This window comes from Bufo bufo, chromosome 1, assembly GCF_905171765.1.
Source record: "Bufo bufo chromosome 1, aBufBuf1.1, whole genome shotgun sequence".
NCBI lineage: Eukaryota > Metazoa > Chordata > Amphibia > Anura > Bufonidae > Bufo > Bufo bufo.
In genome coordinates this window covers 254,873,539-255,017,717 of record NC_053389.1, presented here as the reverse complement: position 1 = coordinate 255,017,717, position 144,179 = coordinate 254,873,539, and the positions used below count along the sequence as shown (strand labels likewise).

Here is a 144,179-nt window from a genome sequence, read left to right as displayed (position 1 = left end):
GCAGAGGGATTAGAGTAGTAGTAACACAAGTGACAGCAGAGGGGTGGGAGTAGTAGTGGTACAGGTGACAGCAGAGGTATGGGAATAGTAGTCGTACAGGTGATAGCAATGGGTTGGGAGTAGTAGTGACAGATGGTGGGATGGAAGTAGTAGTAACACAGTTCATGGAATAGGAGCAACAGTGACTCAGGTAACGGCATAGGCTTCATTACAGGGGGGCAAGGGAGGGCAATTACCCCCCCCCCAGGTTATTCTTCGCCCATCTCCATAGTCATCTGTATCGCCGTCCTCAGGACAGCGATACAGATGGAAGTGCTGCGGCGGGGCAGGGGAGAGAGAGACGTCTCACTTCCCCGTTCCTCTGATAAGCTGCAGGCACTAGGCCTGCAGCCTATCAGAGGCCGGTGCAGGTGGCGCGATGACGTCATTTTATTCAATACTTTTGTGCAGATTTTTTTTCTTCTCTATATTAAGGGACACTTTAGTCACAAGAACCACAATAGCTAAATGTAGTAGTTCTGGTGTCTATAGCATGTATATGCAAGCTTTTTAATGTAAACACTGCCTTTTCAGAAAAAAAGGCAGTATTTACATTCAGGTCCATAAATATAGGGACATCGACACAATTCTAAATTTTTGGGCTCTATACACCACCACAATGGATTTGAAATGAAACAAACAAGATGTGCTTTAACTGCAGACTGTCAGCTTTAATTTGAGGGTATTTACATCCAAATCAGGTGAACGGTGTAGGAATTACAACAGTTTGCATATGTGCCTCCCACTTGTTAAGGGACCAAAAGTAATGGGACAATTGGCTTCTCAGCTGTTCCATGGCCAGGTGTGTGTTATTCCCTCATTATCCCAATTACAATGAGCAGATAAAAGGTCCAGAGTTCATTTCAAGTGTGCTATTTGCATTTGGAATCTGTTGCTGTCAACTCTCAAGATGAGTTCCAAAGAGCTGTCACTATCAGTGAAGCAAGCCATCATTAGGCTGAAAAAACAAAACAAACCCATCAGAGAGATAGCAAAAACATTAGGCGTGGCCAAAACAACTGTTTCGAACATTCTTAAAAAGAAGGAACTCACTAGTGAGCTCAGCAACACCAAAAGACCCGGAAGACCACGGAAAACAACTGTGGTGGATGACTGAAGAATTATTTTCTTCACAACAGTTGGCCAGATCAAGAACACTCTCCAGGAGGTAGGTGTATGTGTGTCAAAGTCAAAAATCAAGAGAAGACTTCACCGGAGTGAATACAAAGGGTTCACCACAAGATGTAAACCATTGGTGAGCCTCAAAAACAGGAAGGCTAGGTTAGAGATTGCCAAAAGACATCTAAAAAAGCCTTCACGGTTCTGGAACAACATCCTATGGACAGATGAGACCAAGATCAACTTGTACCAGAGTGATGGGAAGAGAAAAGTATGGAGAAGGAAAGGAAATGCTCATGATCCTAAGCATGCCACCTCATCAGTGAAGCATAGTGGTGGTAGTGTCATGGCGTGGGCATGTATGGCTGCCAATGGAACTGGTTCTTTTGTATTTATTTATGATGTGACTGCTGACAAAAGCATCGGGATGAATACTGAAGCGTTTCGGGCAATATTATCTGCTCATGTTCAGCCAAATGCTTCAGAACTCATTGGACGGCGCTTCACAGTGCAGATGGACAATGACCCAAAGCATACTGCAAAAGCAACCAAAGAGGTTTTTAAGGGAAAGAAGTGGAATTTTATGCAATGGCCAAGTCAATCACCTGACCTGAATCCGATTGAGCATGCATTTCACTTGCTGAAGACAAAACTGAAGGGAAAATGCCCCAAGAACAAGCAGGAACTGAAGACAGTTGCAGTAGAGGCCTGGCAGAGCATCACCAGGGATGAAACCCAGCGTCTGGTGATATCTATGCGTTCCAGACTTCAGGCTGTAATTGACTGCAAAGGATCTGCAACCAAGTATTAAAAAGTGAAAGTTTGATTTATGATTATTATTCTGTCCCATTACTTTTGGTTCCTTAACAAGTGGGAGGCACATATGCAAACTGTTGTAATTCCTACATCGTTCACCGTGGTAAGTGGACTCAATACAGATAGTAGTGTGGGATCAAGTCATGCTGGGATGGTTAATATTGTGCAGCAAGTCAAATCACCATGTGCCCAGAGAATGTATTGTGCAGGTAGACAAGCTATTCGTTGTTTTGCATGCAGGGAATTCGGGCACATTGCACGATATTGTGACGTTGCTAATGGCAACAGACACAGGCATGTTAAGTACCACAGAACCACACCTAGAAGTAAAGTGGTTTATTCAGCAAGGTGGGGTAATGGTCCGAGATATGGTTCTTTGCAAAGGCATAGAAGCAAGGGACAGCCAAGGTCATAGATCAAGGAAGCAGATTTTAAATCCCAATATGAACAGTTAAAATGTGAAAATGTGAAGCTCAGAGAGGAAAGAGATCGGTTCCTGGAATTCAGCAGAGTTTCTAATTTTGTGTGCCAGAGAAGGGTAAATCAAGGTCTTTGTAAACCATTTTATTGTTTGTATTTAAAGAAAATGGAGGAACTCTAAGACCTAATTTAAATAGACTTTTCCCTTCCCCTGGAAACTGGTTTTGGGACCTTGTAATGTTAAATCCTGTTTCTTTGGTAAAATGAATCTGAAGTTGGTTTGGGGCTGGGCAAATTAGCATTTTTATTACTTGGGTGGGTCGAAATTCTCCTGCCAGCTTTTACGGTTTCAGGGGAACCCTCCAAGACGTTGATGTGTTAATTCAGTCCTATACAATTGTATGTGTTCCTAAAGTTTTAGTTTTTTTTGTATTTGAGTTTAGGTTTTAAGTTAACATTCACTTTTTACTGAATCTTAATGTATACAGCAAGACTTCCTGTAACTCAAGTTTTCTACTTAGCTTTTTTTTTTTGCTCTCCTTTTTACAGGTTTTCTTTTACTAATCCATTTTTTATTTTTAGGTTTTTATTGTTGTAATCAAGTTTTTTTTCCAGTTTTTCCTTTTTCATATTTTGGCTGTGTTCTTAGCATACTTTTTTTCCCTTCTATTTATTTTTTCCAAGTGACAGTTCTCCACTCCAGGACTCTTCTCTCTTTAACAACCAGAGGTTAACCCCGTATTTCTTTTTACTTTATCAGCAGGAGATTGACTGGAGGAGCCACATTGTTCTGTAGAGAAAGAGGATATTCATTGTGCTGTGCAATTTAGTCTGGCGACGCAGTGTAAGCGTTGTGTGCATACACTGTGAGGGGTAGAGACATAACGCGTGGGTGTGATCTGTAGTTGTTGACTAATCGTTTGGCATAGTTCTGTACCAAAAGTGTTGGAGCAACAAGCCATAGAGTTACACATCACCTCAGTTAGGGTTTCTAGTTGGGGGGACTATAGTGGTATAGTTGTTGTAGTCCGTCAATCCACCGCAGAAGAAGGCACCGGGCGGTGCTCTCCTAAATTGGTGCAGAGGTTTCCCTGGACGCAGGAGTAAGACTAGAGTCGATTAATCGCCATGGGCAATGGACCGTCCATAGAAGGGAAGGAAAGCGAGGATTCCCACAGTCAGACGGCTGCACAGTACATAAAATCTAGTTTTGGGGCGAAGGCCATGAAGCACCTTTAAAGAATAGAGTAGGTGGTCCAAGGGAACTAATTGGAGTATCCCTCTGGAAGGTAGGTAGCTCAATGGTGACTGAAAAAGTCAATCACGGTAATTAAGCAGGGTGTACAGAACCCAGTTTCAATCCGGAAGAACCGAGTGAGGTACACCTGGCCTGAGGGGTAAACTGAGTTTAAGGATCCAATGCAGGAAGCAGAGGAGGCTCTATCTGGGCTGACTTTGTTGAAACAGGCCTGATCCACTAAACCTGGGCCTACTGAAACAACCAGTACCCGAGGTAAGTGAGTCCCCAACTGTCACTTCCCCCTCCACTACTGACAGGGTCGCTTTTCTCTTTCTCTCTCTCTATCTCTCTCTCTCTCTCTCCCATCCCTCCCTCATCTCTCCATCTAGACTTGAGACGATGCACCATGTTGAATCCAGCTTCTCTTCGTCCTGGTTTTAAGGACGATGAGAAGGGGGGAAAGTGGTGCAGAAAACAACAATCTTGAAACTTTTTACTAACCATTCTAACCTCTCCAATTTCGATCAATTTTCTAACCTAGTAGTGAATTACGTTGAGAACCATCAAGACTGCCTTTTCTTTGATGGTACTTGGGTCAGATTTCTGCAAAGAAGGTAAAAATCACAGCCGATCCATGGCCTGAATGTTCCGCTGTAACCATTTATTCCATCAGGGATGCCCCCAGGCAGCCCCACGGGTTATCACTAGATGTCCACCACCGGGTTTGGGAGTCTCTCCCGAACCAAGACTCAATAACTAGTGTTCATTCTAGTCAACCAGGTGATTGGGTCGTGCTAAAGAAACATCCAAGGACAGGACTAGAGGTGAGATATCTTGGTCCATTCCAGGTGGTGCTGATGACGCCAACCTCTCTGAAGTTCGAGGGACGAGACAACTGGATCCACACCAGTCATTGCAAGAAGCTGCTCAACTAAGTCAAAGAATGAAGAGTATCATTTTTGTTTATTTGTTTGGTTTATTTGGTTGATAGCACTTAACAATAAATTCCTAGAGGGTAATATCAGCTATAGGTTTAATATTAGCTCTGGCTCCTGCTCCTCGCTTGTTAATCCTGTATGAGTGTCCGGGCAGCTAGGCGGCACGTGTATCTGGTAAAGGGCATAAGTTTGTGGGATCCTCCAGTTGTGAGGAAGGTATAATGGTCAACTTTGCAAATGAAACCCCCGATCTCTTTAATAACACCCATAGACCAGATTATATCTGCTGGAAAGAAGGGTGTGACGTTCAGACTCAGGGAGTGATCCCTTAGTCTATTCAGTTATTACTGGAGGCCCGTGACCGTCAGAAGTTCTTGTGTGGATTTGACGGGTCCGTACTATTTCCTATGCAGGTTAGCCGCTTATAAGGTAATTCCCCCTAATGCCAGAGGTTCATGTGTCCTGGTGAAGCTTGTCCCTGCATCTTACGTTGCAGCTGATTGGGAGGAACTGATGGCGTGGAAGGAGGTAAGAAGGGCAGGGAGAGCTAGAAGGGAGTTGTTTTCTGGCTGGACGGGATGGGGAGTTGGACTTATGAAGCGATTGAACAATTTCTCGAGGCAGTGAGAGAGATCACCGAGAAACATCAGTAGAGTGTCCAAAGGAGGGTTTCTGGGGTACACACTGCGAAGGATGACACCTTCGGCCCCCTGGGGTTCACACTGCCGCTGGGGGGGAAGGACGACACCTTCGGCCCCCTGGGGTACACACTGCCGCTGGGGGGGAAGGACGACACCTTCGGCCCCCTGGGGTACACACTGCCGCTGGGGGGGAAGGACGACACCTTCGGCCGCCTGGGGTACACTCTGCCGCTGGGGAGGAAGGACGACACCTTCAGCTCCCTGGGGTACACACTGCCGCTGGGGGGGAAGGAGGACACCTTCAGCTCCCTGTGGTTCACACTGCCGCTGGGGGGAAAGGACGACACCTTCGGCCCCCTGGGGTACACACTGCCGCTGGGGAGGAAGAAGGGCACCTTCAGCTCCCTGTAAAACACACTGCCGCTGGGGAGGAAGGACGCCACCTTCAGCTCCCTGGGGTTCACAATGCCGCTGGGGGGGAAGGACGACACCTTCGGCCCCCTGGGGTACACACTGCCGCTGGGGGGGAAGTATGACACCTTCGGCCCCCTGGGGTACACACTGCCGCTGGGGGGGAAGGACGACACCTTCGGCCCCCTGGGGTACACACTGCTGCTGGGGGGGAAGGACGACACCTTCGGCCCCCTGTAACTCACGTTTTTGCTGGGGCGCAGGGACGGAATACTTCGCTATCTCTGCCCGATATTCTGCTTCCTGCTGCAGATACTCCGCCAGTTCTCTCCTCACTTCCGGTACAAGTTCCTCTGTTAGGTGGGGCCCGTAGATAGCCAACCGCCTCTTCAGCATAGCGTCAAACCGTACGTGACTATACCAATAATCCAGCTCTGCTTGGTGTTCCCAGGATGCTGCTCCTCGCACTAGGGAAGCCATCCCACCGCTTGCCACCAATGTAACGGATCCGCTTCCGTTAATGGACGCTTCCTAGCTTGCGCCGAGGACCACAAGCACCGCACTGGACACCACAACCTCCGTAGCTTAACTGGAGCCGCTCCGTCTTCCTTCCACCCTGAATGAACCTCCAGCATTCAGGACCGTGTGGGAAAGATCTCTCCTCCAGGGAATATGCAGAGCATAGCAATCCCCAGCGTGATACAGCAATTCCCTCCAATAACAAGACAAGGCTGCGTTTTGAAGGGTTAGAAAAAACAGGAACTGAACTGAACTCTCTATTGAGGGCTACCTGCCCGTATTTATGCAGGTCCCCAAAATGCATCATGGTTTCCTCCTCTCTGCCCTGGAGACACCCGAAGAGCAATTCAATTATCTCCCAGGACAAAGGGAAATCACCAATACACATGTGAGAACAACAGGAGAGGAGTCACCACCCAAATACACAAAATCCTCCCTTCTGTCTGGGATATAATTATGGATTAACATAACTATCACAGACAGTAAAAATACAGTTTTTTAAACATACACTGTAACTTTAAAACCATACATTCCATACATATTTAAACTCAGCTTACATCAAACATAAACACTTCCAAAAATCACACAAATCGCTCCAGCGGATCAAAAGTTTAGTGGAAGTCCTTTATGACCGACCGCAAGCACAATTTCCTGCCCAAAACAGTTCCATAGATTTGGGCTGTGCGGTCGGTCAATTTCATGCAGAAAAACGACTAAGTCCCATCTTTGAACGGGACTTAGTCTCTGGAGCTGAAAGTTCAGTATGGAAGAAGGTAAGGGTCAGCGGCGTTCGTGTATCTGCACATCCGATTCCAGCTCCACAGAATCCCCAGCATACACTGCTGACCGCGTTCGGTCCCACCAACAGTCCAGACATGCGGCACAGTTCTGTCACACTGTTCCTGAAGGGCAACATGTCCCGGGGCCATAGTCGTAGGGCAGGAGGCTAGCCATAAGTCCTTTTCAATGCCCAGTGGCAAATGGCAGTTTGTCACAGCCCCGTAGCATATTATTCAGTCAGATTTGATCCCGTGGCCAGAGGTGCCCCTTTAAGCATCAGAGCTGTAGTAGTTGTACTAGCTATGCTTGATGAAAGCTCGGAGATAGCTCTGAACAACAAAGTGATGGTGATATTACATCTATCCTGATGAACGTACAATCCAAATGATTGTTTTGTTGCCCGTTATTTGAGAATGCAGTGTTCCATTTTGTTGCCTGACAATGTTGCTCTCCAAAGGTGTAATACTTTGGACCCAGCCACCCTGTTGCCTCTGTCCCAAGGGGGGAGGGAAGAGTTAGGGCACCGCACTTTAAACTTTTCTTCCAGATTTAAAGGAAGAGGCTCCTGACTGTTTGCAGATGATGTCACAAGAGGTAGTGGGATTTGGTAAATCAGCCATTAGGTAATCTAGATCATGTGCTCTTTGTGGATGGATCGAGGTATGGCCAGGATGGCAGGTACTACACAGGTTGGGCAGTGGTGATTAAACGTGAACTACCACACATGTCTGCTCAAGAAATGGAGCTAAAAGACTCTGAAGATGGCTTGCAGATATGCTTTTGGGATAGCCCATGACTATGGGTCCATATGGAAAGCCAGAGACTCCTTGCTCGCTTCAGGTAAACCCATCGAAAATGGGGATGCAGTGATGTCTCTGATGGAAGCCCTCTTGTCACTAACATGAGAGGTGATGATAACAACGAAAGGCCACTGTAAACAGATGCAGAGGAGGCAAAGGGGAAAGCCACGGCAGATCAGGCGGCAAAAATGGCTGCCAAATTACCTAAGCAGACCCCTGTCTTAAGTGGCCACAGTTCAGGTCCCTGAAATAACTCCTCCTGACTCACGAAAGTTCTTAAGACCTTACAGAACCAGATGGTGAAGGAGGAAAGGGACTGGTGGATGGAAAAGGGGGGACTACAAATAAGAAGGGAAACTTTGCCTTCCCAGGTCCCTCTACTCCACGATGGCACAGGCAACCCATGGAGTGACGCACCAGACAAAAACTGCTATGTGTGATTTAGTACGTAGCATATGGTACGCCCCAGGGTTCAGCACTGTAACAGTCAGACATACTCAAGGATAAACGGTCGTGTCCAGAACAACGTGGACAAGGTGTTTAAGGTACCCAAGAAACACGTCTTGCTTTTTGTATCTGTTTCAACATTTACAGACTACCTTCAACTACACAAGGTGGGCATGTATGAGTATGTATTGATATGTGACTTGTTTTCAGGATGGCCAAAACAGTACCCAAAGAAGTAAAAAAGATTATGGCCGAAGTTGTGTGCAGGTATGGGGTACCTTAGATCATTGAAAGTGACACAGGTGTTCACTTCACAGGTGAAGTGATGCAGGAGATGATGAAGGTTTTGGGTGTAGGACAGGCCTTACATGCTTTGTACCATCCACAAAGCAGCAGTAGAGTAGGGAAAAGGAACTGAACGGAACACTAAGTTAAAGATTCAAAAGCCTTAGAGTGCCTGCTGGTAGCCCTCTTTTAGTAAGGTATACGCTTAACCGTGAGACAGGCCTTTGTCCCTATAAGGTCCTTTTTGGGTCAGCCCCTAGGATAGGATTTATTTCCCACAGCAGCTTCAGATGCAACATGGTTGTCTGGCAGATTATGTGATCAGTTTTGTACAAGCATTTGACTAAAGTACATTTTCGAGTTTTTGCTTCACTTCCAGGTTTTGATAAAGTACCAGGAACCCACCCACTTGTGTCTGGAGATTGGGTGGTAGAAAAAGACACGTTAGAAAAGTCCTAAAACCCTGGTTTGATGGTCCATTCCCAGTGTTGTTGACCACAAGCACAGTGAAGCTCAAAGAAAAGGAAAATTGGATTGATTTCAAGGAAGTGTTGAGACTGGTTTTCCCTTGTGTGACTGTTGATCATGACTCAAAAGAATATGGAAAATTGTATGAAAACATTGATCCAGAAAATCAGAAGCACTGATGACCTCCAGTCCCCCCCATATAATGTCAACGCCAGTTAGGGAAAGATCATCTGACTTCCCCGTGCTCAAATCCAGTGTCACGGGAGGCTGTTCGCTAGGTATGGCTTGTCGTGGAAGCTGGTGAAGAGGAGGCGGAGCATTGGGACAGATGGTTAGGTTTAGGGAGAGAATGAAATTCAAGGGGGGACTGTTAAAGATGTGTGAATTTTATTCTATATTTTTTGTATAACTAGGACTGTAATGAGTTAACTTTTTCTTTTCCAAGTGCCTCCCACCCCTCTCTTTGTTTCAAGGCTGGAGAGGAGAGAGAGGGGGGCAAAGTGCTGCGGGCAGTGTCTGACTTCTCATCTTTCTACAGGTGTCCCATAGAGTGTGGTGGAGATGCGTAAGCCAATCATATGGCTTGATGATATATATCTTATTCACTGCCTATAGAGAAGCACCTCTTTGAAGTGTCACATATGACGTATGCAGTATTATTGTTAGAATAGAAGCCATTACAAAATGGCGATGGTAACGAGATGTTTACATTAGTTCACATTCCAAAGTGGTATTCACTGCGCAGATGTTGAAGTGTTATCTATGTTTCTCTTATCACTTTTTCCTTTTTGACCAATGAAACAATGTTTAAGCCTCAGAGAGGACTGCCCTCTTTTGAAGATGTATAATACGGCTTACCTGATGTAATAAAAGTTAGAGATTGCTTTGACCAACTTCTGTGTCAGTGTTCAGTCTCTCAGCCACGCGTGGATATTAACCCCTGGGGGGGTACATTGATCTGGAACACCAGAGTGTATCTAAAATGCCCTAATTTAGGGCGTCTTTATCTGTACCAACAACACACACAGGTATCCAGCATACCAGTTACTGCCTGGACCCCCATGCAGCAAGATGCACGGCAGCCCCAGGCAGCGCTGCATTTAGGCTTGTGGTTCCTCCTCGCAGGAGGAGGGCGGAGCAGGAGGAGGGAGCTGGGGCAGGCGGCGCATGAGGAGGGAGCTGCGGCAGGTGGGGCAGGAAGCGCATGACCGAGGGAGCTGCCGGTCTGCGCCGTCTTAATGCTATACATACGGTACTACAGTAAGTATAGAACAGTGCGGTATACATTAAGATATGGATCGGATTGAATGTACTTAACAGTTGCGGGGCCCGGTGTATTAGAGTAGAGTCACTGCACCGGGCCCCGCCATGAGTGTCTCCGCCTCCTCCCTCCACACTGATACTTCGCTGGCCGCGCTGTGCAGGATAACGGCCAGCGAAGTATCCGCTTTATATGACGCACGACCATTTTCAAAGTGCATCTTATAAAGCGAAAAATACGGTAAACGTGCTACAGTGGAATATATGATAAAGGTTACATCTTTCTAGAACTACTGAGACCAAACAGCTTAAAAGAATAATACACATACATTTGATATACCAGAGATATGTTTAAAGCAAGATATGGTAATTACTCTCACACAGACCCATAGATCCACTGCATGTCCTGAACTCTGACCTTTGCAGATGCAAACTTCGGATACAAAAAAGGACACACCCTAGAAATGTCTACAGATAGCATCCACTATCTTCCCTTCGCTGTACTTATCCAACTTCCCCAATTTTAATGGCGTTTTCTGAGATTTATTTTTTAAAACTTGGCCCAGGACAGGGCCTATCTTAAATAAAGGAAAAAAACCTTACTCAGCTTTTATGTGCTCCGGTTCAAGTCGCTCCGGTCCCCGTAGTGATGAACATGTGCATGACCACCATGTGTCCACTGAAGCCAGTGACTGACTGCAGCGTTCACATGAATGACGAAAAGCACATGACCACCGCAGGACCAGAACCAGTGCTGGAGTGGTGGGCCAATGAAAGATAAGGGTACGAGTACATGGCGCGGTCAAGTCTAGTCTGCAATGCAACTGCACAGCCCGCAGCAGACTAGAATTAAACTAATGAGGACTGCATTATTAATGGCCACGGCGTACTGAAGGTGCTGCACGGCCATTAGCGATGCAGAGTGGCCTTCATTAGTTTAATTAGAGCCCACTGCGGCCTGTACAGTACTCGACTGCAGTCCTACCATAAAGAGGTTTTCCTTTATTTTAAACAGTGGGCTGCATTGGTCCAAGTTTGTAAAAATTTTGAAACATCCCTTTAAATAGATAGTAAAATATGGGTGAGCACTCTAGCACTTGGACTTATTTAAAATTTTATTAAATCAATTAATACATGTATGATTGTGAAACAATTAAGATAAATAAAACATCAAAAATACTGTTGCCAATGAATTATATTAGGATTTAACACTTTGCATATATAGTCCTTTCAATATCTCAGCAGTGCAAACCACCAAGGTGGTGGTGATTGAACGCAGATCTACTGGAAAAAGTGTAGTGTGGATATAGCTTTATCCCATATATAAATCCTGTATCACAAGCATGTAAATCTCCAAAGTATAATTGGGGTAATAAATGTGTCTCTTCCACAAAGTTTTCAAAAGACCATTCAAAGGAGTGAGTCTCCAACGTGATTTCAGGCTTAATAGCCGTAGATATTTATCACTTCGTTGGTGGGTCAATACTTTTGGGAAGGATTAGCTCTTACCTTCCTTCTTATCCGAACGACAGTCGAGCGGTGCAGGTTGGTGTCAGCGTCTCGCTTCCGGCTTCTCTCGCCGGCTCTCCCGAACTATCGCGGGAGTTGGAGCGGGACTTAGTTGGTACGTGCCTGTTACCGTTCCGGCTGGAATACAGAAACTAACTCTTTGGTCCGTGTTAATCTGTTCCAATGGACTTCGCTCTGTCTTACAGCTGCAATATTCGTAGCGTGGCCACGCTAATAATAACGGAGGTACTTCTTGTAGGTGTCCACCCCAGACGTGTTTCGGGAATTAACCTTCCCTTCCTCAGTGGTGCCGTGACACCTGTATGCCTCCGCCTTTTATATCCCAAATGGCACCCGAAAAGTATGGAAACCTGGATTTTCCATTTTGGAATGCACTTGCGGTTTTTCTACATGCATTTTCCATGCGGTTTTTTTTAACACATATGCGTTTTTTTGGTGCTGCATGGTTCTACTTTTCTTGTAGACTTGGGATATAAGTGAATTTGTTGTAGCTGGTTGCTTTGCTGAGATATATCATTTTAAAATTTCTAAAATTGGCAAATAATACATATTCTAATATCCAAATAAATAGAGTAAAACCTCTATTGTTCTAGCCATCACAAATGAGTTTAATCATCTAAAACATATATAGATATAGTTGCAGTCTAAAATTTAAACATACTGATATGAATGAGACATAAAATTTTTTTAAATATTAAAAGTGAAAATATAAAAATATAAAAAACGTGAGAATGTAGAGTATACATATTCAATAAATCATGACGAAATGAACATATTAAACATTATAAACATTATTGACATTTTATGGGGATCTTGCATGGACCCCAGAGACATGATAGATCTTCATATTAAATAGTGACCCAGTTTGTTGTATGGCCAAGAGTTGATTGACTAACAGGTGAATGTAAGATGAATGTGTGGTGAATGACATATTGATTGGATGTCTGAAGACCGGGGGCCACAGCCCGAGTCCATGACGCAGTGTCGATAATCGACCAAACTGCGGCATGTGAGTCGGATCTGGGGCACCCGGCCTACAAAAATCCGAAAATCTCTAGGTCAGCATTCAGACCAGCTGGTAGCATCGATCCAAACTCGTAGATCCGTCTTGATTCCATCCTAGACATCTGTTTTATATAGTTTCCTCCCCGCCAGTGTATGTCTACCTTCTCCAGTGCCATGAAAACAAGATTGGACGGATCTTTATTATGAATATCTCTGTAATGTTTTGAAAGACAATGTTTGTCATATCCCTTACGGATATTTGAGATATGTTCCGCCAATCTGGTTTTCAAGGGTCGTTTGGTACGTCCTATATACTGTCTTTTACAAGGGCACTGGATCAGGTAGACAACACCCGTGGTATTGCAAGTTAGACATTCCTTCATCTCCCATTTATATCCATTTTGAGTGGAGGAAATTGTTGATATTTTCCTTGGAGTCGGAGTGATCTTGCATGCCATGCATCTCCCACATTTGAAAAAACCCTTTAATTTCATCCAGGTACCCATGATTGAATTGTCCTGTTTTACTGGTTTCTTAATTGTTGGAGCTATTTTAAGTCCCAGATTAGGGGCTTTGGTAAATGTTAGAAGTGGCCCAGTGGGCATTAAATGGCCAATTACCCGATCACTCAAAATGTGATGCCAATGGGCTTTGATGATTTTCTGTACTCTCTTATGATTATTATTGAAGGGAAGTATCATTCTGCTATTAATTATACCACTTTCTTGTGTGTCATTGCTTGCTACTTTTTTGTCTTGGAACCAAGTTTGTCTGTCTTATTTTCTTGTTTTTTCCAATGCTTCATCTAGGATTTTTTCTGGGTACTGTCTATTTAAAAACTGATTCCTCATTTTTACAGCTTCTATTTCAAAATCACCTTCTTGTGTACAATTTCTTTAAATTCTCCCAAACTGGCCGAAAGGAATATTAATCAGCCAGTTTGGCAGATGACAGCTGGAAAACTGGATGAAACTGTTTTTTGATGTAGGTTTGGTAAATGTACTACATATATATTTGTTGCCCTCTTTCCTGATTTTCAAGTCTAGGAATTCGATCACTTCTATGATATTGGGGGTAAACCTTAAGTTCATTACATTATTATTTATCTCTTTCAAAAACAATTCCAGTGTCTCTCTACTACCTTTCCAGACAAAAATAATGTCGTCTTTGAATCTACGCCATAGGGCCAGATCCGCCCCAAGTTTGGGTTTGATATTATTTTCTTCCCATTCTGCTAAAAATAAATTTGAATAACTTGGAGCGAATCTGGTCCCCATGGCGGTTCCACACTTCTGTAGATAAAACTGGCCTTCAAAATAAAAATAGTTATGGGTTAAAATATACCCAATACCATCTATAATGAACTCTGCATGTTTATCATTTATTGTTCCATCCCTATCCATTTGTTCTTGTATAGCTAACATCCCTTGTTGGTGGTCGATTATAGTATATAGAGATTGTATATCGAGTGTCCCCATAATCCACTCTGGTTCTACTACCAGTTCTTCTAATATTTTTATAATATGGGTAGTGTCTTTAATATGAGAACAGTTTTTTTTTACAATTGGTTGAAGCTGTACGTCGATATATTTTGACAAGTTTGAAGATATCGAACCTATACCCGAGACGATCGGTCTACCAGGTGGTCGCAGCATGCATTTGTGGACCTTGGGGAGACAATAGAAGACTGGTAGTTTCCTTTGTGTCCCCAAGATGAAGTCATGTTCTTGATTTGAAATGACAGCTGAATCTAAACCTCTCTTGCACAGTATCCTGAGTTCACGATCAAAACGCTCCAGCGGGTCATTTTTCAACATCTCATATGTCTTCACATCTCTAAGTTGTCGCAAACATTCATCGTTATTATCAACTGTGTTCATCACCACTGTCCCGCCCCCCTTGTCTGCGGGGCGTATGGTGATCTTCTCATTTTTCTGTAATTGTTTTATAGAGTGGCATTCATTTCTGGTTAGGTTCCCCTGACCCAGACCTTTTGTTTTTAATTTGCGTATATCCGCTTCAACATTTCTCTGAAAAGTCGACATTTCCGCACTAATTTCATTTCTGGGGAACAATGTAGATCTATTTTTGAGAATGGTTTTGTTGGGCAAATTCTTGGGGTCAGTCCTCCCTACAGGATTTTTTAGGAAATGTTTTTTTAAACAGAGGTTCCGTATAAATTTTTGGATCCCTATATAGACAGAAAATTTGTCCAATTTTTCAGTCGGTGCAAACTTAAGACCCTTTTGTAATAATAGTGATTGTGAATTCGTGAGTTGAACTGTGCTTAAATTAATTAAGGTTGTGTCTTCATTTATTAGTGTCTCCTGTGTTGTCTTCCCCTTCCTATGGCTTCTTCTGGTCTTTCTCCTTCTGTGTGTTCTCTGTGATAGTGGTTTCGGGGACCCCTGTGGTTGTGATAGTGATGGTATAGTGATTGCACTGGGTGATAGTGTTTGTGCCTCAAATTGTAATGGTGTGTTGGTGATTCTCTGTTGTGTATAGGGGGTGTGTGTTCCTTGTGTCTCGGTCGGGTCCTGTGATGTGCCGGTGTATGGTCTAAAAAATGTTGAGTGGACAACTGATCATATCTATTATTCACAGTCACTTCATATTTATTTATATTTTGTGTCTCTTCTTCTCTAATTTCCCTATTATTGGATAGATTATCTTTAGGTCTGTTAATCTTCTCTCTATTGTCCAATATATAGGGATTTTTTGGGGGATCTGTGTGTTTCCTCCCTTTCCTATTGATTATATCATTCTCAATCCTATCCAGTCCTCTACAAATTCGTTCTTGCCAATTTATAAACTCATCATTTTTAGGCAATTTATCTACTTGTTCTTTAACTTTTTGTATCTTACTGCTCAAGTCCTCCAGCATTTCGGTCCTTCTTTTAATAATAAGTTTAATCAGTGATACTGAGGTTGAGAACAAAATAATGTTCCATTCTTCCTCAAATTTATCACTGAATAGATCTTGTGCTGGGGTCTTCTGCAGTAAGAGTCCTTTAGGTATTTTATTATTCTCTAGATATTGTTGTAGGGATCTTATCTCCCAATGTTGTTTTAATTGTCTCTGTAAGAGACCTTCCAATTCCCGAAAAATATCAGTCATGTCTCTGTTATCCAATTGTATCTCTCCAATGTCACAAAAATTATAAGTTTCTGCTCTTTTTCTCTTAGTTTCTAAATGATGCCAAATGTCCATAGTCGCGCCTGGAGGAGCTCACTCAAATGGGTGATTATAAAATAGGAAATGTTATATAATATGGTGGCTCACTTCAGACGGACTATAGAGTCAGGTGCTACTAACCCAAATTGGAGGGACACCCACCCTCTAGTCAGATATAGCAAATGGATAGTAAAATATGGGTGAGCACTCTAGCACTTGGACTTATTTAAAATTTTATTAAATCAATTAACCCCTTAAGGACATAGGACGTACCGGTACGCCCTATTTCCCGAGTCCTTAAGGACACAGGACGTACCGGTACGTCCTGACTTAAAATCGGAATTCCGGCGCCGCGGGGGTTAATCGGAACGGGATGCCGGCTGAAATCATTCAGCCGGCATCCCGTAACAATGCAGGGGGGGGTCATTTGACCCCCCCGTATCGGCGATCGCAGCAAACCGCAGGTCAATTCAGACCTGCGGTTTGCTGCGCTTTTTGCCGTTTCTGATCCCCGCGGGCCCTGACCGCGGGGATCAGAAACTTGAGAGTGCCTAAAATCATTATTTTTCACCCCCCCCCTGCACCCCTGCACGATTTGATGCCGGCGGGTGGTGCGGGGGGGGGTGTCGCAGGCGGTGGGGGCGTTGCGGGAGGCGGGCGGTGCGGCAGGCGGGATCGCGATCCCCCGCCCGCCTCCCCATGAACGATCGTTGGCTTCTAGTGGTTATACCAGGGTGCCAGCACATTGCTGGCACCCTGGTATAAACGGCTGACATCTGTGCAGATGTCAGCCGTTTAACCCTTTCCATACCGCGGTCCGTACGGACCGCTGTATGGAAAAAGTTAACTGTCATCGGTCAGGGAGCTCCCTCCCTCTCCATCGGGGGGCTGCTGTGCCTTTGCAGCCCCCCGATGGAGAGGGAGAGAGCCCCCCGACAGCCCCCCTCAGCCCTGTGCTTACCCTTCCCCGTCTGCGAAGTTGTGGCAGACGGGGAAGGTTCCCATGGCAACAGGACGCCTGCTCAGGCGTCCTGCTGTCCATGGTGCTGAACAGATCTGTGCTAAAAGCATAGATCTGTTTAGACAAAGTGTAAGTTAAAATACAGTGCAGAGCCCTATATATGGTTCTGTACTGTATTGTACAGACATCAGACCCACTGGATCTTCAAGAACCAAGTGGGTCTGGGTCAAAAAAATGTAAAAAAAAAGTGAAAAAAGTTAAGATAAAAAAAAAAAACATTTATCACTGAATAAAAAAATAAATAAATAAATAAAGTACACATATTAGGTATCATCGCGTCCGTAACGACCTGATCTATAAAACGCTCATGTTACTTTCCCCGCATGGTGAACGCCATAAAAATAAAAAAATAAAAACTATGAGAAAATTGAAATTTTGCCCACCTTACTTCTCAAAAAAGGTAATAAAAGTGATCAAAAAAGTCGCATGTACGCCAAAATAGTACTAATCAAACCGTCATCTCATCCCGCAAAAAATGAGACCCTACTCAAGATAATCGCCCAAAAACTGAAAAAACTATGGCTCTTAGACTATGGAAACACTAAAACATGATTTTTTTTGTTTCAAAAATGAAATCATTGTGTAAAACTTACATAAATAAAAATAAAGTATACATATTAGGTATCGCTGCGTCCGTATCGACCGGCTCTATAAAAATATTACATGACCTAACCCCTCAGATGACCACCGTAATTTTTTTTTTTTTAAAACGGTGTAAAAAAAGCAATTTTTTGCCATCTTACGTCACAAAAAGTGTAAAAGGCAAGCGATCAAAAAGTCATATGCACCCCAAAATAGTGCCAATTAAACCGTCATCTCATCCCGCAAAAAATGAGACCCTACTCAAGATAATCTCCCAAAAACTGAAAAAACTATGGCTCTTAGACTATGGAGACACTAAAACATTTTTTTGGTTTTAAAAATGAAGTTATTGTATAAAACTTACATAAATAAAAAAATTGTATACATATTAGGTATCGCCGCGTCCGTGACAACCTGCTCTATAAAATTACCACATTATCTAACCTGTCAGATGAATGTTGTAAATAACATTAAAAAAAAACGTGCCAAAAAAGCTATTTCTTGTTACCTTGCCGCACAAAAAGTGTAATATAGAGCAACCAAAAATCATATGTACCCTAAACTAGTACCAACAAAACTGCCACCCTATCCCTTAGTTTCTAAAATGGGGTCACTGTTTTGGAGTTTCTACTCTGGGGGAGCATCAGGGGGGCTTCAAATGGGACATGGTGTAAAAAAAAAACAGTCCAGCAAAACCTGCCTTCCAAAAACCGTATGGCATTCCTTTCCTTCTGCGCCCTGCCGTATGCCCGTACAGCTGTTTACGACCACATATGGGGTGTTTCTGTAAACTACAGAATCAGGGCCATAAATATTGAGTTTTGTTTGGCTGTTAACCCTTGCTTTGTAACTGGAAAAAAAATATTAAAATGGAAAATCTGCCAAAAATGTGAAATTTTGAAATTGTGTCTCTATTTTCCATTAAATCTTGTGCAACACCTAAAGGGTTAACAAAGTTTGTAAAATTAGTTTTGAATACCTTGAGGGGTGTAGTTTCTTAGATGGGGTCACTTTTATGGAGTTTCTACTCTAGGGGTGCATCAGGGGGGCTTCAAATGGGACATAGTGTAAAAAAAACAGTCCAGCAAAACCTGCCTTCCAAAAACCAAACCGCGCACCTTTCACTCTACGCCCCGCTGTGTGGCCGTACAGTAGTTTACGGCCACATATTGGGTGTTTCTGTAAACGGCAGAGTCAGGGCAATAAAGATAGTCTTGTTTGGCTGTTAACCCTTGCTTTGTTAGTGGAAAAAATGGGTTAAAATGAAAAATTAGACAAAAAAAGGAAATTCTCAAATTTCCTCCCCATTTGCCAATAACTCTTGTGCAACACCTAAAGGGTTAACAATGTATGCAAAATCAGTTTTGAATACCTTGAGGGGTGTAGTTTCTTAGATGTGGTCATTTTTGGGTGGTTTCTATTATGTAAGCCTCGCAAAGTGACTTCAGACCTGAACTGGTCCCTAAAAATTGAGTTTTTGTAAATTTCTGAAAAATTTCAAGATTTGCTTCTAAACTTCTAAGCCTTATAACTTCCCCAAAAAATAAAATATCATTCCCAAAACAATTCAAACATGAAGTAGACATATGGGGAATGTAAAGTCATCACAATTTTTTGGGGTATTACTATGTATTACAGAAGTAGAGAAACTGAAACTTTGAAATTTGCAAATTTTTCCAAATTTTGGGTAAATTTGGTATTTTTTTGTGCAAAAAAAATATTTTTTTTTACTTCATTTTACCAGTGTCATGAAGTACAATATGTGACGAAAAAACTATCTCAGAATGGCCTGGATAAGTCAAAGCGTTTTAAAGTTATTAGCACTTAAAGTGACACTGGTCAGATTTCCAAAAAATGGCCTGGTCCTTAAGGTGAAAATGAGCCCGGTCCTTAAGGGGTTAATACATGTATGATTGTGAAACAATTAAGATTAATAAAACATCAAAAATACTGTTGCCAATGAATTATATTAGGATTTAACACTTTGCATATATAGTCCTTTCAATATCTCAGCAGTGCAAACCACCAAGGTGGTGGTGATTGAACGCAGATCTACTGGAAAAAGTGTAGTATGGATATAGCTTTATCCCATATATAAATCCTGTATCACAAGCATGTAAATCTCCAAAGTATAATTGGGGTAATAAATGTGTCTCTTCCACAAAGTTTTCAAAAGACCATTCAAAGGAGTGAGTCTCCAACGTGATTTCAGGCTTAATAGCCGTAGATATTTATCACTTCGTTGGTGGGTCAATACTTTTGGGAAGGATTAGCTCTTACCTTCCTTCTTATCCGAACGACAGTCGAGCGGTGCAGGTTGGTGTCAGCGTCTCGCTTCCGGCTTCTCTCGCCGGCTCTCCCGAACTATCGCGGGAGTTGGAGCGGGACTTAGTTGGTACGTGCCTGTTACCGTTCCGGCTGGAATACAGAAACTAACTCTTTGGTCCGTGTTAATCTGTTCTAATGGACTTCGCTCTGTCTTACAGCTGCAATATTCGTAGCGTGGCCACGCTAATAATAACGGAGGTACTTCTTGTAGGTGTCCACCCCAGACGCGTTTCGGGAATTAACCTTCCCTTCCTCAGTGGTGCCGTGACACCTGTATGCCTCCGCCTTTTATATCCCAAATGGCACCCGAAAAGTATGGAAACCTGGATTTTCCATTTTGGAATGCACTTGCGGTTTTTCTACATGCATTTTCCATGCGTTTTTTTTTTAACACATATGCGTTTTTTGGTGCTGCATGGTTCTACTTTTCTTGTAGACTTGGGATATAAGTAAATTTGTTGTAGCTGGTTGCTTTGCTGAGATATATCATTTTAAAATTTCTAAAATTGGCAAATAATACATATTCTAATATCTAAATAAATAGAGTAAAACCTCTATTGTTCTAGCCATCACAAATGAGTTTAATCATCTAAAACATATATAGATATAGTTGCAGTCTAAAATTTAAACATACTGATATGAATGAGACATAAAAAAATTTAAAATATTAAAAGTGAAAATATAAAAATATAAAAAACGTGAGAATGTAGAGTATACATATTCAATAAATCATGACGAAATGAACATATTAAACATTATAAACATTATTGACATTTTATGGGGATCTTGCATGGACCCCAGAGACATGATAGATCTTCATATTAAATAGTGACCCAGTTTGTTGTATGGCCAAGAGTTGATTGACTAACAGGTGAATGTAAGATGAATGTGTGGTGAATGACATATGTCATTCACCACACATTCATCTTACATTCACCTGTTAGTCAATCAACTCTTGGCCATACAACAAACTGGGTCACTATTTAATATGAAGGTCTATCATGTCTCTGGGGTCCATGCAAGATCCCCATAAAATGTCAATAATGTTTATAATGTTTAATATGTTCATTTCGTCATGATTTATTGAATATGTATACTCTACATTCTCACGTTTTTTATATTTTTATATTTTCACTTTTAATATTTTAAAATTTTTTATGTCTCATTCATATCAGTATGTTTAAATTTTAGACTGCAACTATATCTATATATGTTTTAGATGATTAAACTCATTTGTGATGGCTAGAACAATAGAGGTTTTACTCTATTTATTTAGATATTAGAATATGTATTATTTGCCAATTTTAGAAATTTAAAAATGATATATCTCAGCAAAGCAACCAGCTACAACAAATTCACTTATATCCCAAGTCTACAAGAAAAGTAGAACCATGCAGCACCAAAAAACGCATATGTGTTAAAAAAACCGCATGGAAAATGCATGTAGAAAAACCGCAAGTGCATTCCAAAATGGAAAATCCAGGTTTCCATACTTTTCGGGTGCCATTTGGGATATAAAAGGCGGAGGCATACAGGTGTCACGGCACCACTGAGGAAGGGAAGGTTAATTCCCGAAACGCGTCTGGGGTGGACACCTACAAGAAGTACCTCCGTTATTATTAGCGTGGCCACGCTACGAATATTGCAGCTGTAAGACAGAGCGAAGTCCATTGGAACAGATTAACACGGACCAAAGAGTTAGTTTCTGTATTCCAGCCGGAACAGTAACAGGCACGTACCAACTAAGTCCCGCTCCAACTCCCGCGATAGTTCGGGAGAGCCGGCGAGAGAAGCCGGAAGCGAGACGCTGACACCAACCTGCACCGCTCGACTGTCGTTCGGATAAGAAGGAAGGTAAGAGCTAATCCTTCCCAAAAGTATTGACCCACCAACGAAGTGATAAATATCTACGGCTATTAAGCCTGAAATCACGTTGGAGACTCACTCCTTTGAATGGTCTTTTGAAAACTTTGTGGAAGAGACACATTTATTACCCCAATTATACTTTGGAGATTTACATGCTTGTGATACAGGATTTATATATGGGATAAAGCTATATCCATACTACACTTTTTCCAGTAGATCTGCGTTCAATCACAAGCACCTTGGTGGTTTGCACTGCTGAGATATTGAAAGGACTATATATGCAAAGTGTTAAATCCTAATATAATTCATTGGCAACAGTATTTTTGATGTTTTATTTATCTTAATTGTTTCACAATCATACATGTATTAATTGATTTAATAAAATTTTAAATAAGTCCAAGTGCTAGAGTGCTCACCCATATTTTACTATCCATTTGCTATATCTGACTAGAGGGTGGGTGTCCCTCCAATTTGGGTTAGTAGCACCTGACTCTATAGTCCGTCTGAAGTGAGCCACCATATTATATAACATTTCCTATTTTATAATCACCCATTTGAGTGAGCTCCTCCAGGCGCGACTATGGACATTTGGCATCATTTAGAAACTAAGAGAAAAAGAGCAGAAACTTATAATTTTTGTGACATTGGAGAGATACAATTGGATAACAGAGACATGACTGATATTTTTCGGGAATTGGAAGGTCTCTTACAGAGACAATTAAAACAACATTGGGAGATAAGATCCCTACAACAATATCTAGAGAATAATAAAATACCTAAAGGACTCTTACTGCAGAAGACCCCAGCACAAGATCTATTCAGTGATAAATTTGAGGAAGAATGGAACATTATTTTGTTCTCAACCTCAGTATCACTGATTAAACTTATTATTAAAAGAAGGACCGAAATGCTGGAGGACTTGAGCAGTAAGATACAAAAAGTTAAAGAACAAGTAGATAAATTGCCTAAAAATGATGAGTTTATAAATTGGCAAGAACGAATTTGTAGAGGACTGGATAGGATTGAGAATGATATAATCAATAGGAAAGGGAGGAAACACACAGATCCCCCAAAAAATCCCTATATATTGGACAATAGAGAGAAGATTAACAGACCTAAAGATAATCTATCCAATAATAGGGAAATTAGAGAAGAAGAGACACAAAATATAAATAAATATGAAGTGACTGTGAATAATAGATATGATCAGTTGTCCACTCAACATTTTTTAGACCATACACCGGCACATCACAGGACCCGACCGAGACACAAGGAACACACACCCCCTATACACAACAGAGAATCACCAACACACCATTACAATTTGAGGCACAAACACTATCACCCAGTGCAATCACTATACCATCACTATCACAACCACAGGGGTCCCCGAAACCACTATCACAGAGAACACACAGAAGGAGAAAGACCAGAAGAAGCCATAGGAAGGGGAAGACAACACAGGAGACACTAATAAATGAAGACACAACCTTAATTAATTTAAGCACAGTTCAACTCACGAATTCACAATCACTATTATTACAAAAGGGTCTTAAGTTTGCACCGACTGAAAAATTGGACAAATTTTCTGTCTATATAGGGATCCAAAAATTTATACGGAACCTCTGTTTAAAAAAACATTTCCTAAAAAATCCTGTAGGGAGGACTGACCCCAAGAATTTGCCCAACAAAACCATTCTCAAAAATAGATCTACATTGTTCCCCAGAAATGAAATTAGTGCGGAAATGTCGACTTTTCAGAGAAATGTTGAAGCGGATATACGCAAATTAAAAACAAAAGGTCTGGGTCAGGGGAACCTAACCAGAAATGAATGCCACTCTATAAAACAATTACAGAAAAATGAGAAGATCACCATACGCCCCGCAGACAAGGGGGGCGGGACAGTGGTGATGAACACAGTTGATAATAACGATGAATGTTTGCGACAACTTAGAGATGTGAAGACATATGAGATGTTGAAAAATGACCCGCTGGAGCGTTTTGATCGTGAACTCAGGATACTGTGCAAGAGAGGTTTAGATTCAGCTGTCATTTCAAATCAAGAACATGACTTCATCTTGGGGACACAAAGGAAACTACCAGTCTTCTATTGTCTCCCCAAGGTCCACAAATGCATGCTGCGACCACCTGGTAGACCGATCGTCTCGGGTATAGGTTCGATATCTTCAAACTTGTCAAAATATATTGATGTACAGCTTCAACCAATTGTAAAAAAAAACAGTTCTCATATTAAAGACACTACCCATATTATAAAAATATTAGAAGAACTGGTAGTAGAACCAGAGTGGATTATGGGGACACTCGATATACAATCTCTATATACTATAATCGACCACCAACAAGGGATGTTAGCTATACAAGAACAAATGGATAGGGATGGAACAATAAATGATAAACATGCAGAGTTCATTATAGATGGTATTGGGTATATTTTAACCCATAACTATTTTTATTTTGAAGGCCAGTTTTATCTACAGAAGTGTGGAACCGCCATGGGGACCAGATTCGCTCCAAGTTATTCAAATTTATTTTTAGCAGAATGGGAAGAAAATAATATCAAACCCAAACTTGGGGCGGATCTGGCCCTATGGCGTAGATTCAAAGACGACATTATTTTTGTCTGGAAAGGTAGTAGAGAGACACTGGAATTGTTTTTGAAAGAGATAAATAATAATGTAATGAACTTAAGGTTTACCCCCAATATCATAGAAGTGATCGAATTCCTAGACTTGAAAATCAGGAAAGAGGGCAACAAATATATATGTAGTACATTTACCAAACCTACATCAAAAAACAGTTTCATCCAGTTTTCCAGCTGTCATCTGCCAAACTGGCTGATTAATATTCCTTTCGGCCAGTTTGGGAGAATTTAAAGAAATTGTACACAAGAAGGTGATTTTGAAATAGAAGCTGTAAAAATGAGGAATCAGTTTTTAAATAGACAGTACCCAGAAAAAATCCTAGATGAAGCATTGGAAAAAACAAGAAAATAAGACAGACAAACTTGGTTCCAAGACAAAAAAGTAGCAAGCAATGACACACAAGAAAGTGGTATAATTAATAGCAGAATGATACTTCCCTTCAATAATAATCATAAGAGAGTACAGAAAATCATCAAAGCCCATTGGCATCACATTTTGAGTGATCGGGTAATTGGCCATTTAATGCCCACTGGGCCACTTCTAACATTTACCAAAGCCCCTAATCTGGGACTTAAAATAGCTCCAACAATTAAGAAACCAGTAAAACAGGACAATTCAATCATGGGTACCTGGATGAAATTAAAGGGTTTTTTCAAATGTGGGAGATGCATGGCATGCAAGATCACTCCGACTCCAAGGAAAATATCAACAATTTCCTCCACTCAAAATGGATATAAATGGGAGATGAAGGAATGTCTAACTTGCAATACCACGGGTGTTGTCTACCTGATCCAGTGCCCTTGTAAAAGACAGTATATAGGACGTACCAAACGACCCTTGAAAACCAGATTGGCGGAACATATCTCAAATATCCGTAAGGGATATGACAAACATTGTCTTTCAAAACATTACAGAGATATTCATAATAAAGATCCGTCCAATCTTGTTTTCATGGCACTGGAGAAGGTAGACATACACTGGCGGGGAGGAAACTATATAAAACAGATGTCTAGGATGGAATCAAGACGGATCTACGAGTTTTGATCGATGCTACCAGCTGGTCTGAATGCTGACCTAGAGATTTTCGGATTTTTGTAGGCCGGGTGCCCCAGATCCGGCTCACATGCCGCAGTTTGGTCGATTATCGACACTGCGTCATGGACTCGGGCTGTGGCCCCCGGTCTTCAGACATCCAATCAATATGTCATTCACCACACATTCATCTTACATTCACCTGTTAGTCAATCAACTCTTGGCCATACAACAAACTGGGTCACTATTTAATATGAAGATCTATCATGTCTCTGGGGTCCATGCAAGATCCCCATAAAATGTCAATAATGTTTATAATGTTTAATATGTTCATTTCGTCATGATTTATTGAATATGTATACTCTACATTCTCACGTTTTTTATATTTTTATATTTTCACTTTTAATATTTAAAAAAAAATTATGTCTCATTCATATCAGTATGTTTAAATTTTAGACTGCAACTATATCTATATATGTTTTAGATGATTAAACTCATTTGTGATGGCTAGAACAATAGAGGTTTTACTCTATTTATTTGGATATTAGAATATGTATTATTTGCCAATTTTAGAAATTTTAAAATGATATATCTCAGCAAAGCAACCAGCTACAACAAATTCACTTATATCCCAAGTCTACAAGAAAAGTAGAACCATGCAGCACCAAAAAACGCATATGTGTTAAAAAAACCGCATGGAAAATGCATGTAGAAAAACCGCAAGTGCATTCCAAAATGGAAAATCCAGGTTTCCATACTTTTCGGGTGCCATTTGGGATATAAAAGGCGGAGGCATACAGGTGTCACGGCACCACTGAGGAAGGGAAGGTTAATTCCCGAAACGCGTCTGGGCTGGACACCTACAAGAAGTACCTCCGTTATTATTAGCGTGGCCACGCTACGAATATTGCAGCTGTAAGACAGAGCGAAGTCCATTGGAACAGATTAACACGGACCAAAGAGTTAGTTTCTGTATTCCAGCCAGAACGGTAACAGGCACGTACCAACTAAGTCCCGCTCCAACTCCCGCGATAGTTCGGGAGAGCCGGCGAGAGAAGCCGGAAGCGAGACGCTGACACCAACCTGCACCGCTCGACTGTCGTTCGGATAAGAAGGAAGGTAAGAGCTAATCCTTCCCAAAAGTATTGACCCACCAACGAAGTGATAAATATCTACGGCTATTAAGCCTGAAATCACGTTGGAGACTCACTCCTTTGAATGGTCTTTTGAAAACTTTGTGGAAGAGACACATTTATTACCCCAATTATACTTTGGAGATTTACATGCTTGTGATACAGGATTTATATATGGGATAAAGCTATATCCACACTACACTTTTTCCAGTAGATCTGCGTTCAATCACCACCACCTTGGTGGTTTGCACTGCTGAGATATTGAAAGGACTATATATGCAAAGTGTTAAATCCTAATATAATTCATTGGCAACAGTATTTTTGATGTTTTATTTATCTTAATTGTTTCACAATCATACATGTATTAATTGATTTAATAAAATTTTAAATAAGTCCAAGTGCTAGAGTGCTCACCCATATTTTACTATCCATTTGCTATATCTGACTAGAGGGTGGGTGTCCCTCCAATTTGGGTTAGTAGCACCTGACTCTATAGTCCGTCTGAAGTGAGCCACCATATTATATAACATCCCTTTAAATAGCCTACAGCTGCAAAACGGAGCGCAAAAGTATCAAGGCCTCAAGGTCAGTTATCTCTGATTTGCAACAAATGTTACTCTCGGATTTTATTATTTTTAATTGATCCCAAAAATAATGATGATGAAGACAAATTTCAGTCCCTGGTTTTTGTAAAGTGAAAAAGACCAGTTATTCCCACAGCAGACACTGGGGGGCGCATTTAGCCTCACAATCTGCATCAGAGCTCAGGAAAACTACAATTCCCAGAAACCATTTGACCTAAGGGTTCGTGTATAAACTACCACACGGAATATTTTAACTGTTTACCGTTTTCGTAAAGGGGTAAAGTTTTACTCATTGCTGAAGTATACGGAAAATAAGATGGTGATAAGCAGAGGAACCGAGTGAGAGTGAAGAATTAGGCAGAAGACGGTGGTGTGCTACGTATTGTAGCGGTGTGCAGTCTTTGCAGACGGTCCCTGACTGTGGAAGTGACTGTTTTGTGGTAACCATGAGCTGCTGTCGTGTAGAACCTCTGTTGGACAGGTGAGAGGTCTGGGGTGTCAGACACAGAGGGGTGGGGACCAGGCGGTACCTGCTGTTCCAGGAGGATATTACTGACATAGATGCTGGTGGGGGAGGTGCTGTTTATGTTTGCTACTAGCGCCTGTGATGTCAAACTACGGTATAAATAAAGTTTATTGAAGCATTCACATGATAAACCTTACGGTACAGGCTGCTATACTCCGTAAGGACCTCCTGACGTCACAATAGGGATGAGCGAACTTCAGATTTCGAAGTTCGTGTTTGGGTTGTAGTCAGAGGCGTAGCTAGAACTGACTGGGCCCCACAGCAATGTTTTGTACAGGGCCCCCCCCCACACACACTTCTTCACAAACCCCCTCCTCCTCTGCAAACCCCTCTTTTTATTTACTGTATTTATTTATTTGCCTGTCATTTTTAGTACGACTTTATTGTTGTTTAACATTTACAGTTGCAGACGGAGTTTACATTCAACTCAACCCCTTTAGAACCTGCTCTGCACCTCCACATACATGGACGCAGTCATACACCCACTCTCCACATACATGGACGCAGTCATACACGCACTCTCCACATACATGGATGCAGTCATACATGCACCTCCACATACATGGACGCAGTCATACACGCACTCTCCACATACATGGACGCAGTCATACACGCACTCTCCACATACATGGACGCAGTCATACACGCACTCTCCACATACATGGATGCAGTCATACACGCACTCTCCACATACATGGACGCAGTCATACACGCACTCTCCACATACATGGATGCAGTCATACACGCACTCTCCACATACATGGACGCAGTCATACACGCACTCTCCACATACATGGACGCAGTCATACACGCACTCCACATACATGGACGCAGTCATGCACGCACTCTCCACATACATGGACGCAGTCATGCACGCACTCTCCACATACATGGACGCAGTCATGCACGCACTCTCCACATACATGGACGCAGTCATACACCCACTCTCCACATACATGGATGCAGTCATACACGCACTCTCCACATACATGGACGCAGTCATACACGCACTCTCCACATACATGGAGGCAGTCATACACGCACTCTCCACATACATGGATGCAGTCATACACGCACTCCACATACATGGAGGCAGTCATACACGCACTCTCCACATACATGGAGGCAGTCATACACGCACTCTCCACATACATGGACGCAGTCATACACGCACTCTCCACATATACATAGATGCAGTCATACAGGCATTCTCCACATACATGGACGCAGTCATACACGCACTCTCCACATACATGGATGCAGTCATACACGCCCTCTCCACATACATGGACGCAGTCATACACGCACTCTCCACATACATGGACGCAGTCATACACGCACTCTCCACGTACATGGACGCAGTCATACACGCACTCTCCACGTACATGGAGGCAGTCATACACGCACTCTCCACATACATGGATGCAGTCATACACGCACTCTCCACATACATGGACGCACTCATACATGCACTCTCCAGATACATGGACGCAGTCATACACGCACTCTCCACATACATGGACGCAGTCATACACGCACTCTCCACATACATGGACGCAGTCATACACGTACTCTCCACATACATGGACGCAGTCATACACGCACTCTCCACATACATGGACGCAGTTATACACACACTCTCCACATACATGGACGCAGTCATACACGCACTCTCCACATACATGGACGCACTCATACATGCACTCTCCACGTACATGGACGCAGTCATACACGCACTCTCCACATACATGGACGCAGTCATACACGCACTCACCACATACATGGACTCACTCATACACGCACTCTCCACATACATGGACGCAGTCATACACGCACTCTACATATACATGGACGCACTCATACATGCACTCAACATATACATAGATGCACTTATACACACACTCTCCACATACATGGACGCAGTCATACACACATTCTCTACATACATGGACGCAGTCATACACGCACTCTCCACATACATGGACGCAGTCATACACGCACTCTCCACATACATGGACGCACTCATACACACACTCTCCACATACATGGACGCACTCATACATGCACTCAACATATACATAGATGCACTCATACACGCACTCTCCACATACATGGACGCACACACATACAATACACATATATAGACACCCAGCTTTCATGCTGTGCCTATCCCCCATACTCTAATGCCTCTGCACTGGTGCCATGCAGGATAGCAGGGACATCTCATGATATAATTCACCCAGCTTTCCTACTGTACTGCAGGTCACATGTGCACAGTCTGGGAAAGCTGAATATAACCCCAGTTTTCCTGCCACTCACATCACTGGTGCAGTTGTGGCAATCCAAATAATGTTCAGCATGCTGGGCATGGAAGGTTCAGGCTGCAGGAGTCGCGGGTAGGAAAGGGGGCGGGACTATTATAGCTCCGCCCACATCAGGCCGTCCTGATGCTGGTCACTGTCCATCATCAGAACTGAGGAGAGAGAGAGGTGGAGCAATGTCACTGATGTCAGGTCAGTGACAGAGGTGCAAGTGCAGGACTCTGGACCCGATGCAGGAGAAGTCAGCTCCATTGACGGGGGCCCGGGGTGACGAAGTACAGTGACTGCTCCCGGGCCTTCTGAGCTCTGGCCCCGAAGCAGCTGCTTCCCTGATAGCTATGCCACTGGTTATGGACCATAACACAATTTTATGAAGGAATGCATAACGGAATGCCTTTAGAGGCATTCCGTTATTCATTCTGTCATAATAGAAGTCTATGGGCTCAGGCTGCATAACGGATCCATCCCGTTTTCGTTATGCAGGAGAGGACTTCAGCATAACGGAAACCAGACGGATTCGTTATGCAGGCCATAGACTTCTATTATGACGAAATGAATAACGGAATGCTTCTAAAGGCATTCCGTTATGCATTGCGTTATGGTCGATGGTAACGGTATCCATAAGGGTACTTTCACACTAGTGTTAAAGTTTTCCGGTATTGAGATCCGTCACAGGGCTCAATACCAGAAAAAAAAGTTCAGTTTTATCCTAATGCATTCTGAATGGAGAGCATTCTGTTCAGTATGCATCAGGATGTCTTCTGTTTAGTCCCTGTTACGGTATTTGGCTGGAGAAAATACTACAGCATGCTGCAGTATTTTCTCCAGCCAAAATTCCGGAACACATGCCGGATCCGGCATTCATTTCCATTGAAATGTATTAATGCCGGATCCGGTACCAAAATGCAAAAAAAATAATTACCAGATCCGTTTTTTCCGGATGACACCGGAGAGATGGATCGGGTATTTCAATGCATTTGTCAGACGGATCCGCATCTGGATCCAGAAACAAATGCTATTCGTTTGCATACGGATTTCCGGATCTGGCAGGCAGTGTGCCTGCCGGAATCCTCTAACACAAGTGTGAAAGTACCATAACGCAATTCAGCATATACCACAACCCGAACACGAACTCGAACTGCAAAATCTGAAGTTTGCTTAGGCTACTTTCACACTAGCTACAAGGAACTCCGGCAGGCTGTTCCAGCGGGTGAACAGCCTGTAGGATCTGTGCTGCCGCTAGTGCATGCGTGCCCCCGGACTACCGCTCCGGCCCCATTGACTATAATGTATCCAAATAAGCAGAAATCCAGCTTCCAATACAAATGTGGCAGCTTTTATTGAAATAGTGCATTCTGATGCGTTTATCTCCCAGTGGCAGAATGTTATGTCTGATTGCTCCCTCAAATTAATGGAACTTATTATCATCATCCACGAGGGGTATACTCTTTCCAACTTGAGGGAAGAGATCAAAGTTATCTGGGATTCCATCGCTCCCTTTTCTAATCCTACAGGCGTTTATTGATATGGACACCAAACTTCAGGAAAGTTTGAGTAAAATAGAAAACAGTTTGATTTCTGTTAAACAAGATAAATTCAATTGTGACCTACAGGATTACAAAAGCAATGCTGTTTACACTTGGACTGACATTAAGGCCTCATGCACAATGCCGTTGTGCGCCCGTTCTGTGCATTGGGGACAGCAATTGCGGTCCCCAATGCACGGGCAACATCCGTGCAGCGGGCCAGACCCATTCAACTTGAATGGGTCTGTGGTCTGTCCACACAGCAAAAAAAATGACATGTCATATTTATTTGCGGTGCGGAACAACGGAAAGAAACACCACAGAAGCACTCCGTAGTGCTTCCGGTGTTCCGTTCCGTTACTCCGTTCCACATCTCCGGAATTGCGGACCCATTCAAGTGAATGGGTCCGCATCCGTGATGCGGGGTGCACACGGCCGGGGGCTGTGGATTGCCGACCTGCCGCTTGCGGGCTGCAATACAGCCACAGCCGCCCAACGGCGTGTGCATGAGGCCTAAAGTGAATACCCCACACTCCATCATGAAAAGAATGAACGGTAGCAAAAGTGAACAGAAATGCCAAAGTGCTTTTTAGTTCCACAGAACCCGATTCTTTGGATTCCGCATCCGAATCATTATCTGCCACTCTTGTTGACAGAGGGGCGGCTTCATCAAGTGGTATCGCCAGCGACAATGCTTCTAATTCTAAATCTTCAAAAAATGCAGTGCTGGGCGTAAACACATCAAGAAGCGGTCGTTACCCCTCTCGAAACAAGGAAACATAAATAATCTCCAGGTTGTAAACCTTTCATCTAAAATACTTACACAACCGCACATTGATGTGCTGGTCAGAGGTCTCACTTTTTCACCTACATGTCACTTCGATACAGTGCAGTTTCTAGGTAAAATTTCTCTCAGGGCTAGTGTCAAAAAAACTCTCCCCCCATCAAAACTGCTCGATGAAATCATATCAGAAGACTACTTGCAACCGTCTCACCATATATTTTTTTTTTTTATGCTTAACACAAGATTTATTGAGAGCAAAAGAAAATCATAAATTACTGCTTAAACTGCTAAAAGTCTCAGGCAGAGTGGTACAGGAGAACTGCAGTATAAAGGAAGACAATACCCTTAGAAGAGTAGTCATGAAATACAATCATAAATAATGTGCAAAACCAAAAAACTGTCATGTTAGCATTTAATAACTAACTAAAACCCAATCACAGCAGGTCTCAACTAGCACACGCAAGTAAATGTACAAAAACCAAGTAACATATAAAACCAGATTCAAAGCATGGATGGCAAGGCGGATTACTGTATACTGTACATAAAATGTATGGAGGTTACACCATGCCGGACAATATAACCTTTGTGCCATGCTGTACAATAAACAGTATAACCCCTACACAGTGTAGAGGTATACTGTATATTGTGTGGCACAGTGTATGCTATATGTGTTTAACATAAACATATTTCATATGAAAACTTGCAGTTACTTGGCTTGGCCCTTGGGGATCTCGGACACCACTTCCACACTTTGGCCGGGGGCTCGGTGGAGCTGATGTTGTTCTTTATCCTGATGAGAAAGATTTCATAATAAGGATTTGGAGAAAGGGCAGAGGGATAGCAGAGCAAGGAGAGGCTGGTGCTGCTACTAGGGGTTAATACCATGGGGGAGTAATAAAGCCCACCATAATGCCCCCCCAGTAGAAATAATTCTCCTTATAATGTGCAAAACATACCCCCTTGTAATGCCCCCAGTTGAGCTAATGTTCCCATAATGTGCCAATATAAAATACCCCTTCTCAGTTCCCCCGTAGATGACACCATAGTGCTCCTCTCCCCCCTTCCCCATAGTACCCACCTTAATGTGTCCCAGTATAAAATGCCCCTATACAGAGCCCCCCATATAAAATACCCCTTCTTTTTAGCCTCAGTAGATGCCCCTATAGTTCCACCCAATAATGTGCCAGTAATAAGTGCCCCAATAGATGCCTCCCAATTATGTGCCAGTAAGATGTGCCCCCACAGATGCCCCTAATCATGTGCCAGTAAGATGTGCCCCCATAGATGCCCCCAATCATGTGCCAGTAATAAGAGCCCCCATAGATGCCCCCCAATCATGTGCCAGTAATGAGAGCCCCCCCACCATGTGCCAGTAGCCAGAGTGCCCCCCCTATCATTTGCCAGTAGCCCCCCTATCAAGTGCCAGTAGCCTCCTATCATATGCCAGTAGCCCCCCTTATGTGCCAGTAGCCCCCCTTATATGCCAGTAGCCTCCTATCATGTGCCAGTAGCCACCCTTATGTGCCGGTAGCCCCCCCTTATGTGCCAGTAGCCCCCCCTTATGTGCCAGTAGCCCCCCTTATGTGCCAGTAGTCCCCCTTATGTGCCAGTAGCCTCCCATCATGTGCCAGTAGCCCCCTTATGTGCCAGTAGCTCCCCTATATGTGCCAGTAGCCTCCCTTATGTGCCAGTAGCCCCCCTTATGTGCCAGCAGCCCCCCTTATGTGCCAAAAAAAATAAATTATACTTACCTCCTCCAGCGATGCGATGCAGGCCTCTTCCGGCCTGACGTCATCGCGCCGCCTGCACCAGCCTCTGATTGGCTGCCGTCCTAGTGCTGGCAGCCTATCAGAGGAACAGGGAGGGGACACGCCTCTCCCTCCCCTGCCGTAGCACAGACATTTGCATCGCCGTCCTGAGGACAGCGATACAGATGACTATGGAGATGAGTGAGCTCTTCCACAATGGAAGCGCAGCGCTCATCTCCTGCTGTGCCCTGCTGGCGCCCCCCTTCTAACAGCGCCCCAGGCGGCCACCCGGTCCAAGAAACGGCCCTGCTTCGATATATATCGTACCATCGTGGACATTAATAGGCTGGCCCGCAATCTAACTTAAAAAAAACATTTTTCGAGTTGTGATGCCCTGAATGACACACCTGTGTTGAGTCCTACACAACCTGGGGCAATCTCCTCTATATGTGCAGCCGACTTTTCTTTTCAGGAAATTGCTAATATATCTAATATGCAACAATCTCGTTCCATTCCAGATGTTAATTTTTCAAATGATTTTTCATATAATTTTGTCACTCATAATAGTCGTGATTTTTATCCAATCCAATCGCGCTCGTTTGCATTGGATCAGTTACAGGATCTGGTGGAACGAGATTTGTTTGATCTTCATGCGTCCATTTATTCTTCTAATCATAAAGCGTCTGTTAACAATTTATTGTCTTCAGAGCGTTCTGCCTTGCAAGAACTGGAAAAGCTGCCTGACATTGTGATCAAACAGGCTGACAAAGAGGGGGCTGTGGTGGTTATGGACAAGCTCATATATAAATCACAAAATTTTGCCATGCTGGAGGACACCACCACCTATCTTGAGCTTGACCATGACCTAACACCCCTCTATCAACAGGAACTTCTTTTACTTTTGTCTCTTGGTTTACAGAGATGGTTCATGAATCAAAAGCAGGTCGATTTTATTTATGTCCCTCATCCTGTCATTCCTATTTTCCACTCCTTACCTAAAATTTATAAGGGGGGTCTTCCCCCCCCCCCCCCATGTGTCCAATAGTGTCCGGCATTGGTTCTTTTACTGAGAGACTATCTGCTTGGGTTGATAGTATCTTACAACCCCTGGTCCAATCCGTTCCTGGCTTCCTGCTTGACACCACAGCTGTTTTACAGGCCTTCCATGATTTTACTTGGAAGCCGGAATTTATTTGGATCACGGCTGATGTTACTGCACTTTATACCGTGATTCTGCATGATTCAGCCATAGTTTCCCTCAAATGGTTTCTCAGTATTTACTCAGATTTTTCTAATATTTTTCGAGAATATATTTGTCAAGTTGTTTTTTTCTTGTTAAAACACAATGTGTTCATGCTCCATTACCGTATTTTTTTTTGCAACTTACCGGCGTCTCGATGGGAGCGAAATTTTCACTATCCATGGCCAACATTTATATGGCCTGGTGGGAACATTTATTTTCATCCAGTAATCCGCGGGGAGACAATGACGCCTGTGCCTGGTGGTGTGGTCAGGTACCCTTGCAGGTTGTCTAGCATGCAGACCGCGATGATGTAAACAGTTTCCAATGGTCTGACGTGACACTTGGGTGCCTCTAACCTCCCTTGTGCCTGTAGTTGTATGGCAGTCATCATCCGTTTCTGCAGGGCATTGCTCACAATAAAGTGGTTATCAGTGTGGGATGTGGCCAAAGGACGTCCACTTCTCTGCCTTTCTGTGACTCTTCCAGTCTCTGTATCTCTGATACAACCTGCTGGTGACACTCTGTGACACTCTAAGTTCAGTGGCCACTTCCATCTGAGAACATCCTGCTTGAAGCCTCGCAATGGCGAGGTACTGTTCATCAATGGTTAGGTGTCGTCTTGGTCTCATGATGGTAAAATGTGAACAGCATGATGAGGAGGACAGTTTAAATACCAATTCTTATTGAACCAGGAAATGTATTGGGCAATTCATGGATCAATCACCTGTTGTGAATTTTGCCATTAAGCTCCAAGTTGTGTAAAAAGTCCTGAAACACTGAACATTTGGACATGTGCATTTTAGGTTCATCCTGAAATTTCACCCACAAGTCAAGTGAGGGGTGTTGAAAGCGTGAGCAATCTAGTGTGTGAATACAAGCGAATATTTATTTAAATAATAGCTAGATAGATTTAGGGATAGTGAAAATATAGTGTGTTCAGGGAGGGAGTCATTTAAGCCTCATTCACACGTCCGTGCTCAAATCTGTGAGGTGGTCAGTGATGCATCCGTGAAGCTGTCCGTGATGGATTAGTGTTGGGTCTGTGGGTCCGTTTTTTGCTGTCCGGGTGCCATCCGTGTTTCACTGACACTGAGCAGCTGAAAAATAATTTTCAAAGAGTATCTTCCTAATGATCTGTGAAACACAGATTTATGGATGGCATCCGTGTTGCATTCGTGGCTTTCACAGACCCATAGACTATAATGAGCGTGATGGATCCGTGAACACAGACAAAGTAGAGCATGCGTCCATGCTAAAAACACTGACCCACGGACTGTGCTAAAACACTGATGTGTGAATACACACATTAAAATAAATGGGGGAAGTGTGCAGTCTGCGGAGAAAACGTACAACACACTATATGTGCAAAAGAAAACTGACAAGTAACTGCGCTTTCTTTATTTAGTGCAGTGCCAGCTAAAATTGGCTTTTTTTATTTTATTAATTTGAGCAAAACCTGCATTTTATACAGCAGACAATCATCACACGCCATTTTGATGTTTATTTCAGAAAACTTACATTTCAATATTTCATTTTCTAAGGCAATTCAATTTCTTGCATCACGCTGTGTACAATCACCATTTATGTGTACAGGTGAAACTCGAAAAATTAGAATATCGTGCAAAAGTCCATTTATTTCAGTAATGCAAATTAAAAGGAGTTGCATTACTGCAGCTTAAAATTAGAATTTTGTGAAAAGGTTCAATATTCTAGGCTCAAAGTGTCACACTCTAGTCATCTAATTAATCCATATCCCCTGAGCAAAGGGGACCTCAAAATTGTGACTTTGGGGTTTCATAAACTGTAAGCCATAATCATCCAAATTATAACAAATAAAGGCTTGAAATATCTCGCTTTGCATGTAATGAGTCTCATCTGTTAGTTTCACCTTTTAAGTTGCATTACTGAAATAAATGAACTTTGCACAATATTCTAATTTTTCGAGTTTCACCTGTATATTTAAAATAAAAAAGCACATTGGAATATTGCATGTAGTACAGGACAAGAATTTCTTGCATCACAGACTGCAATTTGGTGTGTAGTCGAAAACAGAGGCATATTTCATTAGAACATGTTTGGCAACAGAAAATGAAAGAGGACAGGATAATGGAGGGAAAACCCCATCATCCACCAGTAATGTCAGTGGCTGTAGCTGTGGCAGCACTGTCACACTGGGCACCAGGCTCCCAGTCAATATTAACCAGTGACTCCACTAGCTGTTTGGCGACTGTTGAAGGAAGGAGATAAAAATGTGGAAAGGGCGACTGAGCCATCAACATCATCTGACAACAGGATGATGGTACCTCTGACAGTAATGTCACCCTCATTTTTTGCCTCTTCCTACTATTCTGCCTTCACTGACATCTCATTTCACTGCCCCCATCCACTATTAATGGACCATCCAGGATCTGCCCCTCCTAAAGGGATGCATTTTGAAAGGCCATTTAAAAAAAACACTGCTTCTTCATTTCTGAACCACAATCTTGATCACTGCCACAATATTTTTTATAAAGTTTGTGTAACAACTTCCTAGTGGATAGATGGAAAAGGTCCTTTTGGGGTACGGAACATAGTCACTTCAGTGTGAGTCAGCTAAATCCCATCCCTGAAAAGGACCCCAGCAGTATGAATCCTTCCTAATACATAATGGATGGAAAAGGTCCTTTTGGGATATGGAAAATAGCCACTTCAGTGTGAATCCGCTAAATCCTATCCCTGAAAAGGACCCCAGCAGTATGAATCCTTCCTAGTACATAATAGATGGAAAAAGGTCCTTTTGGGGTACGGGAAATAGCCACTTCAATGTGAGTCGGCTAAATCCATTCCCTGAAAAGGACCTCAGGAGTATGAATCCTTCCTAATACATAATACATGGAAAAGGTCCTTTTGGGATACGGGAAATAGCCACTTCAGTGTGAGTCTGTTAAATTCCATCCCTGAAAAGGACCTTAGCAGTATGAATCCTCCCTAGTACATAATGGATGGAAAAGGTCCTTTTGAGGTATAGGAAATATCTGAAATATCCCCCCCAATGTCTGGGCCCCTTGTATAGATTATACTTACCTGCTCCTCAGCACCCACGTCCCTCCGGATTCCTGCATGACCGACTCTGCATGTCCCCGTTGCTCAGATCAAAATATCCAGTGACGGGGAGAGCAGGCAATAGCAGGCCGCCACTGGGACGAGCCACCTTGGGACTGGTCACCGTTGTGGCCTGCTATTGGCTGCTACCCCGTCACTGAATGCTTTGATCCGAGCGACAGGGAGATGCAACGGCGCCCATGCAGGGATCCGGAGCGATGCCGGTGCCGAGGAGCAGGTAAGTATAATCCATACAAGGGGCCCAGGCATTGGCAGGAATATTTTCAATATCTGATAAACCCTTTAACTTCTAGGAAAGTACAGAGATCACATGACCAGATGTTTCTGCAGAGTGCTTTACTATGAATATCACAGGACCGGACATTTCTGCAGAGACAAGTGCTCAGAAGTCACATGTAGGGATGAGTGAATCTACTTCGGATGAGATTCGCATAATACTTTGTTTGAATACTGTATGGAGCGAGCGCTCCATACAGTATTACAATGTATTGGCTCCTATGAGCCGAAGTTATTACTTCGCGAAGTCTCGCAAGACTTTGCATAATAACTTCATAAATCAAATTCTAATGCACACAATGCAGATTTTTTTCCATAAAATCTGCAGCATGTCAATTTTTTTTTTTTTCCTGTACCGATTTTCTCCTTTCACTTCAATGGGGACAGTAAAATCGGCATCAGATCTGCATGCAAATCCGCACCAATTGATGCGGATTGACCGCACGGATTTCCCTGCGAACACCTGCGGATTTCAGTGCGGACTTCCCTGCGAACACCTGCGGATTGTCCGCACATAGATCCTGAACATGTGCATTTACCCTTTTATTTAGACATATCAAGGCCTCAAGGTCCGTTATCTCTGATTTGCAACAAATGTTAGTCTCGTATTTTTTTTCTTTTAACCCCTTAGGGACCCATGACGTATCGGTACGGCATGGTTCCCGAGTCCTGAAGGACCCATGACGTACCGGCTAAATGCCCAGGGGGGTCCCGTAACCCCCCGGTGTCGGCGATCGCCGCAAACCACAGGTCAATTCAGACCTGCGGTTTGCGGCTTTTCTAAGTTGCGGCGGCGGTGGTGCCATCGGGTCCCCATGGGGCTGTGGGGGGGACCCGATGGCATGGAATTCAGGGCGATGTCTAAGGAAGGCATCGCGCTGCCTTCCGGTGACGAGCCGGTGAGATCCAGCCCCCTAAATCTCACAGGCCGGAAGCTGTATGAGTATTACACACATTATTACTCATACAGCCAATGCATTCCAATACAGAAGTATTGGAATGCATTGTAAAGGATTAGACCCCCAAAAGTTCAAGTCCCAAAGTGGGACAAAAAAATAAAGTTAAAAAAAAAGTTGAAAAAATAAAGTTTTCCCCCAAAAAAATTAAAAGTTTCAAGTAAAAATAAACAAAAACTTCATTTTCCCCAAATAAAGTTAAAAAAAATTGGTAAAAAATAGGGGGGGGGGCGGGAAGCGTCCCTATCGACCGGCTCTATAAACATATCACATGACCTAACCCCTCAGATAAACACCGTAAAAAATTAAAAATAAAAACTGTGCTAAATAAACTATTTTTTTGTCACCTTACATCACAAAAAGTACAACAGCAAGCGATCAAAAATGCGTTTGCCCACCAAAATAGTACCAATCTAACCGTCACCTCATCCCGCAAAAAATGAGCCTGCCTGAGACAATTGCCCAAAAAATAAAAAAACTATGGCTCAGAATATGGAGACACTAAAACATCATTTTTTTTGTTTGAAAAAAACTGTTATTGTGTAAAACTTACATAAATAAAAAAAAACTATACATATTTGGTATCGCCGCGTTCGTATCGACCGGCTCTATAAAAATAAACCATTAAAATAAACCATTTTTTGTCACCTTACATCACAAAAAGTGTAATAGCAAGCGATCAAAAAGTCACACGCACCCCAAAATAGTGCCAATAAAACCATCATCTCATCCCGCAAAAATCATACCCTACCCAAGGTAATCGCCCAAAAGCTGAAAAAATTATGGCTCTCAGACTATGGAAACACTAAAACATGATTTGTTTTGTTTCAAAAAAGAAATCATTGTGTAAAACTTACATAAATAAAAAAAAAGTATACATATTAGGTATCGCCGCATCCGTGACAACCTGGTCTATAAAAATATCACATGATCTAACCTGTCAGACGAATGTTGTAAATAACAAAAAAAAAAAAAAAAATGGTGCCAAAACAGCTATTTCTTGTTACCTTACCTCACAAAAAGTGTAATATAGAGCAACTAAAAATCATATGTACCCTAAACTAGTACCAACAAAACTGCCACCCTATCCCGTAGTTTCTAAAATGGGGTCACTTTTTTGGAGTTTCTACTCTAGGGGTGCATCAGGGGGGCTTCAAATGGGACATGGTGTAAAAAAAAATAGTCTAGCAAAATCTGCCTTCCAAAAACTGTATGGCATTCCTTTCCTTCTGCGCCCTGCCGTGTGCCCGTACAGCAGTTTACGACCACATATGGGGTGTTTCTGTAAACTACAGAATCAGGGCCATAAATATAGAGTTTTGTTTGGCTGTTAACCCTTGCTTTGTTACTGGGAAAAATTGATTAAAATGGAAAATTTGCCAAAAAATTTTAATTCTGAAATTTCATCTCCATTTGCCAATAACTCTTGTGGAACACCTAAAGGGTTAACGACGTTTGTAAAATCTGTTTTGAATACCTTGAGGGGTGTAGTTTCTTAGATGGGGTCACTTTTATGGAGTTTCTACTCTAGGGGTGCATCAGGGGGGCTTCAAATGGGACATGGTGTCAAAAAAAACAGTCCAGCAAAACCTGCCTTCCAAAAACCGTATGGGATTCCTTTCCTTCTGCGCCCTGCCGTGTGGCCGTACAGCGGTTTACGACCCCATATGGGGTGTTTCTGTAAACTACAGAATCAGGGCTATAAATATTGAGTTTGGTTTGGCTGTTAACCCTTGCTTTGTAACTGGAAAAAAATTATTAAAATGGAAAATCTGCCAAAAAAGTGAAATTTTGAAATTGTATCTCTATTTTCCATTAATTCTTGTGGAACACCTAAAGGGTTAACAACGTTTGTAAAATCAGTTTTGAATACCTTGAGGGGTGTAGTTTATAGAATGGGGTAATTTTTGGGTGGTTTCTATTATGTAAGCCTCGCAAAGTGACTTCAGACCTGAACTGGTCCCTAAAAATTGGGTTTTTGAAAATTTCAGAAAAATTTCAAGATTTGCTTCTAAACTTCTAAGCCTTGTAACGGCCCCCAAAAAATAAAATGTCATTCCCAAAATGATCCAAACATGAAGTAGACATATGGGGAATGTAAAGTAATAACTATTTTTGGAGGTATTACTATGCATTATAGAAGTAGAGAAATTGAAACTTGGAAATTTGCAATTTTTTACAAATTTTGGGTAAATTTGGTATTTTTTTATAAATAAAAATGAATTTTTTTGACTTTTACCAATGTCATGAAGTACAATATGTGACCAAAAAACAATCTCAGAATGGCCTGGATAAGTCAAAGCGTTTTAAAGTTATCAGCACTTAAAGGGACTCTGTCACCACTTTCTAACCCCCCCCCCTTTTAAAAGTATTGTTCTCTCCATGGCGCCCTTGTGATTACAAAGGTGTTGTTATAACATAAATTCGCCGTCTCGTTTTGATAAAAATACCTTTTATCTAACCTGTCAATCTTGTGGATAAGGTGCCCAGGGCGTATCTGAAGGTCTGAAGCTGCCGCCCGCCGCCGTTGGTGCCCAGCTCCTCCCCTGATCCTTTCAGCGCCGCCTGAATGTAAAGAAATCCGCCTCCGGCTCTCGCTCAGTGCCCCCTCCTCCTTTTCAAAGATCCCGCGCGTGCGCACAGGCACTTCGCTCAACCTCCTCATAAGACGAGCACTGCAGCCAGCCACTCAGAGCCTGCCAAGCGCTGTATGGAGCCGCAGGCTCTGAGTGGCTGGCTGCAGTGCTCGTCTTATGAGGAGGTTGAGCGAAGTGCGCGCATGCGCACTTCGCTCAATGAGGCTGAATTTAAATGTCCGCACGGGCGCATCAGGCACAGGCCTGTGCGCACGCGCGGGATCTTTGAAAAGGAGGAGGGGGCACTGAGCGAGAGCCGGAGGCGGATTTCTTTACATTCAGGCGGCGCTGAAAGGATCAGGGGAGGAGCTGGGCACCAACGGCGGCGGGCGGCAGCTTCAGACCTTCAGAAACGCCCTGGGCACCTTATCCACAAGATTGACAGGTTAGATAAAAGGTATTTTTATCAAAACGAGACGGCGAATTTATGTTATAACAACACCTTTGTAATCACAAGGGCGCCATGGAGAGAACAATACTTTTAAAAGGGGGGGTTAGAAAGTGGTGACAGAGTCCCTTTAAAGTGACATTGGTCAGATTTGCAAAAAATGGCCAAGTCCTTATGGTGAAATAGGGCTGAGTCCTTAAGGGGTTAATTGACCCCAAAAGTAATGATGATGAAGACAAATTTTAGCCCCTGGTACCTTCGAAGATTTGTGAAGTGAAAAAGAAGTAATCTTTAACCAGTTATTCCCACAGCAGACACTGGGGGGCGCATTTAGCCTCACAATCTGCATCAGAGCTCAGGAAAACTACAATTCCCAGAAACCATTTGACCTAAGGGTTCGTGTATAAACTACCACACGGATTATTGAAACTGATCACCGTTTTGGTAGAGTGGTAAAAGCTACACGTTGTTGAAGTATACGGAAAATAAGACGGGTGATAAGCAGAGGAACCGAGTGAGAGTGAAGAATTAGGCAGAAGACGGTGGAGTGCTACGTATTGTAGCGGTGTGCAGTCTTTGCAGACGGTCCCTGACTGTGGAAGTGACTGTTTTGTGGTAACCATGAGCTGCTGTCGTGTAGAACCTCTGTTGGACAGGTGAGAGGTCTGGGGTGTCAGACACAGAGGGGTGGGGACCAGGCGGTACCTGCTGTTCCAGGAGGATATTACTGACATAGATGCTGGTGGGGGAGGTGCTGTTTATGTTTGCTACTAGCGCCTGTGATGTCAAACTACGGTATAAATAAAGTTTATTGAAGCATTCACATGATAAACTTACAGGGTGAGGTTTATCAAACTGGTTTAGTTGCTCTAAGCAACCTGTCCGATTCCACCTTTCATTTTTCAGAGCTCCTTTGAAAAATGAAAGGTTGAATCTGATTGGTTGCTATGGGCAACTAAACCAGTTTTCCTTTACACCAGTTTTGATAAATCTCCCACTTGATTTGTAGTCTAGTTCCTGAGACTAGCTCACCGGGTCCCTGGTTGTGTAGCTGCAGTTCAGGAATTGCTGTATGCCCCCTGTCCTCCTGTATGCCCCCTGTCTTTCACTTGTGACCCCCACCTTGTGCCTGTTTCAGTTCAGTGGAGAAGCCCTTTCAATGTCACTAGCACTAGATCAATGGTCGTTGGCAATTGTATTTCGGCTTCATTGACTTCTATGGTCAGAATCTTGCATCTCCCAATGTCTGAATCACAGATTGTGGTACGTTTTAAGCCCCACCATGTTCCGCTATGATTCAACCCCCAAATACATAGGACTGTTGTCAATGTAAGATAATCAGACCCTATAGGGGTTGTGTCACTTCAGCAAATGGCACTTATCATGTACAGGAAGTTAATACGAGGCACTTACTAATGTATTGTGATTGTCCATATTGCCAGGGGCTGGCTGGATTCATTTTTCCATCACGTTATACACTGCTCGTTTCCATGGTTACGGCCACCCTGCAGTCCAGCAGTGGTGGTTGTGCTTGCATACTATAGAAAAAAGCGCCAGCCTCTCTGGCGGACGGGACCATGGGAGCGCACAGACAAGTAGGCTGGTGCTTTTTCCCATAGTGTGCAAACACAGCCACCGCTGCTGGATTGCAGGGTAGTTGTAACCATGGAAACGATCAGTGTATAATGTGATGGAAAAATGAATCCAGCCAGCAAAGGAGGCAATATGGATAATAACAATACATTAGTAAGTGACTTGTATTAACTTCCTGTACATAATAAATACTATTGGCTGAAGTGAGACACCCCTTTAAAGAGGATGTCAGGTCTAGTCGGCAGCCAATGGCAATTCTCGAAACCTGTGCCCAAACTGTTTACAGCCCCACCCCTCAAAAAAAGGGGTCTTGCGACTTTTTTTACACCACAAACTGGCTGAAAAATGTTGATAAATGACCCCCACTATCTTATGATTTTAGCTGTGCACGTTCATAATATACGTGTTCTTTTTCTGGTGTACATTTGACCTTCCTGAAACAAAGCACAGTGTCCGACTGGTACCACTCACCTGATCTATGGTGCCCTTGCATCACGATCTGTGGCTCCATTTTAGAGAAAATCAGTTTTTTATAAATATGCAAATGAGGTCTTGAGTGCAGTGAGGGTGGCGCCATCGCTCTCATTTGCACATAAGTTCCTCTCCTCTCTCTTGCCATTTGACCGTCTGACCCAAGCATTTGTGCCAAAATGTCACCTCTCTATTTTCACATATGAGCTGTTAGTTTCCACTCTGGACATGTGTAGTAGCCTGTTTGGTGTCCCAGGGAGGTTCTGAGCTGCACTGGACACGCACCAAAATGTGATCAAATGGCACATATATGAGAATGCAGAGCCAGGTGAGATTTCATTGTAACGGTCTGGGAGGAAGTGCTGGCGTGCAATGACCGCAATGGCACCACTCTCACTGCACCCAATGCCTCATTTGCATATTTCAAGAAAAGCAGATTTCCTCTAAAACGTAGCCACAGATTGTGAAAGCGAGGGCAGCATTGGAATCAAGTAAGCAACAGTGATGGCCAGTTCGCATTGTTCACCCGCGAACACATGCGGGCTGCCATCTTTTTTCACAAGTCCGGCGAGGCACAGGTAAGCTCTTACCTGTGCCGCGAGCCGGTCTGAAAACAAAAGCGGTCACCGGAAGCAGGCAGTTCCGAGAACAGCCCGGTGAAGGCCCCCGGTGGCTGTTCTCGGAACTGCCTGCTCCCGCTGACCGCACTTGTTTTCAGACTGTCTCAGGTAAGGACTTACCTGTGCCTCGCCGGACTTGTGAAAAAAGATGGCAGCCCGCATGTGTTCGCGGGTGAACAATGCGAACTGGCCATCACTGGTAAGCAATACCTGTTGGGACTGTGCTTTCTTTCATAGGGAGGTCATTGATGACAGACTTCTTTTAGGCTGGGTTCACACTTGAGCGTTTTACAGCGCGTTCAAACGCGCTGTAAAACGCTCAACACATGAAAACCAATGCTTCCCTATGGCCCTGGTTCTCACTTGAGCATTTTACAGCGCGTTTGAACGCGCTGAAAAACGCCCTACGCTCAAACAAGTTCTTGAGCTTCTTTGGGGCGTTTTGACGCGCGTTTGTGGCCATAGGACACTGCAGTCAATCACACAAACGCGCGTCAAACGCGCGTTTACTATTGCAAAAAACGCGCGACAAAAACGCGCGTTAAACGCGCATATAAAATACGCTCAGGTCTGAACCCAGCCTTAAGGTCTAGTTCACACTTCAGCGATTTTCTCAGTGTTTGATCAGTGATTTCCATTTCCACACTCAGGCCCCTTTCACACGAGTGAGTTTTCCACGTGGGTGCTCTCGTGAAGTGAACGCATTGCACCGGCACTGAATCCTGACCCATTCATTTCAATGGGGCTGTGTACAGGAGCGTTTTCTTTAACGCATCAGTTCTGCGTTGCGTGAAAAACGCAGTACATTCTATATTCTGCGTTTTTCAAGCAGCTCTGGCCCCATAGAAGTGAATGAGGCTTCAGTAAAAAACGCATTGCATCCTGTTGTAAAGCATTTTTCACTGATGGTTGCTAGGAGAGGTTTGTAAGTCTTCAGGGGTTTTTTGACGCGCGTGAAAAACGCATCGAAACTGATTGCACCCGCGTGGGAAAAAAAACGGAACCACTGCATGCAATTGCAGAAAAAACTGACTGAACTTGCTTGCGAAATGCTGTGAGTTTCATTGAATGCACCCCTAACGCATCCGGACACAATCCATATTGTTTGTGTGAAAGGGGCCTCAGTGTTCAGTCAGTGATTCGGAACCAAAACCAGGTGCGGCTCTAAACACAGAACAGGAGCTGAGCTTTTCTTATACCTTATGTCTGTGGAGGCTCCAATCCTGGACTTGGCTTACAATCACTGATGGCAAACACTTATCACTGACGTCTGAAAGTGTCCTTAGGCCTCATTCACATGTCTGTGTCTGAGATGATTTTCATTGCTTCATCTGTGAAGGATCCATGTTTGGTCCATGTGTCCGTTTTTTGCCCTCCTTGTGTCATCCATGTTCCACGGACACTGCTAGGCTGAAAATTCGTTTCCAGAGACTCTCCTACCAATGGTCTGTGAAACCCACTGACCAAACATGGATGGCATCTGTGGTTTTCCTGGACCCATAGACCACAATGTGTGTGCGAGGGATCTGTAATCACAAATGGGGCATTCTTCTGTGGAAAGCCAATGATGGGTGAGTGCGCACATTAACGTCACACATCCATGATTCACTGATGTGTGAATGAGGCCTTGCTCATTAGATGTCCTGGAGGAAGTTCATACGCTAATTACCTCAGTCGATGGAAGAAATACATTTAGAAGAAGATCCTATTATAGAATGTGATCTCACAAAAAGTGTCACGAGTTGATGTTTTATCATATAGTATGTATCTGATAATTGTATTACAGGTTGGTGTTTTATTGAGTAAAACTACTATTATGTCACATATACCATTGCAAGAAAAAGTATGTGAACCCTTTGGAATGATATGGATTTCTGCACAAATTGGTCATAAAATGTGATCTGATCTTCATCTAAGTCACAACAATAGACAATCACAGTCTGCTTAAACTAATAACACAAAGAATTAAATGTTACCATGTTTTTATTGAACACACCATGTAAACATTCACAGTGCAGGTGGAAAAAGTATGTGAACCCTTGGATTTAATAACTGGTTGAATCTCCTTTGGCAGCAATAACTTCAACCAAACGTTTCCTGTAGTTGCAGATCAGACGTGCACAACGGTCAGGAGTAATTCTTGACCATTCCTCTTTACAGAACTGTTTCAGTTCAGCAATATTCTTGGGATGTCTGGTGTGAATGGCTTTCTTGAGGTCATGTCACAGCATCTCAATCGGGTTGAGGTCAGGACTCTGACTGGGCCACTCCAGAAGGTGTATTTTCTTCTGTTTAAGCCATTCTGTTGTTGATTTACTTCTATGCTTTGGGTCGTTGTCCTGTTGCAACACCCATCCTCTGTTGAGCATCAGCTGGTGGACAGATGGCCTTAAGTTCTCTTGCAAAATGTCTTGATAAACTTGGGAATTCATTTTTCCTTCGATGATAGCAATCCGTCCAGGCCTTGACGCAGCAAAGCAGCCCCAAACCATGATGCCCCCACCACCATACTTCACAGTTGGGATGAGGTTTTGATGTTGGTGTGCTGTGCCTCTTTTTCTCCACACATAGTGTTGTGTGTTTCTTCCAAACAACTCCACTTTGGTTTCATCTGTCCACAGAATATTTTGCCAGTACTGCTGTGGAACATCCAGATGCTCTTGTGCAAACTGTAAATGTGCAGCAATGGTTTTTTAGGACTGCAGTGGTTTCCTCTGTGGTATCCTCCCATGAAATCCATTCTTGTTTAGTGTTTTATGTATCGTAGATTCGCTAACAGGGATGTTAGCATATGCCAGAGACTTTTGTAAGTCTTTAGCTGACACTCTAGGATTCTTCTTCACCTCATTGAGCAGTCTGCGCTGTGCTCTTGCAGTCATCTTTACAGGACGGCCACTCCTAGGGAGAGTAGCAGCAGTGCTGAACTTTCTCCATTTATAGACAATTTGTCTTACCGTGGACTGATGAACAGCAAGGCTTTTGGAGATACTTTTATAACCCTTTCCAGCTTTATGCAAGTCAACAAATCTTAATCGTAGGGCAGGGCAGCTGTAACAAACACCTCCAATCTCATCTCATTGATTGGACTCCAGATGGCTGACACCTCACTCCAATTAGCTCTTGGAGATGTCATTAGTCTAGGGGTTCACATACTTTTTCCACCTGCACTGTGAATGTTTACATGATGTGTTCAATAAAAACATGGTGACATTTAATTCTTTGTGTGTTATTAGTTTAAGCAGACTGTGATTGTCCATTGTTGTGACTTAAGATCAGATCACATTTTATGACCAATTTGTGCAGAAATCCATATCATTCAAAAGGGTTCACATACTTTTTCTTGCAACTGTAGATGTTTTATAGGGGAACCATGTATCCAAGACCATAAGAATATTAGTGAATCATAGTAACTAGAGATAAGCAAATTTCTAAAAAATTAGATTCAGCCAGTTCGCAGAATTTTCCGAAAAAAATTGGTTTGATCTGAATTTATTTGTGGCGAACCGCGTTATAAAACGGCTATTTCCTGGCTGCAGAGAGCCTTTATAGTGGTGTAGAACACTGTGCCTTGTAGAAACACGCATAGGGAGTCTGCTGTGGTAGTAAAATAATAATACTGTGAGTCATGAGTATGACATGCAGATGACAGGCATCACTCTTAGAATCACTGCACACTTCCCTTATTAGGGCAGTTACAGGGCCAAAACTGACCAATAACTCAAGTGTGAACAGGTTAATGTTAGTGCCAGGTATAAAGAACCGTGCAGAGTCCCAAGATCCTACTATAGTGTGAAAGAGCGCACTCCTTTTATACTGTCGTCGGCTTATTCCACATAGATTTCTACAGAACCTGTTCTATTAAACGCTTATACAAGTAGAGCCCCCCTGACAAAGTGGAGAGGGTGTCAGCAGTAAGTTTGTGTTGACATCACAGATTATTTCGCCCTTCCTCTGATCCGTCAGAACAATAACCCCCAAAAAACGTATCCTATCTGTGGAGCACCCACCTTCACTCGGTCAGCATTTGGTCAGTATTCCATCAGTATTGCTAAAGTCCCCCAAAAAAACAGGACAGGAGTGGATCCAAAACAGAGATGACACGTGAATGGAATATTTGCATGTCTTCTGTGTTTTGTACCCACTCCTGCTTCTGGCTACCAAATCATTAGCCAATTCTGATGCAAAATAAGGACCATGTCATGCAGGCCTTACAGCTGTTAAACAGACAGGATCCGTTGTGCATCTCATTTTTCCTTCCTTCTGACAGATCAGAAGAAGGGTCAAATAAATGATGATGTCAGCCAGGCCGAAAGGCAAAATAGTGGCCCAGTCATGGAGTGGGGAGGGTGGGAACAGCATGAGAAGTCCACAGAGTGGCCCTAACACAGAGTGTGGAGGTGGCAGCAGCACCAGAAGGAGGCCACAGAGTGGCACAATGACAGTGTGGAGGTGGTGGCAGCAGCATTAGGAGGCCACAGAGTGGCACAATGACAGAGTGTGGAGGTGGCGGCAGCAGCTGCAGCTTCATCAGGATGCCACAGGGTGGCACAATGACAGAGTGTGGAGGTGGCGGCAGCAGCATCAGGAGGAGGCCACAGGGTGGCACAATGGCAGTGTGGAGGTGGCAGCAGCAGCATCAGGAGGCCACAGAGTGGCACAATGACAGAGTGTGGAGGTAGAAGAAGCATCAGGAGGATGACAAATAACGTGGCCTACTCAAAGGACCTGAGCAAACGGCAGGTGTCACACATGATCTACCACTGGCTGACATCGAAGTTACACAGGAAAGTACTCCTGTCTGCTTGGATCATCAAGAAATCGTTGATGGCCTTTCTCTGTTCGTACAGTCAGTTCAACATATGGAGGGTGGAAATGTTGAATATCAGACTATGTTGGGGGATGCCGTTCTGGCAAGGAGGGTGTGCAGGATGTCTTGCAGATGGGTGGAAGACTTCAGGAACCACTTGACAACCAGATTAAAAACGTGTGCCATGCAGAGGCCCTCCTTGACGCAGTGCAGACACCATGTTCTTCCCATTGTCAGTCACCATGGTTTAAATTTTGAGTTGTCGCGGAGAAAGCCAGGATTCGATTTCTTGATGAAGGACGCGGAGCAGTTTCTCCCCAGGCAAACGAGGTGCAGAACTGCGTGACACCGCCGTGCCCTGCACATATGGTATGCTGGAGGGGCACTGTAAATTTGTCCCTGCAGTGGAGGCTGAGGACACAGTGGAGGATGATGAGGCAGAGGCGGACATTGCCGCAGGACCAACGGTGTGAGAACGTGGAGGCAGAAGCGGTGCCACCTGGCCAAGTTGCTGGTGTGGCTGTGCAGGAACCACATTCACTCAGTGGGCCGTTAAGGACATGTATTGTCCCTGACCGTAGTTATAGCTCCACACTCCGCTCTCGTGCACTTTGGCAGACACCGACAGGCTTAAGGACTGGCCCACCTTCTGTTCTACATACATGTGCAGGGCTGGTACTGCCTTTTTGGCAAAGAAATGATAGCTTGGGACTCTCCACCTCGGCTTGGCACAAGCCATCAGTTCTCTCAAAGGTGCAGAGTCCACCACTTGGAAAGGGAGGGACTGCACCACCAACTTGGCCAGGAGCACATTCAGCTTCTGCGCTGTTGGATGAGTGCACGCATACTGTTGTCTCTTGGCAATCGCGTCGGTGATCAATTGCTGACGGAATGACTGACGAGCAGGAGCATCAGGACCAGCAGATGATGGGAAGGACAGACAGCTCCCTTCGGCTGAGGTGGTGGAGCCTTGACTGGCTGAAATCGGGTGCGTGCCACTGGGTGATGCAACAGTGTTTGCGGCAGGCTGGACCACCACTTCGGAGCCACGGTTCTCCCAGGCCACTTTATGGTGGTATACCCCAGGCACGTTTGGCTCCCGACATCCCACTGCTACCACCCTGATGACTCCCGGCCACGCTAGCGACTTGCTGGCTCTGCCGCTGCCTCATGGGCAAGTTGCCACCCTCTACTCCTGATGATGATGAAGCCCCTAATTCACTGTATAGTGGAGCTGAGCCCACAGCATATAATACTTCTCTGGCAAAAGGACAGAGGCAGGTTGAGGACAGGTGGCCGGGGGTGTCTGATGTCACTTGGGATGAAGTGGATGTGCGAGTCAACCATTCAAGAACCGCTGGGTTGCTGGTCAAGACACGACCGCTGGATGACACCGGGAGCTCAGGTCTCTCGCTGCGACTTCTGCTGCTATGCCCACTTACTCTGCTGCGACCTGTACCTGCACCAAAAACATTTAGGCCTCTGCCACTCCCCTGTGCAGGGCCTGGGACTTCTCTGTCTAACATACTGTTAGATCAAATAAATAAATAAAAAGAAAATTAAAACGCCCCAAAAAAGTCTGTAATTTTCTCACTTCACCACACAACGGCTAATAAGCCCTTTCTTTCCACTAATACACGCCAAAGAAGGCTTTAGAACATATATCTGCACCACTGAACGGCAAATGATATATATATTTTTTGCCACTAATACACGCCAAAAAGGACTTTAGAACAGGGATGCTCAACTTGCGGCCCTCTAACTGTTGTAAAACTACAACTCCCACCATGGCCTTCTGTAGCTAATAGCTGTAGGCTGTCTTGGAATAATGGGAGTTGTAGTTTTGCAAAAGCGCACGCCGAGGCCGCGCATGCGCTATGGTGATTTCTTCCTGGCCAGTATAGTATACTTGCCAGGAAGAAGTCACCAGGGCGCATGCGCGGCCTCGGCGTGCGCGTTCAGTACAGCGCACGGCCCGGCCGGGAGAAGACTTCAATCAAGATGGAGCCCGCCCCCTGCCGAGTGCCGAAACCAGGAAGTGGACAGCGCGCTGGGAGCAGGTAAGTATGAAATAGCGTGTTGAGAATACCCCTTTAATGCCTGTATCAAACAGCACTTGCACCCTAATAAGAACAGTTTGCTGGAATTACAGAGCTGTATAATGGCAATTTGGATCCCCAGTCAGTGCAGCAAGGTGTAATAGGATTGTTCCTATTACCCAGGCTGTAACCTCCCCTACTGAACCCTGTTATGCTTCAATACTGTGAAATGATTCTTCCCTATCCTTTCCCTACACTTCTATACAGCAAAATAAAAGTTTTAAAGTTTTTCCTAGCACTGTCCCTACTGATGTCTCTCCCTGCACTAAGTACACTGGAAAATGGCTGAATCCAAGATGACTGAGGCTATTTATAGGGCTGTGACATCACAGGGCTGGCTGCTGATTGGCTGCATGCATGGCATCATGGGTGATCCTGCCTTCCCAGAGTTCCTTGCTCCATGTCCTATAAATGCGATTCGTTACCACGAAGCGTGAGGAAATTCATATCGAATTCATATCGAATTTCACTTCGTCAACTTTGATTCGCTCATCTCTAATAGTAACAGAATTGACGTATTTATAGTTTTAATTAGCAAACTTGTTTGTTACAGTTTGGTGTTTCAGTGACTAAAATCTACTATTATGTCACATAGGTAGATGTTTTATGGGGCACTTTGGCGGTCATTTACTATTTCTGAAATATTTCTAAAACGTCGGTCTTGATAAATGTGGCCCTATGTATCCAAGACCATAAGAATATTAGCAAATCATAGTAACAGAATTGACGTATTTATAGTTTTAATTAGGAAACTTGTGTTGGAAACTTTAGGAGCACGTTAATTAAAACCTGCATTTTAAACGTTGGTTTTAATAAGCTCCATAGCTGGCGGTGGTTTGCCAAAGTTATATAGAGGTTCCTGGCCTCTACATAACCTCGGCCGATTCTAAATGTAAAGCAGCTTCCAAACTGTCTTACATTTAGCCATTTTCGACGCCTAAAACAAGCGTAAAAAATAGTAAATGAGATGTGCCTGCCAGCCCATCCCCTTCCCGGCCCACGCCACAACCACTTTTTTAGACCTGGCGTGAGCGGTAAAAATTTGCAGATTGTGGTGCAAAGAAACTTTGCTACGTAAACTGCACCAGGAATACACATAAGGTCATATTTCTGTTTAATAAATATACCCCTTAGTCCGAAAAGGAATTGTCCTCAGCGAGCATTCATCTTGTCTAAGTGTGGCTGGTTCTTGGTGTCAAAATGGTATAGAAAGCCCCTAGAGAGCAGGATGCCGCAGCCTTCTGTACACGACCTCTGCGCACATCATGCCGTCTTCTGCTCTGCTGAGTGTCGGACTAAAATGCGCTTCTGTTGTAGGAAGGCTCAGAGTCATGGGTCCAAAGGGGTGTGTTCACATGGTCAAAATCCACAGCAGAAAGATCAGTAGCAGGTTCAGTCCGTGAAAACAGGTTGTGTTTTTGGCGGCAGATTTGTAATTTGGAAGAGGTTTTAAAGGAGTTTTTACAAGCGTTTTAGAAGAGTTTTGGAGGGGGGGGGGGTGTCCTTTGCTTCCCCATTGATTTCTACAGAATCCACTTCTCAGGTGTTTGAAAAACCTCTACCATTTTTACACTGTGGGCAACAGTTGAGTTTTATACATTGAAGTCAATGGGAAACTTGATAGAGCTTTAAATGGGGATTTAGTGGCAACTTTTAGCCACGTGAATATTCCCTCACATTCATTATTCTCTGGGTCTTGTATTGGCAGGTGCCTTATTTGCTTAAGCAAAAACCTCTCCAGATATGAGTCCGATCTGGAGCCGCTGCCTCCGCATCTTAAGGACAAGCTGATAACGCTTCTTTCTGTCCAGGGACTTCTCACAGACTCCAACATTGGACGGGTAAGAAAATCAGAGTTGTGGTTTCTCATGCACATGACCGTATTCTTTAATGTTTTATGATATTCAATGGGGCCATGCACTACGCATCTTTTTCATGGATCCGTGTGCCCGATCCAGGAATTTCAATGCAGGTCCTATTCTTGCCCATTGTAGCTATTTCTATTAATGGGTGTGGGGAAAAAAAAGCACACAGATGATGTTTATTTTTCAAGAATCCATTTATTGGGGAGCAAAAATCAAATATGGCCATGTACTTGAGACCTTAAAAATGTAGCGTGTTGAGGCCTTAGCCCCTTCCTGCAAATAGATGTACCTGTACGTCCAGGTGCGGTCTTTACACATGGTGTCATCTCAGAAGTTGAGCAGGCACCATTGCCGCCGAGTGCCTGCTGTTTTAAACAGCAGACACCCGGGGCGAATGTCTGCAATTGGTGATAACGCCAATTGCGGATATTTAACCCTTCAGATGCAGTGATCAATTGTGACCACGGCATCAGAGGCGGTTTTCCCCCAGGACCACTGCACTGCCAAGGCTCGAATGGCTCCCCCATGTTTGGTTGCTATGGCAGCCTCAGCCCTACTAATGGCTCCAAGGCCTGCCACTGCTATGTTCCTATGGAGCCCATAGACTGCAATGTTAACTTATTGTAATCTATGGGAGACGGGACCAGATAATCGCATGTGCAAGTTTAAAAAAAAAAAATAATAATCAAATCATCCCCTTTCCCTATATAAAAATAAAAAATATAAAGATCATAGGCATCGTCATGTTCCAAATTGAGCATACTATAATATAAATGTATTTTTATCCCGTACAGTGAACACCATAACGGAAAAAAGATGTGAATGGAACATATTCAGCAATATAGAACCATAACCCAAAACGTACATACAGTATACGGAACCTTAACCGTAAAGGAGTTATCCCATAACTAATGTAAAAAATGAATATCGGATATCATATAGTACTTTATAACCTCTTCCTAACAAAGCTAGAACCAGCCCTGTACCTCACATGGATCCAGAGATCTCCCCATTCATTGCTCTGCTAGATTTATATCAAGCTGGCAGCTCAAGGGGAGTGTCTTTTCTGCTGGAGCTCAGGGTGCGTGTCCATGCTCTCCCTATCACAGCTCAGGGGGCGTGTCAGTGCTCTCCCTATCACAGCTCAGGAGGTGTGTCCATGCTTTCCCTATCACAGCTCAGGGGATGTGTCTCAGCTCTCCCTATCACAGCTCAGGGGGCGTGTCTCTTCTGCTGCAGCTCTCCCTATCACAGCTCAGGAGGTGTGTCCATGCTCTTTCTATCACAGCTCAGGAGGCAGTTGATTTGATTTGATTCAACTTTATTATCATTACACATGTATAAATACAGGGTAACCAAATACAGTTTGCATCTAATCAGAAATGCAAAGAGCAGCAAGTGCAATAAAAACAGGTTATATACAGATAAGGGTAGTGTAAAAAGTAGGAATAGTTATGTACAGATTATGTACAAATGAGTTAAGTATACAGGTGTTTATATTGCTATACATAGAGCAAATATACAGATGTACTATGGACAAGTATACAGATGTACTGATGTATACATATATACAGATATACACATGTGCTGATGTATACATATATACAGAAGATATACAGATGAACTGTTCTATTTTGCTATACAGACGGCAAATATACAGATGTACTATGAACAAGTGGAAGAGTAGCGCTATGGACAGACTGCAATAGTGAACAATATAGTGTAAGTACGTACTATAACAGAGACTTATGCTATGACAATGTCCCAACTATAGCAGTAACCAATAAGAACATACCATAGATGTTGAGAATGAATGACAGTCATGATCATGGTCATTGGGAGGGATGTAGGGGAGGAGGAGTGTAGAGGGTTAAATGAGTGTGGATGGAAAGGTTCATCAGGGGACTTAGTTCAGTGTAGGGTGACAGCTGTGGGAAAGAAGCTGTTCCTAAACCTGCTGGTTTTAGTCTGAAGAGTCCTGTCGCGCCTTCTTGAAGCGAGTAACTGGAAGAGTTTATTGGCAGGATGAGAGGAGTCCCTAAGAATGATGCGTGTCCAACGTAGACATCTCTTCTTGTGAACATCCTCAATGGCAGGAAGTGAAGTCCCTGTGATACGTTGGGCGGTTTTCACCACCCGCTGCAATGACTTGTGGTCAGCAACAGAGCAATTCCCATACCAAACTGTAACACAATTGGTCAGGATGCTCTCTATCGCACAGCAGTTGAAGTTACCCAGTATGTCAGCAGACAGGTGGTTTTTTTTCAGTGTCCTCAAGAAAAAGAGGCACTGTGTGCCTTCTTCACCAGGCTGGAGATGTTGGTTGACCAGGATAGATTCTCAGAGATGTAGGTCCCCAGGAACTTAAAGCTGGAAACCCGTTCAACAGCCGTGCCATTTATGTGGATGGGGTCATGGGTGTTTCTCTTCTCCTTCCTGAAGTCCTAAAGTTGCAGGATGAAACTGAGCATGTGCGGCCATCTCAGTGAGCAGGATAAAGAAATAAGAAAAAGAGCAGGTTGCGCTATACAAATACATTTTATTGAATAACTCAGTGGTTTTACTAGATTTTAATTACATGCAATTACAAAAGTATTCAGATCCAGGTACTAGTTTGAAAACTAGAATATTTTTCATGGGACAACCCCTTTAACCTAACCCTAAAATGTAGAGCAGCATGGACCCTACCCAAGTTCATGGTAATAATCACTGACACTTGGCATAATACAGAGGCAGTGATGATAATATTATGGTTTACTCTAAGTACGGTATGATGTGCTGCCGTGGATTTACTGCTGTGTTCTACTGACCGGTTGAATCATTTGCAGGTTCTGCATCCATCTGTGAAAAAACTTGACCTCCGTGACTGCGACGTGTCTGACAACGCCCTGAGAGCAATATCCCTGTGCAGACAACTCAAGAAAATAAACTTAAATTCCAGCAAAGGAGAAGAGAGAACCTCAGTTACGTCTGAAGGCAAGTCCTTAAGTGTTTTTTTTTACTATTTCTTGTGTATTTGTTTGTTGGAAAGTTGGGTGAGGAACCAGGATGAAATTATAGTCTCAAATATAGCTTGTGATGATGACATGGGCTAGAAGAGCTGAGTTATGTCCCTCCAGTCCATAAACTAGCACACACTCTGACTCTCTCACCGCTATCTGCCATATCGTCCCTTTATGATGCTAAAACAGCTGCTGCTTTCTACAACAGCACATTTACTTCAGCCCTTGGCTCAGTTCCTCCTCTCACACACACCAGAACCCAGCAAATCAATCGACAACTCTGGCACACTCGCCAGACAAAAATAAACTGGGACAGGCTTCCAAGGTTGTCGACGCTGGAAGAAAACCCACTCTACAGAAGATTTCACCTCATGCAAACAAGCTGTACTCAAATTCAAGTCTGCACTCAACTCTTCTAAACAGGACTACTTCACTACTCTCATATCATTTCTTTCCTGCAACCCCAAACAACTGTTTAATACCTTTTAATGCTCTACTCCGTCCCCTGGTGCCCCCACACCCCTCATCTCAGCTGAAGACATTGCCTCATATTTCAAATATAAAATTGACAAAATCTGTGAAAGTTCAAACAACCCCAAACACAGCCCATTGCTCTTCCTGCATAAACCAGTTTATCACTGTCGCAGAAGAAAAGCTTCCCACCTTAAAGGGTTTCTGTCACCTGAAAAATGGGTATTAAGCTGGCTGACATTAGCGATGTGCTAATGTCAGCTGAACATAACTATATTAGTGCCATCTCACTGCCTGAAGTTTGAGAAAAACAAACTTTTATAATATGCTAATTAGCCTCTAGGAGCAGGGGGGGTGTTGCCCCTGCTCCTAGTGGCTCCATTCTCCCACCTCTGGCCACGCCGTACTACACTAGATTGACAGGGCCAGGGCAGCGCTGGTCTCCTAACTCCGGCCCTGTCTGCAGTGTAAGTCTCACGCCGTTCAGTATTCGGCGCAGGCGCAGTGAGGAAGTCAGCAGCAAGCCGAGGGCCCTTCCCTCACTGCGCCTGCGCCGAATACTGAACGGCACGAGATTTACACTGCAGACACGGCCGGCGGGAAGAGAGCAGCGCTGCCCTGGCCCTGTCAATGAAGAGAAGTAGGCCTGTTTTGCATCAGCGAGTGAGGATTTGAATATGCGGAGGGATTGCTTGTATGCAGTGAAATGATCTTTAGAATGGGATTTCTTCCATCTCCGCTCAGCAGCCCTCGAAGCTTGTCTGAGTTTTTTGGTCAGGTTGGTGTGCCAGGGTTGTCTGTTGATTTTTCGGGTTTTGTTGTGTGTGAGGGGGGCAACAGTGTCCAGAGCTGTACTTATTGTGGTGTTATATAGGGTGGTAGCAGCATCTGGGTCTTGGAGGGAACAGATGGTAGAGAGTAGGAGAAGAGAGTCAGAAAGCAATCGAAAGTTGAGATGTTTAAGGTTCCTGCGGAGGTGTGCTAGTGTGTGGACCGGGGGAGCATCAGAAGAGACCAATGAAGAGAAGGTGAGTAGGCTGTGGTCGGATAGGGGGAGAGGCGAATTAGAAAGGTTAGATAGGGAGCAGAGGCAGGTAAAGATCAGATCCAGAGTGTGACCATCTCTGTGGGTGGGAGCTGAAGACCACTGTGATAGGCCGAAGGAGGAAGAGAGTGACAGGAGCTTAGAGGCGGCCGAGTGGCAGGCATCATTAGGGATGTTGAAGTCGCCCATGATGATAGTGGGGATGTCGGCAGAAAGAAAGTGTAGCAGCCAGGTGTTAAAACGGTCAAGAAAGATGGTGGCTGGGCCTGGGGGGCGGTAAATGATGACTACCTGAAGGTTGGAGGGAGAGTATATGCGAACAAAGTGTACTTCAAATGAGGTGAGCGTAATGGAGGGTGGCAGTGGATTTGGGCTGTAGGAGCAGGTGTCTGATAGGAGAAGACCAACTCCTCCACCATGTTTGCAGCCGGGGTGGGGGGTGTGAGTGAATTGAAATCCACTATAAGAGAGTGCAGCAGGGGAGGAGGTGTCAGAGGGTGTTAGCCATGTTTCTGTGAGACCCAGAAAGGAAAGGTTTTGAGAGATGAAAAGTTCATGAATGCACGACAGTTTGTTACAGACAGAGCGTGCGTTCCATAATGCTCCTGCAAGAGGAACCAAAGGAGCAGGGGTCAGAGGAATGGTTATTAGATTTAACCCCTTACGGACACATGACGTACCGGTATGGCATGTTTCCCGAGTCCTTAAGGACACATGACGTACCGGTACGTCATGTGTTGTTCCGATCACCGGCGGGCGGCGATCGGAACAAGGTGCCTGCTCAAATCATTGAGCAGGTACCTCGGCTAAATGCGCGGGGGGTTCCGTGACCGCGGAACCCCCCCAGAAGTATTGGAATGCATTGTAAAGGAATATACCCCCAAAAGTTCAAGTCCCAAAGTGGGACAAAAAATAAAGTGAAAAAATAAAGTTTTTTTTGTTACTGGGAAAAATGGATTAAAATAGAAAATTTGGCAAAAAATTTAAATTCTGAAATTTCATCTCCATTTGCCAATGACTCTTGTGGAACACCTAAAGGGTTAACGACGTTTGTAAAATCAGTTTTGAATACTTTGAGGGGTGTAGTTTCTTAGATGGGGTCACTTTTATGGAGTTTCTACTGTAGTGTTGCATCAGGGGGGCTTCAAATGGGACATGGTGTAAAAAAAAACAGTCCAGCAAAACCTGCCTTCCAAAAACCGTATGGCATTCCTTTCCTTCTGCGCCCTGCCATGTGCCCATACAGCGGTTTACGACCACATATGGGGTGTTTCTGTAAACTACAGAATCAGGGCCATAAATATTTAGTTTGGTTTGGCTGTTAACCCTTGCTTTGTAACTGGAAAAAAAATATTAAAATGGAAAATCTGCCAAAAAAGTGAAATTTTGAAATTGTATCTCTATTTTCCATTAATTCTTGTGGAACACCAAAAGGGTTAGCAAAGTTTAAAATCTGTTTTGAATACCTTGAGGGGTGTAGTTTTATAGGATGGGGTAATTTTTCGGTGGTTTCTATTATGTAAGCCTCGCAAAGTGACTTCAGACCTGAACTGGTCCCTAAAAATTGGGTTTTTGAAAATTTCTGAAAAATTTCAAGATTTGCTTCTAAACTTCTAAGCCTTGTAACAGCCCCAAAAAATAAAATATCATTCCCAAAATGATCCAAACATGAAGTAGACATATGGGGAATGTAAAGTAATAACTATTTTTGGAGGTATTACTATGTATTCTAGAAGTAGAGAAATGGAAACTTGGAAATTTGCAATTTTTAAAAAATAAAAATAAATTTGGTATTTTTTTATAAATAAAAATGATTTTTTTTTTACTTCATTTTACCAGTGTCATGAAGTACAATATGTGAATTGTCTGGATAATTCAAAGCGTTTTAAAGTTATCAGCACTTAAAGTGACACTGGTCAGATTTGCAAAAAATGGCCTGGTCCTTAACCTCTTAAGGACATAGGGCGTACAGGTACGCCCTTGTGCCCTGGTACTTAAGGACACAGGGCGTACATGTACGCCCTGTGTATTTTCGATCACTGCCGTGCGGCTGGCAGTGATCGGAACCCGGTGCCTGCTCAAATCATTGAGCAGGCACCTAGGCTAAATGCGCGGGGGGGTCCCGTGACCCCCCCATGTCGGCGATCGCGGCAAACCGCAGGTCAATTCAGACCTGCGGTTTGCTGCGATTTCTGAAGTTTCTGGTCCCCGCAGTCCCTGACCGCAGGGATCAGAAACTTTATATGCCAAAAAAAAAAGTTTTATTTACCCCCCCCTGCACCCCCGAATGATTTTTATGGTGGCGGGAGGTGCAGGGGGAGGGTTGCGGGCGGTGTGGGCGGTGCGGGAGGCGGGCGGTGCGGCAGGCGGGATCGCGATCCCCCGCCCGCCTCCCCTTGTATAATCGTTGGTGTCTAGTGGGGATACCAGGGTGCCAGCACATTGCTGGCACCCTGGTATAAACGGCTGACATCTGCGATGCGATGTCAGCCGTTTAACCCTTTCCATACAGCGGTCCGTACGGACCGCTGTATGGAAAAGGTTAACAGCGCAGGGAGCTCCCTCCCTCTCCCATCGGGGGGCTGCTGTGCCTTTGCAGCCCCCCGATGGGGAGGGAGAGAGCCCCCAGAGAGCCCCCCGAGAGATCCCCTCCTTACCCTTCCCCGTCTGCGAAGTTCTGAGCAGTACTGAGCAGACGGGGAAGGTTCCCATGGCAACAGGACGCCTCTCAGGCGTCCTGCTGTCCATGGTGCTGAACAGATCTGTGCTGAAAGCATAGATCTGTTCAGTGTAAGTAAAATACAGTACAGAACAATATATATTGTACTGTACTGTATTATTCAGACATCAGACCCACTGGATCTTCAAGAACCAAGTGGGTCTGGGTCAAAAAAAAGTGAATAAAAGTGAAAAAAAAGTAAAAATCAAAAAACACATTTATCACTGATAAAAAATGAAAAAAAATAAAATTCCCTACACATGTTTGGTATCGCCGCGTCCGTAACGACCTGATCTATAAAACGGTCATGTTACTTTACCCGAACGGTGAACACCATAAAAATAAAAAATAAAAAACTATGATGAAATTGAAATTTTGCCCACCTTACTTCCCAAAAAAGGTAATAAAAGTGATCAAAAAAGTCGCATGTACGCCAAAATTGTAACAATCAAACCGTCATCTCATCCCGCAAAAATCATACCCTACCCAAGATAATCGCCCAAAAACTGAAAAAACCATGGCTCTTAGACTATGGAAACACTAAAACATGATTTTTTTTGTTTCAAAAATGAAATCATTGTGTAAAACTTACATAAATAAAAAAAAAGTATACATATTAGGTATCGCCGCGTCCGTATCGCCCGGCTCTATAAAAATATCACATGATCTAACCCCTCAGATGACCACCGTAAAAAAATAAAAATAAAAACGGTGTAAAAAAAGCCATTTTTTGTCATCTTACGTCACAAAAAGTGTAATAGCAAGCAATCAAAAAGTCATATGCACCCCAAAATAGATGCCAATCAAACCGTCATCTCATCCCGCAAAAAATGAGACCCTACTTAAGATAATCGCCCAAAAACTGAAAAAACTATGGCTCTTAGACTATGGAGACACTAAAACATTTTTTTGGTTTTAAAAATGAAATCATTGTGTAAAACTTACATAAATAAAAAAAATTGTATACATATTAGGTATCTCCGCGTCCGTGACAACCTGCTCTATAAAATTACCACATGATCTAACCTGTCAGATGAATGTTGTAAATAACAAAAAAAAAACGGTGCCAAAAAAGCTATTTCTTGTTACCTTGCCGCACAAAAAGTGTAATATAGAGCAACCAAAAATCATATGTACCCTAAACTAGTACCAACAAAACTGCCACCCTATCCCGTAGTTTCTAAAATGGGGTCACTTTTTTGGAGTTTCTACTCTAGGGGTGCATCAGGGGGGCTTCAAATGGGACATGGTGTCAAAAAAAACCAGTCCAGCAAAATATGCCTTCCAAAAACCATATGGTGTTCCTTTCCTTCTGCGCCCTGCCATGTGCCCGTACAGCTGTTTACGACCACATATGGGGTGTTTCTGTAAACTACAGAATTAGGGCCATAAATAATGAGTTTTGTTTGGCTGTTAACCCTTGCTTTGTAACTGGAAAAAAAAATATTAAAATGGAAAATCTGCCAAAAAAGTGAAATTTTGAAATTGTATCTCTATTTTCCATTAAATCTTGTGCAACACCTAAAGGGTTAACAAAGTTTGTAAAATCAGTTTTGAATACCTTGAGGGGTGTAGTTTCTTAGATGGGGTCACTTTTATGGAGTTTATAATCTAGGGGTGCATCAGGGGGGGTTCAAATGGGACATGGTGCCAAAAAAACAGTCCAGCAAAATCAGCCCTCCAAAAACCAAACGGCGCACCTTTCACTCTACGCCCCGCTGTGTGCCCGTACAGTAGTTTACGGCCACATATGGGGTGTTTCTGTAAACAGCAGAGTCAGGGCAATAAAGATACAGTCTTGTTTGGCTGTTAACCCTTGCTTTGTTAGTGGAAAAAATGGGTTAAAATGGAAAATTAGGCAAAAAAATGAAATTCTCAAATTTCATCGCCATTTGCCAATAACTCTTGTGCAACACCTAAAGGGTTAACGACGTATGTAAAATCAGTTTTGAATACCTTGAGGGGTGTAGTTTCTTAGATGGGGTCACTTTTAGGGAGTTTCTCCTCTAGGGGTGCATCAGGGGGCTTCAAATGGGACATGGTGTAAATAAACCAGTCCATAAAAATCAGCCTTCCAAAAACCAAACGGCGCACCTTTCACTCTACGCCCCGCTGTGTGGCCGTACAGTAGTTTACGGCCACATATTGGGTGTTTCTGTAAATGGCAGTCAGGGCAATAAAGATACAGTCTTGTTTGGCTGTTAACCCTTGGTTTGTTAGTGGAAAAAATGGGTTAAAATGAAAAATTAGACAAAAAAATGAAATTCTCAAATTTCCTCCCTATTTGCCAATAACTCTTGTGCAACACCTAAAGGGTTAACAACGTATGCAAAATCAGTTTTGAATACCTTGAGGGGTGTAGTTTCTTAGATGGGGTCATTTTTGGGTGGTTTCTATAATGTAAGCCTCGCAAAGTGACTTGAGACCTGAACTGGTCCCTAGAAATTGAGTTTTTGTAAATTTCGGAAAAATTTCAAGATTTGCTTCTAAACTTCTAAGCCTTATAACATCCCCAAAAAATAAAATATCATTCCCAAAACAATTCAAACATGAAGTAGACATATGGGGAATGTAAAGTCATCACAATTTTTGGGGGTATTACTATGTATTACAGAAGTAGAGAAACTGAAACTTTGAAATTTGCTAATTTTTTTAAAATTTTTGTTAAATTAGGTATTTTTTGGTGCAAAAAAAATTTTTTTTTTTGACTCCATTTTACCAGTGTCATGAAGTACAATATGTGACGAAAAAACAATCTCAGAACGGCCTGGATAAGTCAAACCGTTTTAAAGTTATCAGCACTTAAAGGGACTCTGGTCAGATTTTCAAAAAATGGCCTGGTCCTAAGGTGTAAAAAGGCTGTGTCCTTAAGGGGTTAAGGTGAAATAGGGCTGAGTCCTTAAGGGGTTAAGGGGTTGCAGAAATTTGTCGAAGGAGATTTGTAGTGGGACATGGAGGTGATAGTGGGGATTTGCTGAGGGGGGCCTGGATTTGGAGAGATATCACCAGCAATAAGGAGAAGCAGAGAAAGTGTTAAAGGTGAGAATAGGAGAGGGCATGAGGTATCTATCTTTATGTTGGCAAACAGGTTTGTGCAAGCGGTCAGATGAGAAGGTAAGATGGAGGAAGAGATGAATAGTTTCTTGCTGGGTGAATGGATGTGTGGGTATTTCAGGAGGTTGTGAAAAAGTGGGAAGAGTAAGATGAAAAATGTAAACATTGTTTGCATTGACTATGTCTGTAATTACCTGTGGTCCCCTTCTGGTCCAATTCTGGTATAATTCAGTATGTGCACTTAAGGCTACTTTCATACTAGCGTTCGGGGCTCCGCTTGTGAGTTCCGTTTGAAGGCTCTCACAAGCGGCCCCGAACTGATCCGTCCAGCCCTAATGCATTCTGAGTGGATGCGGATCCGCTCAGAATGCATCAGTCTGGCTCCGTTTGTCCTCCGCTCCGCTCAGCAGGCGGACACCTGAACGCAGCTTGCAGCGTTCGGGTGTCCGCCTGGCCGTGCGAAGGCAAACGGATCCGTCCAGACTTACAATGTAAGTCAATGGGGACGGATCCGTTTGAAGTTGACACAGTATGGCTCAATTTTCAAACGGATCCGTCCCCCATTGACTTTCAATGTAAAGTCAAAACGGATCCGTTTGCATTATCATGAACAAAAAAAAAAATAATATATACCAGACGGATCCACACCTAAACGCAGGTGTGAAAGTAGCCTAAGAGTTGCACTTGAGAGATGTTGCATTTGAAAAGACCAACAATACACCTTCAGACATATAGCTCCAGGAAGGTAATAAATGGAACGGTCTTACCCAACCCGTATAAATAAGCTGTCTAGTACGTCTGTGCCGGGTGCTGTCCTTTGATAGCAGAGGTAGTCGACTGCTCTTTGCAAAATTGCTTGGGTGCAGGCAGGTTCAAAGGTAGGATAATTTGAATTAAGGCAAGTCCTAAATAGCCCTAAGTAAAGTCCCTGCCTAATAAAAGGGAAGGGGGCCTAGTGGTCCCTGCCTGCCAACAGACAGAGTACCCACCCCGATAGGGGTGACCCCGTCAGGAACCTGTCCCTAAATGGGGCCTAAAACTCAATCTGTCCCTCATGCCATGTTTCGTCCTGAGAGGGGACTCTTCAGGGGCCGTAAAAGTGAAGACTATATTCTCAACAAGGACAAAAGAAAACAAACAAAAAGAAAATAGAAATAGAAACAGTGCCTGCTAAGGTGTGTAAATCAATAGCACGAAGACCAGACACGTGCAAGTTAGTTTGCCAGCCAAGCACCATCCAGTTAAGATAAAAGGACAGTAGTCCAAAGTCAGGGTAAAGCGGACAGTGGTCCTAATATAATGTGGAAAGGGGGAAGGTGTATCCCCACTAGACCACAGTCTCACCACTGATAAGTATGGGAAGGGGAGCCTAATCTCATCCCACCTTATCCTCACCACTGTAGTTATCCCTGCCCTAACCCACCTCTTCAACCTATTGCTAACCAATGTCATCTTCCCTTCCTCTTTTAAACATGCAACCATCACACCCATACTCAATAAACCCTCCCTGGACCCATCTTCTTTAAACAGCTATCACCCCATCTCACTACTCTGATTCGCATCAAAACTCCTACAACAACATGTCCATCTCAAACTTAGAAACATAGAATGTGTCGGCAGATAAGAACCATTTGGCCTATCTAGTCTGCCCAATAAAAACCTGTCCTCCCACCTCTGATTCCACTCAGTATTTGATCAGCTGCAATCCTGCTTCAGATCCAGTCGTTCCACTGACACTGCCCTAAGCCAAGTCACCTACGATCTTATTGCTTCCAAAGCTAAATATCATTACTCTGTGCTCCTCCTCATTGACCTGTCCTCTGCCTTTTGATACTGTTGACCACTCTCTCCTGTACAAACCCTCTCTTCCCTCAGCATCAAAGACCTGGCCCTCTCCTGGATCTCCCCGTACCTCACTAACAGAACCTTCAGTGTCCCTCTCCTCATCACGTTCTTTTTCTGTTAGTGTCCCTCAAGGTTCTGTCCTGTCCTTTCTCCATTTATACATTCGGCATCGGACAGCTTATAGAGTCCTATGGCTTCCAATACCACCTCTATGCTGATGACACTCAGATCTACCTCTCTGGCCCAGATGTCACTTCCCTGCTATCCAGAATCCCAGTGTGTCTGTTGGTTATATCTTCATTCTTCTCGATGTAACAGCGGTTTCTGTCCACCGATGTCCCCCTGCTTACCGCCGCAGTCCCAGGCTCTGTGTTCGGCGGTGAATCCGCCCCACGGTTTTTTTCCAGCCCTGGGCACAGCATGCTGTCAGCTTGTTCCGTGTAGCACTTCCTGAAAGGGGTTCTCTGGGAATTAAGAAAATGAAAATACTTAAATATTACTTTATTATAAGTATATTCTCAAATACCTTTCATTATTTATAATGGCTCATCTTGTCTGGGGAGCAATCATCAGGGGTAACAAAAGGCAGCTGTCCCATTAGTTGACACAAAACCTGTCCTGATCACACATGAGGACAAGTTACTTTACAACACTGAGGTAAAGAGCTGCCCCATTCTCCTCCTCCTCCTCTCTACTTGTCAGGTATTATGATCCTGAATACAGATGATAAGATTTTCAGCTGAATCTCTGGGAAATTTAGTTCATAAGGAGACAGAAGTACAGAGAGGACGGACAGGACATGCTGTGGTAATGTGTTGCTGTGGTAATGGGGGCTGTGAACAAGAGCTGCTGCTTATTATCCACATCTCGCCCTCCTCTCATGTCTCCTCATCTTCTCCATTACCACAGAGATTCACCTGTTGTCACGGGGTTCCGAAGGTGCACTCGGTCCCCCATTGCCCGCAGAACTGTTGCTTAGCTTTTGGAATGAGGTTCTGTGTTTGACCTCATTCCCAGGGCGGCTTTACTAGCTGGGTGGCTCCCTGCTCCTAGTCTGCCTTGAGCGCCGAGCTGATCACTCGGTGCTCGACTGGTTGGTCTGTCGGTCATGTGACGCTGGCCACGTCACATGACCCTCACTCCCCACTATAAATACAGGCAGCCTGCTGGCTACAGGTTGCCTGTTAATTTCTAGGTTCCTGGCTATTTGTTGGACTACTGAATATTTACCTGATCCTGTTCCCTGACGATCCTCTGCCTGCTCCTCTTGTACTGCGCATACATCCTGGTATTGTGACCTCGGCTCCCACCTGACTACTCTCTTAGGACTCCTCTTGTACTTCGCTACTCTCCTGGTATTTGACCTCGGCTTCTCCTGACCATTCTTTGCTTAATCCGTTGTACTGCGTAGCTCTCTTGGTTCTGACCCGGTCCGTTCATGTTCCGTATTTTGTCTTGTCTGTCTTCCCTGCACATATCCTAAGTTAGGGACTGCCGTCCAGTTGTCCCCTGTCATCAGGACTCGTGAGGCAAGTAGACAGGGCCAGGGGTGAGGGTGGAGCGCAGTGGTCACTACCCTTCCCCCTGTGTGTGTGTGGACGTGACCGTTACAGATTAACAGGCCCAATAACCACTGTATCATGAATCCTCTTACTACCCTGACTGACCATGTCTCTAACTTGACACAGAGGGTGCAGGAGCTAGGAGAGAAACTCCGTTCTTGTGAGTTAGGGCAAGGTTCTTCCACTCCTCTGTCCTCCAGTCCATATTTTGAACCCCAGATCAAGCTCCCAGAACCCTTTTCTGGAGACCAGAAGAGGTTTCTCTCCTTTAAGGAGAATTGCAAACTCTACTTCCGTTTGCGCCCCGTGTCCTCCGGTCCCGAGAGCCAACGCGTGGGGATTATCATTTCTCTACTACAGGGTGATCCCCAGGACTGGGCATTTTCATTACCTCCTGGGGCCAGTTGTCTAACTTCTGTGGAGGGTTTTTTTCAGGCCCTGGGTACCCTCTATGACGAACCAGACAGGGCCCTGGTAGCCGAGACAGCTCTTAGGGCACTGGTTCAGGGCCATCTCCCTGCCGAGGAGTATTGCACCCAATTCAGACGGTGGTGTGTCCCCTCAGGATGGAATGAACCAGCCCTGAGGAGTCAGTTTAGGTCTGGTCTATCTGATAATTTAAAAGTTCTATTGGTCAATTACCAAATTCCTGAGACCTTAGACGAGATGATGACCCTAGTTGTCCGACTTGACAGACGAGTTAGAGAGAGACGACAAGAACGACAGTTCTGTTCTCAGATGGTGGTCCAGCCAGAGACCTTTTCCAGGGACAACACTGAGGTCTCCACCGAGGAACCCATGCAGGTTGGCATGACCCGGGGTAATCTTTGTCGCAGACGCGGAGAGTGCTTCTACTGTGGAGATCCTGGCCATTGGATCAACAAGTGTCCTAAGAGGGACCTCTCTGACAAGTCTTCTAAGGCAAGACAACCTAAAGACCAGGTTCACCCTGATTTTTCTAAAGGTAAGCTTTTGGTACCCATAACAATTTCTCTGGGGGTTAATAAGTGGCCGGGTAAGGCCTTTATTGACTCCGGTTCAGCGGCCAGCTTTATTGACTTTGAGTTTGCTTGTAAATTGGGTATTCCAATGTTTGCTTTACCTACACCTATCCATGTCATGGCTATTGATGCTACTCCCCTGATTGGTGGTACGGTGAGGTCATGTACCTCTGAAATTTCTCTGTCCGTGGGTGTGTGCCACTCTGAGAGATGTTCTCTTCTAGTCCTGGAGAACCTACCGGTTGAGGTGGTACTAGGGTTGCCTTGGCTCCGTTTACATAACCCCACAATTGATTGGTCCAAAGGAGAGTTGGTGAAATGGGGACCTAAGTGTGACTCATGCTTGTCCGTGGTCCAGGCTGGGGTTTCAGTAAGGTCTAATACATTACCCTCTGTTATTAAGGAATATTCTGATGTGTTCTCGTCCCTTACTCCAGAGGTTCTACCCCCCCATAGACCTTATGATTGCGCCATAGAGCTAATTGAGGGTGCCGAATTTCCTAAAGGTCGAATTTATAATCTTTCAGGGCCCGAACGCAAGGCTATGGAAGATTATATTAAGGAGAGCCTTGCTAAAGGGCATATTAGACCTTCAGTCTCTCCTATGGGAGCAGGGATTTTCTTTGTTAAAAAGAAGGATGGTGGTCTTAGGCCTTGTATTGATTACCGGAGATTAAATAAAATTACTGTCCAAAATAGATACTCTCTCCCATTGATTCCGGATTTATTTAACCAGGTTTTGGGGGCAACCTGGTTTTCCAAGATTGACCTGAAAGGGGCATACAATCTAATCCGAATCAAGGAGGGAGACGAATGGAAGACAGCGTTCAATACTCCGATAGGACACTTTGAATATCAGGTGATGCCTTTTGGACTCAGCAATGCCCCAGCTGTGTTCCAAAACTTAATGAACGATATTCTTAGGGAGTTCTTAGGTAAATTTATTATTGTCTATCTTGACGACATTTTGATATTCTCTCCTGATTTCGAATCTCATGTGTCCCATGTCAAACAAGTATTAGAGGTGTTGAGGGAGAACCAGCTATCCGCTAAGCAAGAGAAATGTGTCTTTTGGTGTACAGGAGATACTGTTTCTAGGGCATGTTTTGACTCCTCACGCCTTCACGATGGATCCTGGTAAGGTTTTAGCAACTAAGGAATGGGTAAGGCCTTCATCCTTAAAGGCTTTACAACGGTTTTTGGGTTTTGCAAATTACTACCGTAAATTTATCATGAATTTTTCTGTAACTGCTAAGCCATTGACCGACCTTACTAAGAAAGGGGCGGATTTGGAGAATTGGTCTACCAAGGCCATTTCTTCATTTGAAACATTAAAAAAGGCATTTAGTAGCGCTCCCATTCTGATCCAGCCTGATCAGGAGAGACCCTTTATTGTGGAGGTGGATGCGTCCGAGGACGGCGCAGGAGCAGTCCTTTCACAAGGTCCTGCTAGCCTCACTAACCTGAGACCGTGTGCCTTCTTCTCTAGGAAATTCTCTCCCACGGAGAGAAACTACGACATAGGGAATAGGGAGCTGTTGGCCATTAAATGGGCATTTGAGGAGTGGAGACATTTTTTGGAGGGGGCAAGGCATCGAGTAACTGTTGTCACTGACCATAAAAACCTAATGTTTCTCGAGTCCGCTAAGAGGTTGAATCCCCGACAAGCCCGATGGGCTCTGTTTTTTACCCGTTTTGATTTCTCCATTACGTTCAGGCCGGGAAGTAAAAATGTGAAGGCAGATGCATTATCTCGGAGCTTCCATTCTTTTCAACCCACTGAGACGCCGCCTGAGTCCATCCTACCAGCAAACATCTTCTTAGCGGCTCTAACCCAGGATATCTCGGCTCGCATTGAGGCTGAACAACATCTGGCACCGGCATCCACCCCAACAGATAAGTTGTTTGTTCCCGTACAATTTCGTCTCCAGCTGTTGGGTGAGTGTCACGATTCTGCCTTTTGTGGACATCCGGGTATTGAGGGCACTAAGGATCTGGTTTCCAGATCTTATTGGTGGCCCACTCTGACCAGGGATGTCAAGTCCTACGTGTCAGCCTGTGAGGTTTGTGCCAGGTCTAAGACACCTAGGACTCGCCCTGCTGGTAACCTACGACCCCTACCCATTCCCAGTAGACCCTGGTCCCATATCTCGATGGACTTTATAACTGACCTACCGCTGGCGGAGGGTAAGACTGTGGTTTGGGTAGTGGTCGATAGGTTTAGCAAGATGGTTCATTTCATTCCCCTGTCTAAACTTCCGAATGCTAAAACCCTGGCGTCTATTTTTGTGAGAGAGATTGTTCGTTTACATGGCATCCCGGAAAATATTGTTTCGGACAGGGGTGTGCAGTTTGTGTCCAAATTCTGGAGGGCCTTCTGTCAAAGATGTAAAATTTCGTTGTCTTTTTCTTCCGCCTACCATCCTGAGAGTAATGGGCAGACTGAACGCCTTAATCAGTCTGTGGAACAATTCCTGAGGTTGTATGTTGCTGATGACCAGCAATTATGGGTCAAATTCCTTCCGTTGGCTGAATTTGCTCTGAATAACCGTGTCAATTCTTCTGCTGGGGTCTCCCCTTTCTTTTGTAACCATGGTTTTCATCCCCGTTTTCATTCTGGGTCGTCCGTCTCCTCCTCTAACCCTGAAGCTGATAAACTCTCCTCCGAACTGTGCACAGTTTGGGCCCGGGTTCAATCGAACCTAGAAAAGGCTCAAAGTTCTCAAAAACTCAAGGCCGATAGGAGACGTTCAAGGGGGGTGAACTTTCAGGTTGGGGATAAAGTATGGTTGTCCTCCAAGAATCTATCTCTCAAGGTAGCTTCTAGAAAATTTTGCTCCTCGTTTTATTGGACCATATAAGATCACGGAGGTGATTAACCCGGTATCATTTAGGTTGGAGCTGCCCGAGTCATTCCACATTCATAATGTGTTCCATAAATCTCTACTTAAAAAATATTTTGAACCGGTAGTACCATCGAAAGCCTCGCCTCCGCCGGTTCTTGTTAATGATGCTGTCGAGTATGTCGTGTCTAAAATAGTGGATGTCAGGAAGGTGCGTAACTCCTTGCAGTATCTGATTCACTGGAAGGGGTATGGACCTGAAGAGAGATCTTGGGTACCTGCCAGGGAGGTTCATGCTCCTAGACTGGTTCATAAATTTCATTTAGAACACCCTGAAAAGCCATCGCCTGAAGTCTTGGGTCCGGTGGCCCCTCGTAAAAGGGGGGGTACTGTCACGGGGTTCCGAAGGTGCACTCGGTCCCCCATTGCCCGCAGAACTGTTGCTTAGCTTTTGGAATGAGGTTCTGTGTTTGACCTCATTCCCAGGGCGGCTTTACTAGCTGGGTGGCTCCCTGCTCCTAGTCTGCCTTGAGCGCCGAGCTGATCACTCGGTGCTCGACTGGTTGGTCTGTCGGTCATGTGACGCTGGCCACGTCATATGACCCTCACTCCCCACTATAAATACAGGCAGCCTGCTGGCTACAGGTTGCCTGTTAATTTCTAGGTTCCTGGCTATTTGTTGGACTACTGAATATTTACCTGATCCTGTTCCCTGACGATCCTCTGCCTGCTCCTCTTGTACTGCGCATACATCCTGGTATTGTGACCTCGGCTCCCATCTGACTACTCTCTTAGGACTCCTCTTGTACTTCGCTACTCTCCTGGTATTTGACCCCGGCTTCTCCTGACCATTCTTTGCTTAATCCGTTGTACTGCGTAGCTCTCTTGGTTCTGACCCGGTCCGTTCATGTTCCGTATTTTGTCTTGTCTGTCTTCCCTGCACATATCCTAAGTTAGGGACTGCCGTCCAGTTGTCCCCTGTCATCAGGACTCGTGAGGCAAGTAGACAGGGCCAGGGGTGAGGGTGGAGCGCAGTGGTCACTACCCTTCCCCCTTTGTGTGTGTGGACGTGACCGTTACACCTGTATTCAGGATCATGATTCCTGACAAGTAGAGCAGAGAGGAGGATAAGGAAGCTCTTTTATGTTGTGAAGTAACTTGTCCTTCTGTGTGATTAGGACAGGTTTTGTGTGTACTAATAGTATGGCGGCCATTTTATTTCTCCTAATGATTGCTCCCCCAGACAAAACAAGTCATTCTAAGTAATGAAAGGTATTTGTGAATATATTTATTATAAAATAATATTTAAGTATTTACATTTTTTTAATTCCTGGAGAACCCCTTTAAGGGCCAGCGCACGTCTCTTTATGGATTTAGCACATGTGACCGTGCTGACCAATCCTAGCCCTCTTGCACCTATTTAAGTGGCCCAGCCCCCTTCCCAGGTGCCTAGGCGTCAAGATCCTTGTGTTCCAGGTTGCTGTTATCTCTGATTGTGTTCCTGTTTACCTGACCCATGCTTGTGTTTCTGGACTCTACCTGTTTGATCCTTGCCTAATTACCTTGATTCTCCTGTTGTCAACCTGGATTGCCTGACCTGTACCTGTGCTGACTGCCCTGACCTATTGCTTGTTTGATTTCGCCTTTTCTTCATCCTTCGGCCCTGCACTGTTACTCCTGGTTACGACTTGGCCTGCTGACTACTTCTGTACCTCTAGTACCCCTGGTTCGCCTGGACCAGCTGCTTCATGTGCCAATCCTCCTCAAAAGGTAGCGACCTGGTGTTCCCCTCACCATCTGTGGTACTACGAAGAACGAGGGGTTCACTTAGACAACGCCCTTAGAGAAGGTTGGTCACGTGGAACAGTGGGTTTACACCCGCTGGTTTGTGACACTCCAACCGCTTCCTAAAACTCGACATGGAGAAAACTGAACAGAGTAAATGAGCAGCTTTTACCCTCACCTACTGTGTCCCTTGTATATTGTAAGCTCTTGTCGGCAGGGTTCTCTCCCCCTCTGTACCAGTCTGTTAATAGCTTCTGGTATTTTTATATTATGTATGTGTAACCCCCTCTTGATGTACAGTGCCATGGAATTAATGAGCCTTTCAGATAAATAGTAATTCTGCATGCTGACTAAAAGGAATGATACTGTGTAGGGATCGACTGATTATCGGTTTTACCGATATTCAGGATTTTGAACGTTATCGGTATCGGCATCTATTTTGCCGATATACTGATAACGTATGGGGAACAAGAATCGCTCTGCTGTCAGCGCTCTCTGTGTTCCCTCAGCAGTACAGGGAAGAAGGAAGCAGTGTCTCCCTCCCCCCTGTGCCGCTGCCACCAATGAGAGGAGGGAGGACAAGAGGAGGGGGCGAGGCTGTGGCCACTGCGCCACCAATAAAGATAATTCTCTTATTAATTCATATACAGTAGGCAGGAGCTGGCTGCAGAATCACATAGCCGCCTCCCGACCTCTATGAGCGTTAGCTGCGATCCGCGGTAGTTAACCCCTCAGGTGCCTGGACTGATGAACAGCAAGGCTTTTGGAAATACTTTTATAACCCTTTCCAGCTTTATGCAAGTCAACAATTCTTAATCGTAGGTCTTCTGAGAGCTCTTTTGTGCGAGGCATCATTCTCATCAGGCAATGCTTCTTGTGAAAAGCAAACCCAGAACTGGTGTGTGTTTTTTATAGGGCAGGGCAGCTGTAACAAACACCTCCAATCTCATCTCATTGATTGGAATCCAGTTGGCTCCTCACTCCAATTAACTCTTGGAGATGTCATTAGTGTAGAGGTTCACATACTTTTTCCACCTGCACTGTGAATGTTTACATGGTGCGTTCAATAAAAACATGGTAACATTTAATTCTTTGTGTGTTATTAGTTTAAGCAGACTGTGATTGTCTATTGTTGTTACTTAGATGAAGATCAGATCACATTTTATGACCAATTTGTGCAGAAATCCATATCATTCCAAAGGGTTCACATACTTTTTCTTGCAACTGTACATACACTGAACAAAAATGTAAACGCAACACTTTCGGTTTTGCTCCCATTTTGCATGAGCTGAACTCAAAGATCTGAAACATTTTCTACAGACACAAAAGACCCATTACTCTCAAAGATTGCACACAAATCTGTCTAAATCTGTGTTAGTGAGCACTTCTCCTTTGCCGAGATAATCCATCCCACCTCACAGGTGTGACATATCAAGGTGCTGATTAGACAGCATGACTATTACAATAAAAGGCCACTCTGAAATGTGCACAGTTTTTCCTTACTGCCTCACGCAGTGCAACACATCTCCGTTGCATACAGGGAGTGCAGAATTATTAGGCAAGTTGTATTTTTGAGGATTAATTTTATTATTGAACAACAACCATGTTCTCAATGAACCCAAAAAACTCATTAATATCAAAGCTGAATATTTTTGGAAGTAGTTTTTAGTTTGTTTTTAGTTTTAGCTATTTTAGGGGGATATCTGTGTGTGCAGGTGACTATTACTGTGCATAATTATTAGGCAACTTAACAAAAAACAAATATATACTCATTTCAATTATTTATTTTTACCAGTGAAACCAATATAACATCTCAACATTCACAAATATACATTTCTGACATTCAAAAACAAAACAAAAACAAATCAGTGACCAATATGGCCACCTTTCTTTGCAAGGACACTCAAAAGCCTGCCATCCATGGATTCTGTCAGTGTTTTGATCTGTTCACCATCAACATTGCGTGCAGCAGCAACCACAGCCTCCCAGACACTGTTCAGAGAGGTGTACTGTTTTCCCTCCTTGTAAATCTCACATTTGATGATGGACCACAGGTTCTCAATGGGGTTCAGATCAGGTGAACAAGGAGGCCATGTCATTAGATTTTCTTCTTTTATACCCTTTCTTGCCAGCCACGCTGTGGAGTACTTGGACGCGTGTGATGGAGCATTGTCCTGCATGAAAATCATGTTTTTCTTGAAGGATGCAGACTTCTTCCTGTACCACTGCTTGAAGAATGTGTCTTCCAGAAACTGGCAGTAGGACTGGGAGTTGAGCTTGACTCCATCCTCAACCCGAAAAGGCCCCACAAGCTCATCTTTGATGAGACCAGCCCAAACCAGTACTCCACCTTGCTGGCGTCTGAGTCGGACTGGAGCTCTCTGCCCTTTACCAATCCAGCCACGGGCCCATCCATCTGGCCCATCAAGACTCACTCTCATTTCATAAGTCCATAAAACCTTAGAAAAATCTGATATTTCTTGGCCCAGTCTTGACGTTTCAGCTTGTGTGTCTTGTTCAGTGGTGGTCGTCTTTCAGCCTTTCTTACCTTGGCCATGTCTCTGAGTATTGCACACCTTGTGCTTTTGGGCACTCCAGTGATGTTGCAGCTCTGAAATATGGCCAAACTGGTGGCAAGTGGCATCTTGGCAGCTGCACGCTTGACTTTTCTCAGTTCATGGGCAGTTATTTTGCGCCTTGGTTTTTCCACATTCTTCTTGCGACCCTGTTGACTATTTTGAATGAAACGCTTGATTGTTCGATGATCACGCTTCAGAAGCTTTGCAATTTTAAGAGTGCTGCATCCCTCTGCAAGATATCTCACTATTTTTGACTTTTCTGAGCCTGTCAAGTCCTTCTTTTGACCCATTTTGCCAAAGGAAAGGAAGTTGCCTAGTAATTATGCACACCTAATATAGGGTGTTGATGTCATTAGACCACACCCCTTCTCATTACAGAGATGCACATCACCTAATATGCTTAATTGGTAGTAGGCTTTCGAGCCTATACAGCTTGGAGTAAGACATCATGCATAAAGAGGATGATGTGGTCAAAATACTCATTTGCCTAATAATTCTGCACGCAGTGTAGAGTTGATCAGGTTGTTGATTGTGGCCTGTGGAATGTTGGTCCACTCCTCTTCAATAGCTGCGCAAAGTTGCAGAATATTGGCAGGAACTGGATAAAAATATTGGCAGGGTGGATTAAAATCAATGATTTAAAAAAAAAAAAAAAAAAAAAACAGATTTTTTAAAATTTAAATCAGATTTTTTTTAATATAAAATGCTTTTTGAGGAAAATATATTACCATCCAAAGGTTATTCCATCATGAAATAAAGATTTAGTTTTTTAATTATGTAGAATAAGGCTGTACGTGGACTCCCATATTGTTGAATGGATTAGGCAGTGGCTGAGGGACAGGCAACAGAGGGTTGCAGTCAATGGAGTATATTCAGACCATGATCTTGTTACCAGTGGGGTACCTCAGGGATCTGTTCTGGGACCCATATGGTTTAATATCTTTATCAGCGAAATTGCAGAAGGCCTCGATGGTAAGGTGTGTCTTTTTGCTGATGACACAGATTAAATCATTTTGATTTAAATCAAATCCACCCTGCTCTGTCGTATACGCTGATCCAGAGCATCCCAAACATGCTCAATGGGTGACATGTCCGGTGAGTATGCTGGCCATGCAAGAAATGGGATGTTTTCAGCTTCCTGGAATTGTGTACAGATTCTTGCAATATGGGGCCGTGCATTATGATGCTGCAACATGAGGCCATGGTCGTGGATGGACTTACTGATATACTGTACAGATCCAGTTGTTAGCTTACCAAATATTACTAAAGAATTCTCTATATTTGGAGACTTGAGTAATTTTAAGGTGAACTTCCACAAATCTGAGATATTGAATGTCACGGTTCCACACACCACAATGGAGGCTTTGAAACAAGCCTTTCCATTTCAATGGAAGACAGATCACATTTCATACCTGGGGGTGTCCATCCCTACCCGTTTAGAGGACTTATATCAGCTAAATTTCTCTACGTTAATAGAGGAGATTAGGAAGGATCTGGCGGTCTGGAAGGGATTACCCCTGTCATGGTTTGGCAGAATACACGCGTTAAAAATGAATGTACTCCCTAGGATTCTTTATGTTCTCAGGACTATTCCCATCCCGCTGCCAGGCGTGTTCTTCAGGACCATAAGATCCTTGTTTATAAACTTTATTTGGGCCGGTTCTACTCCTAGGTTGGGGATCAAGTTCCTCTTTAGGACTAAGGATAGAGGCGGAGTTGGGGTCCCTGATATTAAATTATACCATAGAGCGGCAGTTCTGGCATACATATTAGACTGGTTTCACAACAGCTCCAGCAAAAGATGGGTTGGATTTGAGAGGAGCGAGATGGAAGTCCCCCCTCAAAATCTTTTGTGGATACCAAAAAGTTTGCGTGGCAAGGTAATCCCGACCATTACAGCTGGGGTACTACAGGTGTGGGACAGATGTGCGGCTACACTCGGTTGCTCATCTTTCCCGAGCCCTATGACATCGATATTTGATAATCCAGCTTTTCCGCTGTGTAAGGGTAGGAGAGAAATACTGGGTTATCGTAGAGAGGATGGACTTAGGGTTCGACAATTGATCTCGGGAACCTCTATCCGTACTTTAGATGACTTGCCGGGGTGTAGGAATAGAGGGGCGTGGATTTTATATAGAGGACTGAGAAATTACATACTATCCTTAGGTCCGACGGAAGCCCTGGCTAGGGATCTGACCCCCTTTGAAGCAGTGTGTTCACAGTCATCTCCTCCTGCGCATTTGGTGTCTCTGGTGTACGGGCTGCTACAGGAGAATGCTGGACCGGCCTCTTCCTTGCCTTATGTTCGGGCTTGGGAGAAGGAAATGGGAAAAGTGTTCTCTAAGGAACAATGGGAGAAATCATTTGTATTATCTCACAAGTCCTCCATATGCTGTGGGGTGCAAGAAAAGAATTTTAAAATACTTTCTAGATGGTATAGGACCCCTGCTATTTTGCATTCCTTTTTCCCGGAGTGCTCTGACCTGTGTTGGAGATGTTTGGAGGAGGTGGGTACAATGTCCCATATCTGGTGGCGGTGTAAGAAAATTGTTCCCTTTTGGTCGGCCCTGAATGAATTGTACAACAGTGTGGTGGGTACGACATCTGTTTGGACCCCGGAGGAAGCTTTGTTATCAATGTTTGCCAGTCCCACTCTGATAGTCAAAAGAGGCCTCCTGAGATTTTTCATGCAGGCGGCTCGTTTGGTGTTGCCTAGACATTGGAAGTCACAGGACGCGCCGAAGATGTCAGAATGGCTAGAGACGTTTGAGAACTTACGTAGAATGGAGGAATTGATAGCAGAGGATGCGGGACTAGACCAGAAATACTTGAAAATGTGGATGCCATGGATTTTGTTTAAAGGGTCTCAGGGATTTTCTGAATGGATGAATCGGTACAGTGTGTCTCCGGTTGTATAAGACTGTAGATGCTTGCTTTTATGGAAGATACCTAGTAGTTTGTCTTTTTCCTTTTGTGTCTATCTGTGTTGTCTGTGTTTGTCTCCCCCGTTTGTCTCGTCTCATGTTTATGCATAGGCTTTTGGAAACACTCTTTGTTGTGAATCCTACAGATGCAAGGTTTACTTGCTTAAGTTCTGTAACCTACTGATGTCATTTTAAATATGTTGTGTTTCTCGCATTGTACTGATTCATGTTGTTACATTTTTTTTTTATGCCTAAATAAAATAATTGAACAACAACAATGGGCCTCAGGATCTCGTCACGGTATCTCTGTGCATTCAAAATGCCATCAATAAAATGCACCTGTGGTCGTTGTTCATGATATACGCCTGCCCATACCATAACCCCACCACCATGGGCCACTTGATCCACAACGTTGACGTCAGAACAGGGGCATAGCTAGAAATGCATATAGCAAAAAAATTTATGGGCATCCCCCCTAAACAGTGCCATCCACAGATCCCCCCTCCCCTAAACAGTGCCATCCACAGATCCCCCTCCCCTAAACAGTGCCATCCACAGATCCCCCCTACCCTAAACAGTGCCATCCACAGATCTCCCCCCTAAACAGTGCCATCCACAGATCCCCCTCCCCTAAACAGTGCCATCCACAGATCCCCCCTCCCCTAAAAAGTGCCATCCACAGATCACCCCCCTAAACAGTGCCATCCACAGATTCCCCCCTAAACAGTGCCATCCACAGATCCCCCCTAAACAGTGCCATCCACAGATCCCCCCTCCCCTAAACAATGCCATCCACAGATCTCCCCCCTAAACAGTGCCATCCACAGATCCCCCCTCCCCTAAACAGTGCCATCCACAGATCTCCCCCCTAAACAGTGCCATCCACAGATCCCCCCTCCTCTAAACAGTGCCATCCACAGATCCCCCCCTCCCCTAAACAGTGCCATCCACAGATCACCCCCCTAAACATTAAAGTTAAAGTAGTTACTGATTAGTTTATAAATATACTGCTGTGAGCGGCGTGGCCCTGTATATTCTAACCCCCAGGCAAGCGTCCCTGTCACCATGGGAACGCCTGGGGGTTAGAAGAATATACCATCGGATTTGAGTTTTTACGATCTCACTGAGCTCGTGAAAACTCAGATCCGATGGTATATTCTAACCCCCAGGCAAGCGTCCCCGTCACCATGGGAACACCTGGGGGTTAGAATATACCATCGGATCTTCTGAGTCTCAGTGGCCTGGCTGGAGCCTCCGCAGCCACTGTGTCGGCCCTGCGTGCGCCCTGCTCCAGTCCTGACTCCTCCCCAGCCAGGCCCGAGCTGCGGTCCGCGGCTCGGGCCTGGCTGCCTGTGTGTGGTGTGTGTGTAAATAAAAAATAAAAATCAACAGAAGGCGGCCCGGACGGGCCCCCAGTGGCGTAGGGCCCCATAGCCACTGCTATGGTTGCTATGGCGATCCCTACGCCACTGCGTCAGAAACCGCTCACCCACACTATGCCACACACGCTGTCTGCCATCTGCCCTGAACAGTGAAAACCGGGACTCATCCATTAACAGAACGCCTCTCCAACGTACCAGACGCCATCGAATGTGAGCATTTGCCCACTGAAGTCGGTTACGAGTCAGGTCCAGACCCCGATGTGGACGACGAGCATGCAGATGAGCTTCCCTGAGACGGTTTCTGACAGTTTGTGCAGAAATTCTTTGGTTATGCAATGATTATTGCTGCAGCTGTCCGGGTGGCTGGTCTCAGACGATCATGGAGGTGAACATGCTGGATGTGGAGGTCCTGGGCTGGTGTGGTTACATGTGGTCTGCAGTTGTGAGGCCGGTTCGATGTACTGCCAAATTCTCTGAAACGCCTTTGGAGATGGCTTATGGTAGAGAAATGAACATTCATTGCACGGGCAACAGCTCTGGTAAACATTCCTGCAGTCAGCATGCCAACTGCACGCTCCCTCAAACATTGCGACATCTGTGGCATTGTGCTGTGTGATGAAACTGCACATTTCAGAGTGGCTTTTATTGTGGGAAGTCTAAGGCACACCTGTGCAATATTCATGCTGTCTAATCAGCACCTTGACATGCCACACCTGTGAGGTGGGATGGATTATCTCGGCAAGGGAGGTGCTCACTAACACAGAATTAGACAGATTTGTGAACAATGTTTGAGAGTAATGGATCTTTTGTGTATGTAGAAAATGTTTCAGATTTTTGAGTTCAGCTCATGCAAAATGGGAGCAAAACCGAAAGTGTTGTGTTTATATTTTTGTTCAGTGTATGTGTATATATATATATATATATATATATATATATATATGTACAAAGTCAGGTCCATAAATATTGGGACATCGACACAATTGTAACATTTTTGGCTCTGTACACCACCACAATGGATTTGAAATGAAACGAACAAGATGTGCTTTAACTGCAGACTGTCAGCTTTAATTTGAGGGTATTTACATCCAAATCAGGTGAACGGTGTAGGAATTACAACAGTTTGCATATGTGCCTCCCACTTGTTAAGGAACCAATAGTAATGGGACAATTGGCTTCTCAGCTGTTCCATGGCCAGGTGTGTGTTATTCCCTCATTATCCCAATTACAATGAGCAGATAAAAAGTCCAGAGTTCATTTCAAGTGTGCTATTTGCTTTTGGAATCTGTTGCTGTCAACTCTCAAGAAGAAATCCAAAGAGCTGTCACTATCAGTGAAAGAAACTGAACGCATCGGTGAGCTCAGCAACACCAAAAGACCCGGAAGACCACGGAAAACAACTGTGGTGGATGACTGAAGAATTCTTTCCCTGGTGAAGAAAACACCCTTCACAACAGTTGGCCAGATCAAGAACACTCTCCAGGAGGTAGGTGTATGTGTGTCAAAGTCAACAATCAAGAAAAGACTTCACCAGAGTGAATACAGAGGGTTCACCACAAGATGTAAACCATTGTTGAGACTCAAAAACAGGAAGGCCAGATTAGAGTTTGCCAAATGACATCTAAAAAAGCCTTCACAGTTCTGGAACAACATCCTATGGACAGATGAGACCAAGATCAACTTGTACCAGAGTGATGGGAAGAGAAGAGTATGTAGAAGGAAAGGAACTGCTCATGATCCTAAGCATACCACCTCATCAGTGAAGCATGGTGGTGGTAGTGTCATGGCGTGGGCATGTATGGCTGCCAATGGAACTGGTTCTCTTGTATTTATTGATGATGTGACTGCTGACAAAAGCAGCAGGATGAATTCTGAAGTGTTTCTCGCAATATTATCTGCTCATATTCAGCCAAATGCTTCAGAACTCATTGGACGGCGCTTCACAGTGCAGATGGACAATGACCCAAAGCATACTGCAAAAGCAACCAAAGTGTTTTTTAAGGGAAAGAAGTGGAATGTTATGCAATGGCCAAGTCAATCACCTGACCTGAATCCGGCTGAGCATGCATTTCACTTGCTGAAGACAAAACTGAAGGGAAAATGCCCCAAGAACAAGTAGGAACTGAAGACAGTGGCAGTAGAGGCCTGGCAGAGCATCACCAGGGATGAAACACAGCGTCTGGTGATGTCTATGCGTTCCAGACTTCAGGCTGTAATTGACTGCAAAGGATTTGCAACCAAGTATTAAAAAGTGAAAGTTTAATTTATGATTATTATTCCGTCCCATTACTTTTGGTTCCTTAACCACCTCCGGACCGCCAAACGCAGCGACGCGTCCTGGAGGTGGTTGATTTATTCCTCCTGGACGCATATACGCGTCCTCTCGCGAGACGCGAGATTTCCTGTGAACGCGCGCATACAGGAGCGCGCGTTCACAGGATCGGAAGGTAAGCGAGTGGATCTCCAGCCTGCCAGCGGCGATCGTTCGCTGGCAGGCTGGAGATGCGATTTTTTTAACCCCTAACAGGTATATTAGACGCTGTTTTGATAACAGCGTCTAATATACCTGCTACCTGGTCCTCTGGTGGTCCCTTTTGCTTGGATCGACCACCAGAGGACACAGGTAGCTCAGTAATATGTAGCACCAAACACCACTACACTACACCCCCCCCCCTGTCACTTATTAACCCCTTATTAACCCCTGATCACCCCTGATCACCCCATATAGACTCCCTGATCACCCCCCTGTCATTGATCACCCCCCATGTAATTGATCACCCCCCTGTAAGGCTCCATTCAGACGTCCGTATGATTTTTACGGATCCACTGATACATGGATCGGATCCGCAAAACACATACGGACATCTGAATGGAGCCTTACAGGGGGGTGATCAATGACAGGGGTGATCACCACATATAGACTCCCTGATCACCCCCCTGTCATTGATCACCCCCCTGTAAGGCTCCATTCAAACGTCCGTATGTTTTTTATGGATCCACGGATACATGGATCGGATCCGCAAAACACATACGGACATCTGAATGGAGCCTTATAGGGGGGTGATCAATGACAGGGGGGTGATCACCCCATATAGACTCCCTGATCACCCCCCTGTCATTGATAACCCCCCTGTCATTGATCACCCCCCTGTAAGGCTCCATTCAAACGTCCGTATGTTTTTTACGGATCCACGGATACATGGATCGGATCCGCAAAACACATACGGACATCTGAATGGAGCCTTATAGGGGGGTGATCAATGACAGGGGGGTGATCACCGCATATAGACTCCCTGATCACCCCCCTGTCATTGATCACCCCTCTGTCATTGATCACTCCCCCTGTAAGGCTCCATTCAAACGTCCGTATGTTTTTTACGGATCCACGGATACATGGATCGGATCCGCAAAACACATACGGACATCTGAATGGAGCCTTATAGGGGGGTGATGAATGACAGGGGGGTGATCACCCCATATAGACTCCCTGATCACCCCCCTGTCATTGATCACCCCCCTGTCATTGATCACCCCCCTGTAAGGCTCCATTCAGACATTTTTTTGGCCCAAGTTAGCGGACATTATTATTTTTTTTCTTACAAAGTCTCATAGTCCACTAACTTGTGTCAAAAAATAAAATCTCACATGAACTCACCATACCCCTCACGGAATCCAAATGCGTAAAATTTTTTAGACATTTATATTCCACACTTCTTCTCACGCTTTAGGGCCCCTAGAATGCCAGGGCAGTATAAATACCCCACATGTGACCCCATTTCGGAAAGAAGACACCCCAAGGTATTCCGTGAGGGGCATATTGAGTCCATGAAAGATTGAAATTTTTGTCCCAAGTTAGCGGAAAGGGAGACTTTGTGAGAAAAAAAAAATAAAAAATCAATTTCCGCTAACTTGTGCCAAAAAAAAAAAAATTCTATGAACTCGCCATGCCCCTCATTGAATACCTTGGGGTGTCTTCTTTCCAAAATGGGGTCACATGTGGGGTATTTATACTGCCCTGGCATTTTAGGGGCCCTAAAGCGTGAGAAGAAGTCTGGGATCCAAATGTCTAGAAATGCCCTTATAAAAGGAATGTGGGCCCCTTTGCGCATCTAGGCTGCAAAAAAGTGTCACACATCTGGTATCGCCGTACTCAGGAGAAGTTGGGCAATGTGTTTTGGGGTGTCATTTTACATATACCCATACTGGGTGAGATAAATATCTTGGTCAAATGCCAACTTTGTATAAAAAAATGGGAAAAGTTGTCTTTTGCCGAGATATTTCTCTCACCCAGCATGAGTATATGTAAAAAGACACCCCAAAACACATTGCCAAACTTCTCCTGAGTACGGCGATACCACATGTGTGACACTTTTTTGCAGCCTAGGTGGGCAAAGGGGCCCACAGTAAGATGGGGTTTAAATACATTCAATATACAATATACAATAAGATGGGGTCTTATTGTATATTGAATGTATCTGTACTTTAGATCGATTTTACCTATCAAACCAATTCTTTTGAGATGTAGAGGTCGTCACTTCCGATGCGTTCCACAGTGGAACGCATGCAGAAACCGGAAGTGACACAATTTGATGCCGTTTTTGGCGGTCTTTTTGGCTATTTCACATGCTATTTAAACCCCATCTTACTGTATATTGAATGTCTATGCTCCTGATGAAGGGGACCCATTAAGAGGCCCCGAAACGCGTTGAGCTGCTCCTTCCCCCAACCCTGGCTCTTGGAATAAAAAGAATAAAAGAAAGAACAAGGACTCGAGAGTGATCTTTGTCCATTTCTAAGACTCTACTGGCGATCCAGGCGCAGGAGGTGTAGTGTGGGTGTCTTGAGCTTTATCCCACATTACCCTCCTGGGTGAAGTGAGTCACTTAAATTTTGATTTTATATTTCAATTTTATACTTGTCAATTTATAATTGTCTTAACCATATGTTTTTATCTCAATTAGCGACATAATACTTTTATCTCAATTAGCGACATAATAAGTGCTATCTTTTATGGGTTATATACCCCCACAAATTTAGATATTAGGGATTTTGGCGCCGCTCCCGTGGTCCTTTTTTAGCGTTTCCACGCTACCCCACTCCCAATCTTCAAATCACCCACCGAGAGTCCTTTAGGTGGGTTGAGACCATTTGGCTGCCTGCCCTTATCTGCCCCACCACTTTCACCGTACACGGAAATTAAAAGATACTCATTCTGTCCTACCTTTGGCGCCCTGCGCAGTTAACCCTGGACCATCGTTTTGAAGGCCCAGTGACTAACCCTCTCTTTTTTCCTTATCCTGTCTCTGAGGTGCTCAGAAAGTCTGAGCTGCTTCAAAAAGCGGAAATTCAAATTTTTGTACCATAGTTTGTAAACGCTATAACTTTTACCCAAACCATTTTTTTTTTTACCCAAACATTTTTTTTTTATCAAAGACATGTAGAACAATAAATTTAGAGAAAAATTTATATATGGATGTCGTTTTTTTTGCAAAACTTTACAACTGAAAGTGAAAAATGTTATGTCAAATTTTGATTAATAACAAAAAAAGTAAAAATGTCAGCAGCAATGAAATACCACCAAATGAAAGCTCTATTAGTGAGAAGAAAAGGGGTAAAATTCATTTGGGTGGTAAGTTGCATGACCGAGCAATAAACCGTGAAAGTAGTGTAGGTCAGAAGTGTAAAAAGTGGCCTGGTCATTAAGGGGGTTTAAGGTAGGGGAGCTGAGGTGGTTAACAAGTACGAGGCACATATGCAAACTGTTGTAATTCCCTCAAATTAAAGCTGACAGTCTGCAGTTAAAGCACATCTTGTTTGTTTCATTTCAAATCCATTGTGGTGGTATATAGAGCCAAAAATGTTAGAATTGTGTCGATGTCCCAATATTTATGGACCTGACTATATATATATATATATCTTATGGTGAACTATTTTTATTTGTTCTTTATTATTATTATTATTATGTATTGTTTGTGAATCTTTATTCAACTTAATTTTACTCCCCCCTCCTTCCCCAGCGTCAGTAACAGTGACAGACTACCTATTAGGCCATGCCTCTGGCAGTATAGGCAGATACTGGTGGCAGATCTGGTAGTCTTCGTTGGGCTTGTGGCTGCCATGGTAAGCACCATCAGCATCCTCTTCTTGCAAACACCTTAAATGCTAGGATCTGCAAGAACCCAGTTGTAAGTGACCTCCAGGCCTCAATGGTGATTGTAAGGCAGAGCTTCTGAGCCTGTGCGAGATCACCATGACCAATATTTATGGTATGCTGCCTTCAGTTAAGTTGCTTCATGAAGTACATCTATGTCAAAGTGCAGGAAGGTTAAATTCTGTTTATTTGTACAGTGCTCAATGAGATCAATGGAAGCTGTATAAGTGCATATGCAGTGAACCACTCCCCAGTGGTGGCTCCACAAAGAGTAAAGAAGAATAACTTCTTACACTTGGTGTCATCTTATCACCACTTGTCTCTTCTTTTCCTCCAGGAATCACAGAGGTTGCTCAGTCATGCCCATACCTCCATGAAATCACTCTTAAAAAATGTCGCAATCTGACTGACGCTGGTGTCCTGGCTCTTTCACTAAATTGCCCTCTATTGCAAATCGTTAACTTGAGCGGCTGCTCCGAAGTCAGTGACGTGTCACTGCACGCGCTGGGGCAGAACTGTCCTCTGCTGCACAGTGTGGACTTGTCTGCTACAAAGGTAAGAGCTACATAGACCCATTACCAAATGCTCAGTTTGCTTTGGCACCAACTAAAGAGGTGACGGTATTATTGCCCGTGACTATGATGTCATTATTGCCCCCTGCAGGTCACCGATGATGGCGTCATTGCTCTAGTGTCTGGCAAATGTTCATCAAATTTAAAGGTACTGTCAGAAAATTACCTGCGTTGTCTCGATTCTACAACATGGAAGTATGAAGTGTTTGTTTTATCTCAGATTGCAATACCAGACACAAATTAAAGGGGTTGTGTCACTTCAGCAAATAGCATTTATTATGTAGAGAAAGTTTAATGCAAGGCATTTACTAATGTATTGTTATTATCCATATTGCCTCCTTTGCTGGCTGGATTCATTTTTCCATCACATTATACACTGCTCGTATCCATGGTTACGACCACCATGCAATCCATCAGTGGTGGTTGTGCTTGCACACTATAGGAAAAAGTGCCAGCCTATATGGTGGAAGAGACCACAGAAGCATTTTTTGGTCTATAGTGTGCTAGCACAGCCACAGCTGCTGGAATGCAGGGTGGTCGTAACCATGGAAACGAACAGTGTATAATGTGATGGAAAAATAAATCCAGCCAGCAAAGGAGGCAATATGGATAATAACAATACATTAGTAAGTGCCTTGTATTAAACTTTCTACATAATAAATGCTATTTGCTGAAGTGACTCATTTAGGCATCTTTCACACGAGCGTAACGGATTAGGTCCAGATGCGTTCAGGGTGCGTTCAGTGAAACTCGCACCATTTTGCAAGCAAGTTCAGTCAGCAATTGCGTTCAGTTTTCTCCGCGCGAGGGCAATGCGTTTTTCATGCACATGATAAAAAACGGAAGGCTTACAAACATCTCCTAGCAACCATTAGTAAAAAAAACTTATTGCATCCGCCCTTGCTTCCAGATGCAATGCGTTTTTCACTGAAGCCCCATTCACTTCTATGGGGCCAGGGCTGTGTGAAAAATGCAGAATATAGAACATGCTATGTTTTCACACAACGCAGAACTGATGCATGAAAAAAACGCTCATGTATACAGACCCATTGAAATGAATGGGTCAGGATTCAGTGTGGGTGCTATGCGTTCACGTCACGCATTGCACCCGCGCTGAAAACTCGCTCGTGTTAATGGGGCCTTAAAGGGTTTGTCCTAGTTCAGAGCTGAACCCGGACATAACCCCTTCTTAACCCCTCCAGTCCAAATGAGTTCATGCTCCAATGCTCTCCCTTGCCCTGATCTGTATCGCATAGGACAAGGGCTTTTTATTTACATTTTAACACTGCTAGTTTTACAGGCTAGGGCAGCGCTAAAGACCACCCATTAGTGCCGGTGACATCACCGGGAACACTGCTAGGTGGAAACCTCTGCCTAGCAGAGCCTGGTACATCACCGGATCTTCAGAAAATGCCCTGCAAAAAAGCTGTATAGTGCAGGGCAAGGGAGAGCATCAGAGCATGTAATGCTCCGATGCTCAACTAATATGTTTTCTAGAAACAGGGTATCCACTTCTTCAGGGTATCCAGTTTTTCAGAGTATCCAGCAGCTCCTCTGGCCAGCTTAATCGCCAAATCTCTCAGTCACCCTTTAATGTTACTCTGCTGCAGAACCTCATATAAAGGGTGCACCACCTTGATTGTGTGATCATTGACCAGCACCACTAGCACTTTTATATTTTGCCAGCTCAATCACATTTAATTTTCCGGTGGTGTATAGATAGATGGTCATGATCATTTTCAGGCCCTTTGCTTGCTGTCAGTGATCAAAACATTCTTGTTTCCATACATAGGTTGAAAACCTGCCATGAGCATGTCTGATAAATTGTAAGAGTTAAAAGTTTAATTGGACGGCACTCCTCTTTTTCTTCGGTACGGTGCTCAATGGTAATTAGGGTCAACATAGTAAAGATAAACCACGGCACTCGTTATATAGAGTTGAGTCAATTATGCTTTTTAATCATATATATCCATCCAGGAATAAGTAATATAAACTGGCCAATGTTTCGGTCCTATCTTCGGACCTTGCTCATGGCCTGGGGTAAATTAGAAAATATAATACACATAGGTATTTGTGCATAATCAATTATAAATTCCTAGATATAGTTTTCAATTAATTCTATCAATGACATGTATCGAGATGTCAGGACAATTGTACAGAATATACAGTACAGACCAAAAGTTTGGACACACCTTCTCATTCAAAGAGTTTTCTTTATTTTCATGACTATGGAAATTGTAGATTCACATTGAAGGCATCAAAACTATGAATTAACACATGTGGAATTATATACATAACAAAAAAGTGTGAAACAACTGAAAATATGTCATATTCTAGGTTCTTCAAAGTAGCCACCTTTTGCTTTGATTACTGCTTTGCACACCCTTGGCATTCTCTTGATGAGCTTCAAGAGGTAGTCACCTGAAATGGTCTTCCAACAGTCTTGAAGGAGTTCCCAGAGATGCTTAGCACTTGTTGGCCCTTTTGCCTTCACTCTGCGGTCCAGCTCACCCCAAACCATCTCGATTGGGTTCAGGTCCGGTGACTGTGGAGGCCAGGTCATCTGGCGCAGCACCCCATCACTCTCCTTCATGGTCAAATAGCCCTTACTTTCAAAGTTTTCCCAATTTTTCGGCTGACTGACTGACCTTCATTTCTTAAAGTAATGATGGCCACTCGTTTTTCTTTACTTAGCTGCTTTTTTCTTGCCATAATACAAATTCTAACAGTCTATTCAGTAGGACTATCAGCTGTGTATCCACCTGACTTCTCCTCAACGCAACTGATGGTCCCAACCCCATTTATAAGGCAAGAAATCCCACTTATTAAACCTGAAAGGGCACACCTGTGAAGTGAAAACCATTTCAGGGGACTACCTCTTGAAGGTCATCAAGAGAATGCCAAGAGTGTGCAAAGCAGTAATCAAAGCAAAAGGTGGCTACTTTGAAGAACCTAGAATATTACATATTTTCAGTTGTTTCACACTTGTTTGTTATGTATATAATTCCACGTGTGTTAATTCATAGTTTTGATGCCTTCAGTGTGAATCTACAATATTCATAGTCATGAAAATAAAGAAAACTCTTTGAATGAGAAGGTGTGTCCAAACTTTTGGTCTGTACTGTATACATGTGAATAATATTGTAGTATAATATAATAAAATATATATAATATACAATATACAGAGGAGCAGCTGCTGTTAGATGCCAGCTGTAGAAAAATCCAATTATACAGACAGTAGTGGATTGCAGAGTATCGCAGGCTATAAAGGGCACAAGAAGTATTCATTTCAGTGTGGAAACCCATATAGTTATGAGTAGGGGATGTCTGTGCCTGTAATAGCTGAAGTCTGAGGCCTCTGTTTGGTAAGGTACATAAACAGACGTGGACCTAGGCACCTATACATACAAATAGATAAACAAATAGGCCCATTGTATAGAGTAAATGTCACAGATGTCGTTTGTACCTTAGTATCAGATGCATGATGTCTGCTGGATGGCGTTCTGAGCGGTCGCTAAGTTACAGTTTAACCACCCCAGGACCGCCTAACGCAGGATTGCGTCCTGGCGGCGGCAGTGTTATTCCTCCTAGACGCGCTGGCGCGTCATCTCGCGAGAGGCGAGATTTCCTGTGAACGCGCGCACACAGGAGCGCGCGTTCACAGGAGGTAAACAAGTGGATCTACAGCCTGCCAGCGGCGATCATTCACTGGCAGGCTGTAGATGCGATTTTTTTTAACCCCAAAAAGGTATATTAGACGCTGTTTTGATAACAGCATCTAATATACCTGCTACCTGGTCCTCTGGTGGTCCCTTTTGCTTGGATCGACCACCAGAGGACACAGTGAGCTCTGTAATATATCACCCGATATAGACTCCCTGAGAACCCCCCTGTCATTGATCACCCCCCTGTAAGGCTCCATTCAGACGCCCGTATGTGTTTTGCGGATCCACGGACACCGGCAATGTGCTTTCCGCATTTTGCGGATCCACACATTGCCAGAACTATATAGAAAATGCCTTTTCTTGTCCGCAATTGCGGACAAGAATAGGACATGTTCTATAGGCTCTACAAAAAACGCAGTGTTCGCCCGATCAGGCCTGATCTTGTGCGCACACTTGCGTTCAGTCCGCCCCACCGCAGTGACCGAATTTTTTTTTTCTGATCACTGCAAAAACACTGTAAAATTGATGCGGCGCTATAAAAAGATCACTTTTGAGGGGCATGACGAGTTCATAGAAGATTAAAAAATTTTTGGGCCCTGAGCCGATGACCGAAATGTCTGTGCAGGCAGCAGTCAGACATTCACTGCGCCTGGGCCGAATACAGACGCGCACGGCGCAGGCGTGAGAATTCGTCCGCTGGCTCAGATGGAGGATGGCATTCAAGAGGAGATGGGCGGGCTTAACGGACGAGCGGGGCGGCATACAATGTGAGTAGACCGAGCCTCTAGGTGCTGAAAGACTCCTCCATAGCACCTAGAGGCTCATTAGCATATTAATAAAAGTTCGTTTTTTAGTGAAACGGATCCACACACAGGTCTGAGAATAGCATTGTTAGGTAGATCAGACACTAGCAGATCGCTAGTGTCTGAGAGCTAATTAGGTCAAAATGAGGTGGTAGAAACCCTTTAAAAATCTGGCAGGCAAACTCGTCTCTGTACATCTGTTGCAGCTCTGCTGTACTGACAGTCTGGCTGTATGACTCTTCTTCTTCTGTATGCTGCAACTTCTCTCTTTGTAATCTGTCTCTTAATTAGGCCAGGGAACTATGCTCCTAGCTGCTGAGGCTTTAAGCTTTGGTCTCCATGGCCAGCAAAGCTGAGGGTGCTCTGGCTGGCTTGGGCACGTCCATCAGAGAGGTGCCCTGCACACCTGTCCCCAAGTAGGGGGTAAGCTAGACTGACTAACTCTGGTCCCCACCCTTCCTGCAGGAAGTGGGGCTCGTCCACTCCTCCATAGAAGGGGGTTAGAATGGAATGGAAAGCTCCATTCTACTTAACTGCAGCTCTTCCGTGTTTGCTGCCACCTACTGGTGAACCAGGCACATAACATTTGAACAGTTACATAAAATAGGAATTTACATTGTGGAGGACCTGGTATAAATGCACAAGATGACATGAGATTAGACCAATAAAGACGGTAGCAAGGTGCTGAAGTGGTAAGCCACTCTGGGGCATTACACACATATCTCATGTAGATAAACAGTGCTGTACTGGTAGCCATGGTTCCTCAAATCTGCTTTAAAGAGGACTTATCACCATAAAATGCAGCATATTATAGAGCAGGAGGAACTGAGCAGATAGATATATAGCTTTGTGGTAAAGATTCAGTAAAACCTAATTTATTCATTTAAATATCTGCTTGTTTTGAATTTAGTTGTACACAAGGAGGTGTTATCAGTGATTGATAGCATGCTCTATGTATGTGTGTATAGAGAGATAGCTGTCAGTCAGTGATATTGTACACTGGGGAGGTGTTATCAGTGATTAATAGCATTCTCTGTGTAAGTGTGTATACAGAGATAGCTGTCAGTCACTGATAGTTGTACATGGGGGAGGTGTTATCAATGATAGCATTCACTGTGTAATTGTGTATACAGAGATAGCTGTCAGTCACTGATAGCTGTACACGGGTTGATTGACAGCTATCTCTGTATACACACTTACACAGTGAATACTATCATGGGGTGTACACACCCCATGTACAACTAAAGTCAGAAAAAGCAAAGGTATAAATGCATAAATTACAAGTTTTATTGAATCTTTTCCCGCAAAACTATATATCAATCTGCTCATTTCCTCCTGCTCTATAACATGCGGCCTGCAGGTTGTAATGTATTTTGTAGTGACAGGTTATGTTTAAGGGACCTTACTTTCTGTATTAAGGTTAAAGCCTTCCATTATACCCTGCAGGAAATTCACATAGATCGTTGCCTACATGTGACGGATGACGCAGTGGAGGCCATTCTCACTTGCTGTCCCAATATCTACATTCTGCTCTTTCACGGATGTCCACAAATCACAGGTCAGCCAATATTACACATGTTCTGTTTGATGATGGCTTTGTCATGAGAGAAGATGGAGTAAGGAGACCTGCAGATCTCCTGAAATTTCTGTGTTAGTAAAATCTTGTATTCCCCATAAAATAACGGTAGGAATCAATTTTCATAGTGTGTCACTCCTCCGTTATTTCTCCTAGAATTGCATGAATAAACTAAAAACTGTGAGTTACCATTTCCTTGTTAAAGGAGGGTGTCCCTACACTGGGTCCCAGCACTGATTGTATTGCACACACCCTGTTGATTTGGGAGAACGGCAAAGCCTTGTTTTCAATTTATTCGTTTCCAGAGAAATATCAGAGGTTCTGATTTTGCCAGGGCAATCCTATAGTGTAGGATGCAAACCCTGGCCAGATGTAGGTGTTGTTGTGTGGGCGTTTCCAGGGTGGTATAATAATCCTTTACTGAAATAGATGAGATATGCTAAGGCCCTAAACTAATATCACTTCACTGTACAGTGGGCAAACTAAGAGATAAAGTAACAAACTGTATTGGTATGTGTTAGAAACTCTGGTGCTGTGTACACTGCTGCAGCTCATCGGCAAAGGGGTTGTCCGGGTTCAGATCTGAACCGGGACATATCCCCTTCTTCACCCATGGAGCCTGTCTGAGGTGAACATCTGATCAGTTCATGCTCCAATGTACTCCCTTGCCCTGCGCTGAATCGTGCAGGGCAAGGGCTTTTTCATTAAATCCGGTGATATCCTGGGTACCTGCTAGGCAAAGATCTCCTCCTAGCACTAATGGGCAGGCTTTAGCACTACCCTAGCCTGTAAAACAGTTAGGGCAGTGCTAAATCCCGCCCATCATCGGCAAAACTGCTAGGTGGAAGCCTCCGCCTAGCAGTGTAAAAATTTGTAAAAAGCCCTTGCCCTGCGCTATATAAAAATACATGGGGAGGTAGCTGATCTACATTGCAAAAATACATGGGGATAGTAAGGTAATGTATTTTTGTGTATAAATATGTGAATGTTCAGATACTGCGTTATAACATGCCTGAGGAAGAGACCCGAGTAATCTCGAAAGCTTGCAGTTTTGTCATCCTCTTTTTCCATCAACCACTAAGGAATCTCATTTTTATATCTTCTATTTACACGGTACAAAGATTTCTTTAACTTCAACAAAGTGAGGTTGAGCTGGTAAATTTATCTCATGCTCCTAATCAACAGACGCTGCCTTCTTGTGAGTTATAGCTCCCGACGCCTGCTGGAGCCAATGATAAATCATCGGGCCTAAAGTATTCCCAGATGCTGATCGCTTTATGTGTTATCAGTCATGCAGGGTCTGAGCGCAGATCTCGTTCTTGCTGGATTCGGTTCTGTAATTCTTCTGCTATATCCGCACTTTTATATATATATATAAATTTGTGTAATTACACTTAACACACAGATTTATCACATGTTCCTAGTGTTCATTAACAGACACTGCTTGTGAGTTATAGTAGTCAGCGTCTGCTGGAGCCAGGGATGACTTATCGGGCTCCACCAATGCTTAGATGCTGTTGACTGTATTACAGCATTAGTATTTGCTCGATTTGTTTTCAGGTAACTAGTTCTCCTGCCAAGTTTGCGCTACTGTTACTTTTTTTTATTATTTTTAAGCCCTACACTCAACACACGGGATCCTGATTATTACAGCTGCTTGAAACAGACATTTTATCAGTATCACCTCTTTAGCTGTTAATGCTACTTTCACACTAGCGGCACGGACCTCCGGCAGGCTGTTCTGTTGGGTGAACAGGCCGTCAGATCCGTCCTGCCACTAGTGAACGTGTGCCCCGGAGTTCCTGGCGAGGCACGGCGAGAGGCTGCCGGAATAAATGTCGGACATGTCGTAGTTTTATTGCAGCAGCCTCTCGCCATGCGCTGCCGTGCCTCGCCGGGAACTCCTCCCCTGCCCTATTATAGTCAATGGGAACGGAGCGCCAGTCCGGGCGCACACGTTCACTAGCGGCAGGGCGGATTCGACAGGCTGTTCATCCGACGGAACAGCCCTCCGGAGGTCCGTGCCGCTAGTGTGAAAGTAGCCTAAGCTGCACCGCTCCTACGTCTAGCACTGTTCGTCCTCGTCCTCATACTGTCTCAGCCCTAAGCTCCGACCTAGAGACCCTAGGCGTTTAGTCATTTTTCTAAAGGAGCCTGGTTGGAAAAATGCACACATTTTATAGTAGCATCATGCCAGCATTGATGCAAGCTGTGGGCAATGAGTGCTTCCACTGTGGAAGTGCTCATCTCTCTATATTCAAATGCTGCAGCAGGACACAGGAGGGATAGCTGCCTGCCTCGCCGTTCCCTCTGCTTAGTGCCTGCAGCCTATCAGAGGCCAATGCCTGATTCCAGCAGCATACAGCATGCACTGCACCCTGACAGCGGCATAGAGGTAAGTATTTGAGTTGTTTTGTTTTGTTTTGTGTTTTTTTTGCAGCATGCTATTGGGCCTTTATGGGGAGGGGTCATTTTTATAACTAGGGGGAACTATGGGCACATTGTTTTTACTGGGAGTACAAAAAAAGGGGCATTTTTGTACTGGCACCATAAGAGGACATTGATTTTACTGGGGTTACTAAAAGGGGGTATTTTTTGTACTGGCTCACAATTACAAGAGGCTATTTTTGTACTTTGCACACATAAGGGGGCATTTATTGTATTGGCATACGTTATAATATAAGGGACTTTTTTGAACTGGCACACATAATAAGGGGGCATTTTTGTACTGGGGTACATTATATGGAGGCATTTTTGTACTGGGGCACATTATAAGGGAGCATTTATTTTTAGGCTGCAGATACCCTCCTGAATGCAACTGTGTTGTGGTTCCCTGCCGCTCCATTCAGCCCCATAGGCTACAGGCCACCATATGAGGCACTGTACAAACAGCACACGGAAGCAGGCATCTCAGGCCGCAGGCTGGAAGAGGTCTGTGGCCTGCATGTGGCATGGAACATGACTCGGATATTTAGTTTTCTTTCCTTGGCCACTTGAAGAGCTTACTACTGGGGACATTATAGGGGTCATTACTAAGGGCACTATAGAGGTCATCATGGGGCATTTTTAATACTGTGGACACTATAGGGGTTATTATTTCTGGACCACAGCATGGGGAATTATTATTGCTAGAGGCACTACAGGGACTTTATTACTGGGAGCATTATAGGAGCATTATTATTATTCGGAGCACTATAAGGGTCATTATTACTACTGGGGGCACAATTACTATTGGGCCTGCTATAGTGGGTTCCTTTTCTTTCCATAGTATAATATTTGCGGGGAAAAGGGGAGCACAACATGCACAGTATTGGCGGGGGAACCAGGATGGGTTGTTTGTGTCGAGCAGATGGGAAGGATGATGGAAAAGATGATGGCAAACTCTTCAACATCGCATAGCGGAAAGAAGTCATCCTGAGCTAAAAGAAAACAGTCATTCTGGGTCAAACGAAGAAAGAAACCGTCTAGGAGACATTAATGTATGTAATAGGTATTTTTAGTGCTGCATTTCCCTGTATGTTTGGTAGCGCTGAAAGACCAGGCAGCATGCTCAAGGTAGGGCTGGCGTAGTGCTGTGGCCCACATCTGAACTCCTAAGCCGCCTGCTCCAGACAGGACAGACTGTGGCAGCTGCTGCTGACCACCACAAAAGGGCAGCTTCTGGGCAGGTATTTTGTGTTGCACCATGGAATTGATGGCCCTGTCTATTTGTGATGGCCATGCCTACTTGTGTTGCCCTGCCTTCTGTCAGTTTGGACCTGCCTACAACATGGGGCCACTTTAACTTCCCATTCCTTTCTGGGTGTATTAGTAGAAATAGTTCAGAGCAACTGGATTTGTATTTTCTCTTGAAGAGGTTTCGTTCGTCATCTCAATTCTTCAAGAGAAAATACAAAAAAAATGTATTTGCTCAGACTGATATATCATGACCTGGATGAGTGGGGACCTTCACAGATTGAATGGGAGTGGAAAACATGCTGCTGTTCCTGGAAGAAAACAGCCCTGTCTTTCTAATATCAAATAAATCCCTTTTTGAGCAGTGATGGTCATGTCCACTACATGTGCCAGCAAACCGTGTACTTCTACAGCAGGAACTCAATTTGAATACCAGTCATTTTCTATTTTAATGTTTGATGGTAACAGTTGTGGTGACAGGGAATGCAGCTGAGCTGGGATTTACTATTATCCACTCAATGACAAAAAAAAAAATGCACCCAGATAGAAATGTTTGATTGCTCAAAGCTCAGCATGCAGTTACAGTGCCTTGCAAAAGTATTCACCCCCCTTGACTTTTTTCGTATTTTGGTGCCTCACAACCTGGAATTAACATGGATTGTTTGAGGATTTGCATAATTTAATTTACAGAACATGCCCACAACTTTGGAGATATTGTTTTTTTTATTTATTGTGAAGCAAACAACAAATAGGACAAAATAACAGAAAAAGTCAATGTGCATAACTATTCACCCCCCTAAAGTCAATACTGTGTAGAGCCACCTTTCGCGGCAATCACAGCTCCAAGTCTCTTTGGATAAGTCTCTATGAGCTTGCCACTTCTTACCACTGGGATTTTTGCCCATTCCTCCTTGCAAAACTGCTCCTGCTCCTTCAAGTTGGATGGTTTGCGCTTGTGAACAGCAATCTGTAAGTCTGACCACAGATTTTCTATTGGATTGAGATCTGGGCTTTGACTAGGTCATTCCAACACATTTACATGTTTCCCCTTAAACCACTCAAGTGTTGCTTTAGCAGAGTGTTTGGGGTCATTGTCCTGCTGGAAGGTGTACCTGCGTCCTAGCCTCAAATCACGCACAGAGTGGCACAGGTTTTGCTCAAGATTATCCCTGTATTTAGCACCATCCATCTTTCCCTCAACTCTGACCAGTTTCCCAGTCCCGGCTGCTGAAAAACATAAGATAAGATGCCTTTATTGTCACTGTACAATACAATGAAATGTTATGTGGAGCAATCCTAGATGCCATGGACAGAGGAACAAAGAATTGACATTTAAATTAAAGTATTATAATAGAAAAAAGAAACACATTACTATTCACAGCATATACAGTGGATATAAAAAGTCTACACACCCCCGTTAAAATGTCAGGTTTCTGTGATGTAAAAAAAATGAGACAAAGATAAATCATTTCAGAACTTTTTCCACCTTTTATGTGACCTATAAACTGCACAACTCAATTGAAAAACAAACTGAAATCTTTTAGGTGGAGGGAAGAAAACAAAAAAAAACTAAAATAATGTGGTTGCATAAGTGTGCACACCCTCTTATAACTGGGGATGTAGCTGTGTTCAGAATTAAACAATCACATTCAAAATCATGTTAAATAGGAGTCAGCATACACCTGCCATCATTTAAAGTGCCTCTGATTAACCCCAAATAAAGGTCAGCTGCTCTAGTTGGTCTTTCCTGAAATTTTCTTAGTTGCATCCCACAGAAAAAGCCATGGTCCACAGAGAGCTTACAAAGCATCAGAGGGATCTCATTGTTAAAAGGAATCAGCCAGGAGACGGGTACAAAAGAATTTCCAAGGCATTAGATATACCATGGAACACAGTGAAGACAGTCGTCATCAAGTGGAGAAAATATGGCACAACAGTGACATTACCAAGAACTGGACGTCCCTCCAAAATTTATGAAAAGACGAGAAGAAAACTGGTCTGGGAGGCTACCAAGAGGCCTACAGCTGCAGGAATATCTGGCAAGTATTGGCTGTGTGGTACATGTGACAACAATCTCCTGTATTCTTCATATATCTGGGCTATGGGGTAGAGTGGCAAGTCGAAAGCCTTTTCTTACGAAGAAAAACATCCAAGCCAGGCTACATTTTGCAAAAACACATCTGAAGTCTCCCAAAAGCATGTGGGAAAAGGTGTTTTGGTCTGATGAACCCAAGGTTGAACATTTTGGCCATAATTCCAAAAGATATGTTTGGCGCAAAAACAACACTGCACATCACCAAAAGAACACCATACCCACAGTGAAGCACGGTGGTGGCAGCATCATGCCAAGGGGCTGTTTTTCTTCCGCTGGAACTGGAGCCTTAGTTAAGCTAGAGGGAATTATGAACAGTTCAACATACCAGTCAATATTGGCACAAAACCTTCAGGCTTCTGCTAGAAAGCTGAACATGAAGAGGAACTTCATTGTTCAGCATGACAACGACCCAAAGCATACATCCAAATCAACAAAGCAATGGCTTCACCAGAAGAAGATTAAAGTTTTGGAATGGCCCAGCCAGAGCCCAGAACTGAATCTGATTGGGGTGATCTGAAGAGAGCTGTGCACGGGAGAGGCCCTCACAATCTGACAGATTTGAAGTGTTCTTGCAAAGAAGAGTGTCAAAATGTGCCATGCTGATAGACTCATACCAAAAAAGAGTGCTGTAATAAAATCAAAAGGTGCTTCAACAAAGTATTAGTTTAAGGGTGTGCACACTTATGCAACCATATTATTTTATTTTTATATTTATTTCTTCCCTCCACCTAAAAGATTTCAGTTTGTTTTCAATTGAGTGGTACAGTTTATAGGTCACATTAAAGGTGGAAAAAGTTCTGAAATGATTTATCTTTGTCTAATTTTTTTACATCACAGAAACCTGACATTTTAACAGGGGTGTATAGACTTTTTATATCCACTGTATATAGCAAGAGCAAAGTAGGAAGTGCTTATGAATATATATACAAACTAATTCAGACACCACTGCAGACAAGAGATCATCATGGGGTCACGAGTGCAGCAGTCACTTTCAGTCTGAAGCAGTTTCTAACCTAGGAAGGGGCAATAGTCTATGAGAATTTAGGAGAGTGATTGCCTTGGGGTAAAAGCTGTTCTTCAGCCTAGTGGTGCAGGCATATAGGGCTCTAAGACGCCTACCGGAGGATAGGGGAGTGAAAAGGCTATGGCCGGGGTGAGTTGGATCCCCGCAGATAATCTTTGCCCTGTTGCTGCAACGAGCAGCGAAGATGTCATCCAGTGATTCTTCAAGCCATTCTGATTATGTGCTTGAGGGTCTTCTTGTCCTCAGAAGAGCAGCCAGAGTACCACACTGTAATGCAGTATCTGATAACAGATTCTATGGTGCACCTGTAAAAATTGACTAGCAGCTGTTTTGGGAGTTGTGCTTTCTTCTGACTTCTCAGAAAATGAAGCCTTTGAAGGCCTTCTTTGGTAATTTTTGTTGTGTTTTTTATCCATGACAGGTCCTAGCTAATATGAACTCCCAAGAATCTGAAACTTTGAACTATCTCCACGTTTCCACCATTTATGCTAATAGTATGGGAAACATCCCCACAGCATGATGCTGCCACCACCATGTTTCACTGTGGGGATGGTGTTCTTTGGGTGGGGTGATGTGATGTGTTGGGTTTGCGCCAGACATAGCGTTTGCTTTGATGGCTGAAAAGTTTCATTTTAATCTCATCAGACCAAAGCACCTTCCTCCATACATTTTGGGAGTCTCCCACATGCCTTTTCGCAAACTCACAACGTGACTTTCTGTTTTTAGCTGAAAGTAATGGCTTTCTTCTGGCCACTCTGCCAGAAAGCCTAACTCTATTGAGCGCACGGCTTATTGTCGTCCTATGTACAGATACTCCAGTCTCTGCTGTGGAACTCTGAAGCTCCTCCAGGGTTACCTTAGGTCTCTGTACTGCCTATCGGATTAATGCCTTCCTTGCCCGGTCTGTGAGTTTTGGTGGGTGGCCGTCTCTTGGCAGGTTTGCTGTTATGCCATGTTCTTTCCATTTGGTTATGATAGATTTGATGGTGCTCCTGGGGATCATCAAAATTTTTTATATTTTTTATAACTTAACCCTGACTCTGATTAGACACTGGGTCTTGCCACAAAAGGGTAGAAAAGTGCTTTCCCCGCTGCCCTATTAAAAAGGCTCTCAGAGGCTACTTTTGGGTAGTGAAAAGAAGTGCGGGATCAAGCTCTTTATAACGAAGGATTCTTTATTCCAAGTGGTTAAAAAATTCAAACAACAAATGCAGGATAGTCAGTCTATGCGTTTCGGACCCTTGTATTTTAGTCCTTACTCATGACATACATAACTAACATTAGTCGTTTCCTATATACCCCCATTCCACCTATCCCTGAGGATTACGGTATCTCATGATCGGAGTTCAAAGCTAATTAAAATCTGAACACATAATTCTCATTAATAGAAATTCCAAAAACATACATGAAAAAGATATTTTTCAGTTAGGGCAGGAAAAAACTTGTCAGTGATATTGCAAAATAAGGTCATGCCTTTTATTTATACCTGTGGGGGAACAAGTTCCCAACTGGAACATTCTCTGTTGAGTAGATTTCTCCTATGATCTTCACCCCTTATAGGCGCAGTAAGTCTTTCAATTCCTTGTACCGTCAATGCTGATGTATCGCCTTTATGAATTAATGCAAAGTGTAAACTGGCTGCTGAGACATTGCAAGTCCTGTAATGCGGTATATCTGAGATGTGTTTACGTATTCTAGTTTTTATTTGGTTTGTGGTACAACCTACATATTGGAGCAAACACTCTTCACAAGTAATAAGCTAAATGGCAAATTCTGTGTTACAATTAAAGGGGTTATCCGAGTAATGGAAAAAACAAACAAACATAAAACTCCTCAGGGCTTACATATACATTAGTTAAGCTTGGTTTCTTGAAAAAAAAAACATACTTACACCTTTGCATAGTTCTGTTATTCTTGCTTTGTTTACATGCTGCAGCAAAGCTGTGGGGGGGTGTAACAACAATGTCTGAGCTCTCCCTCATGAATATTTGTGGGTGTGAATAATCTGACCTTCCCCGCACAACCTAACCTAGCATACAAACACAGTCACATGATCATCTCCTAGCTCACACAGGCAGAAGATCTGCACTACATACATCACAAATGCAATACATACACATCACACATCCCCCAAATTTTACTTGTATCCCTGTTCTCTAAAGGGGCGGTTTTAGGGGGCGGTCCTAGGGGTGGGTAGGGGCGTGGCCATGGGAGGGGGGCTGAGTTCCACCACCTTTTCTCTGAGAAAAAAAAGCCCTGTATATATCTCTATATACATATATACAGATGGTGTACATATATATATATATATATATATATATATATATATAGAAAAGAAAATAATGGCGGCACTGGAAAGAACACAAGGAGGGTGCTATGTCCAGGGATGTAGCAGCTTACCCGGACAGCACTCCAAGTAAAAGCTAGTGGTGTTTATTCACCCATGTGGATGGCAACGTTTCAGCTCATACAAGAGCCTTTTTCAAGCAATGAACACAATTCAAAAAGGGGTATATATAGGCCAACCCCTATGACATCACAGTGTAATCAATTAACAACCAAGTACAATAAAGTGCAAATAGTGCATGTGAAAATAAGTAGAAATATAAATATGGTAGTGCAAGATGCAAAAATGAATCGATAGTATATATCAAATACATTATATAATAAATGCATAATCGCAAAAAAGTGCATAAAGGTAAATTGATTGATCAATACATATCAGGTGTATAATAAAGTGTAGGTGGGAGGGACAAAACGATGCTGCCAAAGGGAGGGGGAGCGATGACATACCCAGTGCCGCCATCGATGCCACACATGTCGAACACCGCCACGTCCGGCGTTCAGGTGGATGCAGTGCGCAGGCGCCAAGTCGCGTGTGGAGCAAGATGTAACTTCCTCATATGACGTAGCCGGAGCATGCGCATTAGTGTAAAAAGCTTTGTCGGCCATCTTGGAAGTTGTAAAAACCCTCAAATGGGAAAAACGCAGACAATAGACGGCATCAATGACGCGATGTAGTGTGATATCCTCACAAATAATAGTGAGAATATGCGCAAGATGGCAATGAAGAAACACTTAAATCAAAAAAAGGGGGGGGAAAGGTAAATGATACTAATCACTGTGTGTGCGCATAGCCTGATAATGGACAGAGTAGCGCAAAACGGAAATAGTGCCGTTCACCTGATTGTGTATCCATAAGGGGCAGAGAAGAGAATGCATATATGGATGCAACTCATCTCACAAATGCGCCAGTTGAAGCAATGTACCAAGCAACAAAATGTTGCGGGCATGCCACAAAAAGGCCCACAGCTCCCAATGGACACACATTCAAAACAGGACACACAATTGATAGCATAATGTACCAAGTATAGAAAAAGTATGAAAAAAGTATAACCAAAGCAAAAAACGACATAAACACTGCATGGAAGCATGTAGGCAAATACGGAACACATCGGGTATGCATCACTTCTCCAACCCGCAGCATCATTCTTGTCTGTGAAAAAAATAAATGAATAAAAATAAAAAAAATGGCTTAATGGTGATCATAGTACACTATGTACCATCAAAAAGTAGACACATATCGCACACATAACAATTGTGGGGCAAACCACTCCTCTAAACATATATCCCCGGATTGTAATCCGCATTAAGCCCGTTGGGTCTCAAGCTGTTGAGGGTATAAATCCAAAAAAGCTCTCTTTTTCTAAGGATCAACACCCTGTTGCCCCCACGTCTAGGCATGGGAATGTGGTCAATGGCCCAACATTTAAGATCTCTTTCGGAGTGTTGAAGCTCCGTAAAATATGGCAACAGGGAGATCCTTTCTCTTTTTGCGTATGGACAATCGATGATTGTTCAGCCGCGTTCTGAGATCCGTCGACGTTTCACCCACATATAGTAATTTACACGGACAAATCAAAACATAAATTACATAATTGGAATTGCATGTGAGGTGAAATCGAATTGGGTAAGAAACTCCAGTGATGGGATGGACAAAGGTAGAACCCCTACCCATATATTTGCAGTCAATACAGCATAGACAGGGGAAACTACCCTTGCCATGTGTGGTTAAGGAGGTTTGAACAGACTTGGACCTAGGTCCAATGTCTGCTCTGACAAGTTGGTCACGCAAATTTCTGGATCGACAGAAAGAGAAGAGGGGAGGGGATCTAAATTCTAAGATCTCACTATGACATCCACCCAGAATCCCCCAATGTCGCTTGATGATGCGATTGATGGCCTCACTTTGCTCCGTATATTTAGAAATGAAGGGTATCCGATTGATGGACCTATCGGACACTCCCCTCTCCAACGTGCTACTCCTATCTAAACTACGGACCTTGTGTTTGTGGGAATCAAGGAGCTGGGTGGGATACCCCCTATTCTGAAATTTCCTGGCCATGTTGTCCAAAGCCAGGTCAACTTGTTCAGGTTCAGAAACAATGCGTTTCACCCTAAGGAACTGAGAAAAAGGCAGATATTTAACCACCTCCGGACCGCTGTACGCAGATTCGCGTTCCGGAGGTGGCAGCGCTGCGCACAATCACGCATATACGCGTCATCTCGCGAGACGCAAGATTTCGCTCAAAGCCGGCCCGCGCATGCGCATCGCGGGCCGGCAAAATTCAAAGAAGAAGTTCGTCACCAGCCTGCCAGCAACGATCATTGGCTGGCAGGCTGGCGATTTTCAAAAAATCCAATCAAAAGTCATATAACAGATCATATTAGTAAATATGATCTGTTATATGGCTTCTCTGCTTCTCTGCTGGTCCTTTTCGTCGGTTGGATCCAGCAGAGAAGCAGACTGAACTGTGAGTACACCAAACACTTCACTGTAGCCCCTGATCACCCCCCTGCACCCCAATTAACCCTTTGATCACCCCTTTGATCGCCCCTGTCAATCACTAGTGAAAGGAAAAAAAGTGATCAGTGTAAACTGTCACTTTTTTTTTTTCACTGGTATTGGCTGTTAGGTTTTAGGAATAGTTTAGGCCCCTTGGTTAGGTAGTTAGCGTCAGTTAGCGCCCACCCCACCGCACCGCAGTCACTTTTATTCGCTGAATAGCGTATCGCTAATCAGCATTTGTACTTTTATAGTATCTGTAAGTGATCAAAACTGATCACGGTCAGATCTATAATAGTATTAGTGTCACTTTAGTTCGCCCTCCACCCAAAACGCAGTGTTTGCCCGATCAGGCCTGATCGGTCGCCCACACGTGCGTTCACCCACGCCCGCCCCACCGCAGTGACAAAAAATATATATTTTTTGATCACTGCACATTCATTTTACACGCACTGCGGCGATAAAAAAATCAGTTTTGATATTTTTTATCAACTGCAGCGGCCTCCGGTACTTCGCTAGCCTCCCCTTTGTAAGACAGGCTTGCTTTTTTTCTTGGGAAGTCTCAGGGAATACCCCTAAATTTAGTAGTCCAAAATGTCAAACAGGGGGTATTCTTCTGAAGAGGCCTACAGGATTCTGACCCAGTCGGATGAGGAGTGGGAACCCTCATCTGATGAATCTAGCGGGTCAGAATATGAACCTGTGGAAAGCAGTGGCTCTCTGACCCAAAGTTCGGACGAGGAGGTGGAGGTCCCTGGCAGCACCAGGCGTACCCGGCCCCGTGTCGCTAGACCACAGGTTATGCAGGATCCGCTTCAAGAGCAGCAGAGTGGGGCTGTCGCTGCCGGATCACGTGGTGAGGCATACACCAGCAGCGCAGCCCTCCCTGGACCTAGTACCAGCACTGCCGTACAACATGGTGACGTGGCGAGCACCAGAAGGGCAGTTGAAGCTGGTACGGTGGCACGTGCACTAGTTACCCCGTCGCAGCCACCTAGAGCCCCTAGAATCCCTGAGGTGCTGGCAAACCCTGATTGGCAGTCACCAACTTCAGCCTCACCTGTAGTTCCCCCTTTCACCGCCCAGTCTGGAGTTCGGGTTGAGACGGCTCAAATCGGTTCGGCCCTGGGATTTTTTGAGCTGTTCTTGACTGCGGAGCTCTTGGACTTAGTCGTGGCAGAGACCAACCAGTATGCCACACAATTTATATCCGCCAACCCGGGAAGCTTTTATGCCCAGCCTTTCCGGTGGAAACCAGTCCAAGTTTCCGAACTTAAAATTTTTTTGGGCCTTCTCCTCAACATGGGCCTGACAAAAAAGCATGAATTGCGGTCATATTGGTCAACGCACCCGATTCATCACATGCCCATGTTCTCTGCTGCTATGTCCAGGGCACGATTTGAGGCCATCCTCCGTTTCCTGCATTTTAGCGACAACACCACCTCCCGTCCCAGAGGCCACCCAGCTTTTGACCGGCTCTACCCACAAATTTCGGATCTATGAGGGAAAAGATCAGACCCTGGAGCCGGTCGGTTGCCCTGACTACCTGGGGAGCAGTGGGAAGACAGTCTGGGACTTGGTGTCACCCTTATTCGGCAAGGGGTACCATCTTTATGTGGACAATTTTTACACAAGTGTGGCCCTCTTTAGGCATTTGTTTCTAGAACGGATTTGCGCCTGTGGCACCGCGCGAACTAGTCGCGTGGGCTTCCCCCAACGGCTTGTAACCACCCGTCTTGCAAGGGGGGAGAGGGCTGCCTTGTGTAACGAAGAACTGCTCGCGGTGAAATGGAGAGACAAGCGTGACGTTTACATGCTCTCCTCCATTCACGCAGACACGACAATCCAAATTGAGCGAGCAACCCGTGTCATTGAAAAGCCCCTCTGTGTCCACGACTATAATGCGCTCATGGGAGGGGTGGACTTCAATGACCAGATGTTGTCTCCGTATTTAGTTTCCCGCAGAACCAGACGCTGGTATAAGAAGGTGTCTGTATATTTAATTCAATTGGCGCTGTACAATAGTTTTGTTCTCTACAGTAAGGCTGGGAGAACACGATCTTTCCTCAAATTCCAGGAAGAGATCATCGAGAACCTCCTTTACCCAGGAGGTTCCGTAGCCCCATCCACCAGTGTAGTTAGCCGTCTACACGAGCGACATTTCCCCAGTGTCGTTCCTGGTACCTCAACCCAACCGTCACCCCGAAAAAGATGTCGTGTCTGTAGCAGGAGTGGAATAAGGCGTGACACCCGCTATTTCTGTCCTGACTGTCCTGACCACCCTGCCCTATGCTTTGGTGAGTGTTTCCGGAAGTACCACACACAGGTACACCTAGCATAGGGATCACATCTCACAGGACAGGCACACAGGGCTATTAGGGCCCTTTTACTCTCAGCAGCTGCAAACCTCTCCTTTCACCTGGGATAAAGTGCATAACGTACTTCGCCACATCTTTGGGCGATTTGCGCTTTGCACATTGTCCCATGGGGAAGGAGAGGTTTGTTCTATAAAGGTAAAAAAAACTAAACAAAAAAAAAATTACCGGTAAGTAAAAAAGTTTAAAAAGTTTAAAAAAGTTAATATGTTCTGTTCTAAAGTTAATAAAGTTATTGCTTTGCGGCCTGGTTTTTTCTTTTTTGTTTTGTTTTTTTTACCTTCCAGGTGGACCAACCGATCGACCAGCTGCAGCACTGATGTGCATTCGGACAGAAGCATTGCGCTGCTGTCAGATTACACGCAAGTCGGTGTATGCGGCGCTGCAAGACGAGATTTCTCCTCTGCAGTAAAAGATATGTTTGCCGAGGCATATGAGCTGAGGAGGTGGCGGTGTTCATATACTTTGGCAAACACTTTGTATATATAAAAAAAAAAATCCTGGCAATGATTTATTCATCCACATCGATTGATGTGAATGGAGAAATCTGGTTTGCCAGGGCATACGAGCTGAAGTGGGTATGGATGTTGGGCGGAGCTCCTATGTCCTGGCAGACGCCTTTCCCCTCCTTTTTCTTTTTTTGGCAGAGATTTTTTTATCCACATTGATCGATGCGAATGAAGAAATCTGTGCCGTTCATTTTTTTCTTTCAGCCCAGAGGCTGAACGAAAAAAAAAAATCTCATTACCCGTATGCTCAATATAAGGAGAATAGCAGAAACTCCTAATGCTGGGCATACATGTAATGATTGCGGAGACCCTCAAATGCCAGGGCAGTACAAACACCCCACAAATAACACCATTTTGGAAAGAAGACACCCCAAGGTATTCGCTGAGGGGCATATTGAGTCCATGAAAGATTGAAATTTTTGTCCCAAGTTAGCGGAAAGGGAGACTTTATGAGAACAAAATCAAAAAAATCAATTTCCGCTAACTTGTGCCAAAATTTTTTTTTTTCAATGAACTCGCCATGCCCCTCATTGAATACCTTGGGGTGTCTTCTTTCCAAAATGGGGTCACATGTGGGGTATTTATACTGCCCTGGCATTTTAGGGGCCCCAAAGCGTGAGAAGAAGTCTGGTATCCAAATGTCTAAAAATGCCCTCCTAAAAGGAATTTGGGCCCCTTTGCCCACCTAGGCTGCAAAAAAGTGTCACACATCTGGTATCTCTGTATTCAGGAGAAGTTGAGGAATGTGTTTTGGGGTGTCTTTTTACATATACCCATGCTGGGTGAGATAAATATCTTGGTCAAATGCCAACTTTGTATAAAAAAATGGGAAAAGTTGTCTTTTGCCAAGATATTTCTCTCACCCAGCATGGGTATATGTAAAATGACACCACAAAACACATTCCCCACCTTCTCCTGAGTACGGAGATACCAGATGTGTGACACTTTTTTGCAGCCTAGGTGGGCAAAGGGGCCCACATTCCAAAGAGCACCTTTCGGATTTCACAGGTCATTTACCTACTTACCACACATTAGGGCCCCTGGAAAATGCCAGGGCAGTATAACTACCCCACAAGTGACCCCATTTTGGAAAGAAGACACCCCAAGGTATTTCGTGAGGGGCATGGCGAGTTCCTAGAATTTTTTATTTTTTGTCACAAGTGGAAAATGATGATTTTTTTTTTTTTCATACAAAGTCTCATATTCCACTAACTTGTGACAAAAAATAAAAACTTCCATGAACTCACTATGCCCATCAGCGAATACCTTGGGGTCTCTTCTTTCCAAAATGGGGTCACTTGTGGGGTGCTCTTTGGAATATGGGCCCCTTTGCCCACCTAGGCTGCAAAAAAGTGTCACACATCTGGTATCTCCGTACTCAGGAGAAGGTGGGGAATGTGTTTTGGGGTGTCATTTTACATATACCCATGCTGGGTGAGAGAAATATCTTGGCAAAAGACAACTTTTCCCATTTTTTTATACAAAGTTGGCATTTGACCAAGATATTTATCTCACCCAGCATGGGTATATGTAAAAAGACACCCCAAAACACATTCCTCAACTTCTCCTGAGTACGGAGATACCAGATGTGTGACACTTTTTTGCAGCCTAGGTGGGCAAAGGGGCCCACATTCCAAAATGGGGTCACTTGTGGGGTAGTTATACTGCCCTGGCATTCTAGGGGCCCAAATGTGTGGTAAGGAGTTTGAAATCAAATTCTGTAAAAAATGACCTGTGAAATCCGAAAGGTGCTCTTTGGAATGTGGGCCCCTTTGCCCACCTAGGCTGCAAAAAAGTGTCACACATCTGGTATCTCCGTACTCAGGAGAAGTTGAGGAATGTGTTTTGGGGTGTCTTTTTACATATACCCATGCTGGGTGAGATAAATATCTTGGTCAAATGCCAACTTTGTATAAAAAAATGGGAAAAGTTGTCTTTTGCCAAGATATTTCTCTCACCCAGCATGGGTATATGTAAAATGACACCCCAAAACACATTCCCCACCTTCTCCTGAGTACGGAGATACCAGATGTGTGACACTTTTTTGCAGCCTAGGTGGGCAAAGGGGCCCATATTCCAAAGAGCACCCCACAAGTGACCCCATTTTGGAAAGAAGAGACCCCAAGGTATTCGCTGATGGGCATAGTGAGTTCATGGAAGTTTTTATTTTTTGTCACAAGTTAGTGGAATATGAGACTTTGTATGAAAAAAAAAAAAATCATCATTTTCCACTTGTGACAAAAAATTTGACCAAGATATTTATCTCACCCAGCATGGGTATATGTAAAAAGACACCCCAAAACACATTCCTCAACTTCTCCTGAATACAGAGATACCAGATGTGTGACACTTTTTTGCAGCCTAAGTGGGCAAAGGGGCCCATATTCCAAAGAGCACCTTTCGGATTTCACAGGTCATTTTTTACTGAATTTGATTTCAAACTCCTTACCACACATTTGGGCCCCTAGAATGCCAGGGCAGTATAACTACCCCACAAGTGACCCCATTTTGGAAAGAAGAGACCCCAAGGTATTCGCTGATGGGCATAGTGAGTTCATGGAAGTTTTTATTTTTTGTCACAAGTTAGTGGAATATGAGACTTTGTATGAAAAAAAAAAAAAATCATAATTTTCCACTAACTTGTGACAAAAAATAAAAAATTCTAGGAACTCGCCATGCCCCTCACGGAATACCTTGGGGTGTCTTCTTTCCAAAATGGGGTCACTTGTGGGGTAGTTATACTGCCCTGGCATTCTAGGGGCCCAAATGTGTGGTAAGGAGTATGAAATCAAATTCTGTAAAAAATGACCTGTGAAATCCGAAAGGTGCTCTTTGGAATATGGGCCCCTTTGCCCACCTAGGCTGCAAAAAAGTGTCACACATCTGGTATCTATGTATTCAGGAGAAGTTGAGGAATGTGTTTTGTGGTGTCTTTTTACATATACCCATGCTGGGTGAGATAAATATCTTGGTCAAATGCCAACTTTGTATAAAAAAATGGGAAAAGTTGTCTTTTGCCAAGATATTTCTCTCACCCAGCATGGGTATATATAAAATGACACCCCAAAACACATTCCCCACCTTCTCCTGAGTACGGAGATACCAGATGTGTGACACTTTTTTGCAGCCTAGGTGGGCAAAGGGGCCCATATTCCAAAGAGCACCTTTCGGATTTCACAGGTCATTTTTTACAGAATTTGATTTCAAACTCCTTACCACACATTTGGGCCCCTAGAATGCCAGGGCAGTATAACTACCCCACAAGTGACCCCATTTTGGAAAGAAGAGACCGCAAGGTATTCGCTGATGGGCATAGTGAGTTCATAGAACTTTTTATTTTTTGTCACAAGTTAGTGGAATATGAGACTTTGTAAGAAAAAAAAAAAAAAAATCATCATTTTCCGCTAACTTGTGACAAAAAATAAAAAGTTCTATGAACTCACTATGCCCATCAACGAATACCTTAGGGTGTGTACTTTCCGAAATGGGGTCATTTGTGGGGTGTTTGTACTGTCTGGGCATTGTAGAACCTCAGGAAACATGACAGGTGCTCAGAAAGTCAGAGCTGCTTCAAAAAGCGGAAATTCACATTTTTGTACCATAGTTTGTAAACGCTATAACTTTTACCCAAACCATTTTTTTTTTTACCCAAACATTTTTTTTTTATCAAAGACATGTAGAACAATAAATTTAGAGCAAAATTTATATATGGATGTCGTTTTTTTTGCAAAATTTTACAACTGAAAGTGAAAAATGTCCTTTTTTTGCAAAAAAAATCGTTAAATTTCTATTAATAACAAAAAAAGTAAAAATGTCAGCAGCAATGAAATACCACCAAATGAAAGCTCTATTAGTGAGAAGAAAAGGAGGTAAAATTCATTTGGGTGGTAAGTTGCATGACCGAGCAATAAACGGTGAAAGTAATGTAGGTCAGAAGTGTAAAAAGTGGCCTGGTCTTTCAGGGTGTTTAAGCACTGGGGGCTGAGGTGGTTAAGCATACTTCGTGGATGCCCACTGTTGAAACAAAGGAGAGTGTTCTTATCCGTGGGCTTAGTGTATAACCGTGTATGCAGCTTGCCCTGACTGTAAATGACTGTGGTATCTAAGAACTGTAACTCAGTCTCAGAATGGACCAAGGTGAATTGAAGGTCCCTATTGACACTATTGAGAAACCGGTGAAAATCATCAAGTTGGGCAACACTACCTGTCCATATGAGGAAGATGTCGTCAATGTATCTCCACCACCGCAGCAAATGGCTGCGGTGGTGTGACAAATGGACGACATCTTCCTCAAAGCACCTCATAAAGATATTTGCATACGTAGGTGCTACGTTAGAGCCCATAGCCACGCCCCTTTTTTGTTGAAAAAACGTATCCTGAAAGAGGAAATAGTTGTGTCTTAACATAATCTGCAATAGATCAATGATAAACTGTCTAGCTGCCAAGGAGTAAGATGAAGAACCCAACATGTGTTCAATGGCACCTATCCCAAAATCTTGATCAATCGAGGTATATAACGAGGTGACATCAAATGATGCCAGACGGACCTCATGGACACCAGTAAAATCAATCTTATCCAACCTACACAGGAAATCAGTCGTATCCTGTATATACGACTCAGCCCCTGTGGCAAAATCATGCAAGACTTTATCAAGGAAGATGGCGATGCAACTAAAGATGGAATCCGAACTGGACACAATAGGGCGTCCGGGCGGATCCTTGAGTGACTTGTGCACTTTGGGAAGAATATACAGAACAGGTGTGACCGGATGGTCAACAGTGAGAAAAGTGCACAAGTCATCATCAATAGTGCCAGCCAACATGGCATCAGCCAAACATTCCCTGATAAGTCTATCTATCCCAAATTTGGGGTCAGTCTGAAGGACCGAATAAACATCCTTGTCATCCAGCTGACGTAGAATCTCACTAACATATTTACTGGTGTCCATGACGACAACTGCGCCACCCTTGTCCGCAGGTTTAATTGTCAAAGAAGGGTCCCGCCTGAGTTGGTCAAGTGCCTCAACTTCCACCTTGGAAAGATTAGGATGTTTAAAAACATGATCCCTACATCTCAGTTTGTATGCAGTTATGTCAGATGTAACAGCAGTAATAAATGCATCAACAGAGGCCTCATTGACAATGGGGGTAAAATGGCTCTTAATGGACAGATCGAGGCGTCTCAGGGAGAACTTGCTAGCCTGAGGCGCCGCGATCCGTGCCCTAGTGTTGAACCACACTTTTAACTTGATTCTGCGGAAAAATGCAGATAGATCCGAATCCAGATCAAACCAGTTAGGGGAAGACATGGACAAAAAGAAAGTCCTCTATTGAGAACACTCACTTGTGCTGGAGTGAGCATCCTACTGGATAAGTTGATGACAGTCACTTCCTCTTGTTCATCAGAGATTTGCTGGTCTGAGCTCTGGTTTTGTTGATTCTGGACATAGTTGGTTCTACGGTGTCTGCGACCCCCTCTCCTGGTCCGACCTCTTCTTTTCTTTGTGTGTCCACATTGTTCCCTAAAAAAGGAGTAGATGCTGCAGAAGTAGCCGGTATATTCCTTTTTCTCTTTCTTGGATCTTTGTAGTTGGAATTCATGGTATCAGACTGCCAAGTGTAAACCGCATCCCTTTTGTAGTCATCGGAGTCACGATTCCATTTAGACCTTTTGCCTTCCTCCAATTCAGTTTTGGCCCGTGCCACATGAGCCAATACGTTATCGCTGAACAATGAATATTCCTCAATGGACATGGATGTCCGTAATGTGAGGTCAATCTCAGCCGTATCATTGGCAATGGTGGATAATTCCTGTTGCAAATACTGGATATTTAGCAGGATGAAATCAAGTGAATACCGATTGGATAGCATTTCAGCATCGTTTTGTCCCTCCCACCTACACTTTATTATACACCTGATATGTATTGATCAATCAATTTACCTTTATGCACTTTTTTGCGATTATGCATTTATTATATAATGTATTTGATATATACTATCGATTCATTTTTGCATCTTGCACTACCATATTTATATTTCTACTTATTTTCACATGCACTATTTGCACTTTATTGTACTTGGTTGTTAATTGATTACACTGTGATGTCATAAGGGTTGGCCTATATATACCCCCTTTTGAATTGTGTTCATTGCTTGAAAAAGGCTCTTGTATGAGCTGAAACGTTGCCATCCACATGGGTGAATAAACACCACTAGCTTTTACTTGGAGTGCTGTCCGTTTTTTCATATATATATATATATATATATATATATATATATAAATTGTGGTCATGCAGGTGGAATACTGGTGGAAGGAAGGTATATTTCACCCAGATTTCTCACCTGGGTGAAGTAAGTGTAATCCAGGGAGTGCTGTGGCCTGAACAAACTTAGTTGTTTAGGCAGGATTATTTTTGGAAATACGTGGGGCCTGGATTATGCGGAACGATCTTTAAGGTTGGTAGAGGGAGCAACTGTTCCCTTCCTTCCAGGCCAGGTTGTTGTTATGCTCTGAAACACCTTAAAGGGAGTCTGTCACCAGCATTTCACTTTTTTAACCCTTCCCACAGCTCCCTAGCATGCTTACAGTTAATAAAAACGTTACCTCTGGCATCAATCCTGGACTTATAGAACCCTCAAAAACGATCTTTAAAAGATATGCAAATGAGGGCTCGCAAGTGCCCAGGGCGGCGTTACTCTCTTAGGTGCCCTGCTTGCTCAGCCTTTTCATTGCGTCCCCCCGCCCCTTCCTACCCTCACAGTAACTAACGACGCCGATGGACCGCCTCCTTTGTTGTGTTTTCGCGTTGTTAGCCAATAGTTACTGTGATGCTGTACAAGGAATGGGCATCGCAGTGCGCATGCGCCGGCCAAAGGAATGAGTGCGCAGGCGCGGGATATCGGCAGAATAACAAGTTAGTACAAAGGCGGTCAGAGGGAAAGGATGGGCAGGCGGAGGGTAGGAAGGGGCGGGGGGACGCAATGAAAAGGCTGAGCAAGCAGAGCACCTAAGAGAGTAACGCCGCCCTGGGCACTTGCGAGCCCTCATTTGCATATCTTTTAAAGATCGTTTTTGAGGGTTCTATAAGTCCAGGATTGATGCCAGAGGTAACGTTTTTATTAACTGTAAGCATGCTAGGGAGCTGTGGGAAGGGTTAAAAAAGTGAAATGCTGGTGACAGACTCCCTTTAAGGCAGTTAACCTCATTAGATTACTATATACAGAGTGCTGTGACTCACTTGGGTAGAAGCCTGCAAGGACAGCACACAGTGCTGTGAATACTGAGGACCAGGGAACAGACTACATGCTGTGTGAACGTCAGCTTACCAACTGTAGCCTAGGTGAGACAAACTCTTTGTGTTATTAGTTAGTCCCAGATGGGAAGGCTTTTGTTTTGTGATTTGTTACTGCTATACTCGAAATCCTGGGTTCCACTAAAAAGCATGTGTTGATGTTGTTGATGTAAACTTCCTGAAATTGGACCCTAAATAAAAAGTGACGTGAACTTTATATCATCTGTGCCTCCGTGAATGTCCAGAACCGTACGCTGCACCCCTTGTAGGCTTACAATATATATATATATATATATATATATAACAAAAGAAAATCCGCAGCACTCCTTGAAGTAAAAAACGTGTAGTTTTATTTACACATGTCAAAAATAGACAACGTTTCGGTTCTCTCACAGAACCTTTCTCAAGTCAAGTGAACATAAAAGTGCATACGTGCATATATAAATACATCTCCACAATGTTACCAATTAGTTCATCAACCAATCAAACAACAGTGCACTCCCCTTCTTGGGTAAGCTACAATTCATGAAATCAACTCCACATGTGGCATGGATACCGAGGACTTCAGTATAGTTATTTATATTTCCAATCGTGATAATTCATCTCCATAATAAGTGTATACAAGTGCATGAAGTAAAGTGCATTAGTGCAATAAAAAACTTAAGTGCAGTAATACCTTGCTGGGGGTTCTGTATAGGAATAGAAGGAGAAGGCGTCTTAACTTCTATGGAGGCACGCCACTCTTCCGCGTCTATTCCTCCTCAATGCGCATGTGTCAGTCCTTCCCCCCTTGTGACGCAGTACATAACCACAATGCGTCATTCATTGGTGGAGACCAGCGTGGTGACGTACGATCGGCTGTGCCAGCGTCCAACACGCGCGTCGTACGCGCGCCCGTGCGCCGCAGCAGTCGACCGCGCCACGTCACAAGTCTATTCCGCCATTTAACAAGTGGGCACTCATTTGGGCAATACCTTGCGCTTCTTATTTCTTCTATTCCCTATCATCAGAAACTATCCCCCAGCTCAGGTAAACGCCTGAATTAAAAATTCAAACAATACATATCTGGAAACACATCGCGTATTCACGTGAATTGATCCCTGTAACTTTCATTGGGTTCACCCCATACAGCATGCAAAATCCATCGGAGCATAAGTATTAACTGACCATTCCTCCTGTCACCCTAAATTCGACATTTAACCCTTTGGGTTTCAAAGTGTCAAGCCGAAAAATCCACCTAAGTTCTGTTTTCTTTAAAATGTTTAATCGATCACCTCCTCTATCTAATGGTTTTACATGATCCAAGATCATAAATCTCAGGTCATTTTCCTTATGGTGTTTTGACACGGGCAAATCTCTTCTCTTATTTCAAATGGACTGTCTATGGTTATTCAACCTAGTTTTCATATCGCATGTGGTTTCACCCACATAGAGCCTTTTACATGGGCACCATAAAACATATATAACCCATGACGAATCACAAGTGAGATAATGCCTTATATTAAAGACTTCCCCCGTGTCTGGATGTGCGAACACCGATCCTTTGTCCATCAGTCTGCAGTTCACACATCCCAGACACGGGAAAGAGCCTGTGCGCTTTGTCTTTAAAAATGTCTATTTAAACTGACCCTTTTCGGGCAGTCTAGAGTGTACCACCTTATCCCTAATATTCCCTGCTCTCTTATATGCCATCATAGACGGATTCTTAAAGGCGACTATACTGGGGTGACCACTACTTAGTAGCCCCCAATGACGCCTCACTATCCTTTCAATATTTGGGCTCAACTCATTGTATGATGACACAAAAGGTAATCTATCGCCAGCCTGTCTATTTTTTAAGGTTAACAACTCCTCTCTAGGGATTTTTCTTGCTCTGTCAGCGTGTTTTTTCACTAACTTTCTAGGATAACCCCTGTTTATAAAGGATTGTTCCATGTTAGTCAATGCCAAATTCATATTCTCATCTTTATCCACTATTCTCCGTACTCTAAGCATTTGGCTAAACGGTAAGGAATTTACCATCCTTCTTGGATGTCCACTAGAAAAATGCAATAATGTGTTCTTATCAGTGGACTTAATATTCAAATCCATATGTATTTGTTCATCCTCAATGTACACCTGCGTATCCAAATACTGTACCCGGTCAACCGATGCCGTTAACGTAAATTGGATCTCCTGATCAAGGGAGTTCAAAAATACGTGAAAGTCCATCAGCTGCTCCATAGTGCCGGACCAAATGAGGAAGATATCGTCTATGTACCTCCACCACGTCAAAACCTGGTTGAAGTGGGGAGATACATAGACAAGACGTTCCTCAAATGACCGCACAAAAATATTTGCATACGTGGGCGTGGCATTGGACCCCATCGCCGCGCCCATCGTCTGCAGATAAAACTGTCCCTGGAACATGAAATAATTGTTCCTCAGAGACAGCTCCAACAGTGTCAGTACAAACTGGCGAACAGGAGCGGAATGCTGTGATTGTCCCAGCATATCCGCTACAGCCGCCAAACCCTTTCCGTGACTAATCGAGGTGTATAGTGACACAATGTCAAAAGATGCCAAAATCGCCCCCTTCGGAACATGCATCCCTTTAATCTTGGTGATGAAGTCTCCAGTGTCCCTGATGTATGATTTAGCACCCATGGCATACTCCCTCAAAATTTTATCCAGGAAAATATTGATATTCGAAAAAATCGAATTCCTGCCTGAAATGATTGGCCGTCCCGGAGGGTCAATCAGCCTTTTGTGTATTTTGGGTAACACATATATAGTGGGTACAACTGGAGACTTCACCACCAAGAATTCCTTAAACTGCATATCAATGACGCCATTATGCATCGCTGTATTCAACTGTGCTTCAATTTTCCTAGCAATGTCGAATCTGGGGTCCCTGGCCAATGGCTCATAGACACCAGGTTCTCCCAACTGCCTCTGTATCTCTTTTACATACTGCGATGTGTCCATAACCACGATCCCACCACCCTTGTCCGCGGGCTTGATGGTGAGATCGGGGTTCCTGGACAAACTCTCTAAAGCAGACATTTCCTGCGCCGTGATATTTGGTTTTACAAATGCATCGGATTTAGTTCTATTTCTCAACAGGGCTACATCTCTCTTAACCGCCTCGATAAAGCACTCTAGGGCATGTGAATTTACCATAGGAACAAAATCACTTTTCAAATGCAAACCAAATTGTTTCAGGGTCAGTCCACCATCAGGTGTATTGACCTCATTAGCATTCATGGCCACAGAGGAACCAGAGTCGAACCACACCCTCAGTTTGAGATTCCTGAAGAGGCGGTTCAAGTCCAGTTCCAACTGAAACCAATCAGGCTTAGCCTGTGGGCAAAAGGACAGTCCTTTATTCAATACCTTCACTTCATGCTCAGTCAGTGTATAAGATGAAATGTTTACCACTACATTTGACTCTACTTCTTCTTTGTTACATTCATCTGTCTGGAGTTGTTGGTCCTCATTAATCTTTGTGCTCTGGTTTTTCCTAAATCTTCTGTGTCTGAGACCTCCCCTTCTAGTGGGGCGTCTCCCATAGCAACACGTGCTCCTAAAAAAGTTCCAGGCTGGCTAGGGTTGACGTCATCACTTGTATCTTTATTTCTCACCCATTTATTTGATTCCTTGTTACGCTTTGATGTCTTCTTTGGCATTAGACTCCGGTCCATATGCCAAGGTTGTTCCCAAGTGTAAATGTGTCCAGACCCGTAATCATTTTGATCTCTATGCCATTTTGACCTTTGATCTCTTCAAGGTCTTTCCGCATCTTTTCTAAAGAAGCTTGTTGTCTTGTCAAGAAGGCATCGACCTCATTAGTAGACAAGGTAGATTTTAACTGTTGTTCAGTATCCTGTAATTTACTCCTTAATGCCAACATTTCCTTCTGCGAAAATTCAATATTTAATAACATGACATCCATCGCATATTTATTTGAAATGGCTTCAAAGCGTGCTCTGAATTCGCCATCTTGTGAAAACATATTCGGCTTCAAACGGGATCTCATCCCCCTTGGTATGCGCTTATTTTTGTAATATTGCGCTAGTGTGAGCGAGTGTAGCTCTATGGATAACAGCTTTTTGGTAATGCTTTCATAGTCCCTCTTGATGTTAATAGCCGAGGGCACATTGAGGAAGGCAGCGTCCCCCTCCACATTTCCCATGATCCTCTGTATATCCACATTGCTGTATGCAAAAACATGTCCCTTTGTTGGGATGTAGTACCTTGCAGGGGCGGACTGACCGGTCGGGCATTTCGGACGTGGTCCGAGGGCCCGGCCAGGATAGGGGCCCGCCGCAGCTGAGCTGAAGAGTTTTTTTTCACCGCCTATTTCGCGTCCCCTCGTCACGTGACCTATTCCTCCCAGTAGCCCATACCTTACAGGCTTTTTCTAGTTGGAGGAGGCTAAAAGACCTTTCATGATGTCACAACCACGTGATCCTGCGTGGGCGGAGTCAGTCTCCTGGGCTGGCTGTTCAGCGTGAGGAGGTAAAGGACCTGTGATGATGTCAAGATCATGTGATCCTGTGTGGGAGGAGTCAGGCTCACAGGCTGTGCAACTGGAGGAGGTAAAGGACCTGTGATGCTGTCGCTACCCTGTGATGCTGTATGGGCGAAGTCAAGTGAGATTCCCTAGGTAAAGTCTGTGACCAGGGCCCCACCTATGTTGCAGATCTACAACTTTCAGAATTTCTTGCCCACCAAAGACTGCCAGGACATGCTCAGAGTTTTAGCAGCAGCCTCAGAGCCACAGGTTGGAAAATATTGGTCTACAGAATTATTTATATATCTTAAGGCCTCTTTCACACTTGCGTTGTCCGGATCCGGCGTGTACTCCATTTGCCGGAATTACACGCCGGATCCGGAAAAACGCAAGTGAACTGAAAGCATTTGAAGACGGATCCGTCTTCAAAATGCTTTCAGTGTTACTATGGCAGCCAGGACACTATTAAAGTCCTGGTTGCCATAGTAGGAGCGGGGAGCGGGGGAGCGGTATACTTACAGTCCGTGCGGCTCCCGGGGCGCTCCAGAATGACGTCAGAGCGCCCCATGCGCATGGATGACGTGATCCATGTGATCACATGATCCATGCGCTTGGGGCGCCCTGACGTCACTCTGGAGCGCCCGGGGAGCCGCACGGACGGTAAGTATACTGCTCCTCACTACACTTTACCATGGCTGCCAGGACTTTAGCGTCCCGGCAGCCATGGTAACCATTCCGAAAAAGCTAAACGTCGGGTCCGGCAATGCGCCGAAGCGACGTTTAGCTTAAGGCCGGATCCGGATCAATGCCTTTCAATGGGCATTAATTCCGGATCCGGCCTTGCGGCAAGTGTTCCGGATTTTTGGCCGGAGCAAAAAGCGCAGCATGCTGCGGTATTTTCTCCGGCCAAAAAACGTTCCGGTCCTGAACTGAAGACATCCTGATGCATCCTGAACAGATTTCTCTCCATTCAGAATGCATTAGGATAAAACTGATCAGGATTCTTCCGGCATAGAGCCCCGACGACGGAACTCTATGCCGGAAGAAAAGAACGCAAGTGTGAAAGAGCCCTAACTTGAACAAGTAATAGTTCATTTGGCTTCATTTGTGTCATTCTCTAGGCTCAAACTTGCTTGTCTAAAATAAATATTTTCTTTCCTTCTTGGTCTATAGTTTCTGAGTTTCTTTGTGAATGTACACTACTTGAAATGTATCAAATTCCCTTTTGAAATTGGCACCTCCTAACCTCCAATGGCATCAGGGATCCAACAACTTTTATATTTTAAAGGGTTGTCAATTATCCTATTAGGGTATCCTAGATTGGTCCTAGAAGGGGCCTATGTTTTGTATGTTCATTAATTCGCACAACTGTGTGTGTCCTCCTGCCCCTTACCTCATCCTAGTGGTGGTCCCAGCCCTTCTGTACCTTGGTGCCTCCATTACAGCACCTGTGTTACAGTGTGTCAGCCCACAGAGAGCCCTGCATACAACCTGCTGACTGTCTCCATCTAACATAAGCTTTTCCAGGGTGAAATCCACCTGAAGCTGCTCGGTTCTTTCTTTCAGCCAGATGTTCTCTGTGATTTCTGGGATCTGTCTACAGTACTCTGTGAGAGTCTGTCCCTGTGTGTGTGTGTGTCTCTCCGTGTGTGTGTGTGTCTCTCCGTGTGTGTGTCTGTGTCTCTCCGTGTGTGTGTGTGTGTGTGTGTGTCTGTGGCTCTCCGTGTGTGTGTGTGTCTGTGGCTCTCCGTGTGTGTGTGTGTCTGTGGCTCTCCGTGTGTGTGTGTGTGTGTGTCTGTGGCTCTCTGTCCGTGTGTGTCACCATCACCATGCCCACAGTGTTCCTATGTCTTGACGAAGATGCATCAAGACATTCTGTGCGGGGCAAGAAGAAAAGGAGGAGGCAGCGCCGCCAGCATGGAGTCCGTGGGAGAGACATAGGGAAGTGTGTTGAGCGAACTTGTGTTTTAAGTTCGGCATCTAAAGTTCGGGTTCGGATTATCAAAGTATCCCGTTATGGATTCTGCTACCACGGACCATAACGGAATTTAGAATCCATAACGGGATACTTTGATAACTTGAACCCGAACTTTAGACGCCGAACTTAAAACACAAGTTCGCTCAACACTAATAGGGAGGCACCCTAAGGACGCAGGTAACACTACCACATTATCAGCACTAGTGTTATCTGTAGTTTTACATAGGACTGCAGGTAACACTACTACAATTTCTGTACTCAGATAGCCATCACTGTGTTATCTGTGGTGTTACATAGGACTGCAGGGGACATCTACTATATTTTCTGTACTCAGAGAATTATCACTGTATAGGGGGACCCACTGAGAATTTATCGCCAACAGTGCCATCCACAGAGCCCCCACAACAGTGCCATCCACAGAGCCCCCACAACAGTGCCATCCACAGAGCCCCCACAACAGTGCCATCCACAGAGCCCCCACAACAGTGCCATCCACAGAGCCCCCACAACAGTGCCATCCACAGAGCCCCCACAACAGTGCCACCCACAGAGCCCCCACAACAGTGCCACCCACAGAGCCCCCACAACAGTGCCACCCACAGAGCCCCCACAACAGTGCCACCCACAGAGCCCCCACAACAGTGCCACCCACAGAGCCCCCCACAACAGTGCCACCCACAGAGCCCCCCACAACAGTGCCACCCACAGAGCCCCCACAACAGTGCCATCCACAGAGCCCCCACAACAGTGCCACCCACAGAGCCCCCACAACAGTGCCACCCACAGAGCCCCCACAACAGTGCCACCCACAGAGCCCCCACAACAGTGCCATCCACAGAGCCCCCACAACAGTGCCATCCACAGAGCCCCCACAACAGTGTCATCCACAGACCACCATTAGTTCAAAACCCACCAAAAGCACACCTTTTGGTTCAAAATATTTTTTTATTTGGCTATTCCCCACCCCTCTTGTAATTGTTCCGCTACTTGTGGGCTGCGCGGGCATAAGTTGGTATTACTGCACTTAAGTTTTTTATTGCACTTATGCACTTTACTTCATGCACTTGTATACACTTATTATGGAGATGAATTATCACGATTGGAAATATAAATAACTATACTGAAGTCCTCGGTATCCATGCCACATGTGGAGTTGATTTCATGAATTGTAGCTTACCCAAGAAGGGGAGTGCACTGTTGTTTGATTGGTTGATGAACTAATTGGTAACATTGTGGAGATGTATTTATATATGCACGTATGCACTTTTATGTTCACTTGACTTGAGAAAGGTTCTGTGAGAGAACCGAAACGTTGTCTATTTTTGACACGTGTGAATAAAACTACACGTTTTTTACTTCAAGGAGTGCTGCGGATTTTCTTTTGTTGTTTCATCGTCCTGTATCGGGGGACCACCACGGGCACCTTATAGCTACAGCTGCATGAGAAGGAGTGCTGCCTGACCTTTTCTATGGATATCTATATATATATATATATATATATATATATATTGTTGTGCATTTTCATGAGTGTACAGTATTATCTGATGATATTATAGCCAAAATGAATGCTCATTGCCTTTAAGAGGAAATCAGCTTGAACCAAAGTTCTGTTATGTGGCTGAAGAGGCCAAGATGAGTTCATGGCAAGTTCATTTTATATAAGAAGTCATCGTGAATATGAATGGACATTGTATTTTAAACGTTATTGTTAAAAGATAAGGGTTTATCTATAGGGAGTTTACTGGTTTCTCCAAACATGTCTGTCTGAAGGGAACAATGTTTGTTTTTTATGGCTAAACCATGACAAGATAAGAATTTATATCCTTAAGACACGTCTGGTGTGTGATGTCTATTCATATATTCATAAGTATTCTATATATTCATGTGTGCATTTATTTAGTTTTTTAGTATGAACATATCAATAATTCATGTATAATATGCAATATTGATATATATTATAACCAAATATTAAGGTATACTTTATGCCGTGTATCTTACTGAATGGATATAGTCTTAGAAGGTATAGAAAACACTAAGGTTTTCTACTAATAGAAGTTTCTCAGAAGAGATAATGTTTTTCCAGGCGTTGTTACTCAATAGCTTGGACAGTTAGAGTACACAAACCCACAGTGCGAGTGTAAGGCCCATTGTTTTTCTTATCTGCCCATAAATAAGCTGGTATGGGAACCATCAAATTGGTTCCACTAAGTCTGGGAAAGATTACTTCAGAGTGTCAAAGAAGTATCCCTCCTATTTGATTTACGTTAAAAAGGTTAAAAGGTACCTAATAAAATAAAGCCACGTTATCTAAGTTTTCACTTAAAAGTCTGATGTTACAACAGTGCCATCTGGAGGCAGATGGACAATATTATATTATTTTACAATTTATTTTATACCATGTCAAGGGTTAACATGACATCATTGTGTTATTAGCATACGAATACACCCACCTTACCTGATTGGAAATCCCTAATCCAGAAGGGGATGATTCTTAGATAAGGTCGGAAATAATTACTCGTGTGCAGAGTGTTAGAGATGACTCACAAACCAAAAGAAAAACTCACAAAGGAAACTGATCACAAGAAAGATATACCAAAAGAAACTTGGATTATTTTTTGACTACTAGGAAAGTTCTTGAGAACTGGTCCCATCTGAAACTGTCTATCTTTGACCCGGTAACGTATACTCTACTTATTGCTCGTGATATTAATAAGATATTTCTCTCAGTATATAGCCAAAAGTCCCCATAATGTGGGAATATATAGTGTTAGGCGTCTCCATAATGCTGATTATTCTCTTAGCAAAGATGCATATTGCTAATGGAAGATCTGACATTATTTGAAAAGAGGACTAAACCCTTGGAAAGTTATATTCCATAGTCTGATTGCCGAGCTGGATATTTTGTCGTATTATTATCAGATATATTTGATTGGTCATAGGAAAACAGAGTCAAGGGATAACATTTATATTAATCCGTGTTTTATTGTTATAGCCTGTTTGGTAAACAGAAGATCCTAAGTTTCTCCTGGTATATACATCATTGGTCTGTTTGTTAAAACTTAGGTAAATTTAAGTTGTACTGTGCTGGTGAGATAGTGGTGTGTTAGCACCACCGTGTGGCATATTTTGGGTATTATTTTACAGCTTTATTGTTTATATTCTTGGTTTATATTGTGTATAATAAATTACATATATATTTTTGCATAGACAATTGTCCCTTTGTTTCACTGCTTGCACAAATCAAATTAAGGCTACTTTCACACTAGCGTTAGGAGCGGATCCGTCTGATGTTTTATCAGACGGATCCGCTCCTATAATGCAGACGTTCGCATCCGTTCAGAACGGATCCGTCTGCATTAAAACTTAGAAAATTTTCTAAGTATGAAAGTAGCCTGAGCGGATCCGTTTAGACTTTACATTGTAAGTCAATGGGGAACGGATCCGCTTGAAGATTGAGCCATATGGTGTCATCTTCAAGCGGATCCGTCCCCATTGACTTACATTGTAAGTCTGGACGGATCCGCTCGCCTCCGCACGGCCAGGCGGACACCCGAACGCTGCTGGCAGGCGGATGCACTGAGCTGGCAGGCGGATGCATTCTCAGTGGATCCGCCTCCATAGAGAATGCATCAGGGCCGGGCGGCTGCGTTCAGGACCGCTCGTGAGCCCCTTCAAACGGAGCTCACGAGCGGACACCTGAACGCAGGTGTGAAAGGAGCCTAAGATACTCGATAAAAGAACTTAGAGGCGATTATGTCCGTCTGAAGGATCATATAGTTTTTATATATATATATATATATTTTTTTTATTTTTTTTTTAATCCTCTTTTATATGAAGATTCTTTTTATATAGAAGATATTCGACTATATATATATATATATATACACACACCATCTATATATGTATATGGAGATATATATTTACCAATCTATATCACTATGTACATTTATATAGATGGTATATACACTCACCTAAAGAATTATTATTTCTCATTAATGCAATTATCTAGTCAACCAATCACATGGCAGTTGCTTCAATGCATTTAGGGGGGTGCTCCTGGTCAAGACAATCTCTTGAACTCCAAACTGAATGTCAGAATGGGAAAGAAAGGTGATTTAAGCAATTTTGAGCGTGGCATGGTTGTTGGTACCAGACGGGCAGGTCTGAGTATTTCACAATCTGCTCAGTTACTGGGATTTTCACGCACAACCATTTCTAGGGTTTACAAAGAATGGTGTGAAAAGGGAAAAACATCCAGTATGCGGCAGCCCTGTGGGCAAAAATGCCTTGTGGATGCTGGAGGTCAGAGCTGATAGAAGAGCAACGTTGACTGAAATAACCACTCGTTACAACCGAGGTATGCAGCAAAGCATTTGTGAAGTCACAACACGCACAACCTTGAGGCGGATGGGCTACGACAGCAGAAGACCCCACCGTGTACCACTCATCTCCACTACAAATAGGAAAAAGAGGCTACAATTTGCACGAGCTCACCAAAATTGGACTGTTGAAGACTGGAAAAATGTTGCCTGGTCTGATAAGTCTCGATTTCTGTTGAGACATTCAAATGGTAGAGTCCGAATTTGGCGTAAACAGAATGAGAACATGTATCCATCCTCTGATGGCTACTTCCAGCAGGATAATGCACCATTGTCACAAAGCTCCAATCATTTCAAATTGGTTTCTTGAACATGACAATGAGTTCACTGTACTAAAATGGCCCCCACAGTCACCAGATCTCAACCCAATAGAGCATCTTTGGGATGTGGTGGAACGGGAGCTTCGTGCCCTGGATGTGCATCCCTCAAATCTCCATCAACTGCAAGATGCTATCCTATCAATATGGGCCAACATTTCTAAAGAATGCTATCAGCACCTTGTTGAATCAATGCCACGTAGAATTAAGGCAGTTCTGAAGGCAAAAGGGGGTCCAACACCGTATTAGTATGGTGTTCCTAATAATTCTTTAGGTGAGTGTATACATATATATAGATGGTGTGTGTGTGTGTGTGTGTATATATTTGCATATATACAGTGCTGCCCATAATTATTCATACCCCTGGCAAATTTTGACTTGAAGTTACTTTTATTCAACCAGCAAGTAATTTTTTGACGGGAAATGACATAGGTGTCTCCCAAAAGATAATAAGACGATGTATAAGAGGCATTATTGTGGGGGAAAAAAGTCTCAGCTTTTATTTACATTTGAGCAAAAAATACAAGATGTTCCACACTGTGGAAAATCTCAGAGGACGTGGTCGGAAGCCAAAAGTGACACCTGTGCTGGCCAGGAGGATAATTAGAGAGGTGAAATAGAATCCAAGGATCACCACCAAGGCCATCCTGGTGAATCTGGGCTCTGCTGGTGGCAATGTCTCAAGGCAGACAATCCAACGGTCAATGCACACTGCTGGGTTCCACTTCTCCAGATAAGGCACACAAAAGCTCGCTTGGCCTTTGCAAAAGCTCATCTGGACATAGAAGAAGACTTCTGGTCTTCTGTGTTATGGTCAGATAAAACAAAAATGTAATTGTTTGGTCACAATGATGTTTCCTTCATTTGGCGTAAAAAAGGAGAAGCCTTCAACCCAAAGAACACCATCCCCACTGTCAAACATGGTAGTGGGAACCTAATGCTTTGGGGGTGTTTTTAAGCCAATGGACCAGGGATCCCAATACTTTGTTGAGCCACCTTTTGCGGATATCACAGCTCTAAGTAGCTTTGAATAAGTCTCTATGAGCTTGCCACATCTTACCACTGGGATTTTTACCCATTCCTCCTTGCAAAACTTCTCCAGCTCCTTCAAGTTGGATGGTTTGCGCTTGTGAACAGCAATCTTCTAGTCTGACCACAGATTTTCTATTGGATTGAGATCTGGGCTTTGACTAGGCCATTCCAACACATTTACATGTTTCCCCTTAAACCACTCGTGTTGCTTTAGCAGTGTGTTTGGGGTAATTGTCCTGCTGGAAGGTGAACCTCCGTCCTAGCCTCAAATCACGCACAGAGTGGTACAGGTTTTGCTCAAGAATATCCCTGTATTTAGCACCATCCATCTTTCACTCAACTCTAACCAGTTTCCCAGTCCCGGCTGCTGAAAAACATCCCCACAGCATGATGCTGCCACCACGATTCACTGTGGGGATGGTGTTCTTAGGGTGATGTGTTCGATTTGCGCCAGACATAGCGTTTTCTTTGATGGCCGAAAATTTCAATTTTAGTCTCATCAGACCTGAGTACCTTCCTCCATACATTTTGGGAGTCTCCCACATGCCTTTTCGTTTTTAGTTGAAAGTAATGGCTTTCTTATGGCCACTCTGCCATAAAGCCCAACTCTATAGAGCATACGGCTTATTGTCATCCCATGTATAGATACTCTAGTCTCTGTTCTGGGACTTTGCAGCTCCTCCAGGGTTACCTTAGGTCTCTGTGCTGCCTCTCTGATTAATGCCCTCCTTGCCTGGTCCATGAGTTTTGGTGGGCGGCCGTCTCTTGGCAGGTTTGCTGTTGTGCCATGTTCTTTCCATTTGGTTATGATAGATTTATTAGTGCTCCTGGGGATCATCAATGATTTGGAGATTTTTTTATAACCGAACCCTGACTTGTACTTCTCAACAACATTGTCTCTTACTTGTTTGGAGAGTTCCTTGGTCTTCATGGCAGTGTTTGGTTAGTGATGCCTCTTACTTAGGTGTTGCAGCCTCTGGGGGCTTTCAAAAAAAAGGTGTGTATATAGATCATGTGATACTTAGATTGCACACAGGTGGACATCATTTCACTAATTATGTGACTTCTGAAGGTAATTGGTTACTTTTAATGTGCTTCCTAACAATGGGGGTGAATACATACGCACACGCCAATTTTCTGTTTTCTATTTCTAAACAATAGTTTTATTTATATATTTTTCTCGTTTCACTTCACCAACTTAGACTATTGTGTTCTGATCCATCACATAAAATTCAGATTAACAAAACATTGAACGTAGGCTGTAATGTAACAAAATACGAAAAAAGTCAAGGGGGGTGAATACTTTTGCAAGGCACTGTATATCATGAGCAAGGCTTTACTTGTATGTGGTTGTCCGGGGGTAGGGGAGGTGTATTTTGGATCCAATTGCCTGCATCTGACAGGACTCTTGATTTCGCGCAGCTGCCTGCACTGGTAGCAGGAGCCGTCCTGCAGCCAGACGCAGAGGGAGGGGGGAGGGCACACCAGTGGGTCAGGGCTCTGGTGTTTTCACAGGGCTGCCGTCACTGGTAAGGATCACGCATGCGCGATCCCTCACAGGAGCTGTCCGGCAGCCAGATACAGGGAGAGAGGGGGGTGGGCAACCAGGCTCTGACGTTTCGTGTACAGAACCGGGCCCCTCCCTCAGGCAGGGATAAGCCTGTACACAAAATGTCAGCACAGGGAGCCTGGTGGATGACGTTGCGGGTCACATGACCCGCATCGGCCCTGCAGAATCCCGTTACTATAGAAATAAAATGTAAATTACAAAAGTGTTATTAGGTTATAAGGCACATGGGCATATATTTATATAACTCGGACAACCCCTTTAAGATATGTTTTAATCTCGTAACTTTTGCCATTTGCCATAGATTTGAAATGCTTATTCACCCTCATGTGGTTACAGCATATACATCTGCCGTGGCCACATTTATAACTGCCCTTGCAGGAGAGACACACCGGTTTAGTTACAGAGGTATCTTGAAATAAGCTCGGACTAATCATATTTCCCAGTGTCGGGGCTTTACGTGCCACACACCTAATTTCACTTGTTGCCAGGCTGGTCAATTACTTATCATAACTAAGTACTGGGAAATGCTTTTTTACTATTTTTCAAATTTGCCTGAATTCTTCACTGTACTTAGTAATGAAAGTAACCGAGTCTTCTTGAGACATTTTAATATTATTTTTCCCCTTTGAATTGGGTTTCTTTGGAAAAACTAAAGTTTTGCTATCTATTGACAATTAGTGTTGATCACGAATATTCGAATTGCTTATTTTTATTGTGAATATTTGCACTTCGAGAATTCGCAAATATTTACAATTTCGAATATTCAAGTTTTTTTTTAAACAGTACACATGATCCCTCCCTGCTTCTAGCTTGTGGGCCAATGAGAAGGCTGCAATATCTCAAGTGTTGATTGCAAATTTTCGTAATGCAAATTTATTTTTGGTAATGCGAATATTCGCAATCATGAAAATAATGACTGGAGATCACGAATTCTCAAATATATGGCGAATATTCACCCAAATATTCGTGAAATATTGCGAATTCGAATATTGCCCCTGCCGCTTATCACTATTGACAATGCTAAGTTCCTAGAACTAGTGGTTACCTGTGGGGCATATAGCCTATGTTCCAGCCTATTGCCTACATTAGCTGCTTCTTGAATAAACATTTCTGTATCAGAGCAATTGAGGCTGGCACGTATCATTTCCCCTTTGGGGATGTTACGGATCACATGGGAAGGATGGCATGAAGTTGCCAAAAGCGTTGTATTGCCCGCGGTATCCTTTCTAAAAGTAGAAGTACAAACCCTAGATTTGACATAATCACCCCTCAAACACAAATCCAAAAAATTTGTCTGCAGTGTGTCATGATGAAGATTAAAAGAAATAGTTTTCAGACACTGATTTAAATATACGGAGAACGGCGGTATGGTCGCCACATCGCCCGACCAAACAATCAGCAGGTCATCGATGTAGCGACCAGACACACCGGGGTGTGTGTCGATGAAGAGGAAGCATCTCTCCCACCATGCCATAAAAATATTGGCTATGGAGGGAGAGAACCTAGCCCCCATCGACACACCCGAAACCTGCAAATAAAATTTGTTATTAAACATGAAAAAATTATGTTTGAGGAGAAAGTCCACCACTATTCCCATGTATTCCTGGAGTTCCAAAGTGTAGTCGCTGTATGTTTTTAAAAACCATTGCAAGACTATCGCAAGATTGTGTGGTATATTGGTGTATAAAGACACCACGTCAGCCGTGATCCAAGTGTAGTCATTGCACCACTTAAAATTAGCGAAAGTTTGCAAGACCAACCTGGTGTCCTTAAGGTATACAGGAATCAACTGGACAAGAGGTTGGAGGAGAGAATCAATCCATTCGGATAGTCTCTCAGAGAACGATCTGATCCCCGCCACAATAGGTCTCAGTGGCGGTGGGAAAGTGCACTTTCGGCAACGAATGAAAAATAGAAATAATGGGACACTCGACATAAATATAATCTACTTCTTTTTTTACGTAGCATTGCAGTTCAATGGAGAATAGACAGCAGTGTCATCTAACATATTCTGAACTTGTGTCTTATAGACATAACTGTCCATCACTACAACCGCTCCCCCCTTGTCCGCCTCCTTAATTACCAGATCCTGCCTTCTCATTAATTCTTATAGAGCCCAAAATTCTTTCAGAGACATATTTTTGTTTTTCTTGAATCTGTTAGTGTATATATTGGGACTCTCATCATATAACAAAAATCATTTTCTACTAAATCCTGGAAGCGATCCAGGGCAGGAGATCTAAACGGCAGGGGATAAAAATCATTTTGAAATACCTGGAGCTATTAGGCTACTTTCACACCTGCGTTAGGTGCGGATCCGTCTGGTATCTGCACAGACGGATCCGCACCTATAATGCAAACGCTTAGATCCGTTCAGAACGGATCCGTTTGCATTACCATGAACAAAAAAAAAAAAAAAAAATTAATTTTTTGTTCATGATAATGCAAACGGATCCGTTTTGACTTTACATTGAAAGTCAATGGGGGACGGATCCGTTTGAAAATTGAGCCATATTGTGTCAACTTCAAACGGATCCGTCCACATTGACTTACATTGTAAGTCTGGACGGATCCGTTTGTCTCCGCACGGCCAGGCGGACACCCAAACGCTGCAAGCTGCGTTCAGGGGTCCGCCTGCTGAGCGGAGCGGAGGACAAACGGTGCCAAACTGATGCATTCTGAGCGGATCCGCCTCCACTCAGAATGCATTAGGGCTGGACGGCTTGTGAGAGCCTTCAAACGGAACTCACAAGCGGAGCCCCGAACGCTAGTGTGAAAGTAGCCTTATTCAGTACTAGATCCTTCTACTCTGTTCGCATCTCCTGCAAAAAACATATATAGGCCATCTCTTTAAAAGTCATATCGCTGGTTAAGATTTCATTCATATCCATAAATCTAGTATTGATGCTGGAGACAAAGAGGTTGCACTAACTACTTTGTGCTGCGAAATCACACATCATATCTTTCTCTTTTTGAAAATGTCTCTTCAAGGTTAGATTCCGTGCCAACCGATTGACATCCATAATCGTTTGTTATAAATCAAAATGGTAGGTAGGTGAGAAGGACAATCCTTTTTGTAAGGACATTTAACTGATCTCGTGACAGTATGGTAGATTATAAATTAATTACTTGTGACGTGACGGGTAACGTGGAGATTTTTCTGTGCTTTCTACCCGAAACGCGTAGACCGATTATCCTGCATTTGTTGTTGGAATTTTTTAACCCCTTGGAATAAAGAATCCTTTGTTATAAAGAGCTGGATCCCACACTTCTTTTCATTTTCAAGACAGCCGTGTCCAGGCTGAAATCCGTGCTCATAACAAGAGAAGCAGGTGAGAGCTGCCTTTTTCTTTCTACTTTTGGGTAGTGTACATCTTGGAGAAAGATCGTTGACTGCTAGACATGCCTCTACGATGCACCCGAAGACCTTTTGCCCAGTTGAAAAACTTTGAGGGAGGGCGCATCATTAGACTGAGAGAAGCAAGATGGTTGTTTTAATGAATTGGCTGTCATCTAGGCCAGGTGACCTAGGTGTTGGGAGCTGTGGTTACATGAGGGCACGCACACAGCGAACAGACTCTGGATGGCCCAGGCAGACCACCAGGATAGAGGATTGTTTGATCTGACAATAAGCATGAGCAGCTCGCACAGTTTTATTGTCCCCCATCCAGATACAGGTGGCATTTTCATTACACACCCTTGTCTCTGCCTGGACCATTTCCAGGTGCTTAGCAGAAGGAATTTGGTGTCACAGCGCCTATAACATGTCCTGTCAGACAGCCACCGTCATCTTTATTTGCAGTGGTGTCGTGAAGGAGAAACCTGGACTGCTATGTACTGAAACAATATGATCTTAGCGACGAATCAAGGTTCTGTTTGGCATATGAAGTCAGTCAGATTTGAGTATGGAGGCCTTGTGGTGAGCGCTTCAATCCTGCCCTTGATGTGGAGCAGCACACTGCTCCAACTGCTGGTGTGATGATCGTTTACGACAGTCTGTCACCCCTAGTTATGATACGAATTGAGGGAAAGCTGAATTGAGCAAAGCACAGGGATATTCTTAATGAAAACCTGATCCAGAGTGCTGTAGACCTCAGACTGGGGCGATGGTTTACCTTTTCAAGACAATGACCCTAAGCACACAGCCAAGACAGGAGTGACCTTAAGTGTCCCGCTCAGAGCTCTGACTTGAACTCAATTGAACATCTCTGGAGAGACCTGAAAAACATAGCTTGAGAGGATGTGCAGAGAAGAATGGTAGAAAATCCCCAAACCTTGTGGCATCATACTTTAGAAGACTAGAGGCTGTAATCGCTGCCAAAGGTGTCGCAACTAAGTACTGAGTAAAGGGTCTGAATACTTATCTCAACACAAGATGTTATATTTTGCTAATTTATTGAAAAGGAAGAATTATCTAACAGTCTGGTTTCACGTTAGCATTATGGGCTATTGAGTGCAGAATGATGGGGGAAAACTTGAACTCTTTTTGCAACATAACAAAATGTGAAAAATTGAAATGGTCTCAAGACTTTCCGAATGCACAGTATATTTATTAAAGGGATTGGGCAGTGTTGTGATATTGATAATCTATCCTCAGCATCATCAGGTTATCAATCTCAGATGGGTGGTAGTCCATCTTCCTGCAAATCAGCTGTTCAAGGAGACATCGGCACTCATGCGAGCACTGCATCCTCTTCAATGTTTACACCTCTCTAGATTGTAGTGACGGTGCAATGTAAGTACAGCTTTTCATGCAGAAGAGGAAGCTATAATTACACTGTGTCGCTACAATCTAGACGGCATGCAGGTAAACATTGAAGAGGATGCACCTCTCAACTGAGCACCCTCCAAACAGCTGATCAGCAGGGGGTGCCAAGAGTTGGACCCCTGCCAATGAGATATTGGTGACCAATCCTGAGGATTTGTCATCAATACCATGACACTGCACAACTCTTAATACCCAGAGATAGTCCTGAAACGGTGCCCCCTATAGTTAGGGTCCATTCAGACATCCATAGTTCAGGGTCCGCATCCGCTCTGCAATTTTGCAGGACGGGTGCGAACCCATTCATTTCAATGGGGCCGCAAAAGAATTGGACAGCGCACTGTGTGATGTCCACATCCATAGTTTCGTTTTGCGGCCCACCAAAAACATATAGCATGTCCTAATCTTGCCCGCAATCTCTGACAAGAATAGGAACTTCTATCACTGGGCCGCCCATGTGCGGTCCGCAAAATGCGGAACGCGCATGGCCGGTATCAGTGCTCTGCGGATTGGCAATTTGCAGACCGCAAAACACTTGCGGACGTCTGAATGGACCATTAGCATTAGGTTCATGAAAACGGTCAAACAGAAAAACTGTCTTCGTTACCTATAGAGATCAGCCTTATTGCAGCCTTCATTTTTCAAGAGCATTGTGAACGCATTGTAGAGGTCTTGGCACAGCACACTGAAAAACATTGGGCAGTTACAGGGTTAATCCTGTAATACTAAAGAATTGGTGTTATTATGAAGCCAGACAAAAATGTGAGATTAGAAAGCACAGACCGAGATATAAATGTCTGCAGCTACTGGGCTGTGTGGGAATCAAGGACACAGGAGAGATTGCCGCTTGGGAAAGGTTGTAAGAGACAGAGGTTTAACCCCTGAGAACCGTCAGAAATAGCGGCAAATTAATCTCTAAACATTTGTGACATATCCACTGAGCACGATGCCCTTCCTCAGAGAGTAATGTAAACGGATACAAGCATTTGTATTATAGATGCGGATCCGTCTGTGCAGATACCAGACGGATCCGCACCTAACGCAGGTGTGAAAGTAGCCTAAAGATTCTCACCCAGTTTTTCTAACATTCGAACGTTTTCTTTTTCTCCCCAGATCGCTCAGCACTGGCCATAGAACAGCTTCTCGGATCAAAAAAGCTAAAGCAAGTCACATGGACTGTATAATCCGCTCCTGGTCCACTCACATAAGCCCTTTTCAGTTGTCGTGTTCCTCCTGTGTCCTTTTGATGTATATTGTATATGTGAAGCCGCTCATAAAGGTTGATGGCAGATCAATGATGGCGGGTTTGACCATCAGATAAGGGCACCTTCACAGCTGTCATCATCACCCCTTCTCTGCTCCATAGACATTCAAGTGCACATGCTCTCTGTAACCAGGGTTGATGAAGTAGTCCAATGCATCCCTCAAAGACCCATTAAATGAAGCCTCACACATTCCAGGGCAGCATTTTTAAGGTGGTCATGATAATAGGTAAATATAGAACAGAAGGAGCGTAGAACTGAATTATCTTCTCAGAAGTACCCTATGTCTTGCCATTAAGATACATGCATGTATAGTTGATTACACCTTTAAAATACCATAAGGGCTTCAAAAAGATAGCTTGACACACCATATTAGAATATGTCCAATAGAACAACAGTAACTGATACAGTAACTGGCAAACACAGGCCAAACGTAGCTAGCAGAAAGGCTCTAGAAATATGGAGCCGGGTACTAAGGGTCCATTCACACGTCCGTAAGTGTTTTGCGGATCCACAAAACACAGACACTGGCAATGTGCTTTCCGCATTTTGCGGACCGCACATCAACGGCACTCTCATAGAAAATGCCTTTTCTTGTCCGCAATAGGACATGTTCTATTTTTTTACGGAACGGAAGTGCGGATCCGCAAATGCAGATGCGGACAGCACATTCCGGCCCCATTGAAAATGAATGGGTCCGCACCTGTTTCGCAAAACTGTGGAACGGATGCGGACCCATTTTGCGGACGTGTGAATGAACCCTTAATAGTAGAAAGGGGGTAAAAGGTAAGGAAGCGTATTTATGTATGACACTAGTTCTTTCAATCAGAAAAAGTGATGAAATGTCAAACATTGTGCATTATCAGATGGACAGTTAGAAGTAAGTAAAATCATCCAGAATCGGACTCTCGTCTAAACAGACAGCACAGAGTGGCAGTTTTTCTGGATTTCATTAAAACACTCCTATTTTGTGTTACTTCATTGTACTTCAAATAAAAGGATCTTTCTGATTGCTCAGTATTACAACATGAATCCTATAAGCCAAGTGATGCATCAGTTTCATGTGGTCAAGCTTCTCAGGGGGAAGTGATGCCAGAATTTTAAGATTCCCTAAAATGGCCTGATCTTAAATATGGCAAAGTCTATGGACTCACACTGTATGTCTGTATCTACAGGGTCTGTACATATGGAGCAGCCATGTTCATGAGACCTTCAGATATATTCATAAGGACAGAAAACGGCATGCGCTATATGTGGGACCAAAAGGTAACTACTCTAGTTTTGAGTTTTTACTATGCTTCAGGCCAGGCTCACTACCAAGATGCCAGGTTTCCAAGCATGATGCCAAAATGAGGTCACGGGTACTACTGCCACATGTGACACTAGCCTCAGGCCTTATTCACACTTAGGTGATTTGACCAGTGATTTCCATCAGTCATTGTGAGACAAAACCAGGTGCTGGTCCAGAACACAGAATAGGTATAAATCTTATCATTATACCTTATCTCTCTGTAGTCTCCACTTCTGGTTTTGGCTCACAATCACTGACCAAATCACTAAAGTGTGAACTAAGCCTCAGGCTGTATTCACTAGCACGATGCCAACATGAGGGCGTGTGTACTATTGCCACTTGTGGTGCCGGTGTAATGTTACATTACCCTACTTCGTGAGATTTCCCTACCTCCTAACTTCCGGTCACACTGGAAATGACGTGAGGAGGCGTGCCGGAGTTGTGCCGATCTGTGCATGCACAAAACGAGTTTAGGGAAAATCCCACAGCGGAGTTCAGCTGCATACCGGGACACTGCATATGCGCCAGAGATCCTCAGTAGGGAAATATTACGGCCCAGTGCGCAAGCGCGGCTAACTCCTGAACATCCATCCGATCTCCGCGCCTGCGCAGTGTTGGGGTAGGGAGATCTGATGGCCATTTTATCTGTTAAATAAATATATATATATGGGTTGTCTGCCTGCGCAGTGTGGGGGTAGAGAGATCGGATGGATGTCCTGGAGTTAGCCGCGCTTGCGCACTGGGCCATTATATTTCCCTACTAAGGCTCTCCGGCGCATGCGCAGTGTCCCGGTGTGCAGCTGAACTCCGCTGTGAGATTTTCCCTAAACTGTCGTTTTGCGCATGCACAGATCGGCACAACTTCGGCACACCTCCTCACGTCATTTCCAGTGCGACCGGAAGTTAGGAGGTAGGGAAATCTCACGAAGTAGGGTAATGTAACGTTACACCAGCCTGAAGCTGTTATCCCTAGTGTGGCATTACCCTCGGCCTACTTGTGGTGCTAGACTACAAACTGCACGTTAACAAAAAGTACAGGGACATGGAAAGATTATAACTGCAGGATCACTGGATTAGTTTTTAGTCTGTAGCCATGGAGACACAAATCTGTGCAGCAGCTGTATACACAAAACAGTAGGAGAATTTTAATGAAGACTATTCGCAAAGATTCTTAATTTTTTTATTGTAAAAAAGTATACAATTACAATAATTACAATTACATGTAATGAAATTCCCTAATAGCATTGAAAATAGTTTGTTACATGTGCTCCTTCCCTCTTCAAAGCCTTCTCGGCCAATCAGCAATATCAGATGGGGTCATATGACACTTCACTGCATCCTTGAGTTATGAGAAGCAAGAAGAGTCTCATTCCAAGGCTGGTCATACATATCTCTCCAAAAGGATCTGGCAGTTGAAATCCTTTGCAGATGTTAAGTTGGGGGGGCACTGCCAAAATCAAGTTTGGCCAACATACATCTAATGAGTATGGACAGCTTTAAAAATCAGATAGGCGGAGCTCACATTTGGGATGGATGAAATTGTGTCCACATCTTCCACAATTCCATAAGAACTAGCTGGTACTGAATTACTGTGTACAAATCATGAACATCCAGGTTCATATCTCCAGACCGCACTGGTGGTTAGCCCATAGTTCTCTTGCTTACTTGACTCTGGTAAGTTATATTCTGCTATTTTCCACAGCTGTTTCTGTATAGGGTGCGTCAGAAAATGACCTCTCCCTGGGTCTCCTATAAGTACTGTGGTCCCATGCTGCACCATACAATGTCTGAGCCATCGGTGGAGAGAATTGGCCAGCCGCTCATCATAAAACATGTCGCCCAGTACAATCAGATCCCAGCATCCTGTATCTTCACCTATTACATTCTCTGGATGAAAGGGCAAAGGATCTATTCGATTTAGTTGGCAATTCAGGCCAAACGCTGCACCTGCAACTGGAGAAATGGGAAACTTACAGATGGCAAGTAAAAACGAACTTTATACAAAATGCATGGCAGGAGCGGACTGGCCATAGACCCTACTGGGAAACATCCCGTGTGCCGATACCCCAGGCAGGCTGCCAGAGACCTCCTCATGGCCAGGTTCATATCAATCTGCTGCTCTCAGCATTAATTAATGCTAGGTGCATCAGGTATTTAGGCACCTGGCCAGCAGGTGTTCTGCTGAATTCAACTGTATCACTGTCTTCAGGACAGAGATACAGTTGAATACTGGTTGGGGCAGCAGTACTTTGTGCTGCACTGTGGTATTTGGCACTGCTGAGGCGGAATTTTTTGCTGCACTACAGTACTGATGGCCCCACGTACTTCTGTTGTTACTGCCTTCCATCTGGACCCACCTACAACATGGGGCCACTTGAAATTTTTTCCAGAACCACTTTACGTTCCCAGTCCGCCCCTGATGCATGGTAAAGTAGTAAGCCATCTACATGACTAACTGTCAAGAGGTCAGCAAGAATGGTGGCATTCCTGATAGTTCTGGTTTCTCACCTGGTTTTCCTACAAATCGCCCACTTTTTCACTCTCCCCCAACTTGATGTTTACGTTGGTATTATATGGTACTTTTAAGTTGGGCACTAACAATGGCCCAACTCTGATCAAAGTCTTTAGAACTACAAGTATTGCACATGAAAGCCACACACACTCTTTGTGTTGTAGTTTACCACATTTTCCAAGGACAGCTTCCTAAATTTTTATTGGCCATCTTAGGAAGACTTGGGTGTAAGAGTAACTAGCCAGACATTGCCCACTGATTTTTTTTCTCACCCCTCACCTGGGTCAATATCATTGGCTACAACATAAGAGGCTCCTTTCATTTTAGCAGCAATGGAGGCGGCCCCACAACCACTGCCGAGATCTAGAATGCGTCTGCGTCTTACAATGTCTGGATTATCCAACAGGTACCTAAAGACACAAAAAATTTAATTAATCCTTACTGAAAACTATTTTTTTGCGTTACCTAATAGAATATTCTTATAGGTACAAATCTGCTGACAGTTGCTCTTTGACACTAGCTGACCTGTTGCATGTGTGGTTGACAGCTGAAAGCATCCATGTTAGTCCCATGTTCATATGTGCCCGCATAGCTGAGGAAAAATGAAGTTTTAATATATGCAAATTAGCTTTTAGGAGCAACGTGGACATTGCCTTTACACCTAAAGGCTTTGCTCTCTCCGCAATTGCCGCACCCTCTGCACTTTATTGATAGAGCCAGACAGTGTAAACATCATCACACCTCCCTGGCTCTGTCAATCAAAGTGCAGAGAGCGCAGTTGCAGAGAGAGGGGAGTCTCTAGGTGCCCCCATTGCTCCTAGAGGCTCATTTACATATATTAAAACTTCATTTTCCTCAGCAATGCGGGCACATATAAACATGGGACCAACACAGATGACTTTAGCTGCCAAGTGCACATGTAATAGGTCAGCCAGTGTCATAGGTACAAATCTGCTGACAGATGCCCTTTAAAGCTGCACAGTAGACTGTGAAACTTGGGGTCATTTACCAAGGCTTTACACCAGGTTTGTGGCCTAAAATATACCTTATGACACATTTATAAAAATGTCTCATGTTTGATAAATTTAAGTTATCCTTAGACCTAACACTTCTGTCTAGAGAAGCTCCTCCAGTTTTCCTAGTCCACTCTCCTCCTGGAGTGAGGCCTCTTTCACACGGCCGTTTTTTTTCCCCGTTTACTGGCCGTTTTTTGCGGTCCGTATACGGTCCGTATACGGAACCATTGATTTCAATGGGTCCGCAAAAAAAACGGAATGTACTCCGTATGCATTCCGTTTCCGTTTTTCCGTTCCGTTTTAACATAGAACATGTCCTATATTTGGCCGCAAATCACGTTCCGTGGCTCCATTAAAGTCTATGGGTCCGCAAAAAAACGGAATGCATACGGAAGTGCATCCGTATGTCTTCCGTATCCGTTCCGTTTTTTGCGGATCCATCTATTGAAAATGTTATGCCCAGCCCAATTTTTTCTATGAAATTACTGTATACTGTATTTGCCAAACGGAACGGAAAAACGGAACGGAAACGGAAACACAACGGAAACAAAAAACGGAACAACGGATCCGTTTAAAACGGACCGCAAAACACTGAAAAATACATACGGTCGTGTGCAATAGGCCTGAGACTGTGACATTTTTTTTAAAGTCTCAATGATAAATCTGGAGTGAAACTCATTAACGTAGCTAACCACACACCCACATTACAAAATTGGAATGGAAAAATGCAAAAACTTGCAAAATTTTGCACAAATGAGTGCAAAAAAAATAAAATCACAAAAGCCCTATTTTACGACTTTTTGAAGCCATAATTCTGGAGTGAAGGTATGATAAAGCAGGGCCTTTGGATCTTTTTACACCACTCCTTTTTTTAAATGTGGGTGGAAAAGTGGGCACGGTTAGCTATGTTAATGAGTTTCACTCCAGGTTCATCATTGGGACTTTTTTTTTTAAAAAGTCACACTTTTATTCCAGTAGGTAAGTGGAGTAGGAAAACTGGAGGAGCATTTCTAGACAAAAGTGTTAGCTTTAAGGATAAAACAAATTTATCAAACATGAGACATTTGATAAATGTAGCAAAAGTCCTCCAACCCAGACTCAAGCAAAACTGACTTCAAATATTCCCCTCGGTTTTCCACCGATCTTGCCACTGGAACTGATCAGAAGGGCAACTGCAGCCACCTACTATAATTTACACCAGAAAACCTGCATAAATGATAACTCCTGGCTGGAGTAGATTTCAGTTTCTGGCACACAAACAGTAAAAAAAAAGCAACAAATGTATTAAAATGCATGTGCCTTTTAGTAAATGACCCCCTTGTGTAGTTTTCATGAAATCGTAGGGATAAAATAAACCCCTCTTTTAGTAGACACACGTGCTGCATTCAGTTCGGTACAACCATCAGTACAGATACGGCCCTATGTTGTGCCTGGTGCTGATATAGGGGGACTATGAGTAGCGTTCTAGGCCTGGAAACTGATGATGCCACTGCAAATTGTGCCATATGAAGTGTTGAGCCTATTGCTGACACCATATTGGGGCACTGCAAGGTACAACTGACTATGGTTGGCAATGTTATGGTGGTATGAATATGGCTAGAAAGTATGTATCTTTGTATGTGGCTGTATATATGAACCAAATCCTTTCATTTATAGTCACCATAATAACACAATAGTACAATATTTGGCGAATGATTTCCAAATATGCCATTCTTCACACTGCCACAAGGGGGCATACTGCCCTACTATATACAGTATTTTCCTGGGCTACTATGTAGCCAGGTTTAATTCTCGAGACCAATAAAATACTAAATAATTTGGAAATATTGATTACGCTTACTAGTAATTACAATGATTTAGTAATTACTAAACTAAATATTAATTCAACAAAAAGTGTCCTGTTAATGGATTACAAGTAACTAGGGTGTTATTCTTCAACAAGACCACAAGAGGTCTACAATCTCTACATTAACCCCATGTCTCTATATGTTTTCATACCTGGCTAGGGCCTGTCCTCCCGGCCAGTATATAGCCCAGTAGGGATCTCCATATGGCCAGTGCTCGGGGCGGAGGTGCCAGAACTTACACCGTGGAGTGAGCAGCAGTAACTGAATCTCCGGTGTCAGGTGCTCCGTTACCACTTCCGTGTTGTGCAGTATGAAGCTTTGTAGGTAGGTGGCGCTGGTGTGCTGAGCGGAGCAGCACAGTACTTTCCCAGGGCAGGGCCGCAACAGAGACCTGTACAGCCGCAGCATGCTGTCACCATGAGGGGAGGGGAGGTGACGTACGAGTCATGTGGCACAGAGGTCACGTGATATTCTGTTATTCCCCTCACTAATGGGGGAAGAGGAGTCTGGTATCTGAGGGGTTAATAGCAACAAGAGGGCCTTGACGCTGGGGATTGTCAGTGGTGAGGAGTGCTTATAGTGTGTCCAGGGCCTGTTCTCACTTTATGTTACATTATTTAACCTGTGCTGGTCCTGACATATCCTGTACTATACTTCAGAGCTTCACTCACTGTGTACATACATTACATCACTGATCCTATACTTATCCAGATTTACATCCTGTATTGTACTCCAGAGCTGCACTCACTATCCAGCTGGTGGAGTCACTGTGTACATACATTACATTACTTATCCTGTACTGATCCTGAGTTACATCCTGTATTATACTCCAGAGCTGCACTCACTGTTCTGCTGGTGGAGTCACTGTGTACATACATTACATTACTTATCCTGTACTGATCCTGAGTTACATCCTGTATTATACTCCAGAGCTGCACTCACTGTTCTGCTGGTGGAGTCACTGTGTACATACATTACATTACTTATCCTGTACTGATCCTGAGTTACATCCTGTATTATACTCCAGAGCTGCACTCACTGTTCTGCTGGTGGAGTCATTGTGTACATACATTACTTATCCTGTACTGATCCTGAGTTACATTCTGTATTATACTCCAGAACTGCACTCACTGTTCTGCTGGTGGAGTCATTGTGTACATACATTACTTATCCTGTACTGGTCCTGAGTTACATTCTGTATTATACTCCAGGGCTGCACTCACTATTCTGCTGGTGGAGTCATTGCGTACATATATTACTTATCCTGTACTGATCCTGAGTTACATCCTGTATTATACTCCAGAGCAGCACTCACTATTCTGCTGGAGGCAGGGCCGGACTGGGGATAAAAACCAGCCCTGGAAAAAGTTGCATACCAGCCCCACAGCATTGCGTCATTATTTACTTTATATATAGTTTATAAAAGGAGAAAGCATTCATTTTAAAACACGTGTGTAAACACGAATATGAATTTTGCCCCACGATAGCTCTTTTGTAGAACCCATTGTTTATATTATCACAGTAGACCAGCTTTTCCCAAACAGGATGCGATAACGATATGCGATGCAATATTTTAAGGGAATTGTGCTAGAGGTCTATTTGCAGTGTTATGGGGGATCTGTGGATGGCACTGTTATGGGGGATCTGTGGATGGCACTGTTATGGGGGATCTGTGGATGGCACTGTTATGGGGGATCTGTGGATGGCACTGTTATGGGGGATCTGTGGATGACACTGTTATGGAGGGGATCTATGGATGACACTGTTATGGAGAGGATTTGTGGATGGCACTGTTATGGAGAAGATCTGTCGATGACACTGTTATGGAGGGGATCTGTGGATGGCACTGTTATGGAGGGGATCTGTGGATGGCACTGTTATGGAGGGGATCTATGGATGACACTGTTATGGAGAGGATTTGTGGATGGCACTGTTATGGAGGGGATCTGTGGATGACACTGTTATGGAGAGGATCTGTGGATGGCACTGTTATGGAGGGGATCTGTGGATGGCACTGTTATGGAGGGGATCTGTGGATGACACTGTTATGGAGAGGATCTGTCGATGACACTCAGGGGCGGACTGAGAACCCTCAGGGCCCCCGGGCAAAATAAATCAAGGGCCCCCTTACAGGCCCCACCCATGTTCTGCTGAAAGCCGCACCCTTGTCCTGCCTCCATGCCCCGCCTCCAGCCACACCCTACACAATCTTAAATAAGATTTCAAAGTTAAAGCGACACAAAAGGCACCCAGACCACTTCAGCTCATTGACGTGGTCTGGGTACAGTGTCCCTTTTGCAAATCGAGCTGCAATGTTCTAGAGAAACTGCATTGTTTACGTTCCAGCAATAAGTCAGCCTCTAGTGCAGCGGTTCTCAACCTAGGGGTCGCGACCCCTTTGTGGGTCGATCGGCCCTTTCCGGGGGGTCGCCGGTGCTTGTTTTGCGGCTGAGTAACTCAGAAGATCCGATGGTATATTCTAACCCCCAGGCGTTCCCATGGTGACAGGGACGCTTGCCTGGGGGTTAGAATATACAGGGCCACGCCGCTCACAGCAGTATATTTATAAACTAATCAGTAACTACTTTAACTTTAATCATTGCTCATTGCTGAGCTCTTTACTTGGATTATCATTTATTTGGATATGGGATATCTTACTTTGTCTTAGCTCCGTTAATAGCAGGCAGTGCGGGGGGCGGCGCTCACTCACTGACGTCACGCGCCTGCTTCTCCCACTAGGCGGCGCCGCCGCCCCCCGCACTGCCTGCTATTACCGGAGCTAAGACAAAGTAAGATATCACATATCCAAATAAATTATAATCCAAGCAAAGAGCTCAGCAATGAGCAATGATTAAAGTT

At 43.8% G+C, this 144,179-nt stretch overlaps 2 protein-coding genes and 1 long non-coding RNA gene across 3 annotated transcripts; 2 read left to right on the top strand and 1 right to left on the bottom strand.

Annotated features, from left to right (window-relative positions):
• Positions 1-43,085: 43,085 nt before the first annotated feature.
• Positions 43,086-134,992, top strand: AMN1 (antagonist of mitotic exit network 1 homolog). Its single transcript, XM_040438935.1, has 7 exons — positions 43,086-43,265; positions 53,908-54,040; positions 56,893-57,040; positions 86,762-86,979; positions 87,088-87,144; positions 92,911-93,022; positions 134,506-134,992. Exons 1-7 carry the CDS (start codon positions 43,231-43,233, stop codon positions 134,574-134,576), a joined length of 774 nt encoding a protein of 257 aa, XP_040294869.1. The 5' UTR covers positions 43,086-43,230; the 3' UTR covers positions 134,577-134,992.
• A 326-nt stretch (positions 134,993-135,318) lies between these two features.
• On the top strand, positions 135,319-135,677 carry LOC120986952. The gene is made up of 2 exons (XR_005775854.1): positions 135,319-135,372; positions 135,431-135,677. It is a non-coding gene; the product is annotated as an uncharacterized LOC120986952 (long non-coding RNA).
• Positions 135,678-137,109: 1,432 nt separating this feature from the next.
• ETFBKMT (electron transfer flavoprotein subunit beta lysine methyltransferase) lies at positions 137,110-142,005 on the bottom strand. The gene is made up of 3 exons (XM_040438928.1): positions 141,472-142,005; positions 138,737-138,867; positions 137,110-137,898 (listed from the first exon to the last, which is right to left on the bottom strand). Exons 1-3 carry the CDS (start codon positions 141,726-141,728, stop codon positions 137,546-137,548), a joined length of 741 nt encoding a protein of 246 aa, XP_040294862.1. The 5' UTR covers positions 141,729-142,005; the 3' UTR covers positions 137,110-137,545.
• Positions 142,006-144,179: the final 2,174 nt, after the last annotated feature.

What these genes read in the sequence shown, in the direction of transcription:
- AMN1 (XM_040438935.1), top strand. Translation starts at nt 43,231, where the DNA reads ATGAGCTGCTGTCGTGTAGAACCTCTGTTGGACAG. An exon ending in GTAGAACCTCTGTTGGACAG is followed by an intron (nt 43,266 to 53,907) that starts GTGAGAGGTCTG and finishes TTGTATTGGCAG; the next exon opens with GTGCCTTATTTGCTTAAGCA. An exon ending in AATGTTCATCAAATTTAAAG is followed by an intron (nt 87,145 to 92,910) that starts GTACTGTCAGAA and finishes TATACCCTGCAG; the next exon opens with GAAATTCACATAGATCGTTG.
- ETFBKMT (XM_040438928.1), bottom strand. Translation starts at nt 141,728, where the DNA reads ATGCTGCGGCTGTACAGGTCTCTGTTGCGGCCCTGCCCTGGGAAAGTA. An exon ending in GGAGGACAGGCCCTAGCCAG is followed by an intron (nt 138,868 to 141,471) that starts GTATGAAAACAT and finishes TTGTGTCTTTAG; the next exon opens with GTACCTGTTGGATAATCCAG. An exon ending in AGCCAATGATATTGACCCAG is followed by an intron (nt 137,899 to 138,736) that starts GTGAGGGGTGAG and finishes CCATTTCTCCAG; the next exon opens with TTGCAGGTGCAGCGTTTGGC.